Genomic DNA, 144,179 nt, shown 5'->3' with positions numbered 1-144,179 from the left:
TTGAGTTTATACAAAAACTGAGGACCCTTTCCAAATGCATGAAAGGGCCTATAAATACTAATTAAGCTAACTAATTACAAAATAAAAGTGCTATTTAATTGGTACAACTATGCTATGAATATCTCCTCAAAATCGGCTTGTCCTCAGTCGGCAGCATGATTCATTGTTTTGGATGATCTCCCTTCGGTTTGAGCTGGCAGATATCTAGCATCGGTTGCAACTCTGGAGGGTGACTTAGGCGAGAATTCAGTTGAGCTGAATATGTGGCATCTTGGATCTCAGGGATCATGCAACTGATGGCATCAGTTAAACATTTGAGTGCGGCCCTCTGACTGTATGGCTTGATTAAGAAAAACCAAAAGGTATCCCAGGTTAAACTTTGGATGCCAGTGATTAGTCTTCCTTTATTTTCCAATTCCTGATTGCATGTTTGTTCCAAGGCTTTGGCTGACGTCAATTTTCCTAGATTACATTGTGAAATCATATTTCACAGATAAAGAGTGTCGTTGACAAATTCAATTAAATTGCTAGTAGATAACCGACATCTTGAGGTTTCTCTTCTGCCTTCATTAGTTGCGTCTGCCATTCTAGGAACAAGATGTCTTTGTGTGACTCTAGAATTTTAGGTAGATCCGAAGCCTGTCCTTCAAGGGAGTCTTGCCAAGCAAGAAAACTGGTTAAGGTCTCATCGGCCTGTTCTAAATCCTATCTAGCTTCAATTGATTTGTCAACTATCGATGTAGTAATCTCACAAAGAGGTTCAGCCCGAGAAATGTTATGACATAGCAGTTTCAGCTGTGTAATCAATGCCTTATTGATTTGTAGAGCTTTTGTTCTGAACTCTGCTACTTGAGGAAGGCTCCTAAACTTTTCTACTTCTTGTGACAGTTGAGCGATTTTTTCATCCTTAGTCTTGCTCATTTGTTCATTCATCGCCTTTAATCTGGCCACTGCTTCGGACAGTTCCTTCTGTTTCTGCACTACACTCGAATCTATCCTCTGTTTCTCTTTGAGCAATTGCTCATTTAATTGGTTGTTTGTCTGCCACTGTGTTAATAGTTATTGTTCCAATTGTTCTATTTTCCGCTGTGCTTCAGACACCTGCGACTGTAATGAATCAATCATTTGATCTTTTTCCTTAAGGAGACTACTCACTTTTGAGGCTTTACCCATGGTGGCTGCTGAATATGCTCCGACATACAGGGAGAGTTTCATAAGGTCATCGAAAGGGTTCAATTCCTCCTTCCACACCACATTAGCCATCTCTGTTTGATCTGGCAAAAGGGAATATTGATCAAGTCTCCTCCTTTTCCTCTGTCTTTTCACTACAACCCTGTGTTTAGGATTGTAAAAGACATCTAATGGTGGTATGTCTTCTATCTGTAAAACAATCTGATCGGATGGGTCTGTGGGAATTATTTCCGCATCTCTGCTACTGGGTAGGCCGCTGGTTCCTTCACTTGGAACCGTAGTTGTGGTTGTTTCTTGACTGACTGTCACTTGGGGTGTGCCGAATCCTTGAGAAGTCTCGGGATTGTTTATAATAGAGTCAAATTGTTGCCACTCTTGGAGGAGTTTGGGATCAATTTGAGTCTCTAAATCAATGAATTCACTGTCCTTCTTCTTTTCTTTCTCCTGCTCTATTTCCTTCTCTTTACCTTTTTATGACTCTTTTCCCTTTTCGGGAATTTTCTCTGTAGCAGGAGGCTCGTCAATACTCTTCTGCCTAGGCTCGCTTGACTTAGTTGTTGGTGTAGTAGCCAATAAATCCAGAGGAAGAGTTTGCAACCTCTGTTCTCTGAGCCTATTGAATTCTACCAGTCCTTCATCATTATATTTCATCCTAACCAATGTTTTAACCTGAGACAATGATTCTGCTGAAGAAAATAAATCATCAAATTCATCTTTTTCATGGTCAAACTTAGTAAGTTTGGCTTGTTCAAGCACATTATAGGCAACCTTCCGGGGATCGAATTGCCTGTTAGGGATGGTTGCAAGATTGAGCATATTTATTTTTCCTGCCTCCTTCTCAGCATGTTTCCAATCAAGTATGGTATAAACACCACATCTCAAAGGGAATATGGGCCATAACTACTTTTTGGAAGTCCTAAGAGTTTTGGATGTTCCAGCGGTTGTGATTTGGTAAGCTAATTCTCGTGCCAACAATTTATCCAGTACATACAATGGAAGGACATGGGGTCTTGTGGCACTACAAAACACCCTTATATATGTGAATTATCTTCCCCGAAACAATTTCCCACAGCCGTCAAGTCAATTTCTGCCTCCTCGGAAATCCTTGGGGTAGGCTTATCAAAAATAACATAATAGATAGGCAACATGAAACCATTACAGATTTGATACAAGTGGTCTTTATAATGTGCCTTCCATAACATCTGATGGTAGATGTGGATTGGCTTAGGGTCCTGTGGCGTCCACCTCCACCCAAGTATCGGGTATTCGGAATTAAAACAAAGCATATCCATAACATAAGCACTGTAATAGAAGGGAGGAATAGTCCTGGTGGTTTTGCATGAATTGAATCTAAAATCAAGAATTGCAGAGGCTAACTTATCAGACAATATATTCGCCCAATCCATGACATAACTACTAGTTGCCGCTTCCATTAAAGGAACCATTTCGATATCAAATTTTGCTGAATCATGCATTCCCCATATCCTACACATCATTGCCCCAGCGTAACAGTAAGGAGATGCTAAGGAATCCACGGAGTACTTACCCGATGATTCATGTTTGTGCTTTGCGGGATTCTGTCTCCACTGTCTAATTGGGGCTGATTCCATCTCATTCTCCTCTACGAATTTCTCCAGAAAAGCTTTGTTGTATTTCTTTTCAGGTTCGGGAAAATGGTACATTTTCCTCAAGTCGTCAGGCTGAAATGAACCGAAAACTCTTCCATCAACTGTGCAAAAGGTCCTATTAGAAACAGGAATTTGTTCAACCACCCATCTGACCACATCCGTGTAAGGGAGAATTTTCTCCCGAGCTGCTATCCTGTGTAAAAATGAGTCGGCCAAATCTTTCAGCGAGGCTTCTGATTTATTAGTTGAGCCTGCAGTAGCTTCTTCCGACACCTCCTCTGGTTCTTCTGCCTCAATCAAATTATAGATGCTTTGCCAGCTTGTATTTCCAAGGCCGAGACATGTAGTGTCCAAAATTAGGCCCTTTTTGCTTGGTCCTGGGTCACTGGTGGGCTGGACTGTTACTGCAGGGGCCGCTGCTGCAGCAGATCTCTTAGATTTCTTTCCCATTTGCTTTAAACTTGATACTTCGACGAAATTCTGCACAAGGAAGGAAACCAGCGTGATACAGAGAAATAGATAACAAGAGCCAATATGAAAGAGTTATATCTTTTAACAAATAATCAAAGATCATAGTGAAATTGCCACAGATAGAATCTAAGTGGAAAATCTCGGCATAACTGCTTCATTAATTGGCCGCTTCACCTGTCAATCATGATAAGGGAGCTTTTAAATATCCATCATAACGTCTATATGGTGAATAATTGATTCAAGCGTGGCTTAGATATTTGGCGGCTAATCGCATTTGATGATTGGCGACGTGAAAGGGAGGGTTTTCATAATAGTCCAAAATATCGTTCAATCACCAAAGGTGATATAATGCATGCCAATCTTTAATATACTTAGAAACACGCGCCCTGATTTAATGCATCGCAATCAGGACAGGGCTCGGGTCACTTTACTTACGCCATTGCGAAATCACCGATCGCCGATAGTGATACGCCTTATCGCATCAGAGGATTTGAAGGTGTCATAGTTAATGCGTTGATTACCACAGCCGATTGCTGATAGTGATACCTTTTATCGCATCGGAGGAATGGGGAATGCCTTATAAATGATGCGCTTTGCCTTTCCCCGATATCTAATAGCGATTTCCCTTTTCTGATCGGAGTAATTCAATGGGCCTTTATGTATGTTTCTCTTATTATTGCGATATGCGATCTTGCGATCGCTTTATCGTAATAATAAAAAGCTTTGTGATTTGTTTAAAAGACCTATTTTATCATTGTTTAAAAGGGATATCATATTTCAGTCGGACCTTTTGATGAGGGTTTTTTCTAATAATAAGTTAATACTAATTTATTCACACATCTATGTTTAAAAGGGACCCATTTCATATTATGATTTTTAAAGAAAAATTTTATGAAATGGGGGGTTGTTGTACAACACAACACACAGACAAAGGTAAAGCACCTGAATCCGCTCATTATGTTGTGGCACAATGTAATATTGGAGTAAATGAAGACTTATTTAATGCTTCACTTGCTTCTTGGAAAAATGATTGGTTGCTTGATTCAGGAGCAACTTGCCACATGACTCATAGAAAAGATTTTTTTGAAGAATTTATTGACAATGTTGATGGAGCAATATACTTTGCAGACCAATAAAAAATCAAGCCATCAGGGCTTGGTACAATCAGGCTTAAATTGCCTAATCTTCTAGACTTTCTTTTGCATCATGTTATATATCTCCCATAGCTGAAGAGAAACTTGTTGTCCATGGTCCACATCCACCAGCAAGGTCACTCCATTCATATGTTTGATGGCAAACTTGAGGTGAGAAAAGCATCTGATCACTCACTTGTCATGAGGGGGATAGAAGAAGAAAGGCTTCTCAAGCTGTAGGGTACCTCTTCTTGTACACAACATTTATCATACAATTCTCATTACAAAGAAGGTACACTTCCATCAAGTTTATTATGGCATGCTAGATTTGGATATTTGAACTATGACAGCCTCCGTTTGTTGAAGAAAAATGGTCTTACTAGTTTTCCTACAATTCCTAGGAAACTTAAGCAATGTGATGCTTGCATTCTAGGAAAGCATAGCAAACAGTCTTTTCATGATTCACATTCAAGAGCACATAGAAAAATTGAACTCATTCATTCAGATTTCTGTGGTCCAATGCTCGTTCCTTCTGCAAATGGAAATAAATATATGATGACGTTTATTGATGACTACACCAGAATGTGTTGGGTTTATTTATTGAAGAACAAATCTGATGCTTTTCAAACATTCAAGAACTTTCATACATGGATTGAAAATGATGCACAATCTCATATTGGCTCTATTTGCACTGATAATGGAAAATAATACACTTCAAATGAATTTGAAAACTATCTTCTCCAACATGGGATCAAACATCAAACAACTGTGCCTTATAATCCCCAATAGAATGGTGTAGCTGAAAGAATGAATAGGACAATCTTAAATATGGTACGCTCCATGCTGTTCTTCAAAAATGTAAAAATAATGTTTTGGGCTGATGCAGTTCTATGTGCTATATATACAAAGAATATATGTCCATCTAATGCTATCAGAAACAAGACTCTCTATGAAATGTGGTATGGGAACATTCCTTTGGTAAAGCATCTCAGGGTCTTTGGTTCCACCTGTTATGCCTTGATACCAAAGGTACATAGAAACAAACTTGGTGCAAGAAGTCGTAAGTGTATCTTCTTGGGGTATTCAAACACCTCCAAAGCATACTGTCTCTATGATGAAGTCAATAAAAAGTTTGTTGTATATAGAGATGTAATCTTTCTTGAATCATCCAAAACTGACAATGTTGTTGAGCGGTAGCTTGATCACTTGGATAGATTCACAAATGCAAAATCATTTCAAGAATTTGATAATCAGATTTGACATCTTGAAGGGGGGATTCTTATACTAGATCATCTCGTGGAATCTTCTTCTAAAGCACTCTCTCCCCCGCGTGAAACTCCAACAACGGATGACACTTTAAGTGATGTGATTGATAGAATTGGGAGACTCAATCTTGATTCAGACCCAACTCAATCAACAAAGCAGCCTGGACCATCTAAGAAAGGTCCCCCAAAGTGGCTGACAAAGACACTTGAAAGTGTTCATCCTGATGAAGTTGGAAAGATAGGAACTAGAAATTTAAACTGGCAAAAATGGAGGTGATGTAGATGACTATGATTCACCCGTTGATATGGATGTTTCTTATGATTGTGAATTGAATTTGTCTACATATTTTGAACCAACTTCCTTCAAAGAAGCTACTTCTCATGATGAATGGAAAGAAGTGATGCAAAAGGAGTATGATGCCTTGATAAAGAATGGCACTTGGAAACTGGTTGATCCTCTATTAGGAACCAAACCAATTGGCTGCAAGTGGGTCTATAAGAACAAGTATAAAGCTAATGGCTCACTTGACAAGCACAAAGCCAGGATTGTGGCAAAAGGTTTTGCACAAAAGGAAGGGGTCGATTATGAGGAGACTTTTGCTCGCACAACAAAATGGGTTACCAGGACACTCTTTGCCCTAGTAGCTCAGAACGGTTGGAAAGTCCATCAAATGGATGTAAAAACTGCATTCTTGAATGGAGATCTAAAAGAGAATGTTTTTATGTCCCAACCTGAAGGATTTGTTGTGAAAGGACATTAACATAAGTATGCAAACTTGTGAAATCCTTGTATGGCCTCAAACAAGCACCGTGAGCCTGGTATGAAAAACTAACTGAGAATCTTCTGAAACTCAATTTCAAACATTATGATATTGATGATGCAACTTTGTTTTTCAAGAAGGTTGGAAAAACAGTTGTATATCTTGTGGTATATGTAGATGATCTTTTGATAACAAGGAACAATGAAAGCTACATTGCACCATAAAGAAGGAATTGAGGAAAGGTTTTGAAATGACTAATTTGGGCTATGTTCATTACTATCTTGGTATTGAAGTAACTCAACATCTGAAGTCCATATTCCTTTCTCAAATGAAGTACATTGGAGATCTGTTGAACAGGTTCGGCATGACAAAATGCAATCCTCTTACTACTCCAATGGAACAAAACTTAAAGCTCACATCCATTGAAGGAAAAGAATTTGAGGATGCAACAAAGTATAGACAGCTTGTAGGAAGTCTCAACTACCTAACTACTACCAGATCAAACATTTCGTTTGCTATTGGAATCCTCTCCAGGTTTATGCAAAAGCCTTGTGAGTGACATTGGTCTGCTGCAAAAAGAGTTCTAAGGTACTTGAAGGGAACTCAAGACTTTGGAATCAAGTATACACAGGTGGGCAAATTCAGCTTGATTGGATACTCTGATTCAGACTTCGATGGAGACAAAAAAACTGGGGTATCTGCTTCAGGTTATGCCATGAGTCTTAGATCAGGAGCTGTCTCCTGGAGATCACACAAACAATCAGTTCCAACAGATTCCATAATAGAGGCAGAATATGTGGCTGCAGCTGAGGCAACAAAAGAAATTGTGTGGCTCAGGAAAATTCTTGAAGATTTGCAGGTAAAACAAGTACAATCAACTCCACTCGTGATTGACAAGACCTCGGCAATAAAGTTGGCCAAGAACCCAAAGTTCCATGATCGAACGAAGCACATCAATACTAAATATCATCTGATTCGACATCATGTTGAGGCCAAAACAATCCATCTCCGCCATTGTTCCACTAATGAGCAAATTGCAGACATCATCACCAAAGTGCTTGGAAGAGAAAATCTTGAAAGATTCAAAACGATGCTTGGACTCACCAACATCCCTTCAAATTAAGGGGGAAGAATGTTGACACCTAATCATCAGGATTGGGTGAACAACTGTAATTGATGTAAATAAATAATAGAAAAGATGAAGAGTCACCGAGAGATGAAATGAACAGTCTCTCCCTCATGTATATAATAAAGACCAACCTGAATGAATATCATGATTTGTTTGAGGAGTTACCTCCTAGTCTAACATAAACAATCTTGTGGAGTTTTCCTTTTAGATTTGGTTTGAGTTATTTTACCAACATACTTGTGAATAGTCGTATCTTGAGAAAATTTTGTTATTATATCACCTTTTCATTTTTATTTTAGATAATAATGTTAATAGCATATCTTTGTATTTTCACAAACATCCCTTGAAACCATTTTATGATTTTTTCAAATTGAAAGTAGAAATTTTTAAGAAAAGGTTACGAAAATGGAAAACTAGATAAAAATTATATAACTCTGAAATTTTTCCATTAAGTTGTGAAATCTTTAAAGAACCTAAAAATTGTATTATTTACTCTAGTTTCAGTCAAAAAGGTTATCTTTAAAAAAAAAAGTAAAGATTGTCTTATGACTAAGCACTTTCAACTCGGATTTGTCATCCAAAACTCTTAAGGAGTCAATGATTCTCCCCATCCATTAAAAAGAGAATTTTTAGAGTGTAATTCTAAAATATAATAAATCTAAAAGATAAGAGGTCTCATCACGAGCCTGCTTACCATGATCATAGGGAACCAATTAAACTGACATTACCAATACTGAACACCAAATCAGGGTAATGGCTTATGATTGTTTCAATTATAAGACAAGGGTCTCATCACGAGCCAACTTGTTCAGTTTGATTATTACCAGTGAATGGCATTGTCGTTATCTGGACACCAAACCAAGACAATGGCTTTTAGCATTTAAAAAAAAAAAATTACCTCTAATTATTGCACTATTAAATGGATGGGATACTGGATTATTGTTGGTTAAAAGGTAACCCTATCGAATCTATGAACGCTTATTGGCAGCAATGGCTCTACCTATGACGAATGATTACATCAGAAGCTAAGTCGTAAAAGGCCCCCTACTTTATCTCTGTAACTGATTAATGACTGATACAAGTAAATAGGTGTTTTTCATTCACGAAAGGTTTTAAAGAAATTAAAATTTAATGATTTTTATAGTCAAAGTAATTTTATTTATCTAAATGTTTTGAGAAAGTAGTTTCCACTTCCTAAATTATTTTCACTGAATTTTTGAAATGCATTTATCATTCATTAGAGATAACTAGTTCTTCCAGTGAATCACCATTTGTTGTACTATTCAACAACCCTCATTTTAATATATTATAAATTTCCTATGAAATTTATTATATTAAAATAGGAACCCTTTAGTTTTAAAAATCCTTTGATTTTATTTCTTTAAAAACAAAAAATTAAAAAATCGAAAATCAACATAAAAAATGTTAATAAAATCCCATAACCAAAGTTTAATACTTAGGCTTTTTAATTAAAACCAAAGTATTAAATCCTGATTATCAAAAACCAAATTTTAAATAGCCCCTGAGACCAAGGTCACACTTAGGCTTTAAAAGTATTAAGTATTAAAACATGGGTTATTTAAATTAAAAAACAAAATAATCAAAGTTTTTTAAATTCCCAAAGGTTAAAATATTTATAACTCTGCGATACTCCCACTTCGTAAATCAACGTAATAAATAACACAACTGATAAAACACACGACCTTAGAGAAATGCGATTGTGATTTGATAAGGCCAAACCCGACAGGGTCATGAACTTCACTTGAATAAAAATATTGCATCCGCGGAGATTGAAAATGACCATAGCCCAAGTCCCATGACATATACCTAATGAGATTGCAATATAGCTCGGACCGGATAGAGTCATACACTCCATTTAATAATCTCCCCGCGTCTGGGAAATCGCAAAAAACCATAGGTTGACACTTCTTCGCCTCTCTACGATTGCGATATTTAAACCAAACCCGATCATAGATTTAAATCCTTTGAATCAAAATATCACATCCGAGAAATTGCAAGATCCAAAGGCTTAAGTCCATACCCCACTGTGCACCACCAATTGTGATATGCAATATAAGCTGGACATGATGGGATTATACATGTCAGTTCATAAATCCCCTGCATCTGCGGCTATCACAAATTCCAAATGCCAATCACTCTGCCCCTTCCCAATGCGATTGCGATCATTCTGGACCCGACTGGATTATACATTCTAGTTAATACATCCCCTACATCTACGCAATCATAAAAGTTCCAAGAGTCATGCCTCCTGCCTCAGGTCGATTGCGATTGGGATATGATGCCTCATGCCGATTGAGATTGCGATATGACATCACCAGTGATGTAAGATCCATGTCAGATGCCATGTCACCCATGACGTCATTCTTGACGTCAGCCACGTCATAGTGACATCACCATGACATCATCCCTTACGTCATCCGCAAATCGCAAATCTTTCGGGGTTGTTACTGTTGTGCTGCTCTGTTGATGTGATTGCAATCAACCTATCCCCGGTATTCCACGATTGTGATATCGCAATCGCAAAATCCATAGGCCTCACATTATTTCTGCGTTCGTTTAAAGTGCGATTGCAATAAGGATAGGTTCTACTCCTTGATTAATTGCGATTGTGATTCGATCTTTTCCATTGTGATTATGATTTGATCTCGATAAGGAATGCTCCATATTTTAATGCAATTGTTTTAATATAATCCATGTTTGAGATCCGATTGCGATATGGTTCATACTCACTACAATGTATTGTGATTATACTGGAATCTGTCCCTGATTCAAATGCAATTGCGATTTAAATAAACAACCCATATATTTTCATTCGATCTTATCTTTTTCTGAAAAGCACAGTTTCGATTTATGATTGCCTATCCATGGTTTATCATTTTCTAAGTATAAACGAAGAGAAGAAAGTTGCGCAAAGAAAGAAGAAGACCAGTTCCACAGAATCTGCAAATGCGAGGATCTTTTGATCGAAATACGAGGACAATAAGCCATAATGGCATTTTAGAAGATTATCTTTGAAAATTGTTTTTATTTTTTCAAGATTTGAGGGATTCCATTAATTTCCTCAGCACTGTGCGTAAACCTATTATTTAAAAAAAATGATTTTCTATTTAAACCCATTTTAATGGATTGAATAGTGGGTCGAGAATCTGAGAAAGAAAGTCTTTGGGGCTTGCACTTTTGTATCTTCAAGTCTGTCTTAATAGACTGGGCCAGGTCCTCAATTTTACGAGGAAAGTTGAGTGGAGATTACATTTCTGTATTTTTAGAATCTCATCTTAATAAGATGATTGGATTGAATTTCTTTTTTTTTTGTTTAAAGAGGCTTCAAAGAGTCGCATTTCTGCACTTTTGGGAAGCTTTGGAATAAAGGAAAAGGACTGAGATTGTGTATTTTACAAAAGGAGCATGATACATCGGGTATTTTTATCAATGTTTTAATGTTCTATTTTGTATAATTTGCAGTCATTCCATATTTCAATTTGTTTGTTATATGTATATTATTAACATAGTTTAGCATCATCTCATTTCTGAATATATGAGTGCTGTAATTTTTTAATACATCTAGCAGAAAATTGTTATTTTATTTGGATGGCGATATATGCTTTAACAATTATTTTAATTAATTATTTAATTAAAAGAATTAACTTAAAAGTTTTCATTTCTTTTAGTATATGATTAATTTTTATTACCATGTACTAAAGAAAACCATTTTAGATCGCATTCAAATAACAAGAAAACCGAGTAATGAATAGTTTTTATATGCATATACCTTAGGGATTGAATATACTTTTATCAAACACTTATGTAACTATTTACTAAGGGCTTGATTGTTAGTATTTAGATTAACAAGGAGTCAGATCTTGAGAGCTATCTCCTTGATCTAATTCCTTCATTTTTACTTCAATTCCTTAATGTCTTCTTTTAGTAAATCAACTCTTGATTGGGAGAAGGATTTTTCTTTCCTTCAATCAAGATAGGATAGATTAATTGCATACTAGTTAAATCATGCATGTGTTATTTTAGAAGTCCTCTCTTTGAGGCAAAACTTTAGATTGGTTTGGTTGTTCCACAAAAACAACTTAAGGGTCATTCTTCTTGCTTGATCAACTAGAAGAATTGATCCGATGTCCCTAGCTATTGGTAATTCAAGACATATTGTAAAACTGATAGCGATTGGGAAAAGGTAACTTGACCTAGTTAAACCAGTCAGAGCCACTATTCCAAATGGAAAGGAACTGCTTTAAGGTCCGGAACGGGTGGTTTTCCCCCATGTTGGTGCAACAAATTTCGAGGCATCAACATGATCTTTTTATTTTATTTTATTTTTCTTTGCTTCTGGGATGCTTCAAAGAGGTTTTCAACCCTAGAGTTGGCCTTAGATGCCTCATGGAGGTTTTCATCTAGGCCCTTTATTCCTTTTTCTTTTCTTTTTCTTTAAAAAATTCATGGACAGAGGGCTGTGAGCATCCCATGACATTTAACTCATTTTTTATTGAGCTAATAAAGTATTCCTTGGACAAAGGTAATTTATACAACTTCAACCTATAACCATTGACAAGTAAGGGAAACCCTTCCTCATCAATTGTTCCGCTCTGGAAAAACCCCCTCTCATGACATCTCTCTACTAGATAGGCACCCAACCATTTTTTCAATAACTTTCCCTTGAAATCCTTGAGTCTAGAATCATACAATAGGGCCAAATCACCTTCTTGAAAATTCTTCTCCCTAATATGTTTGTCATGCCAAATCTTCCTTTATAGATGGATTACCTCAGTGTGTAGGAGGGCTTGCACCCTAAATTAATCTAAACCATTGAGTTGGAGCAACCTATCCTATTGTGCTATAGTGTTAGGTCCCTATACTACTAGTGTAACCCCTTATTGTTATTACTGCAACCCCCCTATTATATTGTTGTACCCATGTAGTCCCCATATTGTTATTATTTTTCCCCATATAAGCCCACTATTGTTATTTTTGTGCCTTTACATTATTATTGTTATGTCGGCTGTGATTATATTATGACCCCATAGACTCCTATATATAGAAAGGAGGTCTTGTCATTTGTATCATCTAAGAATTGTTCATTTGTGTAATGTAAAGAAGGTTTCCCCCTCGAAGAGGCTTATTTCTAAGGAATTGATCTATCTTTTCTATCTTTTTGTGAGCTGGTTTCATAGCATTTGGTGTCAGAGCTTTGGATTCTAGGGTTTTGCTACTCCAAACAGGTCATCATGGCATTTTCGCTATAACATTTTTTCTGCGATGTTTCAGAAGCTAAAAAAAAATCCATTTGAGACGAAATCTCTTTGAACCTCGGGTCTGAATTTCAGATCTTGTATCACTATATTTTCGGAGATATGATCTGAGGAAGTTAGGGTTTTTGCAAGCTCCATAATTTCATCTAAAAACTGTAATCGTGGAATGTTTTCTATAACGTTTTCTCTACTAAGTTTCAGAAGATAAAAAAAAAAAAACCATTTGAAAAGAAATCGGTCTAAACCCTTGGTTTGAATTTGAGATCTTGTCTCACTATATTTTCGGATATATGATCTGAGGAAGTTAGGGTTTTTGCAGACACCCGAATTACATCCTAAACACATGAACTTGGGAAAATCGTCATAACTTTCTCTCTGAGCATCAGATTGAAATTTCGTAAGAAGTTACTAAAAGAGGATAGACTGTATTTTGTTTTGGTATAATTTTCAGAACCTAAGGTTGAAATAGTCACACGTGGCACGTCGTAAAAGTTCACCCTGTTGAACTAGTCTATAATTAGGTCATCGTGGGAGATTGGGAATAAATCTTTCTTCGAGAATCCAATTGCGATCAGACTTGCGGAGTTAGAAAGAGAACTCAAAGGGATATTACAGGCTGAAATTTTAGAACTTAAAAATCTGAAATTACAGAGTTACAGTCATTTCAAGATCGAGCTCCTAAAATGAAGAAAAAGCGAGATGAGGAAGTTTGATGGCAAGGATCCGGTAAATTGGATACTACAGATGGAGAAATATTTTGATCTATATGGTGTACCATTGTTACAGAAGGTACGTATTACATCTAACTATTTAGAAATGAATCAATTTTATGGTATAAAGGGATTTTTTCTCGAAAACTACTTGTCACGTGGTCAATTTTCACGGAGGAAATGAAAGCACATTATGAGGATACAAAGAGAAACACCTTCTCTAGCCAATTGATAAATCTCAAACAAAAGGGTTCAATGGCAGAGCACATTGAGGACTTTCAAAAATTGAATATATGGGTAAATGATATTCTAGAGAAGCAAAAGATAAATAGTTTTATCTATGCCATGGAAGCTGATATCAATGGTATGAAAGCATATTGGAAGAAAGGCATGGAAGATTTGAAGAAAGACATGGAAGGTTTGAAGGAAGGTGGAACAAAGCTGCTACAAGAAAGGCCTCCTAATGATGAAAATGATCAAGAAACATCAAAATAAGAGGATATACATCAGGAACCAACCCTAGAGAAAGAACAAATTAATCCGACCATATCTTGCACTGCATTGGCAGGAATTACCACTACTCAAACTCTCAAGATACAAGGACATATCAAGAAGAAGAAGGTTGAAGCAGTGAAATATCAAGAAGAAAAGGATCAAGAAATGTCAAAAGAAAAGGATACTCACCAGGAACCAACCCTAGAGAGAAGAAATGAATCCTACCATATCTTGTAACGCATTGGCCGGAATTACCACTCCTCAAACTCTCAATTTAGAAGGTCATATCAAGAAGAAAAAGGTAATAGTGTTGATTGATTCGAGTAGTACCCATAATTTTATTAATTGTAAGATAGCCAAGGAATTAAATTGCTCTAGAAAGTGCCATAATATCAAGTTATCCATGGGAGAATATGTATTGAATAGCCCAATGTTTTCCATTCCAATGGGTGGTGTTGATGTTGTACTAGGAGTCCAATGGCTACAAACCTTGGGTTCAATTGCTTTTAATTTTCAAGAACTTTTCATGAAATTGTATTCGGAAGGAATGGAAGTTGAATTAAGGGGTATCACAGGGAAACTGAGAAACATAATAAGCTCTAACGGAATGACAAGTCTTCTAAAGAAAGAACAAAGAGGCATAATTACTCAATTATGTTCACTAGAGGTTCCCACATTGAAATCATATATTTCCATATCCCCAAAAAGTCTTGGACAATCATTCCAAGGTATTTGAGACTCACAAAGGCCTCCCACCTATTTGTGATCATGATCATGCTATTCATTTGATTCCAGGAAGTGTTCCTCCAAACATCATGCCTTATAGATATCCATATGCCCAAAGGAGTGAAATTGAATGTATGGTTGCAGAAATGCTAGAGGTTGGTATAATTATCCAACCAAATTTTATAAATGAAACAAGGGATGAATGGAAGAATGACGAAGCAGGATGCGAACTCATTCAAAAGTTGGAGAAGACCCTAGTTCAAACAATACTACCAGAACTTGACAAGGAAGGAAAAACAATATTGGAACCTGAAGCAGTCACAGAACTGAGAAATCGACAACTACGAAATCAACCAATTTCAGAGTATCTCATCAAGTGGAAGAACTTACATGCTGAAGATTCCACATGGAAGGATGATAAGTTTATACAGAAGCATCCAGAACTACTTAAGCATTGAGAACAACACTTTTTGAAGGAGAGGGGCATGTTAGGTCCCTATACTACTACTGTAACCCCTTATTATTATTACTGCAACCCCCTTATTATATTGTTGTACCCATGTAGTCCCCATATTGTTATTATTATGCCCCATAGAAGCCCACTATTTTTATTGTTGTGTCTTTACATTATTATTGTTATGTCGGCTCTAATTATATTATGACCCCATAGACTCCTATATATAGAAAGGAGGTCTTGTCATTTGTATCATCTAAGAATTGTTCATTTGTGTAATGTAAAGGAGGTTTCCCCCTCAAAGAGGCTTATTTATAAGGTATTGATCTATCTTTTCTATCTTTTTGTGAGCTGGTTTCATAACATATAGTGAAGTCCAAGTCTAACTGGGTTGCCATCATTAAGGTGTTGTATTCAAATTTAATGGACAACAGGTCCTTCTTCCCATATACTAGTTTGAATGGAGTAAATCAAGTGGTGGTATTATAAGTTGTGTTGTAGGCCCAAGTGGGTTCTACAAGTTTGTTTGTCCAATCTTTTTTGCTACTTCTAATAACCTTGGTTAGAATTTTCTCCAATGCTCTATTTGTGACCTCCACTTGCCCATTTGACCGAGAGTGATATGCAGTGGATGTCTTGTGCTTGATATGGTGCTGCCTCATGAGATATTCGATCATATTTGATGTGAATTGTGCTCCTTGATAAATGATTAATTCTCTTGGAAAAATGAACCTTTAGAAGATGTTCTCCCTTAGAAGCTTAGCCATCTTTTTTCCAGTTGTTGCCTTAACTGACTTTTTCTCAACCCATTTAGTCAAGTAATCAATGCACATAATGATATACTTCTTCTGTCCTGGTGGAGAATCAATAGGTCCAATGAAATCCATGCCCCACTTATCAAATGGCTCCAGAGTCACTTGAGGTTGCAAGGGCATTTAATCCTTAGGTGTGGGCTTACCCATCACACCTAGTGGTGTACCTCCTTGCATCTTGATGTAAAGTGATCTAGTAGTAACATGCTTGTAGAAATTTGAAGGTTGTCCTCTTAGCAACAAAGTGTCCCTCAAAAGGTCCATCATGGCATGCTGAGAGGATTTCAAAGACCTTCTCTTCCCTCACACATTTCCTCTGGATCTGATCTAGCCCCAATCGGAAAAGATTACCCTCAATCCAAGTGAATGGGGAACTTTTCCTAACAATATTTCTTTTCTCCTTGGAGGATGCATTAGGAGGGAACCTCCCAACAACCAAGTACTTGGAAATATCAACAACCCAATGATAAAGCACTGAGGTGGAAAAGAGGTGTTCATCTTAGAATTGATCATCTACAATCTTTTCCTTTTTTGGAGGCAAGGTCAGCCTTGACAAGAAATATGCAATCACATTCTCTTTCCATGGTTTTTAAATAATAGTCAAGTCAAATTGCTGCAATAATAACATCAATCTAATTATCCTAGCATTGACATCATGTTTATTCTTTAAATACTTAATAGTTGCATGATCAGTGTGAACAAAAGTTTGATAATCAATGATATAATGCCTAAACTTTTTCAAAGAATGTACCATGGCCAAGAGTTACTTTTCAGTGATAGTATAATTTAAAGCAACCTTAGAAATGTTCTTATTGATGAAATAGATAGCATAAGGAAATTTGTCTTCTACGTGTCCTAAGGTTGTCCCTACAAATTTATTTGAGGCATATGTGTGTATGTGGAAAGGTAATGCCCAGTTGGGACCTCTGAGGATAGGTGCAGTGGTAAGCTTGTCTTTTAGTACTTTGAAGGCTTCTTGACAATCATTTTTCCAACAAAAATTTGAACCTTTATGCAATAGTCTAAACAAGGGTGAAGCTAGTTTACTAAAGTCTTTAATGAACCTTATATAATACCCAACTAATCCAAGGAAACTCTTGCAATTTCTTTGTTTTGGAGGGATAGGGACCCTTTTGATGATGGCAATTTTGTTTGGGTCAACTTGTATCCCTTCCTTGGATATAGAATGGCCAAGGATAGACCCCACATTCATAAAAAAATCACATTTCTTGGGACTCAATGAAAGATTTGTTTCAATGCATTTCTTTAAGACTTTGCACATATTAGAAAGAGCTTGCTGGAAGTCACATCCATAAGGAGTGAAATCATCCATGTATATCTTGACAGTGTCATGAACAAGTTCAACAAAAACACTTAGAACTGACCTCTAGAAAGTAGCAAGGGCATTGCACAGACCGAATGGAAGGACCGTATAGGAAAAAGTACCCCAAGGACATGTGAATATGGTCTTATCTTGGTCCTCAAGGCTAATATTTATTTGTTTGTATCCACTAAATCCATCCAGGAAAGAGAATAATTTCTTTCCTGCAATGCCATCTAGGAATTGGTCAATGAACGGAAAAAGGAAATGGTCATTCTTTGTAGCCTTGTTAAGTTCTATAGATCTTCCACTTCCCATTTTTATTTGGGACTAAAATGAGAGGGGACACCCACTCACTATCCGAAATGGGGTATATGAACCCTGCATCCAGTAGATTTTGTAATTCCTCTTTCACAATGTCCTTAAGAGCTGGGTTCGTCCTTCTCTAGGGTTGGTGCACAGGTTTTCATCCTTATTTGATGTAAATATGATGAGTACAGACTGAGGGATGCACATCTTTCATTTCCTTATAGTCCCAAACAAAAGAATCCAGGTGTTACCTCAACACATTGACTAACTATTCTTCCTGCTCAACTGAGAGAGAGGGGTTGATCTTTAGAGTTATGGATGGGCCAATCTCCACAACTTTGGAATTTTCTAGGCTAGAGTCAATAGAGCACAAATTAGTCTAAGGATTACTCTCATATTATTTCATTAGTTCATCAATTGGTATGGTAGTGGGGGGCTGATTCTATAGGATATGGTCAATAAGGTAATCTTCATCAATTTCCCCCCTCCTATAATAGTATATAAAGTGCAGAATGGGTAGAGGGATGTCTGATAAAATTATTCCTCTCCCTCATCCTATAACTTTAAGGGTAAATCATGCTGAAAAGAGGGTTGAGAAGGAGGATACAACACAAGTTGTTTCGATAAATGTTCATTCTTAATAGTCATGTTCCCAACCCTACAACTAATGTAGGCATCAGAAGTGGCCAAGGTCTTCCGAGTATGAGAGGATAGCCATTAAACTTGGTTTTGGGCTGGAGGACCAGAAAATAAGTGGCGTAGTCCCAGGAGTCAATGGACACCATGACATCCTCAATAACTCCTTCAAGAGCTACTGTGGATATATCTTCAAGTTGTAGCATTGTAATGATATTCCTCAAATCCCCTTAGAGATTGAGATTCAACATGGTTTCCATGGTCATCACATTGATTTCAGCCCCAATATCAATCAAGGTATTAGAGACCATAATTCCATTAATGTGCACATCCACTACTAGGCTACCATGATCCAAGTACTTTGGGGAGATTACTCTACCAAGCATCAAATTAGATAGTTGTCCAACAACATTGATGATGGGGGTATCTCTTCTCCTTCTCCCAGGAATTTTGAAACATTTATCCTTAATAGGCTTGTTGTAAATGGGAACAATTTTTATGGCCTGGAGAAGGGGTATCTTAACACACAAGTTCTTCAATTATCCTAGAAGTTCAACCTCTTCTGGTGTGTGTTGGTTAGGGTGGACCAACCTTTCAGGATAAGGAGGTGCATTGGCTTGAGGAGTAGTCTCTTCCTTCTTCTCTTCAATCTCTCTAGGTGTTGTTGCCCTTCATTGTTTTTTTTTGTAGGGGTGCTAAAGGGTTGCATTCAAGACTTTTGGCTTAAAAAATAATCAAATTGGTGATGAGGGAAACTTTAGGTCTTGGTGCCATAATAAGGAGATCTAATACGAGAGCCCTCATCCATGGAATACTCCACCAAGTGAGCGTAACGGGGTAAACAATGAAATTAGCACAGGTGCACCTTTTTGGTTAAAGGTCGAGCATATATGAGGGTGGATCACCATCCATCTCCGCCTCACTGACCCACGAAAACATTTCGTGGGGGCGGTGGGGGGGGGGGGGGTAATTTGCGCAGATGATAGACCGACGTTATCCCCTGGAGTTGAATAGTGAAATGAGAAGGCCCACCATTCTAATGGCCCAAATTAATTTCGGGGGTTAACTGTAGGATCCTACATCCCATTCTTCCACTCGCCAGAGGAAGGTGGGGACCACCCACCACGTCACAATTTCACTAACACCATTTTTCAAGCTAGAAATGAAAGTAAAGGTAAAATGGTAACTTCCTCACCACTGGTCCCATCCACTTGTCACCTTCATCATCCAACCGTACGCTACCACATCTCCCCCCCACGATGTCATCTGACGTTAGATGACCGTTGCCCCTCTCCGTGATCCAAATTGGATCCTAGAACACTTTCTAAGTTTTCATGAACTCTTTAAAAATCATGCCAAGTATTAAAAGTCTTATAAAGATCAAGCTTATTGGAGATATCCTCGTAACAATTGCAATTTGTGATCAGTACGGAGCAACGAGGACTATTGGTCAAGCGTTCAGACTGTCAGCCCATGGTAATGCGCGCTATCGCAAATTAGAAAATCCAGGGGCCATTTCGAGAAACGGGGGTAGTTTCTAATCGCATATTGCAGGGCAAACCCCTCAAAGAAGGAAAGGCCGCAAGCACCCAGACCCGAAAAATTATAAAATGCAACAGATATCATTCTGATTCCATGGAAATGGGATTCCACAAAACCGGTAGAATATCGGAGGGGCTTCGAGCGGTAAGCAGTTTCAACTGAGTTCCGCCCGATGCCATACAACGAGTGCCACGTGTCCAGTGGAAGAGAGAGAAAACTGTTCACATCAGACGGGTAAACATCATGCTACTTAGCCACCCGATATGAACGATGACCGTAGGATCTGGGGCCCCCAGATCAATGGTGGAGACGCATTCCGATGGATGACCAGATTTGACGGGGTCAACAGGCAGAGTTGTATAGGATTTAAAGTCTGATATGGACGATGCATTGGCGGAAGGTCGTGTTTCGCGGGTATTCTTGGAGTTAACAGAAAAGCGATCGTTTCAAACATGTCCAAGAGAATTGACACTCATCCATTATGAAATAGGTGGCCACCTCCCTATGAGGCATTATATAGTGACTGATTACGCAGGAGAGAGGGATTCAAATGGATAGAGGCCGGGGAACCGAAAAGCTAGGAAGCAGAAATGAACAGCCAGGAAGTAGATTGGCTTAAAAGCCACCAACTGACAAAGTAAGTGGTAGGCAGAGAAAACTAAGAGCAGAGAGCAGTAGGCAGTAAGCCGAAAGCAGAGAGAAGAAGACAAGTTGACCTACAAAAGCAAAGGAAGCATCGAGCCAGGATTAAGACAGAGACAGAGAGAGTCAGAGAGTCTGTGCACTCCAGAGAAGGCTTGATAGGTTCAAGCGCACTCCTTTGTAATGCCTGTCATGTATGACTCTCAGATTGGGCTCATACTACTGTGACCAATAGAGGTTGAGAGTCAGTAAGGAGGGTCTGTGTACCCCAAAGACTTGGGGGATCCAAGTATAGTCTTGCTGATTTATATCTGTTGAGTGAGACTCAAATTAAGCTCACTGTTGTAAAAACTCTGCTTGAAAACATAATAGAGAGGCCACCATTGAAGGCTATACCAGGAGACGTAGCCCAAGAGTATTGGGTGAATTCCTTATTAAACTTCTTGTGTTTATATGTGTTGCCTGTTATGTTTTCTTTAACTGCTTCATTTCCTGTGTATTTCGCAATCTTATCAATCCGTTGCATAAAATAACATAGGCACATCCATGCACATGAGTTTGTAATACCTTATTGTTTGTCTTAGATCAATTTTGGATCAAGTGGTATCAGAGCTCTAGGTTGCTAAGGTTAGACAAGCTTGTGCTGGATTCATTTTTTGTTGAATGATAACTAGATCAAAGCTTAAATTAGGAGAAGGAGAGTTGGTTGAAGCTAACCCAGAAATTGGAAGAGTCTATCCTAAGAGGAAAATGTCAGAAGAAAGTCCCTTGGAATCAGACTCCCAGTTCATGGATAGTTTCATGACCATGAGAGCCATGGTAGAAGAAATGTATAGAGAATTTAAGAGAGGTAGAGGTGAAGAGTCATCAACCTCCAAACAAGATAAAGGAGTAGAAGAACCTCTTCTAGTTGCCCACCCAGAAGGCAAAGGAAAAGAAGAGAAGCCCTCTCCACCATCTCCCCCATCATCACCTTCATCATCATCTTCTTCACATAAAGAAAGCCCTGAAAAGAAAAAGAAGAAACCTTCTTTGATTAAATTAGATGTGAAGTTTGATTTGCCAATTTATGACGGAGAATTGAATGTAGAAAAGCTAGATAACTGGATTAGACAGATTGATGTATATTGCAGAGTGCAGAACATCGATTCAGAAAGGAGAAAGATTCAGCTGGCTAGCCTACGCCTTGGAGGCACCGCCCTGGTATGGTGGGAAGGCAGGACACAAGCTGATTTGAAGAAGCATGGTAAAATTATTTCTACCTGGAATGAATTTGTTTATGCAATTAAAAAAAATTCTATCTACTAGCTTATATGCAGCAAGCTATGATGAGTTGGCAAACTCTTCGCCAATTAAAAGGGAAAAGTGTACAAAGTTACACCCAAGAATTTAGAAAAAGAGCTTTGATTCTAGGCATTTCTTTAGACTCACCTAAAACTTTGCTGAAGTATATAGGTGGTCTACATAGTTATTTGAGACATACCATTCTGATATTTAATCCCACTAGCATAGATGAGGTGTCTGTTCAAGCTACAAATCTAGAGGCTAGAGGCAAGAATGTGAACCTAGAAGTTTGGGGATCATCAGAACCCACCGCAAACAAGAGCAAGGAAAAGAGAAAGCAAAAATGGAAAGAGGAAGACAAATGTTGTACAAAAGACCAAACCTTCGTGCACTCACTGCAAGAAGGATGGGCATGATGATGAACACTGCTGGATTCTGCATCCGGAGCTGAAACCCAAGAAGTACGATGGAAAAAAGAAGAAGACTGTTGCAGCTATTCAGAAGGATTTGGGGTCAAACTCAGGGGATGAAACAACAATCACAACCACAAGTATAAAAGGTAAAAATTCTGAAGCATCTACTAGTATTTCTGCACAATCTGCTGATAATGAAGAAAATGAGAAGAAAAGACATGAGATTTTTCATAATAGAGTTATTTCCAAGCATCAAAAGATTGATACTTTGTTTGATAGCGGCTCACAAGTAAACTTAATTTCTGAGGAAATTGTAAAGAAACTGGAATTATTAGCCACACCTCACAAGAAGCCATATCCTTTGGGTTGGTTATGTGATAAAGCAAAGATACAAGTGACTAGATAATGTAAACTTAGGTTTTCTTTTGGGTCAGCATTTGTAGATGAGGTTGAGTTAGATATTGTTCCCTTGGATATATGTGGAATTGTTTTAGGAATTCCTTACTTGTATGATAGAAATGCCATTTTCTATAGAGCTAAAAACAAGTATCAACTCGTTAAAGATGGAATTGAATATATTGTAAGAGCTCATAAACTCAAGGATAATTATACTCTCATAAACTTAGGGCAGATGAAAAGAATTGTAAATTCATGCAAACAATTTTGACTGATGGTTGTAAAGGAAAAGAAACTTGATAAAACCAATGTATTTGAAGGCTTGTTTCTGGGAAAACTAGCATTCCTAAAGAATGCTAGCCCTCTAGGTTTGGCAGCTACCCTAGAAACAACAGTTTAAATCAATTCAATAGTTTCTTCTATGTGTAACAGATAAGAGAAAGATAATGGAACCAACCTGGAACTTCCGCTTAATCCCTTGCTTGATCTCTCTCCCCTTTGACAGATCCTGCAACTCCTCCCTATACTTAACATGCTTGGAGAGTACCTGCACAAGTACAACAACAAAGAACCGTCAAAGCATCACTCTATCACAACATAAACATTACATAATCAGATATATAATGAACAAATGATAGCATTCAAAAATGATAACATTCACAATTGCACAATCATATGGAAGAAAACTTGAAGAGCTTTATTAATAGAAGGGAGAATTACAACCCAGTTGTCTGATCCAGCATGATCCTCCCAGCTTAAATCCTTCTTCCCCTCATGAAATAGCAAGATCACTCCAACAATACAATGTTCTTTCCTCAATCACAAATTATCAGCACTTCCTTGCAATTCACTACATTCCAGCCTTTGGATCTCTTGGATGAGGGATCCATTTATGGATGTTTTCAAGGGTGTGAGTCATCCATGGGGTTTGATTAGTGTCATTATACTTGTTACAACGGGTTCCATAAGAGAAGGGATTGGATTTTCTTAGATCCCTTATTCATCCTTGGGCGAATTCAGAGAGGTAATTGGCACAGGGGAAGTTTGTAGAAGATTCCATGAGCAATCAACTGACAACTGTCCTGAAAATTTGTCCATCCTCGCCCATCGCACCCTATAGAAGGCCTAAACAGTATGCATCGAATCCTGGTAGTGTACCACTCAGTATGCGTCGCACTTTGACAGTGGAGCAGTCAGTATGGTTCAGTGTAGGCAGTTTCTGGATGGTTTCTCAGATGGAACTTTTGGGGAATGATGTATTTAGATGACTATGTTCCTTTAGGGTATGAAACAACTCTTTTAGGGGTTGATGAGCCCTAATACATCGACATATAAGTTTTGGGTTGATGTGCCCAAATATGTCTATAACAGTTGCTCCCTAAAGCATGAGGTCGTAAATATTCATGTCGGGTGAAATGCTTTATCATGAGGATCCGAAGTTTCAAACTGGAAGGTGACTTACATAAGTTACAATACAATACATCATCATAATATAATTTTCATGATCTAGCTAAGGGAGGCATTCCCATGCTCAGCTTTATAAATTTCATTTCATGTACATAGATCAGAAAGTCGTTTGCAGATACAGACTAGTGATTCTTCAAATATAGAGTCATCATCCATGATTAGGATGACCATATGTGTAGAGCCTTTGTACATTTGATGTTTTTATATCCCTAAATATATTGCAGCCCAAATGGATGAAACTAGATCTGAGGTCTTCAAACTCATTCAATCTTCGCCTGATGTACAAGTCAAACCATGTGAAGAGATGTTCTGAAGTCGAACATGGAAAGACATCGCCTGATTACCAGCCAATGATGTGAGCTGTTAACAGACGCGAGAGGAATCACCGATAATGATAATGATCCTCAAGGTACTATAGTACAATTCACGTGGTGTGAATACATGATCCGATGTCAAACACCACGCAAAATCTTTCAGTCGAAGGCCATTGATTTCAACCTGTCACCGGAAGTGAGAAACTTGCCATTGATGTATGCAAGCTTCAAAGCACTGAAAGGGCTGTTTTTAAGTCAACTTCTTGGATAATGAGCTGATGTCGACAAGAAGTGACTCGTCATAGGAGGGCCTTGATGTATCCGACATCTACAACACGAAATGAAGCAAATGATTTCTGGAGGTGAAAAATGAACTGACGACACAATGATCCAGGTGGATATTGGTGGCCACCTGCCAAGTCCACCTGGACCCCACCATTGTTTCTCTCAGCATTTTCAGTTTCCTTAATTGTAGCACAACTTACTATTTTTAGCAGTTTTTCGAGTCCTGAACTTCCGGAGCCATTTTGAGGCCCTAAATGACGTTTTTTGGGAAATCTGGGGCAACATGGGTCCATGGACCGATGACCGATGTTGCCTCCCAAAGTGGTAGTTCTCGGATAGATCTTTCTAACGAGCTATTGTATGCGTCAGACAGAGATCGTATGCCAAAGTTACGACCGCGGGAAGTTGGTGTACCAATTTAACCAAACGGGGCCCACAGTTTGGCGTTTCATCTTCTAGGGTTAGGTTTTGGAATGTTAAGGGTTTTCCATTGTTTCTCAACAATAAATAGGCCTTCGAGCCTCATTGTAACACAGTTCAGAGGCATGTAGCCACCACATCTCTTCTCAGAGATAGCTACCATCGCCCTAGCTAGTTTATTTCCATTACTGTTGTAAGCATATTTCAGTATTTTACATTAATGAAATGAAGTATTATTTCCGCTGCATATCTGTGTTTATGGTTATCTCTGTAATTTGTTGCATTCCTGTTTAAGTCCGGATCAGTGGTATCAGAGCGGTCTGCTTTTTCTTTGTTTTTCTTTTCATGTCCCTAACAAGGTCGGGATATAAGGAGTTAGGGCTTGAACTGGTCGAACCTTTGCAAGACCAGCCTCGCAAATCCCGACGGCCTCCCATGGCGGATGAGAAGAAAGACCAGGGGGCAAAAGATCCTATCAAAATCTTGCTCGAAGAAGCCCTCGAGCGACAACGGAACGCGATGATGGACAACTTTGCCCAAATCCTTCAGCGGCTACCCAGAAGCGACGCATCGGTTTCCAGCAGCTACTCTGGAAATGCCACGCCCTTTAAGGTACAAGTTAATTTTGAAATCCCCATATTCGAGGGTCAGATAGACGCAGATTTCGTAGATAAATGGTTAAATCTACTAGAGGGTTATTTTTCTGTTCATGAATTTTCAAGTCGGGAAAAGATTGTTTTCGTTCTTCTCAAAGCAGCCCCCCACGTCAAGGACTGGTGGGAAACCTACTGCGAGCAGAAGGATGAAAGTACTGGCTCACTATTTTCAGCCGCACCCACCTGGAATTCATTCCGGGATGCCATCAAGGAGCAGTACTACCCTGTCGGGAGCTATGAGGATGAATACATAAAGTGGACCACGCTGCGGCAGGGAAGGGACCAAGACGTGCTGGAATTCACCAATCTTTTCCATACCCTTCGCACAAAGTTGGGCATCAAGGATTCGAAGCAGCATTTGATACTCAAATACCGCGGTTGCCTGCACAAGTACATCCAGGAAGAAATACAGTTCCTGAACATCTCCTCGCTCGGCACAGCATACCGATATGCCGTCAAGGTCGAGCAGAAGTTTAAACAAAAGAAGCGAGACTTTGGATCTGCGAATCCAAAGCAGGGGAAAGGTGCCCCTAGACCACAGAACAAAGGAAAAATCCAAGGCGGGGCAGCCCAAGACAACCCACCGAACAAGCAAAGGACAACACCGCAGTCACTGGTGGCTGAGCTAAAGGTTTTAGAATCAGATGCATGTTCCGACTCTGAGTCAGAACCCGACAAGGGGAATGACAAAGGGAAGCAGATCATTGATGCAGATCCCAACGCCACTGTTGCTACTGCCAAGATCCAGAAAAATGAACCTGAAGATCCAGAGGAGGAGGAGCGTCTCTTCCACTCCCAGATGTGGGTAAAGGGCTCCCTGATACAGTTCATTGTTGATAGTGGGAGCCAAAAGAACCTCATTTTGGCAAAGGTCGTGAAGCGGTTGGGCTTACCGACCACAACACATCCACAACCGTACACCATCAGGTGGCTTCACCAAGGACGAGATCTTCGCGTGAGCCAGCAGTGTCGCCTTCCATACAACATCAAGCCCTTCACGGATGAGGTATTGTGTGACATTGCTCCCCTGGAAGTTTGTGATGTATTATTAGGACAACCATACTTGTGGAAGCGACATGCTGTGTATGAATCAAGGCCCCGTGCTGTTATTATTACATTGGGAAATAAGTTGTACAGGATACCAGAGGTAGCACCACCTACCGCCATATCTTTGATTACTGCAAAACAATGCAGTAAGCTCATTTCCAAAACCAGGAAATTTGTTTTCCTGATGATATGCCCTCAAGGAAAGAAGAAGACTGTGGCCGTGGCCTCCAGACAGGGCCCCTCCACACGACAACTACAGATGGACAAGGTCGTCGAGGAGTACGAGGACATCTTCACCTCCCCCGCAGGGGTTCCTCTGCACTGTTAGGTCAAGCACTCCATCGATCTGACCTCAGGTGCGCCGCTACCCAATGGACCAATTTATTGGCGCTTCGTTTTGGAGAACGATGAAATCAAGTGGCAGATTCAGGAGCTCCTGCAGAAAGGTCACATCCGTCCGAGTTCATCGCCTTGTGGGAGCCCGATCGTGTTGGTACAGAAGAAGGATGGGATGTGGAGACTCTGTATTGACTATCGGGCGCTGAACAAGATCACTATCCATAATAGGTACCCAGTCCCTCGGATTGATGACCTCCTTGACCAACTAAATGGGGCAAAATATTTCAGCAAGATCGATCTGAAGTCGGGATATCACCAGGTACCAATCGAACCCTCTAATGTGTGGAAGACTGCCTTCAAATCCAAGGAGGGCCTTTTTGAATGGTTGGTTATGCCTTTCGGATTGACGAATGCTCCTACAACCTTCATGAGGCTAATGGATGACATCTTGCGGCCATTCACCAACTCATTTGTAGTAATATACTTGGATGACATTCTGATCTTCAGCCAGAGTTGGGAAGAGCACCTCCACCACATCCAACATGTTCTCCAAACACTGCGGAAACACAAGCTATGTGCCAATTTGGAGAAATGCACTTTTGGCATGACCCAGGTTCAGTATCTGTGATACATCATTGATGAACAGGGGGTGCATGTGGATCCAGCCAAGATCCAAGTCATTCGGGATTGGCCATCTCCAACCACTCTAACAAAGCTCCGCAGCTTTCTAGGTCTTGCCAACTTCTACCGCAGGTTTGTGTTGGGGTTTTCTCATATTACTTGGCCCTTGAGTCAAGTCACCAAGGGAGGGGCGAAAGAAAAATTCTTTTGGTCTGAATCTCAACAGAAGGCATTCATAGAGTTGAAGGATCGCCTCTGCACGGCACCAGTGCTCGTGTTACCAGATTTACAACAACCATTTGAGGTCGAGACAGATGCCTCTGACTATGCTATTGGGGCAGTCCTTACTCAACATGGACATCCCGTGGCATATCACAGTGAAACACTTTCAGACATAGTCTGGAAGTACCCCACTTATGATAAAGAAATGTATTCCATTTTGCAGGCCTGCCGACAATGGAAGCATTACATTTTTGGGAAGGAAACAATCATCCACACAGACCACCGACCCCTGCAGTTCATACAGACCCAAGGGAAATTGCAGAATGATCGCCATCAGAAGTTGTCTACATACCTGCAACAGTTCCACTTGAATATCAAGTATAAGAAGGGAAGCACCAATAATGTTGCAGATTGCCTCAGTCGACCACCGATCATGGCGTTAACCACCGTGCTCAACTCTTGTGGGCACAAGACTTCTGATTGGCCACTTCTCTACAAAAGCGACCCAGAATTCGGCCACACATATCAGACACTCTTGGAGGGTCGGCATGTTCCAGATTTTCACCTCCAGGATGCCCTGTTATGCCACCTGGGTCACCTTTGTGTTCCTTCAAGCGAGCGTGCCAAGATGATTTGGGAAGCACACTACAGTCGGGCTGTTGGGCATTTCGGGGTCGAGAAAACAGTGGCAGTACTGCAAAATTATTTCTATTGGCCGAATCTTTGACAGGATGTTGGGAAGTACATCAGATCATGTACTGCCTGTGCCATTGCCAAACCGACCATCAAGAAGCACGGCCTCTATACCCTGTTGCCTACCCCTAGTCGACCTTGGGAATCCATCTCCATGGATTACATGTCAGGCCTTCCTTCCACTAAGCATGGAAATGACTGTGTTTTTGTGGTCGTCGACAGGTTCTCGAAGATGGCCATTATGGCGGCCTACAAGAAGAATATCACAGCAGAAGCCACTGCTAAACTCTTCTTTGAACGAGTGTGGGTGCACTTTGGGATCCCACAGTCTATCATCTCAGATCGGGACAGTCGGTTCCTCAGCACATTTTGGTCGAGTCTCTGGTCAATGCTGGACACCAAACTCACGAAGTCCACAGCCTTCCATCCTCAAACTGATGGCCAGAAATAGGTTGTCAATAGGATGATTGTGCACATTCTGCGCATGTATAACTCAAAACATCCACGCACATGGGACGAGAGCCTCCCCTATGTTCATCACAGCTACAACCGAGCTCTTCACAGCTCCATTGGCCATAGTCCTTTTCAGGTGGGTTTGGGATTCTAGCCACTATGCCCCATTGATGTGGCCATGCCACTTGCCGCTACTCACATGCATTCGGCTTATGTCTAGTCTGAAACAGATAAGGCCACCAGCTTCATTGAGCGCATCCAACATATTCGCCAGTAGGTCCATGACATTCTGGAGAAATCAAATGCCAAGTACAAGCAGCGACATGATCAACATCGGGTTCCACACAAGTTTCAGGTGGGTGACAAAGTCTGGTTGCATTTGCAAAAGGAACGCCTTACTGGAGCCTATCAGAAACTGAGACCACTCTGATATGGTCCTTACACCATTACTAAGGCTATGGGAGACAATGCATTTGAGCTCAACATTCCCCCATTCCTTGGCCTGCACCCAGTGTTCAATGTGGATCGCCTTTGGCCATACTTTCCACCATTGCTAGACACATCCGACATTGCAGAACAGCTCACACCCACAGAATTAAATCCAGATCTCATGGAACAAGCTGCAACTGATCGGATGATGGACACACAGATCAAGAACACTCACCAACAGAATATCCAACTGTATCGAGTTGTCAAAGCAGGCCAACTCCTTCACCAGGGCAAGTGGCTCACCAGGGAACAAGTTCAGCAAAAGTTTCCTCATCTCATGGAGGAACTAAACGCAATGGGGACCATTGCTTCCTAAGGGGGGAGGAATGATCCAGGTGGATATTGGTGGCCACCTGCCAAGTCCACCTGGACCCCCACCATTGTTTCTCTCAGCATTTTCAGTTTCCTTAATTGTAGCACAACTTACTATTTTTAGCAGTTTTTTGAGTCCTGAACTTCCGGAGCCGTTTTGAGGCCCTAAACGACGTTTTTTGGGAAATCTGGGGCAACATGGGTCCATGGACCGATGTTGCCTCCCAAAGTGGTAGTTCTCGGATAGATCTTTCTAACGAGCTATTGTACGCGTCAAACAGAGATCGTATGCCAAAGTTACGACCACGGGAAGTTGGTGTACCAATTTAGCCAAACGGGGCCCACAGTTTGGCGTTTCATCTTCTAGGGTTAGGTTTTGGAATGTTAAGGGTTTTCCATTGTTTCTCAACAATAAATAGGCCTTCGAGCCTCATTGTAACACAGTTCAGAGGCATGTAGCCACCACGTCTCTTCTCAGAGATAGCTACCATCGCCCTAGCTAGTTTATTTCCATTACTGTTGTAAGCATATTTCAATATTTTACATTAATGAAATGAAGTATTATTTCCGTTGCATATCTGTGTTTATGGTTATCTCTGTAATTTTGTTGCGTTCCTGTTTAAGTCCGGATCACACAAGGTTCAGGAATGGTGGTCATGAAAAAATGAAGGTAGGAGGTATTGCAGTGTATGAGACATTAACTAGATGGTGGTTTCTCAACTGAATGACTTCTCTTGAACATGTTGGCGACATTGAAAGGTAAATATTCTGAAGCATCTACTAGTAATTTTTCTCAATCTACTGATAATGAAAAAAATGAGAGGAAAAGACATGAGCTTTTTCATATTAGAGTTATTTCCAAGCATCAAAAGATTGATACTTTGTTTGATAGCGACTCACAAGTAAACTTAATTTCTGAGGAAATTGTAAAGAAATTGGGATTACTAGCCACACCTCACAAGAAGCCATATCCTTTGGGTTGGTTATATGATAAAGCAAAGATACACGTGACTAGACAATGTAAACTTAGGTTTTCTTTTGGGTCAACATTTGTAGATGAGGTTGAGTTAGATATTGTTCCCTTGGATATATGTGGAATTGTTTTAAGAAGTCCTTACTTGTATGATAGAAAGGCCATTTTGTATAGAGCTGAAAACAAGTATCAACTCGTTAAAGATGGAATTGAATATATTGTAAGAGCTCATAAACTCTAGAATAATTATACTCTCATAAACTCAGGGCAGAGGAAAAGAATTGTAAATTCATGCAAACAATTTTTACTGATGGTTGTAAAGGAAAAGAACCCGATAAAACCAATGTATTTGAAGGCTTGTTTCTGGGAAAAATAGTATTCCTAAAGAATGCTAGCCCTCTAGGTTTGGCAGCTACCCTAGAAACAACAGTTTAAAGCAATTCAATGGTTTCTTCTATGTGTAACAGATAAGAGAAAGATAATGGAACCAACCTGGAACTTCCGCTTAATCCCTTGCTTGATCTCTCTCCCCTTTGACAGATCCTACAACTCCTCCCCGTACTTAACACACTTGGAGAGTACTTGCACAAGTACAACAACAAAGAACCGTCAAAGCATCATGATCTATTACAACATAAACATTGCAGAATCAGATATATAATGAACAAATGATAACATTCACAAATGACAACATTCACAATTGCACAATCATATGGAAGAAAACTTGAAGAGCTTTATTAATAGAAGGGAGAATTACAACCCAGTTGTCTGATCCAGCACCATCCTCCCAGCTTCAATCCTTCTTCACCTCATGAAATAGCAGGATCACCCCAACAATACAATGCTCTTTCCTCAATTACAAACTATCAACACTTCCTTGCAATTCACTACATTCCAGCCTTTGGATCTCTTGGATGAGGGATCCATTTATAGATGTTTGCAAGGGTGTGAGTCATCCATGGGGCTTGATTAGTGTCATTCCACTTGTTAAAATGGGTTCCATAAGAGAAGGGATTGGATTTTCTTAGATCCCTTATTCATCCTTGGGTGAATTCAGAGAGGCAAGTGGCATAGGGGAAGTTTGTAGAAGATTCCATGAGCAATCAACTGACAAATGTCACGGACATTTGTCCATCCTCACCCATCACATCCTATAGAAGGCCTAAATAGTATGTGTCGCACCTTGGCAGTGTACCACTCAGTATGCATCGCACTTTGACAGTGGAGCAGTCAGTATGGCTCAGTTTAGGCAATTTCTGGATGGTTTCTCAGATGGAACTTTTGGGGAATGATGTATTCAGATGACTATGTTCCTTTAGGGGTATGAAACAACTCTTTTAGGGGTTGATGAGCCCTAATACATTGACATATAAGTTTGGGGTTGATGTGCCCAAATATGTCTATAACAAGGCTGTAATGCTAAACAACAAGCTGATTTAGAAAAAGTTGTTTCAGAATATGATATGCTATTTCAAGAACCTAAAGTTCTGCCACCCAAAAAGGAAATAGTACATGATATTAATTTGCAGCAAGATGTTCCATTGCCTAACATTGGAATGTATAGGTTGTCCACTTTAAAGAATGCAGAAATCAAGAAGCAGGTACAGGAGCTGCTCGAGAAAGGGTTCATAAGACCTAGCACATCGCCATGCGGGTCTCCAATTGTCTTGGTGAGAAAGAAAGATGGCTCATGGAAAATGTGCATTGATTACCGAGAATTGAATAAGATAACGATAGAAAATCGTTATCCACTTCCTCGCATAGATGATCTATTAGATCAGTTGAAAGAAGCTATTTATTTTTCGAAGTTGGACTTGCATAGTGGCTACCATCAAGTCAGAGTTGCAGAGCAAGATGCATGGAAGATTGCTTTCAAAACAAAGTAGGGATTGTATGAGTGGTTGGTTATGCCTTTTAGCTTAACTAATGCTCCTTCCACTTTCATGAGAGTAATGAATGATGTAATCAAGCCTTTTATTGATGATTTTGTTATTGTATATCTAGATGACATTCTTGTATTTAGTAAAACATGGGAAGAACATTTGAAGCATGTAAAGCAGACTTTAGATGTTTTGAAAAGAGAAAATATTTATGTTAAGCTATCAAAGTGCGAATTTGGAAAAACATCTTTGAATTATTTGGGTCATATTGTAGGGGTGGTGAATTGAAGATAGATCCCTCTAAGGTTGCAGTCATTGTAAACTGGCCTAAACCCAAATCTGCTACAGAAGTTAGAAGCTTCCTAGGAGCAACACAGTATTGGAGAAAGTTTATTGCTAACTTTTCCTTGATTGCAGCTCCCTTGCATTCTTTAACAGGATTGAACAAGGTGTTTCAGTGGGGAGGAAAACAACATAAAGCCTTCGACACCTTAAAAGAAAAGATTAGTACAACACCAGTACTAGCACTTCCCGATCTTCAAAGACCCTTTGAGATTGAAATGAATGCCAGTGATTATGCCATGGGAGTAGTGTTGATGCAGCAAGATAAACCCATATGTTATCATTCTGAGACATTTAATTCTGTTGTTTTTAATTATCCCACATATGATAAAGAATTGTATGCATTAGTACAGAGTGTGAAAAAGTGGAAACATTATTTAATGGGAAAAGAGACTATTATACATACTGATCATCAACCACTTCAATATTTACACTCACAAATTAAGTTGCAGCAATCAAGACACTATAGGTGGATGGGTTTTCTACAACAGTTTCATCTTGTCATCAGATATAAAAAGGGCATACACAATAAAGTTGCAGATATGTTGTCCAGACCAATCATAAATGCATCTACTATACTTAAGCATAATTCAGTATTGCATGAAAGCTACATTGAACAATATGCTCAAGATATAGATTTCAAAGATGTATATGAAACTTTAAGTCATGGCAAACAAGTAGAAGAATTGGATTATCATGTTAAGGACCAACTCTTGTATCATTTGGGAAAGTTATACATTCCTCAAACCGAAAGATTAAAGATAATTCGAGAATCACACACTTCTCTAATATCAAGTCACTTTGGTGTAAGTAAAACAGTTGCACAATTGCAAAAGATTTTGTTATTGGCCCAAAATGAATGAGACAGTTTCTAGATATATAAGAGGTTGTACCATGTGTGCTAAAAGCAAGCCCAACGATAGAAAACTAGGCTTGTACACTCCACTACCAGTTCCTTCTCATCCTTGGGAAAGTATTTCCATGGACTTTGTTGGGGGATTGTCTAAATCTAGAAAAGGTCATGACTATTTATATGTTGTTATGGATAGGTTCAACAAAATGAGTATTTTAATACCTTGTAACAAACAGATTACAGCTGAACAAACAACAAAGTTGTTCTTTCAGCATGTATGGGTTCATTTTGGATTACCCACTTCCATTGTATCTGATCAAGATTCCCGATTTGTTGGGAAGTTTTGGTCAAGTTTGTGGGAATTTATGGACACCAAACTAATTAAGAGCACAACCTTTCATCCACAAACAGATTTCCAAATAGAGGTGGTTAATAGGACAGTGATCCAGTTGCTTAGAGGTTATCGCAGCAAGCATTCCAAGCTTTGGGATGAACATTTGTGTTATGTGCAACATGCTTACAACCGGGCTAAACATTATTCTACACAGAGATCTCCTTTTGAGACCTATTTTGGTTTCATACCAAGGTCTCCCTTGGATTTTGTCTTTGGGAAAGACATAGCGGTTGATGGATGCAGTCATGTGGACAATGCAACCAAGTTCATTGAACAAATCCAAGAGATTCACCGGGCAGTACAGGAATAGTTGGAAAAGAGCCAAGCCAAGTACAAGGCAAGGCATGATAAGCATTGGATTGAGCATAGTTTCCAAGTTGGTGATCAAGTCTGGCTGTATATCAGCAAAGACAAAATGCAAGGTGAAGGTAAGAAGCTAAAGCCGATAAGGTATGGACCTTTCAATATACTTGAGAAAATCGGTGAGAATGCTTTTCGCCTTGATTTTCCAGCTTACATGCACATCTATTCAGTAGTTAATGTAGAAAGCTTGAGACTGTTTGAACCTTCATTGATTGAAGATCCCGAAGAGCAGAGTCAATTGCCTTCTATTGATGATCTGTTGCCTAAATATCTCAATGAATTGCAGGAAGATACAGTTCTAGACAAGAAGGTGAGAACTACGCACAAAGGGGATGTTGAGTACCTTAGGATTAGGCTCAAAGGTTCAAAACCAAGTGTGCAAGATGGATAGAATTTGGGCAAGTGAGGAATCTATATCCTCCCTTGATCGATGCTTAAAAACCAACTTTTGGCGGTCTAAAAGCTTTTTCAGTGGGAAGGCCGTGATCCAAATTGGATCCTAGAACACTCTCTAAGTTTTCATGAACTCTTTAAAAATCATGCCAAGGATTAAAATTCTTATAAAGATCAAGCCTTTCGGAGATATCCTTGTAACAGTTGCAATTTGTGATCAGCGCGAAGCAACAAGGACCGTCGGTGAAGCGCGCAGATCGTCAGCCCATGGTAACACGTGATATCTTAAATTAGCAAATCTAGGAGCCATTTCGAGAAACAGGGGTAGTTTCTGATATGCGATTAGTGAAAAGTCACTAATCATATATTGCAGGGCAAACCCCTCAAAGAAGGAAAGGCCGCAAGCACCCGGACCCGAAAAATTATAAAATGCAATAGATATCGTTCCGATTTTGTGGAAACGGGATTCCAAAAAATCGGCAAAATATCGGAGGGGCTTCGAGGAGTAAGCGGTTTCAACCGAGTTTTGTCCAATGCCATACAGTGAGTGCCATGCATCCGGCATAAGAGAGAGAAAACTGTTCACATCAGATGGGTAAACATCATGCTACTTAGCCACCCGATATGAACGATCACCGTAGGATCTGGGCCCCCAGATCAACGGCGGAGACGCATTCCGATGGATAACTAGATTTGACGGGGTCAACAGGTAGATTTGTATAGGATTTCAAGTCCGATATGGATGATGCGTTGGTGGAAGGTCGTGTTTCGCAGGTATTCTTGGAGTTAACGAAAAAACGATCGTTTCAAACATGTCCAAGAGAAATGACACTCATCCATTATGAAATAGGTGGCCACCTCCCCATGAGGCATTATACAGTGACTGATTACGCAGGACAGAGGGATTCAAGCAGACAGAGGCCGAGGAACCGGAAAACTGGGAAGCGGAAATGAACAGCCAGGAAGCAGATTGGCTTAAAATCCACCAACTGATAGAGTAAGCTGTAAGCAGAGAAAACTAAGAGTAGAGAGTAGTAGATAGTAAGCCGAAAGCAGAGAGAAGAAGCCGAGCTGACCTACAAAAGCAAAGGCATCATCGAGCTAGGATTAAGACAGAGACAGAGAGAGTCAGAGAGTCTGTGCACTCCAGAGAAGTCTTAAGAGGTTCAAGCACACTCCTCTGTAATGCTTGTCATGTATGAGTCTTAGATTGGGCTCATACTACTGTGACCAATAGAGGTCGAGAGTCAGTAAGGAGAGTCTGTGTACTCCAGAGACTTGGGGGATCCAAGTACAGTCTTGCTGATTTATATCTATTGAGTGAGACTCTTGTTGGACCAAGAGATGTAGCCCAGGAGTATTGGGTGAACTCCTTATTAAACTTTTTGTGTTTATATGTGTTGCTTATTATGTTTTCTTTAACTACTTCATTGCTTATGTATTTTACAATCTTATTGATTCGTTGCATAAAATAACATAGGCACGTCCATGCACATAAGTCTGTAATACCTTATTGCTTGTCTTGGATCAATTTCAGATCACTCCGCCTACAAAAACTCTTCCCACTCCAAATTTTTGAATTTTTTTTGCTTTCTTGGTGCAAACTCCTCCCATTGTTCATCTGTTCCACAACATCATTCGATCACCAAGCTAGTCTAGAAATCCCCTGCAATGTTGTGGCAAAGATGTGAACAATTCATCAATCCTCTAGTGCTCCAGATCATCGACCCAATGACATTGCCTCCTGAACCATTCCACATGAGTAAAGATAGTATTGATTGTGTCAATCATGACACTTTGATATTTTATGCCTTATGTAAATATTCTATTTTCAGAGACTCAATGCCAGTTAGTTAGCTCCGACTAGAACAATTGTGCCACTAAAGCACTATGATATTTTTGTTATGATGATTCACTACCAAATAAAGAAAGAATATTTTATAAAGGGTTCTCTCCCTGAAGCCCTATAAAAATAGTTTATGATACAAAACCAATGGTTCCAAATTTTGTTTTCAAGAGGGAATCTTTGCAAATTGTAAATGAAATGTATGCCTTGTTGAAGATTAATGACCTTGTTGAAGATTAATGAAATATTTTGGTGATTCTCACTCATATGAATGTGTAGTATGTATTCTCTCTTGTGTGTGTTCCATATACCCTCACTCTTCTTCTCAGATTACATGTAATAGCTGCCGCTAGATATTTTTTTTATGAATTCATGGATTCATCTATGTCTAATGCTGATCTAAGATGCCTATGACTGATATGAATTATTATCCTTAAAGATGTACTCCATGTATCTTAGCACATCATTTGAATGTTTTTCTCATCCACTTCATGTTGAACTTTGATGCACTGGATTCTTAATTTAAGCCCTGTGCATTGGTTTTCTTTCCTTCTTGATTCTTCTCTCCAATATACTACAAATGACTGATAAAATTGCATGCTCATGTAATGTTGGCCACTGGAGTTAGACATTAATGCTTCTATGAGTATTACTTTACATCCATATTTGTATTTATCTTCGTAAAGAAGATTCTGAACCAATTCTGACTTAAAATCTAGTTAAATATTGAGTGTAAGTGAACAATTCCAACATATCTTATAAGAACTCATCAAGATGTACTAGGCACTGGTCTCTCTTCAACCCAAGGGTTGTCTTTATGAGCAACAACATCTTTTGGCACTATTTCTGAGGAGGAATCAAAACATTTTCCCTAGGTACAACACTTGTACACCCTTTGGTTAGGTGAGTAGAAACGGGTATGGGCCGAAGATTTCTCACCTTGGTGACTCCACTAGTTTGAATCTAATTTTGAGCATCATGTCTTTCAAAAGGCCTCACACTCACTCTGACACTTCACAATAGAGAAATCCTCTTGTATATGACCCATAAAATATAATATCTAGGAGAATCTAGAAAGAAAGAACTCTTGTCACTCTAGGCTTGGTGATCTCTTTCCCAGAAGTATCAACCTCCAGCTCTCAGAAGGTTGTGATAAATTTCTGTGAACCTTCCTCCAAATCCTTGGAATATTTTAAGGAAAGTTGTACTATGTTCAACCCTTTTTCCTTAAGAGTCAAAATCGAAGAAGATTCTGTCAGTACACCTCCCTTCACGTTAAACACCTTCCTAGAACCTGAAGAAGTTAAAGATATTCCCATAAATAGTCCAACACAGAGCATCAATAGTTTTCTAGCTTAGCTCTAGTTATCTGCAACTCATACGACTCCTCAACAAGGCCCTATGATAAACATCCTACCACCTCCCTTGCAAAGCATGGTTGTACCTGAATTTCTCCTAAACAAATATGCTTGACTGGACTTCCTACAACCCCTAAATGGTATGCCACAAGATTATCTTAAACTCTTGCCAAGATTCATTGGAGAAGATGATATCTTAGCTCAAAGACATATAGGAACCTTTTGTGCATTTGCATAAAATATGAATGTAGAACATGTGGATGTGGTGTTGAGACTATTTTTCCAGTCCCTAGATGGGGAGGCTAGGAAATGGTTCAATTCCCTCCTAAATGTTTCAATCACCACTTGGGAGGAGACAGAGAATTATTTTATGCAGAAGTGGGGAGAGAAAAAGGACCATCAATACATCCTCACTGAATTCAATGTGATGAAGAAAAAACATAATGAAGATGTTTTAATTCATAAAAAGGTTTAATGAATTATACAATAGTCTTCCAGCTGAAATTAAACCTCTACAGGATGTTACCAAAGTGGTTTTGTTGGAGATTTTGAACCTGAATTTGGGTTCACTCTTAGAGAAAGAAAGTATTGTACCCTAGACTAGATTCAAATAGATGCATTAGAAATTGAAGAAAATTTAACCTCCACTGGGAAATAGAAAGGTAAAACTAAGTATGGCGATAGGAGGAGGGGAAAAGAGGAAGCCAACTCTTCCAACCATGGGAAGGAAACCCAAGAATAGAATCTTGAGGAGATGAATAAGATGATAAAAAATTTGTCTAAAAATCTTGTAAAATTGGAGTTGGAAAAAAAAACCCTCCTCGACAAAGTCAACCATCTCCAAACTGAAATTTCAACCCTCAATATAGAAGACCACCCTTGCAGCTCTTGCAAAGGGAGAGAAAGGAACAACAAGATCATATTCAACCACCTTTGTATTTGGAAGATGATCCAGAGGAACATGTTGAAGAAACCATAGAGGTTCAAGAAAACCAATTCTCTTCTCTTTCTGATGAGGAACATGAAATAGAAGCACATGAGGAAGAAGGGGATGACTTGGATGCCCCACTGGATGATGATGAGATTGAAAAATATTGTAGATAGTTTGCTGACTTCATGCAGGCCTAGTTACATAGAAAATATGACCTCAGGTCTTCTAGGAAAAGGTCTAGAATGCAAGATCAAAATGAATAACCTCCCCACTCAAATCCCCCTAAGTCAATAGAGAAAGGAAAGAAGCTTCTTGACCAAGTCCCACCAAAAAAGAAGGAGTCCTCAGATCCTGTTTCTCATAAGCATGAAGTCCCAAAAATAGAGCAATTTCCTCCCCAAACCAATCCAGTCTGTAGTAAGGAGAAGGAACCTATTGAAGTTGCAACAACTGATAGGAACCCCTCTGCCTTTAATCTTCAAAAAGAGTTGGAGAAGGTAAAATGTCTATTCCCTTGACTGAATTTTTAAAAAACCTGATTATAAATCTCAAGGATCTAAGTTCATGTGTCCGCCTACCATATATCCTCTGCAAGATAACCTGAACCTCCAAGAAGAAAGACCCATGGTTGTATTTGGACCTCATGTTGAGGAGAAAGACTCTTCCACTACCCCTTTCTATGTTACCTTGGTAATTCATGAGCTCCTACTACATAAATGTATGCTTGAATTAGAAGCTTCTCATAATCTAATGCCCTTATCGGTAATGTAGTAGTTGGGGTTGTAAATAACAATACCATATAAATATTTGTACTCCTTTGATTCCAAGAGAGTAAAATTCTTGGGGATGATTAAATACCTGGTGGTCAATTTGGCTTAGATCCCTGTAAAAAGTGTAGCAATGGATATTGTAGTTGTTGATATCCCTGCAAGGTTTGGTATTCTTTTGTCTAGGTCATAGGGATATAAAATTATGGGATCCATGAAACTTGATTTAACATATGCTACCATTGCTATGTTTGGTGGATAATAACATCGACTGTATAGAGAATTGAGATTCATAAAGACAATTACAAAGGCTAACTGTTCAAACGAATTCCCCTATGTATGGTAAAGAGAAGGATTTATCTTGTTTGTTGTTAGAGGAATATGATCAAATCATGGAAAAAACACAGGTGGAATGTTCTGTCGAGCTAAATAAACAATCACTAGAGTGTAATAAAGCATGGAAGTTATACTTTGATGGTGCTTATTCTAGGGAAGGAAATGGGGCAAGTGTGTTTTTGGTATCTCTAGAAGGTAGCCTTATTCCTCTCTTCTTCAAGCTAGAGTTTGAAGCCACTAGTAATGTTGTTGAATATGAAGTTTTGTTGTTAGGGCTGCAAGCTTCCATAAATCTCAACATTTGGTGCATGGTAGTGTTTGGAGATTCAAAGCTGGTGGTGAAGCAAATTAGAAATCAATGTCAAACTAAACATCCAAGATTGAAGGCTTACCGAAATGAGGTATATTATCTGATTGAGAACTTTTTCTTAGCCTTTAATATCCAATTTTTTCCCAGAGATATAAATCAGATGGTTGAATCCTTAGCTGTAGCTGCTAGTAACTTTAAGCCTCCTCAAAACTCCTTTGCTCAGATACAAAGTTGAGGTTAGGTACATGCCTTTAGTACCAGACAATTTCAAGTATTAGAAGGTGTTTGAATATGAGGAACAAATCAAATGCTTCATGGACTCGTTATTGAAGACTTTCAAACTCAATGATTCACCAGGAGGATGAGAAAGTGATAGATGAATAACAAGTCAGTTGGCGAGAAACTATTGCTGGACACAAGATTTTACAACTGAAGGGTAACACCATCCCCTAGGGTTTGGTCCCATTGGAAAGGCTATTTAACTCAAATTATGTGAATGCCAAGCCAACTGAACAAGAGATTGAATAACAGGTAGAAGGCTGTAACATTGGGACAAAACAAGACCCCAAGGTAATCAAGTTGGCTAAAGTAGTTCCTAAAGAATACAAGCAAAGATATCTGCATCATTTTAAGTAGTGTATGGATAGGTTTGCTTGGTCATATGATGACTTGGAAACATTTGAAACTACTATCATTCAACACAAACTTCCTTTAAAGAGTGGGGTGAAATTTAAATAAGGCCTCATTAAAAGATAATTACCCTCTGCCTAAGATGGACTACATTTTGTAGAAGGTGGTTGGGTTTGCTCAGATGTCCATGATGGGTGGTTTCTATAGATACAATTAGGTTGTTATACATCCCGAAGATCAGGAGAAGACTGCTTTCACTACACCCTGGGGAACTTTTATGTATGCCAGAATTCCCTTTGCCCTCATAAATGTAGGAGCCACTTTTCAGAGAGCTATGTATATAACATTTGTTGGAGAATAGGACAAATTTGTAGTAATTACCTGGATGACATCACTATCTTCTAAAAATTAGATGAAGAGCACATTAAACATTTACAGCTCACTTTTGTGAAATGCAGAAGGTATGGTTTGTCTTTAAACCCCAAGAAATCTCAGTTTTCTCTAAGTGAAGGAAAATTGTTGGGCCACATTGTGGCAAAGGAAGGAGTAAATATTGATCCCAAAAGGGTAGAAGTCATCAATAATATTCCATTACCAAGAAATAAGAAATAAATCCAAGAATTCTTGGGAGGAATCAAATTTTTAAGAAGGTTTATACCCAATTATGCTAAAATAGTCCAAGAAATCACAGAGATGCTAAGGAAGGATAAGGAGGTAAAGTGGATTGTAGAAGCTCGAGAGTCATTCTTCAACTTTTTAAGAAGGTTTATACCCAATTATGTTGAAATAGTCCAAGAAATCACAGAGATGCTGAGGAAGGATAGGGAGGTAAAGTGCAGTGTAGAAGCTCAAGAGTCATTCTCCAAAATCAGAAAGGCTTTTTAAAGGCCCTAGTACTACTCAGCCCAAATTATCAAAAACATTTTTTCATTTTTTCTTTTGCTTTTCCCCACATGATGGCTACTATCTTGTTGCAAAAAAATGATGAAGGACATGAGCAACCCATTGCATTCTTCAGCCAGGTGTTATGATATGTTGATCTAAAATAAAACTTTTGGAGAAACAAGACTAAGACTTAGTTAAATCCATAAAAGATTTAGAATCTGTGTCCTACAATCAAATATAACAACGTATGTTCCTACAACTGTTGTGAAAGATATCCTTGTGGAAGGTGATAGTGAGGGAAAAAGAGGCAAGTGGATTTCTAAAATACAGGAATATGACATGGATATCAAACCCACCAAGTTGATCAAAGGGAAGGGGCTAGCTAAAATTTTGTCTGATGCAAATTACAAAACTTTGGGCATAAAATTACAAGCAGGAAAGGATGGAGAAAGTGGAAAAGTAGAGGAATAACAAAAAATTGAGACCTGAACTCAGAAAATCCAGATGAAATACATTGTGTCCCACTGGTATAAACATATTGTCCATTATTTACTTTTCCTAAGGTTCCCATTTAATTTTGATATAGCAAAATAGAGGGCTTTGAGGCTACAAGCCCAAAAATTTGTTATCTCAAATAGCTAATTGTATTGGAAAGACCTGGTGAGAATTTTTCTTTTATGTCTAGTTGAAGAAGAAATTCATAAAGTGATTGATGAGTTTCATAATTGTGTTTTTGGGGGACATTACAACTGGAGAGCTACAACCCATAAAATCCTAAAAGTAGGTTTTTACTAGCCTAAGCTATTTGGTGAGGTACATACCTACGTTTGGGCCTATGAGAAATGCCAAATGTTTGTAGAAATATAGAGGCTAGCACCCCTTCCTTTAATCCTCGTGTTTGTATAAGAACCCTTCAGGTAATGGGGGTTGAACTTGATTGGAGAAATACACCCACCTTCTAGTGTTCAACACAAATGGACACTCACAACCACTGATTATTTCATTATGTTGGTGGAAGCTACCCCAACTAGAAATGCAATTGATGCAATAATCATTAACTTTAGAGAAGAAAACTTCCTTGCCAGGTTCGACTGCCCAAAGAAAATTGTCACTGACAATGCTCTGGTGTTCAAGTCAGCCAAATTTATTGATTTTTTCCAAAGGCACAATATTATATTAGGCCATTCCACTACCTATTAGCCACAAGGAAATGGATTGTATGAATCCTCTAATAAAACCTTAGTAAGGATTAAGAAGAATAAAATAGTTGAAAATCAAAAGAATTGGGATTCACAACTGAAGTTTTCCCTATGGGCTAACAGGGTTACCACCAAGAGGTCCACTAGGAAGTATCCTTTTGAAATAGTGTTTGAGAAAGCTGCAATTTTCCCTATACAACTAACAATGCCAATAACTAAGATCCTACAAGATGTTGAGGAGGAGTCAAATGTATTGACCAGAAGGATAAATCAGCTGGTATAGATTTAAGAAAACAAGGAATAGGTAAACCAAAATTTGATTAATTATCATGAGAGGATGAAGTCACTTTTTGACAGAAGAGCAAGGGACAAATCCTTGCAACTAGAAGATTTAGTACTTAGGCCTTATTTCAAAAGAGAAGATAAAGGAAAACATGGGAAGTTTGATCCTTTGTGGTTTGGACCTTTCATGACTGTTGAAGAAAAAGGGAACAATACTTTCTTGCTAGAAATATTAGATGGTGAAGTGCTTGGACTGCCTGTGAATGGGAAGTTTCTCAAGCTTTATTTCCAGCATTAAATAGGCCCATTCTCACCCACTATAAATACTAGTGAACCATTGTAAATACTAGCAATGTTTATGTTCTTATTACTATTTTTTTGTTTCATGAAGGTTTGAATAAAATGAATCCATGCCCAAGGAGTAAGATACTAATCTACATGTTCTCAGTGCATTGCATACAATACACTGTCCCTAGTTAGAGCCAATGTTTTTTCCCTTCATTATTTTCTTTTTGTAGGGGTGCTAAATGATCCAAGTGGATCTTCAAAAAAAGTACCTATGGAATGATATGAAAGGTCCTATGTAATCCTGCCACATGGCGCTCCCTTATTCACTGAAACTATGCCATGTCATCTTCTCCCTGCCACCTGGACAAGTCAAACTGAAACTTTGACTTGCTCATCTGGACTTAGATTTGAGTGTCGTTCGCATCGTTGGAATCAGGATGATGAGCACTTAAATTTGATGCTAAGCTTTCCAAATTCTTCCACTTTGAGTTTTGAACCTTTTTTCATGTCATTGGTACTTTTTCTCAAGATCCACTTGGATCAATCCTCCCTACTAAGAGCTTTTGGACCACCAAAAGAATTTTTAGTCAATTAGTAAGTGAGGAAATTTCTCCCTCACTTTGTCCTTCTCCATCCATCGAGCTTTGGGTGCATTTCTTTGAAGCCAACATAGATGTACTCCACATCTCCCCATTGTGAAGTTTTGGTCCTCCGGTCAAGTATGATATCTTCGAGAAACTTATCTAGATAATCAGGTGAAAATCATCACTGTAGGAATCTGTGCAACCTCCTCGGTATCCATAATCAATGGAAGTTCATAAATCTTCAGGTTTTCCACATTTACCATGGAGTACATTTGCATATAAGCAGGCAAGTCAAGCCGAAAAGCATTGTCTCCAATCTTTGCCAATATGGTGAAGGGATCATATCTAATGGGTCTCAGTTTCTTCCCTTCTCCCTTCATCCTATATTTGTTGATATGGAGCCATACCTTTTCCCCAAATTGAAACTGATGGTCAACTCGGTGCTTATCATGTCGAGATTTATAATGAGCTTGACTCTTCTCCAACTACTCCTGCATTGCCTGATGAATTACCTGTATCTGCTAAATGAACTTTCATGATTTTTCCCTATCATCTCGTCCTTTTCCATCCTCCTCTTTCCCAAAGACCATGTCCAAGGGATCTCTGGGTAGATAGCCAAAACATGTCTCAAATGGTGAGCTCTGTGTAGATGAATGTGCTTGTCGATTACATGCATGTTGCACATAAGGAAGTTGTTCATCCCACAACTTAGGATGTTTCCCACAATAGCATAGCAACAAGTGTACCACGGTGTGGTTGACGACCTCTGTCTGTCCATCGGTCTATGGATGAAATGTAGTACTTCTTTTCAGCTTGGTGTCCATCATTCTCCACAAGCTGGTCCAAAACTCCCCAAGAAAGTTGGAGTCTCGATCTGACACAATAGATGTGGGCAACCCAAACATGCTGAAAGAAAAGAAAAGCAGTATGATCTACAGTGACCTGCTTTTTACAAGGCATTAAATACACATTTTACTAAACCTATCCACAACAACATACAAATGACCTTTCCTAGACATTGGTAAACCTCCTACAAAGTCCATGGACACACTTTCCCATGGTTGACTCAAAATAGGGAGTGGTGTGTAGTGCCCAAGTTTTCTATCATAGGGCTTTGAAATAGAACACAATGCACAACCCTTTACAAAGCGAGTCACAATGTTTTTCATATGAGGCCAAAAAAAAAACATTTGCAAATGACAAAGTTTTCTCTATGCCAAAATGACCAGACACTAGAGAGGTATGAACCTCTCAGATTACATGAACCCTTTCATTACTGGGTATACACAGTTTGCCAAGGTGGTACAATAGCTTTCCCTACAAGTAATAATTGTCCACTTGTGATCCACGATTTAGTTTTGCATAGATTTCTTTAAAATCATTATCATTAGCATACTATTCAGCATAACTTTCTAACAACAAAGAAATATTTTGCAAAACTATAGATGCAGAAATAGGAAGGCGAGAAAGGATAATGCTACTTTGTTGCTGGCACCATTCTTATATTTTATTAAAAAATGAAACTGTTGAATGAATCCCATCCATCTGAAGTGACAGGCATGCTAAAGCTTCGTCTGTGACTAAAGATACTGCAAGGGCTGATGATCCATGTGGATGATGGTCTCCTTGTCGATCAGACAATGTTTCTGCTTCTTTACACTCTATACCAAGGCATACAACTCTTGGTCATATGTAGGATAATTCACAACAGCCTGGGAGAAAGTCTCTAAACGGTAACAAACATGCTTTCTTTGCTACATAAATACAAGACCCATGGCATATCCGCTGGCATTTGTTTCAATTTTGAAAGGCTGTTGAAGGTCTGGTAAGGCAAGAACCGAGGTTGTGCTGATCTTCTCTTTTAGCGTGTCGAAGGGTTTATGTAGTTTCCTCGACACTGAAAGGCCTGCTTCACACTAGTCAAGGTGTGCAAGGGGGCTGCGATAATGGAAAAGTTTGCTATGAACCTTCTCCAATACTGCATTGCACCCAAAAAACTTTGGACTTCTGTGACATTCGTGGGCTCAGGCCACTTCATTATCGCCTCCACTTTAGAGGGATCTATCCTTAATTGCCCATTACCGACAATATGGCCTAAATAAATCAGAGAAGTCTTTTCAAACTCACACTTTGAAAGTTTCAAATATAATTTCTCTTTCTTCAGAACATCAAGTACTTTCTTTATGTGACACATATGTCCCTCCCATGTCCGAATCTACACAAGAATATCGTCTAAATACACAAGAACACAATGATCAATAAATGGCTGAAATAAGTCATTCATTACCCTCATAAACATGGCTGGAGCATTGCACAGTCCAAATGGCATCACCATCCATTTGAACAACCCCTGCTTGGTTTTGAACGCAATTTTCTAGACATCCTTCTTTGCAATTCTAACCTGGTGATAACCACTACGCAAATCCATCTTAGAAAAATAAACAACATTTTTTAATTGATCTAACAATTCATCAATGCAAGGGAGAGGGTATTGATTCTTCACTGTGACCTTGTTAAGTGCCCTGTAATCCACACACATTCTCCATTATCATCTTTCTTAGGCACCAACATGATTGGTGAGCCGCAAGGAGAAGAACTTGGTTTGATGACTCCTTGATTTAACAGTTCCTGCACTTGTTTCTTGATCTCCTCTATCTCGATAGAAGCCATCCTATACTTTCCAACATTTGGTAAAGCGGCATCCTACTGCAATCGGATCTCATGTTGGATTTCCCTTTTACGGGGCAATCTTCTGGATTCCTAAAACAATTCATCATACTTAGAAACAATTTCAAATAATTCGTTCTTATGATTAGGATCACAACCTTTGAATGTTGGAAATAATACTGAGAGGGGGGGTGAATCAGTATTATCAGATTAATCAAACTTTTCAAATGCCCAAAACATATACGCTACTTCAGTTAAGTGAACCAGCGTGTACACGCTACTGTGACGAAGTAAAACAGCGTATAAGCAGAAAACTCACAATTTAGTTGGCTTATTCTTCAATTAAGTGCATCAGGACATTATTCATCATATTAACAGTAAACATGTGCAGTATAACAGAACAGATAAAAAGCCACACACATGAACACCAAGATATAAGGTGGAAACCCAATGTGGGTGAAAACCACCTGCTGCAAGTTGTCTCTATCTTTCTTAATATGAAACTTCAGTTTACAATCTTTTGTACTGGTGCAGCCTTATACCAGTACGCAGGCTACAACCTGCAGAAGGCTTCAACCTTCTCTCGTTCTCCAAACTTCCTTGGAAGGGAGCTCCAACCCCCTTTTGCTTTTGTACTAGCCAAGATACTAGTACGTAGGTGCTGACCTACAATCTTCCTTCTTCCAGGTATCACTTTTCATACATTTTCAGACTTGGATATTCCTGAAGCACAATATTACAATCTGAAGACCACAATTCATTCAATTTTCACAACAGATCATTGAAGCATAAAACAACCAACTTTGAATCACTGAACCACTGAACCCTGTCAATCACCAGTTACCAGAACACAGAGCAGACTACAGAACTCTGTAATAACAGTCAGATCCCACTGTAAACCCAAATCAAGCTTCAAAAGATATACGCTACTTTAATGAGCAGAAACCGCGTATACACGCGCTTTTACCGAAGCCAACCTGCGTACAGATCTAAAAATAAACTTTCTCAACTTGCAGCTGTACCAGATATTAGTTAGACTCAGAACGTAACATTGCGACAATATGCAGATCTAGAAATACGCATAATCAACCATAACATGATAGTGCATTTCAAACCATTTGATCCCGATCTCTCCTTAGATCTAGTTCTCCATCAACCGATGAGATCTCTTCTTAGCTCAGATCAACCAACTCAGAACCTGCATATCAGATCTCTTTCTCTCTTAGATATTCATGCCTTGTCGAAAGATGATCTTTGCCTAATGATCTTCTTCTCCTTATATAGCCTTAGGCCTTTCTCAATACCAAGAGCCAAAACCATAGTAACACAATACCATCAACTTTAAAACTAGGGATCGACATGCCCGTCGAGACATAATGGTCCGAAATCATAGGCACAACTTCCAAGGTCTAACCACCATGAACCAAAGGAACCTTTCCACATACACGCGCTTTTTCTGAATCGAACTTGCGTGTACACGCGACTTGGGCTTAACGAAACAGCGTGTATGAGCTTTCTTGCCATGCTGTACTGAGATCTGTCTTCTGATTAAGTTGCCATCACCTGTACTAACCTTTGAGCACCTGTACCATCCACTGAGTGAGTTGCCATCAAGGACAACACTTGAACCATAATGCCAACAATCTCCCCCTTTGGACTTGATGGCAACCTCCACACCAAGTCACTCTCCCCCTTTGACATCAAGGGCAAAGGGAGGACCAAGATATTCTCTTCCTTGGTAATCCTTCTGCTGTCCATACTGCTGTTCATACTCCCCCTGAGTACATGCTGAAATCTCCAAGTGTGCTCCCCCTTTGTGAATGCCAAAGAGTACCAATCTATCCATCCTGCTCACCAAGTGCTGTTCATGCTCCCCTTGACTGTAGGCAAGATCTGCAAAAGATGTTCTTCAAGAAGAACATGACTCTATACATCATAAAAGACCTTCCTATAACCAAAGACTCATACATACATCCATTTCTCAACTAAGTGAGGATATACAAAAAAATGACTCATCCACCCAACCAAGTGGGGATACATCAATATTGACTCATCCACCTAACCATGATAATACATGAACATTTCATCATTCATCCCAGGCATAGTGGGGAAACCAACAAAGGCCGTTACATGACCTTGACACCATAAAAAAGACAAGAGAGATACATGACATAGAGACAACAGATCTAGACCAAGACTTAGGAAAGACACCAGCAGCATCTGATAAACATCTTGTTAGATTAGCAACGAGAATTTCTTTCTGAGCTCCTTCTTAAACCAATCAACCAAAACATCTGAATGCCAACAATGCTTTATGAGACTTTTGAGCTGCTCCCCCTGAACCTGTGCCTGTTGCACTCCCTGAAACTGTGCCTGAATACTTCTGACATTCCTATTGCTGTTCAGAACTTCAGAGTTTTCCTTTGCTGTTCAGAACTTCATATACGCGTTTTATCCTGTATAAAGCAGCGTATGTACGCGGATATTCTTTCTGCAACAAGCGTCCAGCATACACGCGACTTACTCACCATAAATCCGCGTGTATACGCTCATATCCCTTCCGTAACCTGCGTATACCAACTTTTCTGTAGAACAAACAAATTTCAACAACAGGATGAAGCATCAACTACTCCCAGCTTTTGTCTGAGATATTCAAAAGTTTCCCTGGGCAGTGGTTTTGTGAGAATATCAGCAACTTGCTCCTTAGAAGGAACATACTCCAATTTGACCTTCTGCTCAAGCACTTGTTCCCGAAGAAAATGGTACTTGATTGGTATGTGCTTGGTCTTTGAGTGCATGACTGGATTCTTTGAAATGCTGATTGCACTTGTATTATCACATAAGATAGAGACAGGTGGAGTGCAAGTGATTTGAAAGTCCTGCAAGGTCTGCATCATCCAAAGAAGTTGTGTGCAACAAGATGCTGCAGCCACATATTCTGCTTCAGCTGTAGATAAGGCAATCGAACTTTGCTTCTTGCTGAACCAAGACACTAATCTGGAACCCATGAAGAAAGCACCTCCACTTGTGCTTTTCCTATCATCCACACTTCCAGCCCAATCTGCATCTGTGTAAGCATGAAGAGTGAGATCTGTATTTCTAGGATACCATAAGCCATAGTTTTGGGTCCCTTGAAGATATTTGAAGATTCTTTTGACTGCCTGAAGATGGGTTTCCTTTGGGTTGGCTTGAAATCTTCCAACCATCCCTACTGCATGAGTAATATCTGGTCGAGTACCTGCCAAATAAAGCAAACTCCCAATCATGGATCTATAAGTGGGTTGGTGAACTGCTGCTGATTCATCATTTGCACTGAGGCTGCATCCTGTAACCATGGGTGTACATACTGGTTTTGACTCTTCCATGCCATACTTCTTCAAGATCTGCTTGAGGTATTTGGTTTGAGACAAGAAGATACCTCCTTCATTTTGTTGGATTTGCAATCCAAGAAAATATGTCAATTCTCCAAGAAGTGACATTTCGAACTCTTTCTGCATAACCAAGGCAAAGTTTTGACTCATAGTTTCTTCATTGCTGCCAAAAATAATATCATCTACATAAACAACAAGAATTAGCAATTTGTTATTTTCAACTTTTATATAGAGATTGCTATCTGCTGATCCTTTTGAAAAGCCTTGTTGGTGAAGATATTTGTCCAACCGATAGTACCAAGCCCTTGGGGCTTGTTTGAGCCCATAGAGAGCCTTTTTCAATCTGCATACAAGGTTTGGATCATTCCCAAGAATGAACCCATCTGGCTGCTCAATATATACTTCTTCTTCTAAGTCTCCATTCAGGAAGGCTGATTTCACGTCCATTTGAAATACCTTGAAGTTTTGAAAGCTTGAGAGAGCAAGGAACATTCGGATGGCCTCTAGTCTTGCCACAGGAGCAAAGGTCTCTTCAAAATCTATTCCTTCTTGCTGTGCATACCCTTTACAAACAAGTCTGGCCTTGTTTCTAATTACTTCTCCATTTTCATTTAACTTATTCTTGAAGACCCATTTTGTTCCTATTACATTCTTATCTTTTGGTCTAGGAACCAATTCCCAAGTGTTGTTCCTTTCGATTTGCTCAAGTTCTTCATCCATTGCTTTGACCCAACATTCATCTTTGCATGCTTCTTTCACATTTTGTGGTTCAATGGAGGAGAGTAGAGCCAAGTAGCTTGAAGCTTCTGCAAGTGTCCTTCTTGTTTGTACTCCTGCTTCTTTCTGCCCCACAATCTGAGTTTCTGGATGATTCTTTTGGACATATCTGGATGGAGTCTTTTCTTCTATTCTTGTCTGCTCCTCTGGTTCTTCTTGAGATTCTTCTTCTTCTTGAGGTTCTTCTTCTTCATCATTTCGCCTTTGAGAGTAACCTTCATCTTCTTCATGATGAACTTGCCTAGGAATATATCCCTTCTCATCAACCACTATATCAATACTGTCAACAATTCTGCCAAGTCTTTTATTGTAGCACTTGTATGCTTTGCTATGTGGAGAATAACCAAGAAGAATGCCCTCATCTGCTCTAGGTTCAAGTTTGCCAAGTTGCTCATCAGTGTTCTTAATATAACATTTGCTCCCAAAGATTTTGAAATGCTTCACGGAAGGAGTTTTACCACTCCAAAGCTCATGAGGTGTTTGAGTGCTGTTTACTCGGACATTTGTTTTGTTAAGAATGATAACAGCAGCATGTGCGGCTTCTCCCCAGAAGGTTGCAGGAGTACCTGATTCATCGAGCATAGCACGAGCCATTTGTTGGATAGTTCTGTTCATTCTTTCCACAACCCCATTTTGCTGAGGAGTTCTAGCTGTAGAGAATTCTCTTCTTATCCCATGTTCATCGCAGAAATCAAAAAATTCATTTGATGTGAACTCCCCACCTCTGTCAGATCTGAGGCACTTGATTTTGTGTCCTGATTCATTTTCGGCCAATGCTTTGAAGGATTTGAATTTTTCGAATGCTTCATCTTTGTGCTTCATAAGCCCTAACCAAACAAACCTTGAGAAATCATCAATGAATAATATCAGATATTCTTCTCCTCGAGGTGACCTTTTCCTAAATGGACCACATACATCTGTATGGACTAGCTCAAGAGGCAAGCTAGCTGACCCTTCCTTCTCTGGAAAGTTAGTTCTGGTCTGCTTTCCAAACTGACAAGATTTGCATATGGTGTTGTCTGGAATTTTGATATCTGGAAGATCGCGAACTGCCTGATATTTGCATGCTTTCCTTATTTGTGAGAAGCTTAGATGTCCCAACCTTCGATGCCATAACCAGTGCTCTTCATCCTTGCTAAGATAGCATTGTTGTTGTTCTTCTTCAAATATGTACAGATTATTTGGAGTTCTTTTGCCTTTGAGAACTGTTTTACCTGTATCAAGATCACGAACAAGACATCCATTCGATCTGAAAATAACCTCTGTTTTTTGATCACACATCTGGCTGACACTTAGAAGATTATGTTTCAATCCATCAACATACAAAACATTTCCAGCCTTGACCTTTTCTTTTAAAGGAGCAATACCTTTTCCTTTTATAGTAGCAGGAGTATCATTTCCAAAAGAGACTTTCTTTCCCTTTTCTAAAGTAGAATAAGATTCAAGTTTTTCTTTATCACCTGTCATATGTTTCGAACATCCACTGTCAATGTACCATAGATTTTCCTGTCCTTCTGCATAAAATGCTATCCCACATCTTTCTGTTTGAGGTTCCTTTATTCTCCATGTTTTGGTGCTTGTGGCTTGTTCCTTTTTCTCCTGAAACCTGCTCCTGCATTCAGAGTCTTTATGACCAAAATTATTGCAAATAGAACATTCAACTTCATTTTCAAGCACCGAAAAGTTGTTATAGGTCCTTTTTGTAATCCCTGTCATACTTCTTTGTTTTTGAGCTTCCCTAGTCATGATTGTTTTATATGCAACACATTGAGCTGCTCTGTGACCAAAGTTGTGGCAAGAAAAGCATTGTCCATTGAAGAAGCTTCTGCGGTTATTGAATCTACCAGCCAACTGATTGTAATTTCTATTTTCATCTATTCTTGAGCCAAACTGAGAAGATTTTACCTGTGGTTGGTTGTAGCTTTTGTTCATCCTTAAGGAGGATTGTCCCTGATAGTTTCTGTTTGTAACTCGTCCCTGCTTTACCTGATTATCTTCATTGTTCTTCCGCTCATTTCCTCTTGCTGCATCAAGATAACTTTTTGAGGTGGATGCTTGAGAGGTTTCTCCATTATAGCCCAAACCTGTTTTGTTTAGAGGAGACCGCTGCACACTAATAATCTCATCCAAGGTTTCAGATCCTTTGACAAATTTAAGATTAATAGTTTTTGTTTTCTCAATTTCTTTTCTGAGACCAACAATTTCACCTTCTAGTTTTTCAAGATGTTTTTCCTTTTCATCAATTTGAAATTGCAAAGTATCAATAATCACATTCCTTTCTTCTATGCTTCTCTTGAGTCTAGTGATTTCATTATAGAGATTATCCACATCTATAGCATCCTCATAATCATCATCTTCAAATGCCATTAACAGCTTATATTTATTACCTTGTTCATCTTCATCACTGTTTGATAAGCCATCACTATCTTCATGGGTGTAGTAGCTTTTCCTATTTGCACTTTGTTTCTTGTTCCATCTAGCAGGTTCTTTTCCTTTATCCTTATAAGGACATTTTGCAGCATAATGACCTACTTTCCCACAAGCAAAACATTTGAAAGGTAGCTTACCTCTGAACCTTCCAGAACCCCTTTGAAGATTTCTGACAAAATTTGATTCTTCTTCCTCTTCTTCTGGAACATGGCTTGCTTCATAGTAATCTTCTTTTCCTGATGCCTTAAAAGCAGCTTCCCTTCTGTCAGATGGACCTCCCTTTCTCATTTCATAAGCGGTTAGAATTCCATGTAGCTGAGACATAGTGAGAACACGGAGATTTTCTTTTTCTTCTATTGCAGATACTTTAGATTCAAACTTGGGGGATAAAGATCTTAGAACCTTTTGAACTACTATAGTTTCTCTTATTTCTTCACCCAATTTTTTCATACAATTAACAATCTCATCTACCCGGAGAAAATAATTAGCCACACTTTCATCATTATACATCCTGAGAGTCTCATATTGAATCCTGAGTGTTTGAAGTTTAGCTTCCTTTACCTGTTCATCTCCTTCATAGCTAGTGATCATTTTGTCCCATATTTCTTTTGCTGATTTGAAGTGCATGACCTTCATGAATTCTGTTTGAGATATACTTCCTAATAGGGTAGCGACTGCTTTTGCATTTGTTTCATATGCCTTTTTTTCATCTGGATCTGTAGGAGTAGCTGAAGGAAAAGCATAGCCTTTTTCTACAATGTCCCAAACTTCTGTACCAAGAGATTGAAGATATGCAGTAACTCTTACCTTCCAATAATTGAAATTTGTTCCATCAAAAACTGGTGGCCTGATTGATGCTTCTTTCTCGTAGTTGCTCATGATGAATGATCTTCCTTCAAGCGATCAAGCTTCTCTGAAGGACCTGCTCTGATACCAATTGTTGGAAATAATACTGAGAGGGGGGGTGAATCAGTATTATCAGATTAATCAAACTTTTCAAATGCCCAAAACATATACGCTACTTCAGTTAAGTGAACCAGCGTGTACACGCTACTGTGACGAAGTAAAACAGCGTATAAGCAGAAAACTCACAATTTAGTTGGCTTATTCTTCAATTAAGTGCATCAGGACATTATTCATCATATTAACAGTAAACATGTGCAGTATAACAGAACAGATAAAAAGCCACACACATGAACACCAAGATATAAGGTGGAAACCCAATGTGGGTGAAAACCACCTGCTGCAAGTTGTCTCTATCTTTCTTAATATGAAACTTCAGTTTACAATCTTTTGTACTGGTGCAGCCTTATACCAGTACGCAGGCTACAACCTGCAGAAGGCTTCAACCTTCTCTCGTTCTCCAAACTTCCTTGGAAGGGAGCTCCAACCCCCTTTTGCTTTTGTACTAGCCAAGATACTAGTACGTAGGTGCTGACCTACAATCTTCCTTCTTCCAGGTATCACTTTTCATACATTTTCAGACTTGGATATTCCTGAAGCACAATATTACAATCTGAAGACCACAATTCATTCAATTTTCACAACAGATCATTGAAGCATAAAACAACCAACTTTGAATCACTGAACCACTGAACCCTGTCAATCACCAGTTACCAGAACACAGAGCAGACTACAGAACTCTGTAATAACAGTCAGATCCCACTGTAAACCCAAATCAAGCTTCAAAAGATATACGCTACTTTAATGAGCAGAAACCGCGTATACACGCGCTTTTACCGAAGCCAACCTGCGTACAGATCTAAAAATAAACTTTCTCAACTTGCAGCTGTACCAGATATTAGTTAGACTCAGAACGTAACATTGCGACAATATGCAGATCTAGAAATACGCATAATCAACCATAACATGATAGTGCATTTCAAACCATTTGATCCCGATCTCTCCTTAGATCTAGTTCTCCATCAACCGATGAGATCTCTTCTTAGCTCAGATCAACCAACTCAGAACCTGCATATCAGATCTCTTTCTCTCTTAGATATTCATGCCTTGTCGAAAGATGATCTTTGCCTAATGATCTTCTTCTCCTTATATAGCCTTAGGCCTTTCTCAATACCAAGAGCCAAAACCATAGTAACACAATACCATCAACTTTAAAACTAGGGATCGACACGCCCGTCGAGACATAATGGTCTGAAATCATAGGCACAACTTCCAAGGTCTAACCACCATGAACCAAAGGAACCTTTCCACATACACGCGCTTTTTCTGAATCGAACTTGCGTGTACACGCGACTTGGGCTTAACGAAACAGCGTGTATGAGCTTTCTTGCCATGCTGTACTGAGATCTGTCTTCTGATTAAGTTGCCATCACCTGTACTAACCTTTGAGCACCTGTACCATCCACTGAGTGAGTTGCCATCAAGGACAACACTTGAACCATAATGCCAACATTGAAAGCATCAACTGTCTCGGCTTCTATCGCCCTCACTACCATGAGCATGCACCCTTTACTGGAATTAACCAGTCTTTCAATCTGTCCTGCACGGACAAGGCTAGCACTAAATTTTGTGTGATGAGCTCTGACTATATACTCTACCCCATCCTTTGTGAGGTGGTATTTATTTTCATGCTGAAAGAAAACGACCTTTCTGTCATATAAATATGGGCTTCCCAAGATGATTCCACAAATGTCCAAAGGTACTACATCTAACTCTACCTCATCAATTAATTTAGAAGCAATTAAAAATCTGTCCCTACAGTGCTTGGTGACCTGCAATTTGGCTTTATCGCTTACCCAAACAAGCGGGTATGGACTTGGATGAGGTTTAGTTTCAAGGCCTAACCTTTTCACTAAGGACTCTGAGATTAAGTTTGCTTGGGAACCTGAATCAAACAGAGTTTCCACCTTTGTATGCTTTATGACAACTCTAATGTGGAACAACTCAATTCTCTTTTGCTCATGACTCACAAGCTCATTCAAATAACTAGTGCTTGCAACCAAATCAGAACTATCATTAATAGAAAGAGTACCTCTTGCACCCATGGTTGTGATCAACGTCTCATCGCCAGAATCTGATCCAAGGTCTTGTGATGTTGCCACTATCTTCTACTTCCCCTTTCCACTGAATCTCTTCAGCCTCAGTTCTGGATGCAGCTTCCAGCAATGGTCCTTGTCATGCCCATCCTTCTTGTAGTGAGTGCACGAAACTGTTGCTCCATCCACTTTCTTGGCTGCGACGGTCTTCTTGTCCTTCCCTTTTCCTTTCTTCTAGAATTTCCATGCTGAGGTTTGAATGGCATCTTCTTGGTTTGGTCATCTCAATCGTTCTTGCATTGAATTTCAAGATGTATAGCTTTAATGTTGGCTTATCAATTGAGGTAGGCTCGAATAGTAATAATGAGTGTCTGATGTAACTATGTAGCACACCTATGTACTTAGTTATAGTTTTGGGTGCATCTAATGAGATGCCTAGATTCAGTGCTTGTTTATAAAATTCTTCCATGAAGCTTTGTACATTATGGTCCTTACCTTGCCTTAAATATTGTCAGTCCATAAGTTCCTTTTACTTATAACCCAGAGGGTAGAACTGGTCTTTTAATACAGAAATAAAACTAGACCAAGAGGACAGAAGGTTACCTGACTTCGTGCTGCCCTTCTATAACTTGCTCTCCCACCAAACAAGAGTAGTGCCGCTAAGCCGAAGAGATGCTAATTGGAATTTCACCTCATCTTCTTCAATTTGGTGGATTCGACAGTAAACCTCTATCTGTCTGATCTAGTTATTGAGTTTTTCTATACTACATTCTCCACTGTACATGGGCAGATCGAACTTCAAGTCTAGCTTAAAGAACGATTTCTTAGAGGTCTGTTTGGAATTTCTATGAGAGTGATGAGAACTATCACTGGAAGAAGGAGAGGGAGGAGGATATTATCCACCACCTTCCTGATTTCCTGATCCATGATCATCGACATCCTTCTTCTCATGCCCAAGTGCCTTCTCATACTTTGTGAACAACTAGTCCACTTTTCATGCCATATTGTAGAATACCTTTTGGAAATTATGTTCCTCTTCCCAACAAGATTTTTCATTGGCCATGTTTCTTCTTCACTCATCCTGCTTCACGATCAAAGGAATTAATTGTTCCTTCTCCTCTTCACAAATTGTTCCAAGTTAGCATAAACTCATGCAATTCGCATCTACAAAGACCTACTCTAATACCAAACTTGATCCAGGATCTTTTACTTACAGATGCATCAAAATTACATATAACAATGTTAATTAACCATGGAACTTAAAAGCACATAAACAATGTGGAAATAATAAGTAGAACACAAAAACCATGACACAATGATTTGATTACGAAGTTTGTCCAGTTAGGACTACATCTCTGGGGTCTTATTTTTATTAGTGGTATAAAAGAGATAAAAGTACAACAACAAGCAATTACAACCCTTATACCTCCGAGCTGATAGATGGGAAGAGAATGGAGATCCCAGCTTTGAATACAGGTAGAACCGTTGAATTCCTGGTGAAAAATAGTGCAAAAACGCCTATCCAAACTCCCAATTTGGACAATCGGGCCTTCTGCAACCTTTTCGGAACCTCCTTGTTGCTCAAGGCAAGGTTCCGGCTTGCTGCGAGGGTTAGGGTTTGCTGTATGCAATAAATCTATGTATTCAGCCAGTGCTCCCCTACCTTTCTCCAACACAACAATTATATATATAATATCATGGCGACATCCCTCAAAATTGGGGCAGTTTCAACATAATGCTCAAGGTTAGTAGGTGGGAGAGGGCTTGAAGGATTCACAGCAACCACCCTTCTGCAATAGTAAGCCACTGTCCAACAACCCATTTCAATGATGCATGGCTCTCAGCAGTGGGTTTATCGATGGTTCTAGCTTATCGGCGAATAGTCCAATGCCCAGACACAACATCCTGTGATAACTATTGACCCGAAAGGAAGATTCACCATATAACATAATGTCTTCACTTCCGGTACTCCCGTCACATTATCACAATCGACGTCAAACCCTTGGCACCATGGTTAGCACTCTGCAACACCTGTAGAACCGTCGGGTTTATTAATCACACTATATAACATTTTGTGTTTGGGCCCTTTATCACAGTATCACAATCGACGCTTTTTCCCCGAACCACATCGCAAGCACTAGCCTTTCTCGGTGATTGCGATATCATAGATCGCAGGTCGGAGGAGTCATGAATTGGCCCCGGTAGGACTTAGTTATGATGTGATATACATCGCATATAGAAATCGCATGAAAAAGGTTGGTGCTTGCGACGTGGTTCGGGGAAAAAGCGCCGATTGTGACACTGCAATAAGGGGCCCGGACCCGAAATGTTATACAATGTGATTAATAAACCTGACGGGTCCACAGGTGTTGCAGAGTGCTAACCATTGCACCAAGGGTTTCACGCTGATTGCGATAATGTGACGGGAGTGCCGGACGTGAAGACATTATGTTATATGGTGAATCTTCTTGTCAGGTCCATAGTTATCGCAGGATGTTGTGTCTAGGCATTGGACTGTCCACCGATAAGCTGGAACCGCCGATGAACCCACCGTCGAGAGTCATGCGTTGTTGAAATGGGTTGCTGGACAATGGCTTACTATTGTGGAAGGGTGGTTGCCGTGAATCCTTTAGGCCCGCTCCTGCCTACTAACCTTGGGTATTATGTTGAAACTACCCCGATTTTGAGGGATGTTGCCATGATCTTATATATATGACTGTTGTGTGGGAGAAAGGCAGGGGAGGACTGGCCAAATACACAGATTTACTGCATACAATAGACCCTGACGCTAGTAGCAGGGAGGCTTCGAGAAGGTTGCAGAAGGCTCGATTATCCAAATTGGGAGTTTGGATAGGGGTTTTTGCACTATTTTTTGCGAGGCATTTAGTGGTTCTATCTGTTTTCAAAGTTTGGCTCTCCATTCTCTGCCCATCTATTAGCTTGGAGGTATAAGGGTTTTAATTGCTTATTGTTGTACTTTTATATCTTTTATGCCACTAATAAAAATAAGGCCTTACCACTATTGAGTAGGGCTCGAAGACGTAGTCCAAACTGGACAAACTCAATAATCAAATCATTGTGTCATGGTTTTTGTGTTCTTCTGATTATTTTTACATTTTTTATGTGCTTTTAAGTTCCATGGTTAATTAACTTTGTTATATGTAATTCTGATGCATCTGTAAGTAAAAGATATTGGATCACTAAAGGGTTGCATTCAAGACTTTTGGCTTAAAAAATAATCAAATTGGTGATGAGGGAAACTTTAGGCCTTGGTGCCATAATAAGGAGCTTTAATACCAGAGCCCTCATCCATGGAATACTCTACTAAGTGAGTGCAATGGGGTAAACAGTTAAATTACCACAGGCACGCCTATTTGGTTAAAGGTTAAGTAGATATCAGGGGGGATCAACACCCATCTCCGCTCGACTGAACCCCAAAAACATTTCCGGGTGCGGGGTAACTTGAGAAAATGATAGACTGATGCTACCCCCCAGAGTTGAATATTCAAATGAGAAAGCCCACCAATCTAATGGCCTAGATTAATTCTAGGGGGTAACCACAGGATCTCGCCTCCCAAACTTCCACCCGCCAAAGGAAGGTGGGGACCACCTTCCATGTCACAATTTCGCCAGCACCATTTTTCAAACGAGCGATGAAACTAAAGGTAAAATGGTAACTTCCTCGCCCCTGCTCCCATCCACTTGTCACCTTGATCACCCAATCGTCCTCTGCCACGTGTCCCCCCTGTGACATGATTTAATGTCAGATGATTGTTTCACCTCTTTTCTTTAAAAAACCCTTCCCAGTCCAAATTTTTGAATTTGTTTTTCTTTCTCGGTGCAAAATCCTCTTGTTGTTCACCCGTTCTGTAATTTCGTTCGATCACCAAGCTGGTCCAGAACTCCCCTTCAATGTTGTGGAAAAGATGTGAACAATTCATCAATCCTCTAGTGCTCTAGATCATCGACCCAACGATGCTGCCTCCTAAACCATTCCACCATGATTAAAGATACTGTTGATTGTGTTAATCACGACACTTTGATATTTTATGCTTTATGTAAATATTCTATTTTCAGAGACTCAATGCCAGTTAGTTAGGATCTAGCTAGTACAAATGTTCCACTAAAGCACTATGATATTTTTGTTATGATGATTCACTACCAAATCAAGAAAGAATATTTTGTAAAGGGTTCTCTCCCTAAGGCCCTATAAAAATAGTTTATGATACAGAACCAAGGATTCAAAATTTTGTTTTCAAGAGGGAATCTCTACAAATTTTAAATGAAATGTATGCCTTGTTGAAGATTAATGAAAGCTTTTGGTGAATCTCACTCATATGAATGTGTAGTATGTATTGTCTCTTGTGTGTGTTCCATATACCCTCACTCTTCTTCTCAGATTACATGTAATAGCCACTTGTTGAAATGTGGCAACAAGAATATTCCAATTTAATTTGTCCTTGAATTAAATTGTGAATTAAAATCGAATTTAGTCTTAACAACTACTTGGAAATAATTAATTAATTCATTTTGAATTAATTAGTTGGAGAAATTCAAGTTAGAAGTCTTTATGAAGTCATGCAAGAGTTATCCCTTAAATTAAGGAGATAAGATTGAGTTATATTTGAATTATAATTAGTTAACTCAGTTTACTGAGTTAAGTCTAGTTAAATTAGTTCCAAACTGTTTGAGGAACTAATGGTGAGTTAACAATCAGTTGATGCATGCATGCATCTAACTAGTGCTACTCCAGTTAACTGAAGATTCCCTCATCAGAAACTCATTCATGTCTATTCTGAGAAAGACCCAGTTGAGATTAAAGTCAAGGACAATGTACTGTTAGTTGCATTTGTTTTCTTATAAAGAAAACTCATGCATGCAGTCAAGGGATCATTCCTTGACGATTGCGCAGTTTTGACAGTGTGTGAGATCAGGAGATCATCCACTTGGTAAATGAGTTTTCCACTTGGTTGAAGGTTGATCATCCCAGAGGAACAACGCAAGGAAATAGGAGCTTGGAGGGAAGAGAGGAAGGCTGGAGAGAAGCCAAGATTTCCTGTGAGCATCTGTGAGGATTGTACTGAGAGCTGGGTAGTTGCGAGAGCTAAGGCTTTGTATAATTCCTATGTATTTCCACCTTGTATGATAATATAGATAATGGGGTTTCTAGCTGAGGCTTTCCCCAAAGTATTTTCATGTGTATTGTGCATTGATTCTTCTTCTTCTGATTATATTGTTCAACTCGATCTTTAAGCTTTCGCAAATTGATAGTAGAAGTAGGTTATAGTATTCTGCTTTGATTTATATTGCATTATTGGGTTAACCTACATCAGATTTTATACATGGTATCAGAGCTAGATTTGTAGAAATTTTCTACACCGTTGTTGGTTTTGTTTTGTTTTGTTTGTTTGTTTTTTTTTTTTTTTTTATGAATTCATGGATTCATCTATGTCTAATGTTGATCTAAGATGCCTATGAATGATAAGAATTATTATCCTTAAAAATGTGCTCCATGTATCTTAGCACATCATTTGAATTTTTCTCTCATCCACTTCAGGCTGAACTTCGATGCATTAAATTCTTAATTTAAGCCCTGTGCATTGGTTTTCTTTTCTTATTGATTCTTCTCTCAAATATATTACAAATGACTGATAAAATTGCATGCTCATGTAATGTTTGTTGATGGAGTTAGAATTTGATGCTTCTATGAGTATTACTTTGCATCCATATTTGTATTTCTCTTTGTATAGAAGATTCTGAACCAATTTTGACTTAAAATCTAGTTAAATTTTGAGTGTAAGTGAACAATTCCAATATATCTTATAAGCACTCATCAATATGTCCTAGCCATTGGTCTCTCTTCAACCTAGAGGCTGTATCTAGGAGAAAAAGCATCAGGTGGAGAAGGTGGGTGATTATCTGGGAGCACCTTCCCAGACTGAAGGTTGATCCCTTGGATTTCCATAGCATAAGCAGGATAGGATGTCTCTCCACTGTAAACCTATTGTGGCTACTTATTTTTTGTGTTTGGATTGGGTTGAGCAGGCATTTGAGGTTTCTTAGGTGGAGTATGGTGAGGAAGTTGTAGTTGAGATTGAGGTGCAGGCAATAAAGAAAGAGGTTGGGTTGTTTTAGGCCTCCAACCTGGTGAGGGGTTGCCCCATTGGGAAGATTGGGGTGGATATGGTTGACAAGGAGGATTGATAGGCCGAGGAGGATATTGAGGAGCATAAGGAAAAGGATGAGGTTTGGACCATGATGGATGAGTGGAAGGGTACCAAGGCTGGAATTGTGCATTCTGATTTGGATTGTAATGAGGATAATGTGTATCTTGAATGCCTTATTGATATGGCTGAGGACCTGGAGGCCTCCTTTGGTTAATGAAGCACAACTTCTCTAACCCACTTTCTACCCATCCTTGGTATATACAACCTTTAGGCCTAGCATAGAGGGGAATTTGACTGTTTCGTGATTCTCTTCACAGATTGAGCATAATTCTATGACATTCAATCGACACTCATTCCTAGGATGTCTCTTAGTACATCTAGGTTAAAATATAGCTAGTTCCCTTTTTTCTTCCTCTTGCTTCCTTTTTATTTTCTTAGTATCCATTTATAGGGCTAAGATATGGAACATTTCACTCTTAAAATCTTCCAACATGCTTCCTATCCCATGCTCGAAGGTTGTTGTAGAGGGAGAGGAACTGACCAAGCTTTAGATAGACCTACCCTTTTTCGTAGTAGCCCTAGAGTGATTCTTGGATACAGTTTTGTTGTCATCACAAGGGAATTGGTAGATATATCTTTCAAACAACATGTTGAGGTGTTAGTGTGAAAATTCTCGGAAGGTGAAGCAAAAATAATTCACTTAAGTCACTAGGTGACAAGTAACCCTAACAACAAGTTGATGGTTGTTGTTGTCTTAGATCTGAAACACAAATATAAAACCTACAGTAAAAGAAGATATAACCCAAAACAAAAAGCAACAATATAAAGTATCTAGTATAATAACCCAATTGGAAAGAAAAATTTAAATGAATTAATCTTTTATTGATGACACCAGGTGAAGGAGATCTATATATTGGTCTGTGAGTCCCCCTTCGTGGGATGGGTCCTTTGATATCCTTGACGCTTCAAAAAATTGATCTTCTCTCTCAATGTGAAAAACCCAAACAAAAGTGAAGAACTCAAAATGGGAGCTCAAGAAAAATGATGATAATGTTGACGATGATAATGATCATGGTGAAGAATGAACGAAAAACCATCCTTTATATAGTAAAGTATGGAGTTAATCTCGAAAATGGAGAATAATAAAATATTATTAACCAAATTCAGATCTAACTACTTGGAATACTTTATTATATTTATTAGAGAGGGAAAAGGAATTTAAAATGGTTAAATACTTTTATTTAGAAATAATTAACAAATAAAATGATTTATTAATTATTTCACGAGAAACAAGAAATGTGTGAAATCAAAATAATTATTAAATAGTGATTTAATAATTATTCTAATAACATAAATAAGGAAATTTAAATAAATAATGATTTATTTATTATTCCCAAGGGATTTAGTCAAATATGACAAGGAATAATTATTAAATAATGATTTAATAATTATTCGTAGAGAAAATTAAATAAATAATGATTTATCTAATTATTCTCATGGTTTTTTTTTTTTTTTTTTTTTTTTTTTTTTTTTTTAATTTAAATCGAAAAAAATTTAATAAAGTGATTTACTAAATTATTCTCCATAGTAAAAGTGATTTTTCTATGGTAAAATTAAATATACATGGTGTATTTCAATCCACCTAGTTACAAAGGGCTAGGCGATCATTTTTTGGTGATAACATGAGGGTTTCCATTACATCCTCCCTGATCCCTCAGAGAAGAACTAGCTTGAGTGACTCAGGATCAAGGGTACAGTTGGCCCTCCTATAATTGAGTTGAAATCTTTCCTCATAGTCCTTTAAGGATTCATCAGGTCCAAGGGTCATCCTAAAGATTTCCTCCTTTGTTTCTTTGGACCTACAGTAATCCCTATATTTGTCATTGAAGGCTTGTTTCATTTGGCCCCAAGTAGTGATGTTGCCTTCAGGTAAAATCATAAACCAACACAAATTCGCATCTTTAAGGGTATAAAGAAATAACTTTAGCTTCTACCCATCATAGGCATAATCATAGGTCCTACAGACAATAACAAACTAAAAAATGAAGTTGTCAGGATCCTTAGAGGTTAGGCCATGGAAATGTGGATCCACATAAGGGCTTATATTCTTCATTCTGGTCTCCCCATTGGTTTCTCTGATAGGGAAAATCTCATTGTTCATGTTTTCAGCCATGGTTTGGGTAGGTGAGATAGGTTATTCTTCCCCTATGGGTTCCTCAAAATTTTTAGGTTTCTCACCTAGAGGGTCTTCTAGCTCCCCTGTAGTCAGAGAGGGAAGTTCATAGTCACCAATGAATAATGAAGGTGTACTACTTGAGGGGGTGGGGGTTTTTGGTAAGAATTTCCCTTGGTTATCCATACTCCTATGAGGCGTAAAAGAACTAGTTTTTTGAATTTTTCACTTTTTTTCAAAACAACTAGATTGATGCAAAACAAAACAAAAAACTAGCAACTCTTAAGTAGAAACAAAACCTACTTAGACACCAACCCGACAACGGCTCCAAAAAGTGATGAGCCCTAGTATTGCACCAAGGATGTTGCAACTCCCAAGGGATTCTTAAATTAAATTATCAACCCGGGGTTCATACAAACTTAGAGGTGACAATGTTATATGCACATCAGGTGAGGTTCTACTCACGTCACTCTCAGTCATGATATCAAGTCAAGGTGTTCAGAGACCACTCCTTCAACTAACTACAAAGATAAAAACATGTCACAATTGCAAGGAGATGAACATGATTCTAATTTCAAAAGTGTAAGTGCCATTCATTTAATGTAAATGCTGAATTGAAATTGCATGAAAGGAAAAAGGCTAGTTTAATTGCAGAAGTAAACCATGTTATTCTATTTGCGGACCTAATCAATGTAACAAAGTACTTGCATGAATCATCTATATATTTTCACTTGCTTGAAAATAAGAAATTCAACCTTCAACATAAATATGAAAAAAATGGTGATTCTAATTCTATTTTTTGTCTTATGTTTGCAGTGAGGATAAAATGGGGTTGGAGTAGTCTTAGAATCTTCCTGGTGTTAAGAAATCTAGGGCATTCAAGATTAAGTGATTTCTCTTCTATTGATAACTGCTCGTGAATGCTTTTTACTTATTAGATTAGGATCTTCTTTTACTTATGTTATTATAGTGTTATTCTTCATGAAACAACTACCAATGCACAAACCATAAAGAGACAAGAGGCATAGAATATAAGCTATTAGCCAGGGCCAAAACCTCTCACACTTGAGAGGAAAACCCGAAAAAATTCTTCATCTTATAGAGACTTCAATTGATGAATACCAAGACCAAGACCCTTGACCTATTTTACACTCCAAGACCAGGAATCAAGTTTCCTTTCACCGGTTCTCTTTGGTGCCCTAGATAACACTTGGTCCAACTGCTTACTTACCTGTGTACCTCAGCTATACTTTAGATCTCGACCTTCTTCTTCTCTGATTTAGACCTGCAACTTCCTGGCTTCCTTCAGAGACCCTAGCACGTGTAAACTATCAACTTTGGAGCCTCGATTCCCTTCACTATAGGTGGACGCAACTTCCTTGACAACTTAGCTTGATATACACCTTTGCTTCCTCCTTGTATTGACCTTCCAATGGGACTGCAATACTTTGACATTTTCTACAATAGAGACATACCCTTTCTCCACATGTGTGAGATCAAAATAAACCAAAAATATATCCAAAATGAGGCCAAAGACTTCACTCTCCTTATTTCTCTCTTTGATGATGATTGGGATCCTTCCTAAGTGATCTTCACACTTATTATTTCAGACTTGATCTTGAAAAAAATTCTTGCTCTAAAATGAGGCTGAGCTGCCCTATTTATAGTTGTTAGAACCTCCATAATAATCCGATTTTAGCAATGGGTGAGTCGACATGACTATTGGAGAAAATTCACTATTTCATTTAAGGCCAACTTGAATTAGATGCTTGAGCTTGATCTTGGAGGGCTATTTGACATTTTCATTGACTCATATACAAACATAACATGCCCAAGAAGGGTCCTTCATACATGACATTGAATCTCTTTATATTTTATGACTAGATGACAAAACCTAAAGGTTCACAATGGGAACCTTAACTAAAGTAAAATTCCTTGATCATGAAACCGATTATTCAAGTACTACATAAATAATTTTATTTTCTTCTTTTCATCAGTTATATAAAATCACAATTTACACATGTCATTATGAAGACCTAACCTAGTTACACTTTTCAACACTCCCTCTTAACTAGGGAGGTATTCATAATGGTACTTGGTCATTCTCAATCTGAAGAATTCTCATAAAAAGAGTCAGATTGGTAACCCATCTGTATATCATCATATCAAACAACATTTTCACATAGCAAGGTCTTGACTAAAAACTCTATCTGTCCATAAGATCTGAACTCAATGTTGGCGTTACCAATGATGTATAAACACCCTCATCATTATCTCTCTTAGAACATACCCCACTTGGGTTCTCAGGGTGTGTTCCACCAGGAATATTCTTATCTTAGATTCCCGGTCCTCAAAGAATATCGGTCCTCTACGACTACTCTTATCTTGGATGCCCTAACTCCTCCTCGAAGAGTATCATATGCCAAATGTTTACCCAATCCTCCACTCTATCTTCCCAAGTGAAGACAAGAATGATGTATCTATCTCTTCCTTTTAATTAGGGAGGGCACACATATTCCAATAAAGGAATGTATTTATTCCTATGGAAGGAATGTACCTAAGATCCTTATTGGCTTAGGAATTTTGTTTCCAAGTTTCTACCAAGTAATAACGTTGTTTCCAGGATCCCTCTTAATTAGGGACCTACAACAACTCCTTAGGTGGAGATGATGGGACAACCAACTGCTTGAAGAAATCCTCCTCACAATGTCATTGAACTTCTTTTCATTATTCATGAGTCTTCATGTTTTGGGACTTCATTGTAGGGTATAGAACATCCATTACTTTCAGTCATGTCATCATCAAAAAGTGATCCATTAGTTCATATCTGGTCTTCCTTTATGCCATGCTGCTTTCTTCATGCCGTGTTTCCTTAAAGATCTTTCATCCTATTACATGGGCATCAGTGGTGGAATATATCCATAGATCTTCCCTCGATAGCCTTGCATAAGTCCATCACGACATTTGTTCAAACACAAGAAATGAACACTTAAATAAAAAAATTACCTTTTTGATAGTCTTTCATCATGACATCTTCTAGATTGCATCAAGATCCTGCATACATATCGACACATCTCCCAAAAGATATACATTGTCAAGGGTATCTTTCTTTTTCAGACTTCATCAGAGTCTACATATGCTTCATGGAGATATCCTAGTCTCTTGGTCTTTGGATGTTGATTTACCTTTTTCATGGTTTCATATCTCATGATCTCTTCCTTCCTTTCTTCACACATTTCATTCCCAGGAATTTCCAATCACAATTCCTTTAATTGTTGTCAACCACCTCATATTGCATATGAAGACATCTTAGGTTGATTTCATCTAGTGAATGTGTGACCCATGCATTCTTGCATCCCTTTGAAGGAGAAAATCCTTCCTTTATATTATGCTCTTAAGATAGAGAATTGATCCATGTTACCTACAACCATACGACATGACTTTACAATATCAAATACAAGCATACATAGATGATTTTTCTTTATGTCATCCAGACTTCCTTTAACGACTTCCTTGATTGAAAATAGATTTAATCCCTTGATTCGCTTCACCTCTTATGTCATCATACCATCATCCCATGAATTACGTAAGTTTGGAATTCTTAATGAAACACTTGCTTCCCTTCTTGATCAGTGAACCTTTCGATGAAGATTCCATCAGAAAATCTTGAGGATCTAGAGTATCCCCATCCAAAAAATGTTTCCTTTTGACATATGTATCATGAGTCTTGTACTAGATTACCTTTTCTTTATTTTCCATAAGTACCCCTTATGTTACCAGTGAGGTTTCCAAGAGATATATCCTTCCATGGGTGACTGTCATGGACTTCAATTTCAACCATGTTTCATGCTTCTCTATGATGATGTTATGAGATATTTATTTCAATGATTTATGATGCCATGATGCATCCCATATTTTTTCTTAGTGAATCATAATAGCCATATCTTACAAAAAAATGCTCAGGAACTATGAAAAGAACTTAGGTGAGGAAGGCTATCTCAGTCATAGTAGAGATCTCTTACTTCCTCTTTCTTGGACTTCTACTTTTCAGCTTCCTACACTTCTTCGGTGATATGGGCTTATTCTCTTCCTCTTTTATTATTCTCCTTCTTGATCTTAGGACAATATGTTTTGTAGTTCCCCTATTCTTGACACCCATAGCATTGAATCTTAGCCATGTCCCTTTTCTTTTTCTAAGAACCAGACTTTCCAAATTTTCCTTTTCTTCTTGTCATTGTAGCATAAGCTTGATTTTTATGACCTTCTCCTACATCATATTTGGCATCTAGTCTAGATTCTTCAACCTTGCACAGTGACCACAGATCCTGGAATGGAGTAGCTTCTTTATTCCCATAAATACTTGAATTAAAGTTACCTCACTCCTCCAATAGTGCATTTAGTACAACTACAATCATTTCTTTATCAGAAATGACTTCTCACAGATATGAAAGTTGATACATGATTTAAGATATCCTCATAAAGTATGAGGCTATTCCATATTACCTTTACATCTTTATCTTGTAGAGCTCTTTCCTTAATGAGATGACTTCTCTAACAGTGCTTACGGAATACAACTCTACCAACTTGTGATATTCTTCTTTTGAAGTTTTGAATTTAGATACATATGGGATAAGGGGGTCCTTGATGGATTCTTTTGAGCCTTAACTTACCCTTTCATATACTTTTCAAGAATTTGAGCATATTCCTTTCCTGTTTTGGTGTTAGATCCTTTGACATGTTTCATAGCCTCATTTTCAATGAGATTCAGATTTGTCATTTTCTTCCATGCAAGATAGTTTGAAGCCCCAACCAATTTTTTGATTTCCTTGCAAAAATACATTCATATGTGGACATAAATATACTTGATAGGATGCTCCTTCTCCTTGTTGCTTCCTTGATTTTGATGATGATATAAAGAATACAAAATTTCTCCTTTATGAAGACAGTTTTCTTAATTAATGATCTTTGATCAAACAGAGAGGGAGATCCCTTTGGATCCTTTGATGGTGGAGTATTTGTTGATGAAGATAAATTATGACTTATTGATGATGTCTTCAATGGTAAGGAACTTGCTTCAATGAGAGGGATATCACATCAAAATCTTGATGACAACGTTCTTGGTCTTGCTTGATGTATAAGACCTTGAACTTGAATTAGGTTCTTTGAGGTCTCTTGAGATGGCTTGAGGGTTCTAAGACTTCTTTGTAGAATTCTTATTTGATATAGGGTTCTTGATACTTATTTCGTAGATATTTACTTCAATATGATCTTCTAAATTCGCTTTGATGCCTTCCTTAAGATTTGATCCTTGAGTGTTCCTTGATAAGTTTCCCTTCCTTGACTTTGTCACCTTAACTCTAATACCATGTTGAGAAATCTAGGGCATTCAAGATTAAGTTATTTCTCTTCTATTGATAACTACTTGTGAATGATTTTTATTTCTTATACTAGGATCTTCATTTACTTATGTTATTATAGTGTCATTCTTCATCAGTTAGGGCCAAAACCTCTCCCACTTGAGAGGAAAACCCAAAAAAATTATTCTTCTTATAGATACTTCAATTGATGAATTTGAATACCAATACCCTTGATGTATTTTCCACTCCAAGACCAAGAATCAAGTTTCCTTTCACTGCCTTTTTTACGTGCCCAAGACAACACTTGGTACAACTGCTTACTTACCTTTGTACCTCAACTATAATTTAGATCTCAGACTTCTTCTTCTCTTCTTCAGACTTACAACTTCTCATTTTCCTTCAGATACCCTAGCATGTGTAAAATATCAACTTTGGAGCCTTGATTCCCTTCCCTATAGGTGGAGGCAGCTTCCTTGACAACTCAACTTGATATACACCTTTTATTCCTCCTTGTCTTGACCTTCCAATGAGACTACAATACTTCGGCCTTTTATACAACAGAGACAACCCCTTTCTTTACACGTGTGAGATAAACATAACACAAAAATAGATCAAAATGATGCCAAAGACTTCCCTCTCCTTCTTTCTCTCTTTGTTGATGATTAGGTTCCTTCCCAAGTGATCTTCGCACTTCTTATTTCAAACTTGATATTGATTGAAATTCTTGCTCTGAAATGAGGGCGGTCTGCCCTATTTATAGTTGTTGGTGCCTCCATAATAATATGACTTTTTTAATGGGTGAGACGGTAAGACTGTTGGAGAAAATTCACTATTTCGTTTAAGGCTGACTTGAAGTAGATGCTTGAGCTTGATCTTGGAGGGCTATTTGACATTTCATTGACTCATATACAAACATAACATGCCCAAGAAGGGTCCTTCATACATGGCATTGAAACTCTTTAAATTTAATGACTAGGTGAAAAAACATGAAGGCTCACAATGGGAACCATAACTAAAATAAAATTCCTTGATCATGAAACCCATGATTCAAGTACTACAACAATATTTTTGTTTTCTTCTTTTCATCAATTACATAAAATCAAAATTTACACATGTCATTATGAAGATTGAACCTAGTTACACTTTTCAACACTCAGATCATGAAATCAAGTCTTGTGGGACATTATTCAACTTAAATACCCAAGGGTCAAAATCTGGAGCAAATCTGGTTGAAGAGAGCGATGCTACAGGTCTGTTACAGGAAGTGTTACAAGAGGCCATGTTTTGGTACAAGAGAGGGTCCGAGAGATTTTTGAGGATAAGAATGGTGTCTTGAAGGTAGAAGAAGGTGTATGTAGGTAGAATAAGGTGATTTAAGGGTGTGGGAGCCCCTTATCCAAGCCTAGTACCCCTTAGAGGTCTAGCTTCCACCAAAGTTTGTTCCCACAAAGTCCTCCATTTACCCTACCAAAGTGTTCTCGGTGGCAAATTTTGGAGGCAATGTGTGGTGTTTAGGAGGGAGATGGAGTGGACTAGGTGGATGTAGAAAGGTGTGCCCACCCCTGCATGTCAACACAATCCCTACAAACTAGTCAAACACATGCATCAAATAATCACTATTACAACAAAGTAAATTAACATGGAAAGGATGAGTTGAGTTTTATTAAAATATACTCTACCCTACAACAAAACTCAAATTTCCAAACCAATGTTGCTAACTTATAAGTTGCATAAACTAAAAATGTAGAATGATTGAAATCCAATACTTAACAATTTCCAATAAATCATAAACACATATTCTTGGGTTGTTATTGTAGATATTCCAATCACTCTTCCCACAAGAGAGGTGACTTAAGCAAATCTACAACTACAAGTTTTTATGATATAATACCTACTGAAAAAAGAAGAAGAAAGAAATGAAATGAATTGAACAAGAATAAGGAAGAAATACAAGAGAGGGACTAAAGCCTCTAGGTTAGGCTCAAACCCAAGGGTTTCAACCCTCCAAAACTAACTCATATGCATACCAATAGTGCATTTAACATTAATAGAAAATAAGATTCACAAACATCATATGAAGGATGAGAATAAAATTGTCAAGCATTAGGCTCTTAGTAGCTACTCCTAGATGCAACACAAATTTGAATATTAATGAGCCTTTTGGCTGGTTTATTTGTACAAAAATTAGCTGAGGGAAACTCCCAGAGAAGTGTTTCCCTCCAAAATATCAATATTTGTGGATCCGGTTCGCTTTGATTTTCTCATGTACTTGGAGTTCCTCAACTGTTAGTGAACTCAAGTTGTTGGTGAGGATTATTTGATCTCAAGTTGGAGAGCTAATGAGGTGGAAAAGCCTCCTATATTCTCTTTGGTTGTCTCCATCAAGCCCCTACATGGTAAATATCTCCAAAAATGCTTCTTTTTCCTCCATATTAATCACATTAGGCCATGCAATATCAAAAACACCCTTTAGTCTTCTTACTAAGCATATTATGGCTAAAAATGTGAATTAATGTGAGAAAATGAGAGTTTTAAGAGCTGGAGGATAGCACAATGAACCTCAAAATATACATATTGATGGGACCCATCAACCCTCTCAAGCGAGATGCAACAAAACTTGTTAACCCATGCATTCATATAACCATACAATAACTTATTGAATCATGAACAAGATCCATAACAAGATCACATCATTTAACCATGCCTATAACCAACATTTAACAAAAATGAAGCCATGGAAAAACAATCACCAAATCAACACAATAACCAATACATGTGCTCGTTATTCTCAATAGGAATCAATACATAAGTACATATGAAAATGCCAACCAAGTTAGGGACTTCCACTTACCTCTCAACCATAGATTGGGTTGAACCAAATATTTCTTTCAACCAATCACCCTCGTGACATATTCCAAGCATGAATGTGGGATCTCATGGGATAAACCAAAGTAAAACCAACTAGGGCTTCCAGAGGCTAAACCACCTCAACCCTTAACCACAACGATTTCACCTAAACCAGTCTAGAAATCACCAAACCAATACAAGCTTGGATGCCTAAAAGTTTATTCACCATACCCAAAGGAATTTTCCTGTCTCCACCCACCTATCAAGGGCTTCCCAAAGAAAACCATCTCCAACCCCAACCCTTGGGATTTTTCTGAGAGCACCTCACCCGGATCCAAAATCTTATGGAAATCCAAATCTTGACCAAGAATGAATCCCATCACACCATGGCTATCCAGGAAATGACAAGGCAAGGTTGAAACCAATATCAATATAGGAAAATCCCATGCCAATGACAACAAATAATCATGTAAACTAAAGGCATGCACCATGCATTCAAATCCCAACAAGGAAATCAAACATGCAACCTATTACCTACTGTTGAAGCCCTGAAAATCGGGTCGACAACAAGGGGGATACCCGCCCGGTCCAGACCTTGGTTGGCAGCTCCTTATCCGTTTGGTATAGCGGGTCCGACTAAGGATAATGGGACCAGTTTCCCAATCTATGAGTGCGTGTGTGTATAATTTGATGTTGCTGATCTAACAGTTCCTATTTAAGATATTCTAATTCTAACTTTAATCTAATTCTATGCTATTGTATTCTAATAAACAACACATCTAAGTCTATACTAACCCGGGATGTAATTCTTCTATTATGCGATCTAAAGAGATTTCAAATAAAAACTGGTAATAAAGATCATTCAACGATTATAAGAAAGGAAATCAATAAAGATGAACCACTTCGCATAAAAAGTTAGACGAAACAGTTGTGAAAAACATATCGCATAATGAGCTATTCATACATTAAGCATAAATAAATAGCTATCACTGTACAAAAGTGCCAAATGATAACTCAGGTATTCATGTGATAATACATAAACAACTAAAAACTGTATATCACTTTAACATATAAGCAGAAATGGTCAAGAGATAAAAGTACCATTTATGACTAGTCCTACTCATAAGCTTCAAGTGATAATGATTTATCTCCAAGGATAATTTTAGGGGCGAATGTTCGCCCTTTGGCGAAATTAAGGGGTTTTAAATTTTTAGTGGGCGAATATTTTGTATCATAGTACATTTTTACAAATCACCTCAAATAGCCCACCTTATTTTAAGGGAGAGGGTAAAAAAGATAAATTTAGCCCTTGAAATTAGGACTTACAACCCATTTTCAAGAATAGGTTTATTTAAGTGAATCTTATGGGGCAAATACCATATTTATAAAAGAGGTATGGTAAATTAATAAAAATATAAGTAAATGAGAGGTATGGAAAATAAATAAAACATTTTTTATATTTACTCCATAAGTCACCTTATATACATGTAAGGGTGTAAACAAATAAAAATATAAGTAAAGTGGAGGTATGGTAAATAAATAAAATGTCTTTTTATACTTACTCAAAAGGTATGGTAAATAAATAAAAATATAAATAAACTAGACGTATCGTAAATAAATAAAACCTCTTTTTATATTTAGTCCATAACCCTCGTTCTATTTATGAAGGCTCAAGAAAGAGGTGTTATTTAAGTGAATCCTATGGGCCAAATACCATATTTGTAAAAGAGGTATGGTAAATTAATAAAAATATAAATAAACGAGAGGTATGGTAAACAAATAAAACATTTTTTTATATTTACTCCATAAGTCACCTTATATTTACGAACACTCAAAAAATGGGTTATATTTAGGTGAAACCTATGGCCAAAATACTATCGGGACAAATACCATGGACTAGATTGTTATTAATACCATGCAAAAAACCATTATTAACCCTAATATTAGAATTGATAAAAATAAAAATGGCACATGGTATTGACCCATGGTATTCACCAAAATGGCACATGGTATTGACCCATGGTATTCACCTGGAATGTAGCCTATTTAAATGGGGGAATTAAACCAGCATGTAGCCTATGCTAAGATTCACTAGGACTTTACAAAGTTTTATTATTTAGTGAAAGACTCGCCAAGATCTTACAAGATTTTATAATTGAGTAAAATATTCGCCATGCCTGGTGAGAGATTCGCCAAAAAATTATATATACATATTATATTATTGATAAAATCACCTTCCATTTTTCCTATATACCATGGAGATTCGCCCATTTATTATATTTATAAATTTAGGGGGGTTCTTAAAATTTTCCCTGTAAATTATCTCTCCTTGCTCTAACATCCACTAAGAGTACAGAAGTGCAACATCAGTAGCAGATATCAAATGCAAACATCAACAAATCTTGATCCATTCATTCACCAAAACCTCCTCTGAGGGTGCAAAAGTGCATGTTCTGAGGAAAAATTTTTGATAAATTTATGGACCCTTCTCTAAATACATGAGAAGGGTTTAAATACTACTAACTAAATCTAATAATAACTTATTTACAAAAATTTAGGATACGGTTTAAATGAACGCCCTTTTTCTAAGAAAAATTAAAGCGAAAATTGAATCTAGAATTAAACTATTTCTGTATTTGGTCTTTAAAATTGCATGTATGCAACATCTATTTCAGGAGAGTCGGCTGGCTGACTTCTGCTTTTAGCTGAGCTGAGAAAACAAAATCGATGAGAGCTGGTGCCATTTTCTTGGCCGCATTTATGATACACTTAACAGTCATCCACTGGCTATGTGCTTCACCAAGTATGCCCAGTAATATTCCCAATTTAACCTGTTCAGCCCTTGAATTGCTTTTGCCTTTTCTTGCACTCTCTGTTTCCATTCTGCCTCTAGTTGTAGTTTGTTCGGTAAATATCCTGGGGTGGTTTCTGCGATCAAATTTTCCCTGTGCAAATTCTCATTTACACAATCAATAAGACTGCTTGCTGCCGTGGCTGCTGTTTCTGCCGCTTGTTCTGCCTCCCTGATTTGATCATCCCATTTGTTAAAGAGCAGTTCTTTATGGTTCTCATTTATCCTTGGTGCGCCTGCTCTTTTTCCCTCGTCTTCATCCTGCCAAGCCAAGTACTCAGTCACCTGTTTATCAATCAAATCATAGTCACTTCGTAAATCTACCACTTGATTAGTGATCTTATCACTAATTTCACAATAATAACTCCACTGTGATATCTTTTGGCCCAACACTTCTTGCTGCTGTAGTAATTGTTCATTCAAGGAAATAGATTCTGAAATAAACTTTGTAAGCTTAGGGTCATCTTTGTGCATCTCTTGTAAATCTTGTAACTGCTTTCCTTTCTCATCCAAACTTTTTTGATATCCTATTTGCATTTGCTGGAAGTCCTGCTGTAACCTGTCAAGCTATTTCTCTGCTTCATTATTGGTGTTAGCTTGTTGCAATTGTTGTTGCAGTACTTGTATATGATCTTCCCATTATTTTAACAACTACTGTACTTCAGATTCTTTATCAATAGTCACAGAGGCGTATGCTCCTGCGATCTGGGATAGTTTGGTGAGATTTTCAGTAGGATTGCTAGTGGGATCTTTCCATAAGACGTCTAATTGTTCTGCGTCTTGAGAGAGTGTATTTTCCAATTTCCTTTTCTTTCTCTGTTTTCTTACCACTGCTTTATGCTGTGGGCTATAAAATATATCCAGAGGGGGAATTTATTCTATGTTAAGTATAAGCTCAGAAGATGGGGCAACAGGAATATGCTCCGTATCTGAGACATCGCTGACTATTGTCGTGACTACTTCTTGTGCTACCTGTGTATTGCTCACAGGTGTTTTTAGGGCTTGTCCTTCAAGATTGATCAGTTCGTTGAAGGTTTCCCATTCTTTATCTAATTTGGTTGTGACTGGTGGTGCTTGAATGATGAGAGGAGGAGGATCTCTTTGCGGGGAGGCAATAACCTGCTGTTGTAGGAGTTCCATTGACTGAGCAGTATCCTTAGCTGACTCTTCGCTCCTATCCTGGTCATTTCTGGATCTTTTAGAGTGTTCGGGCATTTCTTGTTCAGACTTGGATTTAGATCCGTTAGTGCTTGAACTCCCATTGAGACTAACGCTTGGAGTTGGTTCTCTTGAGGGTAGTCGTAGTTTCTCTAGAGGAATACTGGCTAATCTTCTTTCTCTGTATATCATGAACTTTTGAAAATCTTCTGGAGACAATTGCAATTGGGCTTCGCGCAAAATATCTTGAAGTGTGCTTTTCTGTTGGAATATATCATCAAATAAATCCTTTTTCCCAACGAACACCTTTATCTTGACTGTAGTTGTGAAATTCTGGGGAAACCTCATTTGGGTCAAATGGTCTTCCCGGGAATTTGAATAGTTGTAAACACGTAATATTTTGTACTTCAGTGAGCGGGTGACCTACATCAAATAGCGAAAAGGCCCCACAGGCTACAGGAAACTGTGGCCATATAGCCTTCTTTTTGTCCTTTAAGTCTTTAGTTAGGCCACCTTCTCCACAGGTTTGATATGCAATTTCTCAAGCTAGGAGTTTATCAGGGATATACAAAGGTAGAACATGAGGGGCTGCAGTACTTCCAAATACCCTAACGTAAGTGAACAATTCCTCTACGAACCATCTTGCGACGGAGAGGATGTCTACCTTTGCTTCAGGCGAGCACCTCGGGGGGTCTTTATCATACAACATTCTATACAAGGGCAGCATAATTCCATGACAAATTTGGTAGAAGTATGGAGTGAACTGAGTGTCCCACAATTCCTTATGATAGACATGGATGGGTAAGGAGTCTTGAGTTGTCCACTTCCAACCCATAATAGGAAACTTAGAAACATAACATATTGAATCCATAATATATGCAGATAGGTAAAAAGTAGGATAAATTCTCTGAGATGTAGCTCTTTTGGACTGGTAACTGACAATAGCCGTGATTAGGTTATTAGATAAAATTTTGGCCCAATCTACAATAGTGGCATTTGTGGTAGCATCTAGTAACGGTAACCATTTGGATGAAATTTTTTTGATATCTTGCATTCCAAATATTCTACAGAGCAGGGCAGCAACAAAGAAATATGGGGAGGTAAGGGAACTAGTACTGTACATACCGTGTTTATCTTTCTTGAGCGGTTCGTCTTTCCTGGACCAGTCTTTGGTGGTTTCTGCCAGGTTCTGGTTCTCCTTTACGAATTTCTCTATGAATTGCTTGTTATAAGTTGCCTGTGGCTCGGGCAGATGATACATGAGCTTTAAATCCTGTGCAGCGAATGAACCGATGAGTCCTTGACCATGAACCTTGAACTGTCTATTTTTGATTTCTGCGCTATCAAGTATCCACTTGACCATGTCTGTGTATGGGAGGATTTTTGGCCTCGCTGCTATCCGATGTAGGAATGAGCAAGCTAGCTCTGTTAGGGTTGCTTCAGAAGAACTCTGTGAGCCCGCAACAGCAATAACTTCCATTACTCTGGGGTTCTCCTCTTCGAGTAGCCTATACATGCCTTCCCACGTAGCTATTCCCGCATCTCTGTTACAAGCCGTGTCTGTATACAAAGGTGCCATTTCCTTTTCTTCGGAGCTCGGGGCTTTGTTTTTCTTTCCCATTTCAACCTACGTATTGCTTTGTATCGTCCTCCGTTCTCCGTTCCTACAATTCACAAGTGAAGTAGAAATGAATGACCAGGAAGGGTGATGGGAGAGTTTTAAATGCCGCAGACATACCAAATACACCACCTTACGTGAAGTGATTCTTCGAAAAGCACACATTCATATTCTATTAATAACTTACAACTAACTCCTTTATTAGCATTTAAAGCGCATAACCATGTGTCAGCTTATGGAAAATACTTTTCTTGAATATCGTGCCTGAAAGATCTGCGATGGAGCGATTTTGCGATTTGCTTCGCAACATCGCAGATCGCACCATCGCATATCGCAACATCGCAGAATCGCACAAACACAACATCGCTATTTTGATCTGGCCTGACATCGCAATCATTGCTTTATCGCGAGATCGTGATATCGCAATATCGCAGATCGCAGGAGTTTTATGTATAACAAATTTCGTTAACCTGTTTCTTGCGAGATGCGATCTTGCGATCGGCGTCATCGCAAATCGGTAAATTCTGAAGTGTTTCATGTAAGTTTTGCTGAATGCGACGCGATATTTGTTCATTGCCATGATCTTGCAAATGCCGGGATTGTACTTGAACGGTGGCATCCCGCTATCTTTTTTTCGATGCGATTTTAAAGATTTTTCCCTTATCATAAACTTAGATTTTAAGTATTCAAAGGAGTTTCCTAAGCTTATGATGGTAACTTTATTTGCGGAAAAGGAATTTAAGCACTACTTTGCTTTTCCTAGATTTTAACTAAGGGTCCCCACACATTTAGCATTTCAAATGATACTTAAATGAGAGGGGGGGGGGGGGTGTTGCTGGTCACAACACCTACAAAATCTTCTTGTTGTAGTTTCTCTTCCAATCTTCTTCTTAAACTCACTTGCTTTCCTTTGCTTCCTTCTTTCTTGTCCTTTGCTTCCTTTGATTGTCCCTTGCTTGGTGTCTCTTTTCTCTTAGATCTCTCTTTTTTAAATTGATCCAAATTTAAAACTGACAGAAACCATGAAGTGTTTCTCTAATGCCTTTTTATCATTGATGTCTAGTCTCATCTTTTACTTTTTCCTTTTTCTTTCATTTTCCTCTAATTTCTCTCTAATTTCCCTTGCATACATATTTGTGTCTCTTCATCTCTCTTTTCTTCTATTTTCGTTTATTTTTTTAATTAATTGACATTTATTGCCTTTTGCCTTTGTTAATGCCATTGCAATTTCCATATTCATTAATTAACCACAAGTGATGCCCACTATAATGTTTTCCCCCTCCATTCATCTTGGAATACGTGTTTGATGACCTTGGACTTAATTTTTTCCTTTAATGTCCTTTATTACATAAAACTTTAACCTAGGGCTGTTAAAAACCCCTCCCCCTTGGGGGAACATCGTCCTGAGTGTTCTATGGCACCTATGACCAACAAACTGTTGAAAACAAAACATAATGCTTATTGGATTTTTATAAAATAGCTCGATGCAGTGTTTACAATGACATCTTGCTGAAAAACAACACAAACATATCACTTATTGGAGCTTTATAACACAACTCATTACGATATTTACAATAACAACCATAAACAATATACATATACCAAAAACTCATTTTCTTAACCAACAAATAAAAAAGGATATAATGCTCGCATCTGATCAACCATCTCCCATGTAGCTTCATTAGACCCAAAGTGCTTCCACTGCACTTTAACTTGCTGTATTGCCTAGTTCTGGAGCATGAGTTGTTTCCACTGCAATATGCATTGTGACTTTGGTTGGAACTCTTCCTCTGGTTCCACCTACAATACAGACCAATTAATCACATTATTAGCATCATGCACATATATCTTAAGCAATGAAACCTAGAAAACGTAATGGATTTTGACCAATGGTGGTAAAGCAAACTTGTAGGCCACAGGTCCAATCCTCTCAGGGATCTCAAAAGGCCCACAATACTGAGGTGCCAACTTGGTACATCACCCAATCCTTAAGGAGCTCCTCTTGGTCTTGATGTGCAAGTACACATGCTTCCCAACTTGAAACTCTTTCAATTCTCTATGTTGATTCACATAACTCTTCTACATGTCCAGTGCAACTTTTAAATTCCTTTTGATAACTTGCATTTCTTGCTCCATCTCTGTTGATCTAAAGATGACCTGAGGTTGTCATTGATGTCAAACCAAGCAGCACTAGGGGCTACCTTGATATTGCAAGGGAATTTTGACTTGACAACTTACTCTATTTGTTGGGTCCCTATAATACTAGTGATTACCCCATTACTATTGTAGTTATACCCCTTATTTATATTGTTGTGCCCCTATTGCCCCCATATTGTTATTAATGTGCCCATAGAATCCCTCTATTGTTATTTTTGTGGCTTTATATTATTATTGTTAGGTCGGCTGGATTATATTGTGACTCCTTAGACTCCTATATATAGAAAGGAGGTTTTGTCATTTGAATCATCCAAGAATTGTTCATTTATGTAATGTAAAGGAGGTTTCCCCCTCGAAGAGGCTGAATTCTAAGGCGTTGATCTATCTTTTCTATCTTTTCTTGAGCTGGTTTCATAACATTTGGTATCAGAGCTTTGGATTCTAGGGTTTCGCTGCTCCAAACAGGTCATCGTGGCATTTTCGCTATAACTTTTTTTCTGTGACGTTTCAGAAGTCGCAAAAAAAACCCATTTGAGAAGAAATCGCGCTGAACCTTGGGTCCGAATTTCAGAGCTTTTCGCACAATATTTTCGGAGATATGATCTGAGGAAGTTGGTCTTTTTGCAGACTCCTGAATTACATTCAAAACAGGTGACCTGGGGAAAATCGTCATAACTTTCTTTCTGAGCATCGGATTGAAATTTCGTAAGAAGGTACAGAAAGAGGACGGACTGTAGTTTCTTTTATATATTTTTCAGAGTCAAAGGTTGAAACAGTGACACGTGGCACTTCATACAAGTTCGCTCTACTGAACTAGTCTATAATCAGGTCACTGTGGGAGATTGTGCATAACTCTTTCTTGGAGAATCCAATTTGGATCAGACTAGTGGCATTGGAAAGAGGACATAGAAGGCTACTACAGGTCACAATTTCAGAACTGGATGATTCGAAATTACAGAGATACATCAGATTCAATATCAGGCTTCTACAAAGTGAAAAAAGGTGTGTAGTTTTTTTTTTTTATTTTTGCATAAGCTTGGTTTGAAGGAATTCAAAGGGCATAGTAAAGCATTATTATCGGTAACTGATGCCCCGAGGAAAGAAAATGCAAACACCTAGTAAGGAACCTGAAAGCTCTAGCATGACTCATGAAGAAGAGGAAGAAATGCTACATGATATATCAAAATTACAAGAACAAGTGCAACAAATGTCACGCTCACAAAAGCTAACAAATGCTAAGATAAATGGCGTGGAATCTAAGATAAAGGGCATGGAAGCTAAGATGGATGATCTGAAGACAGATTTGAAGACAGACATGGCAGATTTGAAGACAGATTTGACAAATTTTCTACAAGAAATACTTACTAATGGTGAAAAGGTTGTAAAGGAAACTCATGATGAGAACAAAAGAAATGTTAATCATGATTCCATAGACTCTAATGTTGGATCGAAGACCCACCATATTCCAAAAATCGATATGAGGAAGTTTGATGGCAAGGATCCCGCCACATGGATATTACAGATGGAGCAGTTCTTCGATCTCAATAATGTGCAAAACACACAAAAGGTACGTATGGCAACTTTATATTTGGAACCAAATCAGTTTGTATGGTATCAATGGCTTTGCTCTCGTAAACAATTTATCACTTGGGCAATTTTTACGGAAGAATTGATAGCACATTATGAGGATACAAAAAGCAACACTTTTTTTAGCCAATTGATAAGTCTCAAACAAAAGGGTTCAATAATGGAGCACATTGAGGAGTTCCAAAAATTGAACATAAGGGTAAAAGATATTCCAGAGGAGCATAGGATTGATGTGTTCATAGGGTCTTTAAAGGATAATATCCAACATGATGTTCGCCTTTGGGAACCTGATTCATTAGAGAAGGCATTCAGGTTAGCAAGAAAAATGGAAAGCAAAATTATGGCAACCAGGAAGCATACCACTCACAACTATAAAGACGGAAGTGTTGTTGCCCCTAGTCTTCCACAACCTATAAGGTTGACACCACAACAATTGGAAGAAAAAAGAGCAAAAGGGCTTTGTTACAGTTGTGATAGCAAATACACTAAAGGTCATAAGTGTGCTGAGAAGAAATTATTCTACATAGATTGTGAAGAGGAAGAAGAAAAGGTCAAAAGGACAAGATATGTTCCAGGAACAAAGCCTAGATGAAGAAAAAATAAATCCGACCATATCTTGTAATGCATTGGCGGGAATTACCACTCCTCAAACCATCAAGATAGAAGGACAAATCAAGAAGAAAAAGGTAATAGTGTTGATTGATTCAGGAAGCACCCACAATTTTATTCATTGTAGGGTAGCAAAAGAATTTAATTGCTTCCTATATCCAGCACCAGAGTGTCAAGTGATGATTGCAAATGGAGGAACAATAAATTGCTCTGGAAAGTGCCATAATATCAAGCTATCCATGGGAGAATATGTATTGACTAGCCCAATGCTTTCCATTCCAATGGGAGGTGCTGATGTTGTACTAGGAGTCCAATGGCTACAATCCTTGGGTACAATAGCTTTTAATTTTCAAGAACTTTTCATCAAATTTTCTGTGGAAGGAAAGGAAGTTGAATTAAGGGGTATTGCAGGGAAACCAGGAAAGATAATCAGCTCTAATGGTATGACAAAGCTTCTAAAAAAGGAGCAAAGAGGTGTAATTGCACAATTATGTTCGCTAGATGTTTCCACATTGGAATCATCTATTTCTCCAGATCTCCAAAAAGTCCTGGACAATCATTCCAAGGTATTTGAGACTCCCAAAGGTCTCCCACCTATGCGTGATCATGATCATGCTATTCATCTGATTCCAGGAAGTGTTCCTCCAAACATCAGGCCGTACAGATATCCCTATGTCCAAAAAAGTGAAATTGAACGTATGGTTGCAGAAATGCTAGAGGCTGGTATAATTCAACCGAGTCAAAGTTCTTTCTCTGCTCCAGTAGTATTGGTGCACAAGAAGGATGGATCATGGCGCATGTGTCCGGATTATAGGGAGCTCAACAAGCTCACTATTAAAGATAAGTTCCCCATTCCTGTCATTGATGAATTACTGGATGAATTGCATGGATCAATTTACTTCACCAAGTTGGATCTTCGTTCAGGATATCATCAAATCAGAATGAAGATTGAAGACATTCCGAAAACGGCATTTAGAACTCATGAGGGTCATTATGAATTTTTGGTCATGCCTTTTGGCCTTACCAATGCACCTTCAACATTTCAAGGTTTGATGAATTCAATTTTCAAACCATTCCTTAGAAAATTTGTGTTAGTATTTTTTGATGATATACTAATCTACAGCAAGTCTTGGAAGGATCATGTTGAACATGTTGACAGGGTGCTACAACTATTGGAGGAGAAACAATTATATGCAAAAAGATCCAAATGTTTCTTTGGAGTCCAGGAGGTGGAATATTTGGGTCATATTGTATCTCATGAAGGAGTTAAGGTAGACCCTAGCAAAATTAAAGCCATTAAGGAATGGAAAATCCCCACATCCATAAAGCATCTGCGAGGATTTCTTGGGTTGACAGGGTATTATCGCAAGTTTGTTAAGAATTATGGGAGAATAGCAGCACCTCTAACAACATTATTGAAGAAAGATGCATTTTCATGGACTCCGGAAGCAACAAAGGCCTTTGAACATCTTAAAGAGGCAATGTGCCAAGCACCGGTCTTAGCTACACCGGACTTCACAAAAACCTTTATTGTGGAATGTGATGCTTCAGGAAATGGAATTGGTGCTGTTCTAATGCAAGATGAAAGACCCATTGCTTTTGAAAGTCGTCCAATCAAGGGAAAGTTTTTAAGCAAAGCTATTTATGAGAAGGAAATGTTGGCAATACTCCATGCACTTAAGAAATGGCGACCCTACCTAATGGGAAGACACTTCAAGGTAAAAACGGATCATGATAGCCTTAAATACTTTTTAGAACAAAGATTATCCTCTGAAGAGCAACAAAAGTGGGTCACAAAGATGTTGGGTTATGACTTTGAAATCATCTACAAAAAAGGGAAGCAAAATGTGGTGGCAGATGCACTCTCAAGAAAGGATGAGGATGTGGAAGCATTGTTGTGCGCCATTTCTATTATCCAACCAGATTGGATAAACGAAGCAAGGGAGGAATGGAAGAATGACGAAGAAGTGTGGGCACTTATTCGAAAGCTACAACAAGATTCCAGTACGTCTGATACATTTAGCTGCAAAAATGATTCGTTATGGTACAAAGATCGCTTATACCTCTGTAAGAATTCCCAGCTAAAACAAAAGATTCTTATGGAATTGCACACTTCTCCCTTAGGAGGGCACTCAGGATTTTTAAAAACTTACCACAGGGTTAAGAAGGAATTTTTTTGGGATGGCCTTAAATCAGATATTCAAAAGTTTGTGGCGGAATGTTTGGTTTGCCAACAAAATAAAGTTGAAACAATTAAGACACCGGGTCTATTACAACCTTTATCCATTCCAAGCCAACGTTGGGAGGAGGTTTCAATGGATTTTATCACAGGTTTACCCAAGTCTGAGGGAAAGAGTGTCATCATGGTGGTAGTTGACAGACTTACCAAGTATGCACACTTTTGTGCATTATCACATCCATTTAAAGCCAGTACAGTTTCTACTGCATTTATGGAAACAATTCAAAAGCTACATGGAAACCCAAAGATTATTGTAAGTGACAGAGATCCCATTTTCACTGGAAATTTTTGGACAGAATTATTTTCTTGTCTTGGTACTCAGTTAGCTCATAGCTCATCTTATCATCCTCAATCTGATGGGCAAACTGAGATAGTAAACAAATGTTTGGAAGGATATCTTCGTTGCTTTGTATCTGATAAACAGACACAATGGGTCAAATGGTTGCCTCTGGCTGAATGGTGGTATAACACTTCCTTCCATACAGCAACAAAAATGACCCCATTTATGGCACTTTATGGGTATCAACCACCATCCATCACATCATATTTAAGAGAAAATTCTAAGGTTCAGGCAGTGGAACATCACATCGAACATCAACAACAAGTCCTCCAACTCTTAAAGGATAACCTCGTGTTGGCACAAAATAGAATGAAACAACAGGCAGATCAACATCGCAGTGAAAGAAGTTTTGATGTAGGTGATTGGGTATTCCTACGGCTACAACCATATAAGCAAATGTCCCTCAAGCAAGCTAAGAAGGATAATAAATTATCACCAAAGTATTATGGTCCGTACAAGGTGTTGCAAAAGATTGGTACTATGGCATACAAATTGGAGCTTCCTGCAGCTTCTCGATTGCACCCAGTTTTCCATGTTTCATGTTTAAAGAAGGTTATAGGCGACAAGCTCCCAGTTCAAACAATATTGCCAGAACTTGACGAGGAAGGAAAAATTATATTGGAACCGGAAGCAGTCACAGAAACAAGAACTCGACAGCTACGAAATCGATCAATTTCAGAGTATCTTATCAAGTGGAAGAACTTATCCGCTGAAGATTCCACATGGGAGGATGAGAATTTTATGCAGAAGTATCCAGAACTACTCAAGCGTTGAGGACAACACTTTTTTGAAGGAGAGGGGCATGTTGGGTCCCTATAATACTAGTGATTACCCCATTACTATTGTAGTTATACCCCTTATTTATATTGTTGTGCCCCTATTACCCCCATATTGTTATTAATGTGCCCATAGAATCCCTCTATTGTTATTTTTGTGGCTTTATATTATTATTGTTAGGTCGGCTGGATTATATTGTGACTCCATAGACTCCTATATATAGAAAGGAGGTTTTGTCATTTGAATCATCCAAGAATTGTTCATTTATGTAATGTAAAGGAGGTTGCCCCCTCGAAGAGGCTGAATTCTAAGGCATTGATCTATCTTTTCTATCTTTTCTTGAGCTGGTTTCATAACACTATTTTGAGTTGAGGATCTTCTAGATAGATTCTACTCGTCGAGATGTTTCCGTTGATATATGACACGCCAAGTAATTCTTCACGGTTTGAGAGATATTCATGTTTGAAGTTAGTAACCCTAGTTAATGGGCTAAAACCCTATGGGGTTGTGGCATGGCACTCATAATTTGTTTTGGTCATTGAATAGTCAATAATTAATAATTTTTTAAGCTCCTAAAATCCCTCCAACATTCTCTATAGAAGCCCCTCTCAACTCTATAAAAATAAATCTCATATATCCTCCAAATGTAGTGATCGTGGCATTTTCGCTATAACTTCATTTCTGCGAAGTCTTAGATTCTGAAATGAAAACCCATTTGATTCACAATCCTGATGAACGTCGTGACCGAATTTCAGATCTTGGTTCGCTATATTTTCGTAGATATGATATGTGGAAGTTAGGGTTTTTGCAGACTTCTGAATTTCATCTCAAAGAAGTGACCTTGGGAAAATAGTCATAACTCTCTCTCAGAGAAGATGATTGGAATTCTGTAAAATGTGACAGAAAGCGCATAGACTGTAGTTTTCTATATATCAATTTTAGAGCTGAAGGAGGAAACAATGACACGTGGTACATCGTACAATTTTGCTCTACTGAACTAGTCCATAATTAGGTCATTGTGAGAGTTTGGGCATAACTTTGCCTTGAAGAGTCCAAATTGGGTTAGACCTATGGCATTGGAAAGAAGACTCAAAGGGCTTCTACCGGACCAAATATCAAATGTTGTGGATCTGAAATCACAGAGATACATCAGATTAAATATCATGCTCCTAGAAGGAAAGAAAAACTAGATCAAGTGTTGTAAAGGGGTGCAAAGGACCAGACTTTCTAGGGCAGCAAAGAGTAAGGTGCAGAAAAATGATGCAGTAGAGGTAAGCTATATCTAAGTATCTTCTATATATGCATGTTCATCTCTTAATTGCATTAGTTTCTTTGTATTCTAATTTGTCGTTTTTGTTTATCACTGACATATGTTCTGCAGGATGAGGTAATTTTTGCTATTATCATGTCATGGGTATTTCTTTGAAGACTTTTTACAGGTATTATATATTCATCAAGAAAAGACTCAATGCATAATCTAATATTCTGAAGAGTGAGAAAGGGTAGCATGACAAGAGCAGCAATCAAGGTGCAGAACAGCAAAAAGAAGTTCACCACATGAAGTCTTCAAGTGGGAAGCACTGCATACAATCATTGTAAAAGTATCATTGTACAGAGTCATTGTAAAAGCATCAATGTAAAATTTGTACAAGTGTCTATCTACCAAGATTTGAAGAGGCAGTGTCGGGAGGTCTAGTATCATCATTAGGTGGTTATGTCATAGTTGGGGTTATGGTCTAGCGTGTCTTCTTCTTTATATCAGTCTATATCATTGTAAAGTGGACCATTTTCCCCGGTACAGGAGTCCATTCTTTTTTTATTCTTCTATAGGGTGGTAGGCTGGTGCTAGGTTGGTGCATGAAGTCACCAACAGGTTCAAGCCTGTGAAAACTTCAGGTTGGTAGGGTGGTGCTAGGGTGAGTTGTAGCTCATTGGGTGTCGGGGCATCCGTTCAGTTGACTACTGAAGAATCTCAGGTGTTGGAGCATCCATCCAGTGGGAGCTGGAGAAGAATGCTTTTCTAGATTCTAGGAAGTTGGAGCTTTCTTTTCAATTGGAGTTGAAGATTAAAGAATTATTGGAAAAGAGTTCAGTGGTTTTTGACCCGGAGGGGGTTTTCCACCTAAAATTTTTGTGCCTCCTGTGTTCTTTTATTCACTGTTGTCACAGCATAAACATTAATGATAATTGAAGATTAAATAATGCTCTGAAAAGATTTGAAAGTGATAATTGCTAAGGAATACTGATTCACCCCCCCGCCCCTCAGTATTTTCCAACAATTGGTATTAGAGCTTGGTTCCTTCAATAGCAGTTTAACAACTGGAAGGAGATCATGGAGCATACTGGTGGGCTCCAGTATTGTAGCAATAATGCTACAACTCCTGGAACTCCCTTCTTTAATTTTATCAACCCGGTAGTTCGTAACAAACTTGGAAGCGACGGTGCTGTATGCACAAGTACTAGCTCTTGCCGCAGCTGTCACTTGGTCAGCTGGCACAAGTCCGCTAGGAGCTTAAGCCAACTTCTATGAGCTCTTAGAAGAAGCTTTTTAATTGATGGATGAAAGCTAACTCGAAAGAAGCTAATCTAATTGCGAAAAGAAACTGAAAGCCAAAAAGAAACGCAAACCCTAGCAAACCCTAATTCTACCAGCTAGTCCTACCGATGCAACGGAGAGCATGAAAACTACCGAAAGAGATGCCATGACTTCTAAGAAGGTAAAATGCATGTGTCTAAGTTATCACTATCTGAAGAAAACATCTTTTTGTATTTTTGTTTAAGTTATTAGAATTATCATGCATGTGCTTTTAACTAGTTTTCCACTGTGCAGGGATGGATCAAGGGATGAAATGCTTTGGGAAAGGTTGGGATGGTACAGAGAGGGTCTAAGGGATCCCTAACATTCTTTCTGAGAGTTTCACAAAGTCTGGATGCCATTCAACCGTGTTTATGAACTTCTACAGGAAGTCTGCAGGGGTTTCTACAGGATGTTCTGTAATTCTTCTACAGGATGTTTCGAAATGGGATTTTTGAGGATGGGTGATTGATGGAAGATGCATGGATGGTTATGGAGGTAGGATGGGGGTCTGAAGTGACCCAGGAACTGATGGATGGAGTGGTGAGATGATATGTGGAAGGCTGATTTGGCTTTAAGGTAGTTGAGACAACAATGGAGAAGAAGGTAGGGTTACGTGGGCAAGAGGATGGGTGTGAAGCGAGAAGCCTAGATATGGGATGAATCAGATGGCTCTGATGAAGCTTGACCATGTGAGTGAGTGATAGAGATGCCCTGCACAATGCACATTCAACCGAATCAATGAATTCTTGCAAACAAACTAAGTCCTAGCTAACTTAATCTAATTGTCAATGAAATGAATAAACAACAGCCTCGTTTGGAAAGAGAACCATGTACATCACGTAAGCAAGAACATTCCGAAAGATCTAAATGCATGACAAACTCCTACCATTCGATTCCCAAACATAAAAAGCTACTTTAACCAACAAAAACAACCAAAATAACAAAGCGAGATCTAAAGAGCAGATTTTATTTTAAGAACGCAGCAAACACACATAAAGATAAACAAGGGAGGTACTGGGCGCTTGAGATGGGCCCAACCCCAAGAGCTACAGCCCCCCAAGAGAGATTTAGAGCTGGTGCAAAGCTGGATTCATCTTTATTAATCAAGAATGAAGAGTTACATCAACACTGTCCACAAGGAGAGCTTGAGAATGAGCTGAAAGCAAAGCTAATCTATTGCCTACAAATCGAATTACAAAATGACTACAACAAGGCTATGAAATGACTAACTACTAGCTACTATCTACTGGCTAACTAGCTAACATCCACTGGCTACACTGGCTAACCCAAATGAGGCCCTAAGCCTTCTTATTTATACAATTTGAGGACCCAAGAGTCCTCCTAAAATTTAGGGACTCGGCTGCCCAAAACTTGGAGTTAACAGCAGTCCTACTTGACTTGCTTGGCTGCCCTTGTGTTGATTGATTCGGTGGCCCTTGAACTCCGAGCTAATGGTGGAGAATTCGAGGCAAGGGCCCATAAATGAAGGGGACACCTTCCTACAAATCCTCTAGCTTGTCTTCCCACGAATTTGGCTGCCAAGTGCTCATTAAGACCTTCAATTTTGTCTCCAAATTGACCAAAAAGGCTACACAAAGCACCCATTAGACTTGTTGGCATAATGACTAACCAAATTCCCTCTATTAACATAAATATAATAAAAAACATGCAATAAACTAATGAGAATGGTGGATTAAGTCAAATTAGGAGGTTGAATGAGCCCAAATAATTGCCCATTGTTGGGGCTCATCACATACCAAGAATGGTGTACCTCTATTCAATGAAAATAATTATGCACTCTGGAAAGGAACAATGGAGGTCTATCTCTTGGCACAAGGTTACGAAGTATGGGACACTATTCAAAATGGCTTTATACCAACCGCGGATGAACAAGGTAAGAAGAATTTTGTAAATGATGCAAAAGCAAAGAATATTATTATCAGTGGACTTATTGAATGTGCTTATCATAAGGTGTTGGGTTGTAAAACTGCCAAAAATGTATGTGACAAGCTTGAGAATATATATGCAGGTGACTCAAATTTCAAAGAAGCAAAGCTTCAAATCTACAGAGCAAAACTTGAGCAACTCAGAGTGAAAGAAGATGACAACATTACTGCATACTTCCAACACGTTGATAAAATAACCAACACTCAGGAAGGATTGGGAGAGCCTGTTGACGAGAAGAATATTATACAAAATATTCTTAGAATGTTACCAGGAAGATTCAACCCAAAGGTATCGGTCTTAGAATACAGTGCAAATCTGGACAAACTCAGCAAAGAGGAATTACATGGAGTTCTTATAGCATATGAAATGAGACTTGATGAAGAAGAGGGTACTTCACATCTAGAAACTGCATTTGCTTCATCTAAGAAAACCAATAAGGACAAACAACCTTCAAAGGCAAATACCTGCACCTGCACTTGCAAGTGTGAAGAAAAGGAAGATGATGAAGAAGGTTTTGCAGATGGAGAATATGCTTACTTTACGAGAAAACTAAAAATTGGTAAGGAAAAATTCAAAGATAAACTTCCATTTATATTTTTTGGTTGTGTTGAGGTTGGGCATTTCACAGCAAAATGTCCAAACATAAGTGATGGAAACTCAAAAGGAAAGAAAGGCTTTAAGAAATTCAACAAGCAAGGCAAGAAGAAAGGATTCAAAAGGAACTCTCTCTCTCTCAAGAAGATAGCTCATCATCCGATGAAGACAGTGACAGTGAAGAAGAAGCCAATGAGGGAGTATTGTTTATGGCCAAGCACAATAAACAAGAGGTATCAAACAATGAAGAAGAAGGGTTGACCATAAAAGAATTTTCTAAGGAGGCAATCAAGTTTATAAAAGAGCTCAAGGCTGAGAAGATCCATTCCAACACTCTTGAAGAACAAGTTCAAGGTCTCAAAATTGAAGTTGAAGAACACAAATGTATTGAAGAGTCACTTCAAAAGAAGTTGGAAGAAAACAACCGAGAAAGGGAAGCATTAGAATCTGAAGTAGTCTCGTTGCGTAAGGAAGTGAAGAAGGGAAAAGTTGTCCAAAACTATGCCAAAAACTCAAGGACGTTGGAATAAATCATCAACAATCAACGATATTACAACAACAGAACTGGACACGGTTACAAAGAAGCCGAAGTAGGACCTTCTACAACAAAATACAATGAACCTATGACATCTGACAAGCAAATCTGGACAAACTCGGCAAAGAGGAATTACATGGAGTTCTCATACCATATGAAATGAGACTTGATGAAGAAGAGGGTACTTCGCATCTAGAAACTGTGTTCGCTTCATCTAAGAAAACCAATAAGGACAAACAACCTTCAAAGGAAAAGACCTACACCTGTACTTGCAAGTTCGAAGAAAAGGAAGATGAAGAAGGTCTTTCAGATGGAGAATATGCTTACATTACGAGAAAACTAAAAATTAGTAAGGGAAAATTCAAAGGTAAACTTCCATTTATATGTTTCGATTGTGGTGATGTTGGGAATTTCGTAGCAAAATGTCCAAACATAAGTGATGGAAACTCAAAAGGAAAGAAAGGCTTTAAGAAATTCAACAAGCAAGGTAAGAAGAAAGGATTCAAAAGGAACTTTCTCTCTCAAGAAGATAGCTCATCATCCGATGAAGACAGTGACAGTGAAGAAGAAGCCAATGAGAGAGTATTGTTTATGGCCAAGCACAATAAACAAGAGGTATCAAACAACGAAGAAGAAGGGTTGACATTGGACAAGATTCGCAAGAACAACCTTGGAAGACAATTCCCTGACGAAGATTTCCATCCAGGTACCAACATATTTTTCATGGCTATTATTATTCATGCGGAAAATTTGGTTATAAATTTGTAGAATGTCGCACATACCCTAGGAACCAATACAATTCCAGGAGATATATAAAATATGAACCTCCTAGGGCTCAATGAAACATCAATAGATTTGAACATTTAAGAAGTAATATTTAATGTTACAAATGTCGAAACTTTGGACACATAGCCAAAGGCTGTAGACTTGAAAATCCTCTAGAAGAATATTCAAAGCCACAGAATGAACAAACATGGAAGAAGAAGAACACTGATAATTGTGCTCTAGCTCTCAAGGCTCAAAACAACAAAGATGTGTGGTATGTTGATAGCGGTTTCTCAATGCATATGACTGGAGATAGAAATAAATTTTTATCTCTGAAAGAGAAGAAGGATGGAACTGTGTCCTTTGGAAATGATGGATCTTAAAATTTTATAGGATCAGGTACCATTAGTCTCGGAAGCAAAGATGCTCTAGCCAAGAATGTTCTATTGGTTGAAAACATGAATCACAATCTGCTCAGTGTTGGACAAATGTGTGATCAAGGACACACAATGATATTCAACTCCACAAAATGTGAAATTAGGAAAGGCAGGTATGGTAAAATTGTGGCTACAGCAAGTCGAGCTCCAAACGACATATATGTTCTGGATGAAGCAACTAAAGCATGTCTACTAGCTAAAGAAGATGAAAGTTGGTTATGGCACAAATGAATGGGTCACATAAACTTTGACAATCTTGTCAGGATAAGCAAAAAGGAAGCAATACGAGAAATGCCAAAAATCTCAAAACCTTCCAACACACTATGTGAGGCCTGTCAGCATGGCAAGCATCCAATGCAGATTTAAAACAAAAGAACAATTTGAAGCAAATCCATTGGAATTGATACATACTGATCTATGTGGTCCTATGGGAACAAAAGGCTTAGATGGAGAATTATATTTCATGTTAATGATAGATGACTATACTAGGATGACAGCCGTCAGTTTCCTAAAGAAAAAATCTGAAGCATTTGAGTGCTTTAAGATCTACAAGGAGTTGGTCGAAAATGAAACTAATTTAAAAATAAAGTGTCTAAGATCAGATAATGGCGGAGAATTCACTTCCAAATTATTTCAGCAATACTGTGATGAAAATGGAATAAAAAGACAATTTTCAACAACACGAACACCTCAACAAAATGGAGTTGTTGAAAGAAAGAACATAACCGTACAGGAAATGGGTAGAACAATGCTGAAGGACTCAAAATTGGATGAAAAATTCTGGGTTCAAGCAATTGATACGACAGTCTTCATTATCAACAAAAGTCTTCTAAGAAATAATTGCAATAAGACCCCATATGAATTATGGAAAGGAAAACCAGCTAATGTAAAATATTTCAGAATCTTCAGAAGAAAATTTTATATCAAAAGACAAGATCAAAAGTCGGGTAAATTTGAATCGCGTGTTGATGAAGGTATCTTTGTTGGCTACTCACGCAAAAGAAAGGCCTATAAATGCTATAATCTAAGATGAAAACAGATAGTGGAGAGCATAAATGTTACATTTGACGAAGATAGTGTTGTAACGAATAATGATGAGGATCTAGAATATTTGAAGCTTGAGACAGAGGCTGAAAAATGTACAGAGAAAATTCTAGAACAAGAAGCAACTGTCAACTAGAAAGAAGTAAATAATGATCAACAATATATACAGGAACAACAACAAGAAGCTCCTCCAAAGAGAAAAAAAATGGGTTCAAAATAACCATCCATAAAATCAAATCATTGGTGACATAAATGAAGGATTTGGAACAAGAAAAGGTCAACAACTTTGTTCATTACAACAAACTCACAATTCTTTTCTAGTAACCTTTGAGCCTAGTAGTTTTGAGGAAGCCAGCCAGAATGAACATTGAGTAGTAGCTATGAATGAATAATTGGATCAAATCGAGAAGAATAACACCTGGGAATTAGTTCCACGACCAAAAGATAAAAATGTCATTGGGACTAAATGGGTGTTCAGGAACAAATTGAATGAAGATGGACAGGTTACCAGAAACAAAGCAAGATCGTTTTGCAAAGGCTATGCACAAGTGGAAGGAATTGATTTTGACGAAACATTTGCACTAGTTGCCAGAATGGAAGCCATCCAGATTTTTCTTGCCTATGCATGCTCAAGAAAAATAAAAGTCTACCAAATGGATGTTAAGATAGCATTTTTGAATGTAGAATTAGAAGAAGTTTACATCGAACAACCTGAAGGTTTTCTACTATAAAAAAAATAAGACTATGTTTGCAGGTTAAAGAAGGCTTTGTATGGTCTCAAGCAGGCTCCCAGAGCATGGTATGCTCATCTTGATGGATATCTACGTCAACAAGGGTTTAAGAAAGGTACTATTGATAACAATCTTTATGTACAAATAGATAAGGATAATTTAACAATCATTGAGGTATATGTGGATGATATAATATTTGGTAGCAATGATGATCGACTAAGTAAGAACTTTGCTACAAATATGTAAAGTGAGTTCGAGATGTCTTTACTTGGTGAGTTGACATACTTCTTAGGGCTTCAAATATCTCAATAAGAGAAAGGAATATTTATATTTCAAGCCAAGTACATCAAGGAAATGCTCAAGAAATTCAAAATGGAAGATTACAAATCCAACCTTACCGATGGTAACAGGTTGCAAATTGAGCATAGATGACTTATCTAAGGATGTGGATCAGAGGTTGTACAAATCTATGATTATTAGTCTTCTATATGTAATAGCCTCCTGACCAGATGTTATGCAAGCAGTTAGACAAGTAGCAAGATTCCAAGCAGAACCAAAATAATCACATATTATTGTCGTCAAAATAATTCTTCCATATCTAAAGGGCACAAAAGAATATGGCTTGTGGTATACCAAGGGAAAAAATCTCATTATTCAAGCCTTTAAAGATGCAGATTGGGAAGGAAACATTGATGATCGTAAGAGTACTAGTGGAGCAACATTCTATCTAGGTGGTTGTCTTGTATCATGGTTGAGCAAAAAGCAAACCTCAATATTGTTATCTACAACGGAAGAAGAATACATTGCAGGGACAACTTGTTGTACTCAAGTCCTTTGGATGAAACAAACTTTGCAAGATCTTCAAGTACAATTCAGTGAGCCTATTCCCATCTTCTGTGATAACACCAGTGCCATCAACATCTCCAATAATCCTGTCATGCATTCAAAAGAAAAACACATTCTGACAAAATATCATTTTGTTACAAAACAAGTCGCTGAAAAGAATATCAAACTTGAATATGTTGGTACAAAAGAACAAATCGTTTATATCTTCACTAAACCTTTACCTCGTGAAGCATTTGAATATCTTCACCATAAGCTTGGGATTCTCCTAAGTTCTCATTAGATTTTCCTTATTCAGAAAAAAAGGGGGAGTGGAAGTGTGTATAGGTCTACAGGATGGTTGTGTGTAAGGGGGAGTTACCCTTTGCCATTGATGTCAAAGGGGAAGAGAAGGTAGTAGGAATAGGTGCCTTGATTGCAAGGGGAGTACTTGTGTTAGCATTAATGCCAAAGGGGGACATTTCTGATCTAAAGATCATCTAAGGTTGTCATTGATGTCAACCCAAATAGCACCAGGGGCTACCCTGATCTTGCAAGGGAATTTTAACTTGAAAGCTTACGCTATTTTGAGTGAAGGATTTTCTAGATAGGTTCTAATCGTCGAGATGTTTCCATTGATATATGGCACGCCAAGTAATTCTTCACGGTTTGAGAGATATTCATGTTTGAAGTTAGTAACCCTAGTTAGTGGGCTAAAACCCTATGGGATGGTGGCATGGCACTCATAATTGGTTTTTGTCATTGAATAGTCATTAATTAATAATTTTTTAAGCTCCTAAAATCCCTCCAACATTCTCTATAGAAGCCCCTCTCAACTCTATAAAAATAAATCTCATATATCCTCCAAATGTAGTGATCGTGGCATTTTTGCTATAACTTCATTTATGCGAAGTCTTAGATTCTGAAATGAAAATCCATTTGATTCACAATCCTGATGAACGTCGTGACCGAATTTCAGATCTTGGTTCACTATATTTTCAAATATATAATCTGTGGAAGTTAGGGTTTTTGCAGGCTTTCGAATTTCATCTCAAAGAAGTGACCTTGGGAAAATCGTCATAACTCTCCCTCAGAGAAGAGGTTTGGAATTCTGTAAAAAGTGGCAGACAACACACAGACTGTGGTTTTCTGCGTATCAATTTCATAGCTAAAGGAGGAAACAATGTCATGTGGTACGTCGTACAAGTTCGCTCTACTGAACTAGTCCATAATTAGGTCATTGTGAGAGATTGGGAATAACTTTGTCTTGAAGAGTCCAAATCTAGTCAGACCTGTGGCATTGGAAAGAAGACTCAGAAGTCTTATACAAGATCAAATATCACATGCTGGGGATTTGAAATCATGCCCTTAGAAGGCAAGAAAAACTAGATCAAGTGTTGTCAAGGGTTGCAAAGGACCAGACTTTCTAGGGCAGCAAAGAGCAAGGTGCTGCAAAATGATGCAACAGAGGTAAGCTATAGGTAAGTATCTTCTATATATGCATGTTCATCTCTTAATTGCATTAGTTTCTTTGTATTCTAAGTCACTGTTATCGTGTCATGGGTATTTCTTTGAAGACTTTTTACAGGTATTATATATTCATCAAGAAAAGACTCAATGCATAATCTAATGTTCTGAAGAGTGAGAAAGGGTAGCATGACAAGAGCAACAATCAAGGTGCAGAACAACAACAAGACATTCACCACTTGAAGTCTTCAAGTGGGAAGCACTGCATACAATCATTGTAAAAGTATCATTGTATCGAGTCATTGTAAAAGCATCATTGTAAAAGTTGTACAAGTGCCTATCTTCCAAGAGTTGAAGAGGTAGTGTTGGGAGGTCTATGATCATCATTAGGTGGTTGTGTCATAGTTGGGGTTATGGTCTAGTGTGTCTTCTTCTTCTACATCATTCTATATCATTGTAAAGTGGAACATTTTCCCTGGTATAGGAGTCCATTCTTCTTTTATTCTTCTATAGGGTGGTAGGGTGGTGCTAGGTTGGTGCATGAAGTCACCAATAGGTTTAAGCCTGTGAAAACTTCAGGGTGGTAGGGTGGTGCTAGGGTGAGTTTTAGCTCATTGGGTGTTGGGGCATCTGTTCAGTTGACTACTGAAGAATCTCGAGCATTGGAGCATCCATCCAGTGGGAGTTGGAGAAGAATGCTTTTCTAGATTCTAGGAAGTTGGAGCTTTCTTTTCAACTAGATTTGAATATTAAAGAATTATTAGAAAAACATTCAGTGGTTTTTGACTCGGAGGTGGTTTTCCACCTAAAATTTTTGTGCCTCCCGTGTTCTTTTATTCACTATTGTTACTGCATAAACATTAATGATAATTTAAGACTAACTAATGCTCTAAAAATATTTAAAGTGCTAATTGCTAAGGAATACTGATTCACCCCCCCCCCCCCCTCAGTATTTTCCAACAATCTCTGCTAACATATCTGGTCCAATTAACACCCTGTTCACTAGATCACTCCATCTAATAGGAGTATTAAAACTTCACCCATAAAGAGCCTAAAATGGAATTATCTTCAAGGATTCCCGATACCCATTATTATAAGAAACATTTACTAGTGGAAGATACTCCTCAGCCTCTTCGAGGAGGCAACCTCCTTTACATTACACAAATGAACAATTCTTGGATGATACAAATGACTAAACCTCCCTTCTATATATAAGAGTCTAAGGGGTCATAATATAATTAAGTCGGCATAATAGTAATAACATAAGGGCACAACAATAACAATAGTGGGTTTCTATAGGGAACACTAATAACAATATGGGGACAATAGGGGCACAATAATAACAATACGGGCTACAATGACAATAGTAATGGGGGAATCACTAGTATTATAGGGACCTAACATGCTCCTCTCCTATCGAAAAGCATTGTCCTCAATACTTAAGTAGTTTTGGATGCTTCTATATACAATTCTCATCCTCTCATGTGGAATATTTAGTGGATAAGTTCTTCCACTTGATGAGATACTTCGAAATTGATCAATTTCGTAGCTGTCGATTTCTTGTTTCTGTGACTGCTTTTGGTTCCAATATGATTTTTGCTTCCTCGTCAAGTTCTAGTAATATTGTTTGAATTGGGATTTTTTCACCTATAACCTTCTTTAAACATGAAACATGGAAAACTGGGTGCACTCAAGAAGCTACAAGAAGCTCCAATTTGTATGCCATAGTACCAATCTTTTGCAACACCTTTTACGGACCATAATACATTGGTGATAATTTATTATCCTTCTTAGCTTGCTTGAGGGACATTTGTTTATATGGTTATAGCCGTAGGAATACCCAGTCACCTACATCAAAACTTCTTTCGCCGTGATGTTGATCTGCCTGTTGTTTCATTATATTTTGCGCCAACATGAGGTTATCCTTTAAGAGTTGGAGAACTTGTTGTTGTTGCTCGATCTGATGTTCCACTGCTTGAACCTTAAAATTTTCTCTTAAATATGATGTGATGGATGGTGGATGATATCCATAAAGTGTGATAAATGGGGTCATTTTTGCTACAATATGGAAGGAAGCGTTATACCACCATTCAGTCAGAGGCAACCATTTGACCCATTGTGTATGTTTATTAGATACAAAGCAACAAAGATATCCTTCCAAAAATTTGTTTACTATCTTAGTTTGCACATCATATTGAGGATGATAAGATGAGCTATGAGCTAGCTGAGTACCGAGACAAGAAAGTAATTTTGTCGAAAAATTTCCAGTGAAAATGGGATCACTATCGCTTACAATAATCTTTGGGTTTCCATGTAGCTTTTGAATTGTTTCCATAAATGCTATAGAAACTGTACTGGCTTTAAATGAATGCGATAATGCACAAAAGTGTGCATAGTTGGTAAGTCTATCAACTACCACCATGATGACACTCTTTCCTTCAGACTTGGGTAAACTTGTGATAAAATCCTTTGAAACCTCCTCCCAATGTTGTCTTGGAATGGATAAAGGTTGTAATGGACCTAGGGTCTTAATTGTTTTAACTTTATTTTGTTGGCAAACCAAACATTCCGCCACAAACTTTTGAATATTTGATTTAAGGGCATCCCAAATAAATTCTTTCTTAACCCTGTGGTATGTTTTTAAAAATACTGAGTACCCTCCTAAGGGAGAAGTGTGCTATCCCATAAGAATTTTTTGTTTGAGTTTGGAATTCTTACATAGGAATAAGCGATCTTTGTACCATAACGAATCATTTTTCCAGCTAAATGTATCAGATGTAATGAGATCTTGTTGTAGCTTTTGAACGAGTGCCCACATTTATTTGTCATTCTTCCATTCATCCCTTGCTTCGTTTATCCAATCTGGTTGGATAATAGAAATGGCGCACAACAATGCTTCCAAATCCTCATCCTTTCTTGAGAGTGCATTTTCCACAACATTTTGCTTCCCTTTTTGTAGATGATTTCAAAGTCATAACCCAACATCTATGTGACCCATTTTTATTGCTCTTCAGAGGATAATCTTTGTTCTAAAAAGTATTTAAGACTATCCTGATCCATTTTTACCTTGAAGTGTCTTCCCATTAGGTAGGGTCTCCATTTCTTAAGTGCATGCAGTATTGCCAACATTTCCTTCTCATAAATAGCTTTGTGTAAATACTTTCCTTTGATTGGACAACTTTCAAAAGGAATGGGTCTTTCATCTTGCATTAAAACAACACCAATTCCATTTCCTGAAGCATCACATTCCAAAATAAAGGTTTTTGTGAAGTACGGCGTAGCTAAGACTGGTGCTTGGCACATTGCCCTTTAAGATGTTTGAAGTGCTGCTATTCTCCCATAATTCTTAACAAACTTGTGATAATACCCTGTCAAATCGAGAAATCCTCGCATATGCTTTATGGATGTGGGGATTTTCCAATCCTTAATGGCTTTAATTTTTCTAGGGTCTACCTTAACACCTTCATGAGATACAATATGACCCAGATATTCCACCTCTTGTACTCCAAAGAAACATTTGGAGCTTTTTTCATATAATTGTTTCTCCTCCAATAGTTTGAGCACTCTGTCAACATGTTGAACATGATCCTTCCAAGACTTGCTGTAGATTAGTATATCATCAAAAAATACTAACACAAATTTTCTAAGGAGGGGTTTGAAAATGGAATTCATCAAACCTTGAAATGTAGAAGGTGCATTGGTAAGGCCAAAAGGCATGACCAAAAATTCATAATGACCTTCATGAGTTCTAAATGCTGTTTTCAGAATATCTTCAGTCTTCATTCTAATTTGAGGATATCCTAAATGAAGATCCAACTTGGTGAAGTAAATTGATCCATGCAATTCATCCAATAAATAATCAATGACAGGAATGGGAAATTTATCTTTAATAGTGAGCCTGTTGAGCTCCCTATAATCCAGACATATGTGCCATGATCCATCCTTCTTGTGCACCAATACTACTGGAGCAGAGAAAGAACTTTGAATAGGTTGAATTATACCAACCTCTAGCATTTCTGCAACCATACGTTCAATTTCACTCTTTTGGGCATAGGGATATCAGTACGACTTGATGTTTGGAGGAACACTTCCTGGAATCAAATGAATAGCATGATCATGATCACTAATAGGTGGGAGGCCTTTGGGAGTCTCAAATACCTTGGAATGATTGTCCGAGACTTTTTTGAGATCTAGAGAAATAGATGATTTCAATGTGGGAACCTCTAGCGAACATAATTGTGCAATTATGCCTCGTTGTTCCTTCTTTAGAATCTTTTTCATACCGTTAGAGTTGATTATCTTTCCTGGTTTCCCTGCAATACCCCTTAATTCAACTTCCTTTCGTTCCACACAAAATTTCATGAAAATTTCTTGAAACTTAAAAGCTATTGTACCCAAGGATTCTAGCCATTTGACACCTAGTACAACATCAGCACCAACCATTGGAATGGAAAGCATTGGGCTATTCAATACATATTCTCCCATGGATAGCTTGATATTATGGCACTTTCCAAAGGAATTTATGGTTCCTCCACTTGCAACCATCACTTGACACTCTGGTGCTGGATATACAAAGCAATTCAATTCCTTGGTTATCTTACAATGAATAAAATTACGGTACTTCCCGAATCAATCAACACTATTACCTTTTTCTTCTTGATATGTCCTTCTATCTTGATAGTTTAAGGAGTGGTAGTTCTAGCCAATGCATTACAAGATATGGTCAGAGTCATTTCTTATTTATCTAGGGTTTTTTCATGGAGTATATCCTCTTCTTTTGACATTTCTTGTTCCTTTTCTTCCTCCTCTTCACAATATATGTAGAATAATTTCTTCTCGGCACAGTTATGACCTTTAGTGTATTTGCTATCACAACTGTAACAAAGCCCTTTTGCTCTTTTTTCTTCCAAATATTGTGGTGTCAATATTATAGGTTGTGGAAGGCTAGGGGAAACAACACTTCCGTCTTTATAGTTGTGAGTGGTAAGCTTCCTGGTTGCCATAATTTTGCTTTCCATTTTTCTTGCTAACCTGAATGCCTTCTCCAATGAATCAAGCTCCCAAAGGAGAACCTCATGTTGGATATTATCCTTTAAAGTCCCTATGAACATATCAATCCTATGCTCCTCTGGACTGGCTTTTACCCTTATGTTCAATTTTTGGAAGTCCTTAATGTGCTCCATCATTGAACCCTTTTGTTTGAGATTTATCAATTGGCTAAAAAAGGTGTTGCGTTTTGTATCCTCATAATGTGCTATCATTTCTTTTGTAAAAATTGCCCAAGTGACAATTTGTTTATGAGAGCAAAGCCATCGATACAATACAAACTGATTTGGTTCCAAATATAAAGTTGCAATACATACCTTTTGTGTGTTTTGCACATTATGGAGATTGAAAAATTGCTCTATCTGTAGTATCCATGTTCCAGGATCCTTGCCATCAAACTTCCTCATATCGGTTTTTGAAACATGGTGGGTCTTTAATACAACATTAGAGTCTATGAAATCATGATTAAAATTTCTTTTGTTTTCATCATGAGTTTCCTTTACTACCCTTTCACCATTAGTAACCATTTCTTGTAGCAACTTATTCAAATTTATCTTCAATTCTTCCATCTTAGCATCCATGCCATTCATCTTGGCTTCCATGCCATCCATCTTAGCTTCCACGCCATACATATTAACTTGCATTCCATTCATATTAACTTCCACGCCATTCATCTTGGCTTCAATTACCTTTTGTGAGAGTGAAATTTGTTGTACTTGGTCTTGTAATTTTGATATACCACGTTGCATTTCTTCCTCTTCTTCATGAGTCATGCTAGAGCTTTCAGGTTGCTTACTAGGTGTTTCCATTTTATTTCTTCAGGGCATCAACTAATGCTAATAATTCTTCACTATTCCCTTTGAATTCCTTCAAACTAATTTTTCAAACCAATCTTATACAAAATTTAAAAAAACTACACACCTTTTTTTCACTTTGTAAGATATCGATATTGAATCTGTTGTATCTCTGTAATTGAGGATCTCAAATATCTGACATCACATCCTGCAGTATCTCTTTGAGTCCTATTTCTAACCCCGCGAGTCTGATAAAGATTGGATTCTCCAAGGAAGAGTTATGCCAAATCTCCCTTGGTGACCTGATTATAGACTAGTTTAGTAGAGCGAACTTGTACGAAGTTCCACATGTCACGGTTTTGACCTTAGTACCTGAAATTGATATACAAAAAACTAAAGGCCATCCTCTTTTTGAAAATTCTTATAAAATTTTAATTTGATGCTCAGAACAAAAGTTATGATGATTTTCCCCAGGTCACCTATTTGGAATATAATTCGGGAGTTTGGAAAAACCCTAACTTCCTCAGATCATATCTCTGAAAATATAGCGAGACAAGCTCTGAAATTTGGACCCAAAATTTAGAATGATTTCAGCTCAAATGGGTTTTTTTAGCTTCTGAAACTTCACAGAAAAAAGTTATAGCGCAAATGCCACGATGACCTGTTTGGAGCAGCGAAACCCTAGAATCCAAAGCTCTGATACCAAATGTTATGAAATCAGCTCACAAAAAGATAGAAAAGGTAGATCAACGCCTTAGAATTCAGCCTCTTCGAGGGGGAAACCTCCTTTACATTATAAAAATGAACAATTCTTGGATGATACAAATGACTAAACCTCCCTTCTATATATAGGAGTTTAAGGGGTCACAATATAATCAAGTCGACATAACAGTAATAACATAAGGGCACAACAATAACAATAGTGGGTTTGTATGGGGCACACTAATAATAATATGGGGACAATAGGGGCACAATAATAACAATAAGGGATACAATGACAATAGTAATGGGGGAATCACTAGAATTATAGGGACCTAATGCTCAACATGTCCTCAAGAATCCTGTTAACCCTCTTTGCCTGTCCATTTGTATGTAGATGATAAGTTGTACTAAAGGCTAACTTTGTCCCCAAGCTTGCAAACAAATCCTAAAACTTGGAAGTTAAATTGTCATCTCTATATGATATAATCTTCTTGGCAACACCATGCAACCTCACTATCTTCCCAATGAAGATCTGAGCTACCACACTAGTTGAATTACTACACTTCACTGTGACGAAGTGAGCTACCTTGGTAAGCCTATCAACCACAACCATGATGGATTCATGCTGCCTTGATGTCCTAGGAAATCATGTAATGAAGTCGATGGAAATGACCTCCCATTTCCATTCTTTAATTGAAATAGGCTGCAACAAACCAACTAGATGCTTCCATTCAACTTTCACCTATTGACAATCCAAACACTTCGCAACAAACTCAATCACCTCTTTCTTCAAGTTCAGCCAATAGTAGAACTTCTTAACAACTGTCAAAGTCTTTTGGTATCTTGGGTGGCCTAAATATGGATTGACATGAAACTCTCTCACGATAAACTTCTTCAACTCGCTTTTATCTGACACATAGATCCTACTCTTCAATTTGACCAAGCCATATGTTGTTAGGCAATCCTCCTCATCCTAATCACCCTCACCCTATTGCTACAATCTCTGCTTCAAATGCTAGTACTTCTCATCATGTTGTCCTACATGTAAGATATTCTCCTGTAAATTTGTCCCACAAGAGCTCACAATTGAAATGTGATTCACCTACACTCTTTTATTGAGAGAATCCACAACCTGGTTCTCCTTACCCTTGATGTACCTGATCTCAAAATCAAACTCACTGAGAGTATCCAACCATCTTGCTTATTTGGCATTCAGATTGGACTGGTAAAAAAAGTACCTAAGTTCATTGTGATCACTCATCAAGATGAACCTCCTGCCAAGGAGATAATGTCTCTACATCTTGAATTCATGAATGAACGCTGCCAAATTAAGATCACGAGTCACATAATTCTACTCATGTTCATTCAAATTTATTGACTCATAGCAAAGTACCTATCCTTTATGCATCAAGACTCCACAAAGTAATTTCCTTGCATGCATCTGTACAAACCACAAACTCCTTATCAGGATCCACATTCTTCAAAATAGAAGCATTTGTAAGCAAATGCTTCAACTTCTCAAAACTGGTTGCACACTCCTCAATCCATTCAAACTTATTTTCCTTCCTCTGCAAATATGTAATAGGATAACCAATCTTAGGGAAAGTCTCGATGAACTACATGTAACAACATGCTAGTCCCATGAATGATCTGACCTCATCCACATTCCGTGGAGCTTGCCCTTCCTTGGAAACAACACGTCTCAAGTAATGAATTTGAAACTAAAAGAAACTACACTTGCTGAGCTTAGCATACAATTGAAGCTTTCTAAACAATCTCAACACTATTGCAAGGTGCTCCACATGATCCTCCTCATTCTTGGAATATACCAATATATCATCAACAAAAACTATTACAAACTTGCCCAGGTAAGGACACAACTGATCAGAATCTGGATTAGGGGAAAAAATTTGCTCAAAAATCAAAGTGCTCTGAATTGATCAAAACCTTAATGATAGCATTCGTCTTGGCGATACGATCCCAACGCAACTCGTTTCACTCAAAACAGAGTTCATATGAGAAGGTTAGAGCCTACTGACTGCTTTGCCAAACATAAGAATTTAAAAAAAAGTACAGTCACTGCCTAGTCAGCAGTATGTATTGATGACATAGTAAGTGATTGTGCAGGTCAAAGGATGGTCAATGACCAACTAGGTCTTGCCAAGTGGCGCATTGCGATTGGTCTAAGGTTTGATGAGTTGGTGTTTTCTGATTGGTTGGAGGAGGACCAATGAGAAGGTGACACGTGACAAGCCCAGAGGCTACCATATGTCTCACCCCAAAGGCCTATGAGCATCGGGCATAATAGAAAAATTTTGTATGGTAGGCTAGGGAGTCAAACTCATGACCTCACCCCCACAAGCACTATGCATAACCACTACACCACCAGCGTATTTCTTAACAAACTATCGGCACACTATGTATTTAATGTTTAACATGTTAGAGTTTGGAGTTAACCGCTAGCGGTAACCACCACCATGTGACCAAAACCCTTAATCGCCAGCAATTAACCTCCAAGTAACCACTAACATTAACCGCTAGACTTAACCGCGCATGCGATGAAAACCCTTAACCTCTAGCAGTTAACCGCCAGGTAACCACTAGCATTAACTGCTAGACTTAACCGCGCATGCGACCAAAACCCTTAACCGCTAGCAGTTAACCGCTGGGTTACCACTAGCATTAACCAGTAAACTCAACCATTCATGTGACCAAAACCCTTAACCGCTAATAGTTAACTATCAAGTAAACACTAGCATTAATCGCTAGACTTAATCGCGCATTTGACCAAAACCATTAACCGCTAGCATTAAATGCTAACTGCGCGAATTAAACGGGTTTCACTGTGGGTTTAGCATTAATTAATACGAGCTTATCATGAATTAAGCAGGATTAGTTTGGTAGGAGTTTTTTGCGGAGCCGAAAAATCTGGAGCTAACTCCAAATTTGGCAGAGTTAACTAGAGTTTTTCCAAATTTAGAGAAGATTTCCTAGGAAAAACTGAAGAAGCCATAAATTTGACAGTTTTCAACCAATTTTGGCTAAAAAAGAGTCACTCCTAGATGACTTGGATGCTCTGAACCTAATGGAATAGCCTGCAGAGGTAGATAGACACTTTTTTGTGTGATTTTTCTACGTTGAAGTTTAAGGAAGCTCAGGGCCACCAGGAGAGGAGGTCAAGCCTAGATCAGTTGAAGTCCAATTGTAGAGCTTGGAGAGTCATTTTTGGGATTTTTGGGTCTTTTGAATCCAATGGAGTAGGCTGCAAAGCCATTGGATCACTACAGGTTCATGTAGTCAGAGAATTGACCATTAATCCAAAGAGAGCCTAGCCATTGAAGCAGGTCCAAGGAGATGTAGCCTAGGAGGGGTGAACTGCTTTATCAGCTGTGTTATGAGTTTGTTGTGTTTTATTTATCTATAATTTACTTGCATCATATGTGTTTTAAACAACAAATTTAATCTCATAAACTTCTCATAAAAGACATAACACTTGACACATAATTCCTCACAATTTGGTTAATTTGAGATGATCCTAAACACATTTTAAATTACCGATGAGGGAGCTTGCATATCATTAACAAGTTTTCCCAACATCTCAGATCAAGTTGGTATCAGAGTACTTGTTAGCTCATTTTAACCCTGAGATGGTTTGCCAAGGTTAGCTAGAAATTTAGACATTGGTTTTGAATTTATGCAAGGAGAATTTAACTGTGTGCAAGTTTATGTGTGTAAGTTGAAGAAGTGAAGCTTTTTGATGCATTACAAGTTTATGTGATGGGAGCTTCAACAAGTGTTGTTTCTAATCCATCTTCCTTAGCAAGTCTCTTTGATGAAGAGATGTTGCAAGATTTTATCATCATGAGAGATATTGTGCAAGAGTTGTATGAAGATAGGAAGGAGAACACTATACTTCAAGAGCAGTTGATGGCCATGAAGGAGGATAAGAAAGAGCTTCTTGAAAAGATGCATGAGATGGAGATTCAACTCCATGATGCCAAGGAAAGCCTAGCCAAGTATGTGCATGAAAATAAGGTATGCAATTCAAGTCTATCTTCAATTTCCTCTCAAAATGAATGTTTTGGTGCTTTTGAAATACACACTAGAGGAATAGAGTCAAAATTATTGATGGGGATCGGCTATGAAGGTAAAGGGTTAGGCAAACATGCACAAGGCATAGTTGAGCCAATCATTGTTGAGGAAAGGCCTAGGTATTTGGGTCTTGGTTATGGAAAACATGATGGAGAATGCTCCAAAGCCAAGGAGGCACATGAAGGTGTTCCAAGAAGGACTTTCATTACATGTTCATTACCCCAAGCTTGTGAAGTTTGTGTTCATGAGGAATGTAGAAGTTTTATACCCACTTTGCAAGAAGATGCTCATAAGAATGCAACTAGTGGAAATGGCAAACAAGAGGATGTTAAAAGCTATAAGGTCATTGAAACCATTGTTGTTATTCTAAAGAGAGCCACTACCTCATCAAATTCACCTCCTCAAGTAGGCGACAAAGGTGAATGTGCAAGGCATAAATCTGCCTTTAATCAAGTTTCTTTTGATTATGATAAACATGGTAAATATTCACATAAGATTTGAAGAAAACTTACATGCTCCTTTTGTGGTTTGAATAACCATACTGTTTTGAGGTGTTGGAAGAGGATAGCCATACAAAGGAAACTTTAAAAACAAAAGAGACAGAAAGCCAAAGGTCCATTGGATAATGGAAACCATGTTGAAAAGAAGATGCAATTATTTTGCACTCATTTCCATAAGAAGGGTCACCTTGTAGACAAGTGTTGGAATTTGCATCCAACAAGTCATTCACGGCATTTGAAGAAGGTGGAGAAAGATTTTGGCAAAAATGGAAAAGAGGATTCTATAATTGATGTGGGTCAGGATGACACACATGATGAAGTGCAACTGAAAGAATCACCATTGAAATGGTTTGGAAAGATATGGTTAGATTTCTTAACCAATTAAGGTCTTTCATTTCTTTTGATAATTGATGCAAACTTTTCGTTATGGATGCATTTCTTTTCTTCTGAAAGTATGTTGCATATTGCATGAAGCAAGATGTTGGAAAAGTAGAGTTATGTTGACTCACTTAGATGCAACAAAGATTGAAATTTGTAACTACAATTTGCATGCATGTTGCATTCTTGAACTTGCATGTTTACACCAAGAAGGTGTTCGAAAGTGGAGTATGTTGACTCACTTTATTGCAACAAATTTGGTCATTTCAACTCTTTAAGTACTCGTAAATACCAATGGGATTCTTGTACTTGTGATTTTACTTGTGAGAAAGTTGAGAATTATTATACATGCATGAGAGTTTGTGTGTGTGGACAGTGGAATTTTTAATAGTTTCATTGTGCTTGAACATGCATGAGGGATTGACTTGTGTTGGTTGATTGCTTTGTTAACATATATGTTGTCAACTTGAGAGTGTTGATCATTTGCACATGCATGAGTGCCACCTTGTGTTTTCGATTGATTGTTACATTATGTTATATCAACTTGGAAGAGTTGATTTTGTCTCCAAAGATGAAAGGTAGATGTGACGAATTGTTTCATGAGAATGTGGAATTCTTGTTGTAAATCATCAAGTTGTTGTACATGCTTTTGCTTGACTTGAAAGTTAGTTCTTTGAAGAAGTATGTTTTGTTGACTTCCTTTTAGTCGATAGTTTATACACCAAGATGTAAGAGTACATGGCGATGTTCACATGATGTGACATTTGTTTCTTTGAAGAAGCAAAAGGAAGAGGTCTTCAAGTTATATTCTTGCATGAGTGTTTTTCAAGGTTAATGGTGTTTCGTGTGATAAGATGTCGCAGGATTTTGGAAGGTCCAAGCTTGAGCAAGAGGCTCATGATTAGCCTTCATTCTCAAATCATGACATGAGCAACATGTTAATACTAGAGGATGATGGAATCAAGAAGAAAAAGTGGACAAAAATGCCAAAAAAATTTGCAACCCTTGTAAAACATCAAATGGTCTACAATGTGATTTGATGTGTTGACGCTAAGAAGTGAAAGAGATGGAGAATGCATTCTTCTAGATGTGGAATTTGGAACCATGGTGGTAAAAGAATGGTCATTTATTTTCTTTTTATTACTGATATTGGTACTCGTTGTTGTAGTTCATTCAGATGGGATTAACTTGGAAAAGTGGTTTCCAAGGAGAAGCTTGCATCGAATGCATATGATGCAAAGGAGGAACATGATTCTCAGTGGAAAGGCCATCAATTAGTTTTCCAAGCACCGAGGGATTGCTTTGGTACAACAGGGTGTTTAATCAGTAAGAAGCCAACAAGTGTTGGATTGGGTCAGCAACAAAAGGAGAACATTGGTTGAAGCGCCAAGCCATTTGCAAGGCAAGGCATGTCAGTGAACCCAAGTGGTTGTCATGGAGATTTTTCCAAGTAGAATCAATTGATAGAACTTGGGAAGGAGAAGAGTATTCATCTCTCATTAGATGACCAACTTTTGTGGGTCCAAAAGCCTGTCAATGGGAAGGAGTGATCAGAATCTGAATTAGGGGCAAACATTTGCTCAAAAACCAAAGTGCTTAGAATCGATCAAAACCTGATTGAAAGCGTCCGTCTCGGCGATACGATCCCAACGCAACATGTTTCACTCAAAATGGAGTTTGTATGAGAATGTTAGAGCCCGCTAACCACTTTGCCAAACATAAGAATTTTGAAAAAAAAGTACAGTCACTGCCTAGTCAACAGTCCGTATTGCTGACGTGGCAGGTGACTTTGCAGGTTAAAGGATTTTCAATGGCCAACTAAGTCTCACCAAGTGGTGCATTGTGATTGGTCTAAGGTTTGATGAGTTGGTGTTTTTTGATTGGTTGGAGGAGGACCAATGAGAAGGTGGCACATGGAAAGCCCGAAGGCTACCACGTGTCTGTCCCTAAAGGCCTATGAGCATCGGGTGTAATAGCAAAATTTTGTATGCAGGCCGAGGAGCCAAACCTGCGACCTCGCCCCCATAAGCACTATGCATAACCACTACACCACCACCATATTGCTTAACAAAATATGGGCACACTATGTATTTAATGTTTAACATGTTGGAGTTTGGAGTTAACCGCTAGCGGTAAGCACCACCATGTGACCAAAATCCTTACCCGCTAGCTGTTAACCACCGGGTAACCACTAGTATTAACTACTAGACTTAACCACGCATGTGACCAAAACACTTAACCAGTAGCACTAACTGCTAGACTTAACCACGCATTTGACCAAAACCCTTAACCACTACCATTTAATCATTAGGTAACCAATAACATTAACCACGCATGTGACCAAAACCCTTAACCGCTAGCATTAAATGCTAACCACACGGATTAAACAGGTTTAACTATGGGTTTAGCATTAATGAATTCGAGCTTATCACTAATTAAGCGGGATTAGTTTGGCGGATCTGACAAATCCGGAGCTAACTCCAAATTTGGCTCAGAAAGAGTCATTCCTAGATGATTTGGATGCTCTGAACACAATGGAATAGGTTGCAGAGGAAGAAAGGCACTTATGTACGTGATTTTTCTATGTTGAAGTTTAAGGAAGCTTAGGGCCACCAGGAGAGGAGGTCAAGCCTAGATCAACTGAAGTCCAATTGCAGAGCTTGGAGAGTCATTTTTGGGGTTTTTGGGTCTTCTGAATCCAATGGAGTAGGTTGTAAAGCCATTAGAGCAATACAGGTGCATGTAATCAGATAATTAACCATTAATCGAAAGAGGGCCTAGCCATTGAAGCAGGTCCAAGGAGATGTATCCCGGGAGGGGTGAACTCCTTTATCAACATTGTGTTATGAGTTGGATGTGTTTTATTTATCTGTAATTTACTTTCAGCATATGTGTTTTAAACAAATAATTTAATCTCATAAAATGCATAACACTTGACACATAATTCCTCACAATTTGATTAATTTGAGACGATCCTAAACACATTTTGAATCATTGATGAGGGAGCTTACACAAAATTAACAAGTTTTACCAACATTTCATATCAATGACACACTATTCATCAAACACATGTAGGTGACTGGAGCATTGGTAATATCAAAAGGAACCACCACAAACTCATAATGCCCATACCTTGTACAAAATTTAGTCTTGTAGATGTCCTCTTCTTTGATGTGCACCTGATGATATATTGATCTCATATCAATATTTGAAAACATTGTTGCTCCCTTCATTTGATCAAAAAAATCATCAATTTAAGGAAATGGATACTTGTTCTTATTAGTCACATTGTTCAACTTCCTGTTATCAATGCATAATCTAAGAGTACCATCCTTCTAATTTACAAACAACGCTGGTGCACCCCAAGCCAACACAATTGGCCTTATGTATCCCTTATCAAGAATCTCTTTAAGTTTAAACTTCAATTCCACCAACTCTGGATTACTCATCTTGTACAATGCATTAGATGCTGGTGTTTCCCCTGGTATCAAATCAATAGAGAAATCCACCTTTCTATGAGGAGGCAACTCTGGAATCTCTACAAGAAACATATCATGGATCTGCTACAAGAAAGGATACCTCCTCGAGACTTCATCATCCTCAACATCCTTTCCTTTATCACTAGAACATGAACTACAAACAGTGCACACCCTTTCCTAAAACTGCACTTAGCTTGCATAGTTGTAACCATTCTTATTGATGTAGGTTTCTTCTTTCCCTATAAGATTCTCTTTTCTCCATCATCATCCAAGCACTCAATGGCCTTCTCATGGCAATATACCTTGGTCCCGTGAGTAAAAAACCAATCCATGCCAAAAAGCATGCTATATGCACCCAAAGGAAGCACATTTAGATGTGCTGATGTAGACATACCATTCAAATCAAATGCACAAGATCTCACTCAATGGTGAAATTCTCTCTTGGTCCTTGTAGCCAATTGCACCAACCAATATTCTACATGCACTTATTTATTCAAACGAAACTAATCCACTAGGTTAGGACTAACATAGCTATAATTAGATCCAAAATCAATCAAAATGGAAACAACTCGATCACAAATCTTACCTTCCATCTCAATAATAGATACCTGATGGTCTACCTTCTGGTTATCAGGTGTTGCATAGATCATTGGTATGCTTTGACCAACATCCCCAATTGTTTGCACCTCCTGAGCGCTATAGATCTATGGCTTACCACCCTGGTACAATGGATAATCCTTCTTGCAATGGTCTTTACCACAAATCCAACACTTCAATGGTTCCCTGCCATTTCCTTTATCTTGTTGCTCTCCAGGTTGAGACCCATATCCCTTCTCAGTTGCATTAAAGTTCTTATGAGGGGCTACATTTTCTTTCTCACTTGCATCCTGAGATCTTCCTTGCTTCTTGAGCCATATTCCTTTAGTCTTCTTATTACCTTTCTATTCACACATGAATTGAGGCTTGTGCTTTAACTGCTCATAACAATGCTTTAATTTCCTAATAGCTTCCTCTAATGAATGAGGCTCATCAAAATCAATCCGATATTTAAATGACAATGGTAATCCAATGATGAACCTTTGGATATTTTATTTCTCATCATTGAAGTAGGGCACATACCTCAACAATGTTAGAAATTTGGTTGTATATTCTTCATCTATCATGGAACACATCCTAAGCTCATATAAATCCTTAGCCTTGCCATCATAATATCTCTCGGATAAGTACTTCTTCTTGAAGAGTTTCTCAAACTCTCCCCAAGTCAACTTGTCTTCTCTAATACACTCTGACATTCTTAAGATCTTCCCACCATATATCTACTTTTCCTTTGAGACTAAAGGTGACTATCTTGGATTTCATTTTCTCTGAGTTGTCATGTAATCTAAAAAGTTTCCTCATCCCAAGAAACCATGCTTCTACATCCTCTAATTTCTTCAACTTACCATCAAAAGTAGGAGGCTTAGATTTCTTAAAATCCTCTAGAAAATACTCATTCCTCCTATGATGTTGGCGGTAAGGGTGATGATGTCTCCTAGAAGAAGAGCTAAAGTAAAACCTATGCGTATTAGTTCTCCTGTTAGGTGTATCCAAGAATCTACCACCCTTCACTGTATCCTCCCTATTCAACATGTGCCCTTTCCTAGACCTACTACCATCTACCTGATTAGTCTTCTCATCCTACCTATCTCCATGACTGATCCCCATCTGTCCCTGCTTTTGCAACTATGAAAGGCTCTGAAGAATAACTGCATTGACTTCAACTTGCTTTTATTATGCCCTTGCAAGTCTTTCCTATGCCTCAATCAACCTATTATTATCTGCTTTACAAATTCTAATATCTGCCCTCAGACTCCTTGTTATTCGAAAAACTTCTCCCATTCCATTAAATTCACATCAAGCCTATAAGGGGATTCATGTGAACTGCAATCCACCGTTGTGATCATCATCTCTGATATATATATATATATATATATATTTTTTTTTTTTTTTTTTCTGAAAATAGACCATCTTAGATAAACAAAATAGAAGACATAATAAAATCATCCATCAATATATCTTAGGGGAGGCTTTCTTATCTGCACATGTCAGTCCAGATTAGCATAATATATAATAATAACAACATCATATTAACATTATACATGATAACACAAAACTGTAATAATAAACACATGTATGATAACCATAACCATCTACATGTACCCTGAGGTCCAATGCTGTAAACCTCGCTTTAATACCATTCTATAACATCGGTACCAGAGAAAGGTTTATAGAGAACAAAATTGCTTTGATACCACCCTATAGCACCCCACCCCACATTTACCTACTTTTACAAGCTCTCCGAGGTAAACATAAGTTGAGAGTTACTATGACATGACCCAGCCTCCAAATTCCAGTTATGGAAGTGGGGCCTACAAACTAGAAACTTGCTATTACCTCTCAAGAACACTAGATCACCCAGATGTCAACCAAAAACATATGGTCATCAGACTCTGAGCTGGAAATTCCTTTTAACTAAGCTCACATCCCAAACACATGCATTCCAAGCTGTGCATGCTGCTAGAAAGATCTTGTTGAAAATAGCAACAATAAATGCTAAAAATAGAACTGCTATAAATAGTAGTTTGGGTACCAGTGTTGGACATAGCAACAAGGAATGAAAAATGGAAGTGCTAAAAATAACATTTCTATAAATAGCATTTCAGGATGGATTCCAATTTTAGTTAGTCCCTGAACTAAAATTCGAATTTGATCTTAGCTGTTGTTTGTAAAATAATTAATTAATTCATCTTGAGTTAATTAGTTGTAGAAAATCAAACATGAAGTCTATGTGGGGACATGCAACAATTTCTCCATTGATTGAGGAATTTATCCCTTAGTTAAAGAGATAAGGATGAGTTGTAATATTGAGTTGTAATTAGTTGGCTTAGTTAACTAAGTCAAGTCCAGTTAGATTAATTCAAACAATTTGTTGAATTAATTGTGAGTTCAGTTAGTTAATGCTTGCATGCATGTAACTGCTGCTCTCTAGGTAACTGAATATTCTCTCATAAATAACTCATGCATGTCAGTTCAGTCAGAGACCCTGTTGATATCGGAGGAAGGGACAATGTACTATCAGTTGGAGGATTTTTCCTATATAGGAAACTCATCCATTAAGAAGGAATTATCTCCTTCAGGTTTGTGCAGTTATTTTTGAGCCAAGTGAGCAGTGTGAGGTGGGAATTCACACAAGTGGAAGCACTGGACCCCAGGAAAAACTGCGCAAGGAAATAGGAGGCTTGGAGGGTAGAGGAGAAGGTTTGGAGAAGCCTTTGACTGTCTATGAGCAACATTGTTTGATTGCAGAGAGAGCAGGATAGCTTGAGAGCTGATTCTTTTTGTAACTTGAACATATTTCCACTTGTATGATAATACAGAGATTGGGGTTTTAGGCTGAGGCTTTCCCCAGGTTATTTCTTCTGTGTTATGTGTGATTGATTTCTCATTCTCAGTTATATGTGTTCTCATTGATCTTGCTCATTTCGATTAAGGTTCCAAAAAGTTTGCTGTAGAAGTAGATCTGGTATTTTGCTTTAGTATATTGCATAATCTATTGATCTACAGTGGGAATTTCTACACGGTATTGGAGCAAAGGTGATCAAGGCGAAGAACATTATACAAGAAGGGAGAACTTCAAAGCTTGAGGTTCCTGAATACAGAAATCAAGTTCTTATCACATCTCAATTTCACCAATGGCGTTCAGCGGTTTAATACTCGAGTATGCCCTTGATGGTAGCTTGAATTATATAGCCTGAAAGGATCGCATGGAAGCATTATTAGAGGACAAAGATCTAAAGTACTTCATTGATCAAGAAGTCCCCAAGCCGACTGATGCTACTCAATTGGTGGAATGGAAGAAATGTGTGGCTAGAGCAAGGAGAATCCTTCTAGAGGGAGTTCGAGACCACATAGTCTCGAGCCTCCATGGGAAGGAGACACCATTTTCGATGTGGAAAACATTGAAAGATCTATATCATAATAGCAACGATCAGAGGAAGCTGGCGCTGAAAGTCAAGCTTCAAAAAATCAAGTGTGAAAAGGGCGACACGATCTCTACATATCTAAACAAGCTCACCACCTGCAGAGATGAGCTTGGAAGTGTAGGGATCATGACAGCTGATGATGACATGGTGAGTCTTGCACTCCTCGGTCTTCCTAAGAGCTGGTATAGCTACCAAGACTCAGTTAATGGAAGAGAACAACTACCAGATTGGGAACGACTTTGGTCGGATCTGATGCAGGAGGAGATAAGGAGAAGCACCAGAGATGGTTCTTCATCCAAGGAGGATGAAGAAAACTGTGGCTTAGCGAGTAAGGTAAATAAAGGAAAGGAGAAGGATTCTCATCCCAAATCAAGTTCTTCCCATGGTGGGAAGAAGTTTGACAAATCAAAAGTGCGATTCTTTCATTGTCATGAGGTGGGCCATTTTGCTACAAATTGTCCACTGAAGAAATCCAAGATGGGATCCAAGGAAGGATTTGAAGGTGAGGCATTGGCCTCACAGTTCGAGTTGGATTTCACACTCTTCACATGCATGGTTTCATCCATGGTGGGATGTGGTTGGTTTCTTGATAATGGAGCTTCTTTCCTCATGACCTATGACAAGATTTTGTTCAGTATCTTGGAGGAGAAAGATCTCTAGATACTCATAGCGATGGGTAATGATGAAAAGTATAGTGTCTCAGGTGTAGGCACGGTTGTTTTTCAGAGGGAGTATGGAGTTTGCATTACCTTGACCAATGTCAAGTATGTACCAGGACTAAGGAAAAATTTGGTGTCGATCATAATGCTGGAAGACAAAGGCTATGATGTAGTCTTCAGTAAGGGAAAGGTTTTCCATAGACACGTCACCACGAGACAGGTGAATCAGATCAGTTTATGAGTCAAAAACCTATATGCTCTTGAGGTTCAAGATCCATGCAAAGCTTTGAGGATCAAGGCAACTGATGGAGACTTGGTGGTTAAGAGGAAGAGTAAATTACCTCTCAGCATGCAGCGCAAGAAAAAGTCTCAGACAATTGTCGAGGAGCCACGATTGGTGAAGAAACTTCAAGAGGTTATGGATTAGCCACAACTAGAGAATCAAAGAGGAGATCGAGTAGAGACATCCAGTAGGGAGAAATTTCGAGCCAAGTGGGCAGAGGGATCACATGCATCCATACCTCCAGGTAGGAGGTGGGGCGATGTGGAGTGATAGTCCCAAGAAGGCTAGAATAGGGGCAAGATCATTGAGGTACTCAACCTCTTTTATTAGAACTTGCTACGGGAGCCCCAATGAGGAGTAGCAGGACTGGTTGAGTGGGTAGAGGAAGATGCAGATGGAGCGGCAGAGAGAGCTACAGTGCAGGAATCCCAAGACAGTGTATAGCTAGCAGGCTACAACAATGCAAGAGGCACAAGAGTGTTGCACTAGTGCAGGATGGCACAGAGAGGTGTGCAATGGTGTGAGTTGCATGAAGTGTTGCAGTAGCTCAGAGGTCAGAGAGTGAGCGCTTGTCAGCGGCAAATGGAACTTCAGCATCAGAGGATGTTTCTAGCCCAACAGAGAGGTCAGTTGGGAGTTTTTTTTGTTTCTAGAGTTGTTGGAGCAATAAAGATTGGGAGAAGTGTAGCATGCAGAACATTCCAAAGGTTTAGGATTGGGTTTGAGTTTAATGCCTTTCTTGTTGAGAGGGAGTGTTGAAAATAGCAACAAGAAATGCTAAAAATAGAAGTGCTAAAAATAGCACTACTATAAATAATAGTTCGGGTACCAGTGTTGGACATAGCAACAAGGAATGAAAAATGGAAGTGCTAAAAATAGAATTGATATAAATAGCATTTCGGAATGGATTCCAATTTTAGTTAGTCCCTAAACTAAAATTCGAATTTGATCTTAGAAACTGTTTGTAAAATAATTAATTAATTCATCTTAAGTTAATTAGTTGTAGAAAATCAAACATGAATTCTATGTGGGGACATGCAATAGTTTCTCCGTTGATTGAGGAATTTATCCCTTAGTTAAAGAGATAAGGATGAATTGTAATATTGAGTTGTAATTAGTTGGCTCAGTTAACTGAGTCAAGTCCAGTTAGATTAATTCAAACAATTTGTTGAATTAATTGTGAGTTCAGTTAGTTAATCCTTGCATGCATGTAACTGCTGCTCTCCAGATAACTGAATATTCTCTCATAAATAAATCATGCATGTCAGTTCAGTCAGAGGCCTAGTTGAGATCAGAGGAAGGGACAATGTACTATCAGTTGGAGGATTTTTCCTATATAGGAAACTCATCCATGCAAAAGGAATTATCTCCTTCAGATTTGTGCAGTTATTTCTGAGCCAACTGAGTAGTGTGAGGTGGGAATTCACACAAGTGGAAGCATTGGACCCCAGGAAAAACTATGCAAGGAAATAGGAGGCTTGGAGGGCAGAGGAGAAGGTTTGGAGAAGCCTTTGACTATCTATAAGCAGCATTGTTTGATTGCAGAGAGAGTAGGATAGCTTGAGAGCTGATTCTTTTTGTAACTTGAACATATTTCAACTTGTTTGATAATACACAGTTTGGGGTATTAGGCTGAGGCTTTCCCCGGGTTATTTTTTTGTGTTATGTGTGATTGACTTCTCATTCTCAGTTATATGTGTTCTCATTGATCTTGCTCATTTTGATTAAGCTTCTACAAAGTTTGTTGTAGAAGTAGATCTTGCATTTTGCTTTAGTATATTGCATAATCTGTTGATCTACAGTGGGAATTTCTACAGATCCAACTGCACACACAGGCCTTCCTTCGTGTGGTTGCAATTGAAAAATTCCCAGAACTATGCATGTGCCCACAAAATTAGTTCCACATTTTCAGGGCTAGCCTATAGGACATTGCTCGGAATTGCCCAAAATTTTTTAGAATCAAGTATAAGGCAATCACAAGTCTACACAAGCTATACTAGGCTCATAACTTTTCAAAACATACCAAACATGTGATAAAAATTTCGTCAAACATATGGTAAACATAGTAAATAGAGGTCATGCACACATATCTGATCATTGTCTCATTCTCTTCACCTGAGAACCATCAAGAAGTCTCATTTCCCTCTCAAGCTAGCTACAAAAACACTTGTTAACTCATGCATTCATACAACCATACAATAACTTATCAAATCATGAACAAGATCCATAAGAAGATCACATCATTTAACCATGCCTATAACCAACATTTAACCATAATGAAGTCACGACAAACCAATCATAAAATCAACGTAATAACCAATACATCTGCTAATTATTCTCAACAGGAATCAATACAAAAATACATATGCAAATGCCAACCAAGTCGAGGAATTCCATGTACCGGCCAACCATACATTGGGCTGAACCAAATATTTCTTTCAACGAATCACTCCAGTGCCATATTCCAAGCATGAATGTGGGACCTCATGGGATAAAACAAAACAAAACCAACCAGGGCTTCCAGAGGCTAAACCACATCAACCCTCAACTACATCGCTTTCACCTAAACCAGTCTAGAAATCACCAAACCAACACAAGCTTGGATGCCTCAAAATTTCTTCACCATATCCAGAGGAATTTTCCTATATCCACCCACATGTGAAGGGTTTCTCGGAGAGAACTATCTCCACCCCCAACCCTTTGGATTTTCTTGAGACCACCTCACCCAGATCCAAAATCTTCTAGTAATCTAAAGCTCAACCAAGAATGAATCCCATCACACCATGGCTATCCAGGAAATGTAAATGCAAGGATGAAACCACTATCAATGTAGGTAAATCCCATTCCAATGACAACAAATAATCATGTAAACCAAATGCATGCACCATGCATACAAATCCCAACAAGTAAATCACACATGCAACCTATTACCTCCAAAATTTTCCTATTGTAGTTGCTCTTCCAATCTTCTCCTTAAGCTCACTTGCTTTCCTTTTCTTTCTTATTTCTTGTCCTTTTCTTTCTTTGATTGTCCCATACCTTCTCTCTCTTTCCTCTTGGAGCTCTTTTTGAAATTGATCCAAAGCTAAAATTGGAAAAAAACGTGAATTGTTTCTTTGATGCTTTTTTATTATTGATGTCTAGTCTCTTCCTTTCCTTTTTCTTTCATTTTCCTCTAATTTCTCTCTAATTTCCCTTGCAGGCATATTTGTGTCTCTTCATCTCCCTTTTATCCTATTTCCCTTTATTCTTTAATTAATTTCCATTTATTATCTTTTGTTTTTTCCAATACCATTTCCAATTTACATGGCCATTAATTAACCACAAGTGATGCCCACTATAATGTTTTCACACTCCATTTAGCTTGGAATATGTGTCCCATGACCTTGGTCTTATTTTTCCCCTTTATTTCTTTTATTACATGAAAATTTAACCGAGGATAGTACATAAAACAACTCATAAGAAAATTAAAACAGAAAACACTATAAACACTTGGTACATATATATTTCATGATGAATGAAGTGCTATCACTCCTCTAAATCTCCAAGGCTGAGGAAGAGTCGAGCTAAGGTAACCACAGACCAATCTTTTGACTTGGTAGCTAGCCCTACCAAGCTGGAGAGAGCTCTCTCCAAAGGATCACAGCCAAGAGGGCTGGATAGATTAGCGTTTTAGGCTAGATGTAAAGTGCAAAGGGTTGTTTGATTTGATTTGGTTGGGTAGTCACAAGGATGAGTGAATTAGGTCAGAGAATGAACTAGGTCAGGGCAAAGTGAATTAGAATTGCAGACATCTGACGGGGAAAGGTAGGAAAAGTACTTTAAACTTAATAGTATATTGATGAGATTGTCTTGACTAGTGAGTTACTAAAAGTAGAATGAGGATCATGATCTCTTTTTAAACTAAAGAAATGAAACAATCTATGATGATTTTCCCAAAAAAGAGCATACAAAGATGAATTTTGCTTATTACACCTTGAAAATCAAACATAATTAGAGTTAAATGGATCATGAAAGGAAAAAAACATTCACACATATGAAATTGAAGAAGAAACACGATCAAAATACCATGCCACAGGAATCCTACTAAAATAGCTGCAACTTCATCCAATATTTCCATGCCAAAGTCTGAAAGCTATTAGAACCTCCAAGAGAGTACAACCTATAAAATGACTAAGAAAATACATAATATAGGCCTCAAACCAACTCATCCTAGCCTCAGGGGTCGAATCCATGAGAGGAGGAGCAGTTTTAAGAAAGGATGAATTGATAGCTAGAGTATAGGGTGGTCAAAATGACTCATCCCTAACTTAAGAAAACTGATTCTTTACAAGTCATGTAGGCCATTTAACTAATGTATTTACCCTAGATAATAGTTAAAAACTTAAAAATTACATCATCCTTATCAATTGCGTCAGTAAGACATCAATTTACCATATGTGAAAATCAATTTGGGGAGAAACAGTGAAAATTGGAGAAGATTGTCAAACGCGCCACTTCAGTGTCAAACACGCCCTCCAAGTTTAGGAATACTTTTGGGTGCCTTCCCGGTGTCCACGTTTGCTTTGAAATAGCTCGTTGGAAACCCCTTCAAGTCTACTTTCCAGATATGTCTTTAGTTTTCAATTTGGAGCTCATTTTCCTTGTCAAAAACTCAATCTCCCAAGACTGGTAAACGTGCAGCGCCAAAGCCAAAAATGAGGCAGAAAGGTGGTTTTTGACCTTTTTGACTGACCTGTTTGTCTCCAAATGTTTAGCAAATGCATAGGGTGCATGTCCTTATCACTATGAATCTAAATATGCTAACCTTTTTCTCATCAGGTGCCCCAAAAAAAAGTGCAGCACCCTAGGTGTTGCGCGTTTAATCTTTTGACTATGCTGAAAATGCCTCAAAAAACACAGGAATTCGCAAGTTACAAAATTTACTTCAAAACTTGTCAAAATTGGTGGGATGATATCTAATCATGTTTTTGAGGCATGGAGTGATGCCTCAGCAAGAATTTCTAGCCTCCTTTTATCCTCTTGCTTTGTCAAGGCTTCAATCTTCTCTTTTGTAGCTTTAAGTTTTTGGAGTCAAACCCTAGGGAGGTGATGAAATGGAATGTAGGTGTAGAAAGTATGGAATGGTGTGAGGAAATTGAAGAGATGGAAATGGGGATGTGTGATATGAGGGAGGTGGCAAGGGGTAGTTTTGAAATGTAGGAATGGTAGTGGAAGCTAGCAAATGGAATGTAGGGATGGGATTATGTTACTAGGGTTTTGGATTTATTAAGACACCAAAACATAATGAAACACCATATCAATCAACTATGGAGGAGAGGAGTGATGTGATTTCAACTTACTTGTGGTGTTGGAGCATGTTGGTAACACATTTTGAAGTTTGGAGAGGATGTTGTGCTTTGTGGGATACCTCTAGAAGTTTCTGGGCAAACGCGTAGAAATATGGTCAAACGTTCCCTCTCTTTACAGTTGTGCAGTGCCCTTAGGAAATGCACAGAAATTTCAGGCAAACTCGCAACACTCTGGTCAAATGTGCCCTCAAAGTTCAAGACACGCCCTCCAAATTACAGGTCGATTTTGACTACCTTTCAGGTGTCCAAATTGAACCCAAGATAGCTCATTGGAGAGCTTGTCCTATCTAGTTTCCAAATATACCTTCCATTTCCAAAATGGACTTGATTTGACCCTCCAAAAGTTGATTCTCCCAAGATGGGTCAAAAAGTGGAAAAATGAGGATGTAAAAATGAAGTATGCTCTTTGTAGGCAAATTTTGGAGGTCTTACTCAACTCCCAATTGAGTTCATGATAGCTCATTAGAAATATATTTCTGTTTAGTTATCATTTGATTCATCAAGAAACTCATTTGGACACCCCAGCTACAAGAAAACTTTATTTTCCCAAGGTCACTCCAGAAGTGAAGGAATTATCTTGTAGCAACTGTATTTTTGACATTTATCCAAAACCATGACACCTGTGTAAAACGTGAAGAATATTTTTCATCCTTGGACTATGATGGACAAAAACCTCTCTCAAATTTTCCAAATTCATCCCTGTTTAGTCTGAAACATAGTTTGAAGAAAAACTGGCCCTATGCGTGTCAAATGATTTGTCTCTTGGAATGACTTCTTGAAAAATGATGGAGACATGATGTTTATGAGTTGAAATGGCCTCATACTTGCTGAAATGACCTACCTTAGGCCTCCTCTACTCAGATGTCTCTGATTCCATAGACAACCCTAGCTCACTGGGAGAGGAAATTAGGGTTTAGTTCTTGTGGAAAATGATGATTTAGGCATTGATGGTAGTATGAAAATACTGACTCTAACATCGGCCTTATTTGGGGATGGCAAATACTTGGAGGTTTCTAGAACATCGTAGACCAAGTTCCTAACCATATGGGCCAATACGGTCAAAAAATAACAAAAAAAATGAACACTGAAAGCTTCAATCCAAACTATCAGATCATCAGAGCCTTAGGGCCTTCTCCTCGGCCTTCAAACCTTGATGAATTCTGTCATCATTTTTTGAAAACTGAACTTGAGAGAAATTTGCTGCTAAAACAAAATCCACACCCTATCCTATTCTAACTCCCAAAAATCATTGCTAAATCAGGTAAAGGAAAAATGCCAATGAAGCCAATCAAGCAACTGGATACCTGATTGTCCTTTATTCACAATATCTACAAAAAACTTGAAGATTGGAAACTCAACATACAATTGAAGTTGAAAACTATGATTCAAAACAAGATAACCATCATGATCTGATGACTATAGCAAATTGGTAAAAGGATCTTGAAAAGCATGTGAAAAGGATAGATTTTGATGATCAGAAGAAAGATGACAACAACTCTCAATTTGGATTGTTTCCTCTTCATCAGCCAGAGGCAACACATTGGCATGTTCCTCCACTTTTTTCCCTTCTCGTAGCATTGCTGATTAGGTGAAATGATCCTTCCAGTGTAACCAATGCAATAGATGGTTACTTATTGAAATTATGCTCTCACTTACCTCGAGCAAGCAGAATGATGTATATGTAGGCAACTCACAATGAAAACTGAAACCAAGATTTATGCTGATAAACAAAACAACATTCATCTTCTCCAATGTTTGCAAAAGATTGTCAAATGGATCTTGAAAATTATGAATCATTACCTTTTGTGAATCAATAAAAGGAGAAGAATAAGCATTATTTCCATATGGCTGTAACAAATTAGCAAAAGGATCCTCCATAATATTTTCAACAACATAAGTGTCCATATCTATGGGATCTGGGGCAAACTCCTTTTCATCAACAAACCTTTCATTTTCTGAACCTTGAGGAAGATTTGTATCTGCAAGGGGCTCTAAAACAACTTCTTCTTTATCACTATTCTCTTCTTCATAATCACTTTGAAACTGGAAATACTGTACAATAACATCATCAGTCTCAATGGATGGAATATGGATTTGCAAATTAAGAATATGATTTATTTCTTCTACATTCAAAGGAGGAAGTACTCTTTGTTTTATTTGGACAAAACAACAATTGTCTTCTTTCCCTCCTAAAGTTTGACAAGGATGTTGAATATCTTCATTAATTTCAAGCCAAGGAGTATATAAATTTTCATGAGACTGCTGATTCATTACATGTGATTCCTTTTGACTATCAAGATGCAAAATTCCTTCATCTTCAAGCAAAGATGAAGCTATTGTATGCTGACTATGATCTTGTGTATCGAACTGACTGGCTTCTTCAGTCTGTTGTTGAAGGGAAAAATCAGAGAAGGCTTCAATGATTTCTTTATCATCCATACATTCAATATCATAAATACTTTCAAGATATGCAATGAAACCTTGACTATGATCACAACAGCTTTGTAGAGAAAGATAAGACTTCACATAATTTCTGGAGAACACATTTTGGAAACCTTTTAGAGAACATAATCTTCCTTCTGGTAGCCCTTCATACCATACCCTAGCTTTATCTTCAAGGGTAGCCATAAACAACTTCATGAGACAGTCCTCAGGAAACTCAACTCTTAGTCTACATACATGTACATGAAACCTTACTAAATGCAAAGTAGCATCATCTTCTTGTTCATTTTTAAATATAGGAAGATTTGTAAACCAGTCAACATGAGGCATAGGATTTGGAAATCCAGGGATTTGAGATCGATCCATAGGAGCATACCTGGGATTTATTCTTACAGTAGAACTCATCTTGATAACAATGAAGTCACCAAGAAGGTTTTCAAACTACTGGTTCTTGAAAATTGGAGTCACCATGAAAATTCTGAACCTTTGGATTCGTCGACATTAGAGTTTCCAAGTGAATGATTTCAGCCTTCTTGTGCCTGATCACTGTTCATCATCAGAAATAAGATCTAAACTTTGTCATACACCCAAGGAAAATGAACATTTCGATCCCCGACAACAGTGCCATTATGTTATCACTCCTCTGGATCTCCAAGGTTGAGGAAGAGTCTAGAAGAGGTAACCAAAGACCAATATTTTGACTTGGTAGCTAGCCCTACCAAGCCAGAGAGGGATGTCTCCAAAGGATCATAGCCAAGAGGGTTGGATAGATTAGGGCTTTAGTAGTGCAAAGGGTTATTTGATTTGATTTGCTTGGGTAGTCACAAGGATGAGTGAATTAGGTCAGAGAATGAACTAGGTCAAGGCAAAGTGAATCAAAATTGTAGACATATGATGGGGAAAGGTAGGAAAGGTACTTTAAACTTTGTAGTATAGTGATGATATGGTTTAGACTAGTGAGATGCTAAAAAGAGCACGAGGGTCATGATCTCTTTTTAAACTGAAGAAATGAAACAATCTATGATGATTTTCCCAAAACAGAGCATACAAAGATGAATTCTTCTTATCACACCTTGAAAATCAAACATAATTAGAGTGAAATGGATGATTAAAAGAATGAAACATTCATGCATATGAAACTCAAGAAGAAACAAGATCAAAATACCATGCCATAGGAATCCCACCAAAATAGCTGCAACTTCGTCCAATATATTCCATGCCAAAGTCTGAAAGCTATTAGAACATCCAAGAGAGTCCAACTTATAAAATGACCAAGAAAATATATAATATAGGCCTCAAACCAACTCATCCTAGTCTCAGGGGTCGAATCCATGAGAGGAGGAGCAGTTGCAAGAAATGTTGAACTCATAGCTAGAGTATAGGGTGGTCAAAGTGACTCATCCCTAACTTAAGAAAATTGATTCATTACAAGTCATGTAGGTCATTTAACTAATGTATTTAACCTAGATAACAGTAAAAAACATAATAATTACATCATACTTATCAATTACATCAGTAAAAAATCAATTTCCCATAGGTGAAAATCAATTTGGAGAGAAACAGTGAAAATTGGAGAAGACTGTCAAACGCGTCCCCCAAGTTCAGGACTGCTTTTGGTTGCCTTCCCGGTGTGCCAATTTTCTCCAGAATAGCTCATTGGAAAGCCCTTCAAGTCTACTTTCCAGATATGTCTTCAGTTTTCAATTGGATCTCATTTCCCCTATCAAAAACACAATCTACCAAGACTGGTAAACGTGCAGCGCCCAAGCCAGAATTGAGGCAGAAATGTGCTTTTTTGGTGGTTTTTGACCTTTTTGATTGACCTGTTTGTCTCCAAATGTTTAGAAAATGATTGGGGTGAATGTCCTCATCACTCTCAATCCAAATATGCTGACATTTTTCTCATCAAATGCCCCAAAAAAGAGTGCAACACCCTAGGTGTTGTGCATTTGACCTTTTGACTATGCTGAAAATGCCTAAAAAAACACAGTAATTCACAAGTTACAAAATTTGCTTCAAAACTTGTCAAAATTGGTGGGATGATAGCTAATCATGTTTTTGAGGCATGGAGTGATGCCTCAACAAGAATTTATAGCCTCCTTTTCTCCTCTTGCTTTGTCAAGGCTTCAATCTTCTCTTTTGCAGCTTTGAGTTTTTGGAGTCAAACCCTAAGGAGATGATGAAATGGAATGTAGGTGTAGAGAGTATGGAATGGTGTGAGGAAATTGAGGAGATGGAAATGGGGATGTGTGATATGAGGGAGGTGGAAAGGGGTAGTTTTGAAGTGTAGGAATGGTATTGGAAGCCAGCAAATGGAATTTAGGGATGGGATTATGTTACTAGGGTTTTGAATTTAGTAAGACACCAAAACACAATGAGACACCATATAAATCAATTGTGGGGGAGAGAAGTGATGTGATTTCAACCTACTTGTTGTGTTGGAGCATTTTGGTGACACATTTTGAAGTTTGGAGAGGATGTTGTGCTCTGTGGGCTACCTCTAGAAGTTTATGGGAAAACGTGTAGCAATATGGTCAAACGAGCTTTTTCTTTACAAGCACGCAGTGCCCTTAGGAAATACACAGAAATTTCAGGTAAACACACAACACTCTGGTTAAATGCGCCCTCCAAGTTCAGAACACACCATCCAACTTGCAGGTTGATTTTGACTACCTTTCTAGTGTCCAAATTGAGCCTAGGATAGCTCACTGGAAAGCTTGTCCTGTCTAGTTTCCAAATATACCTTCAGTTTCAAAAATGGACTTGATATGTCGCTCCAAAAGATTCTCCGAAGACTGGTCAAAATGTGCAAAAATGAGGGTGAAAAAATGAGGTGTGCTCTTGCAGGCAACATTTCGATGTTTTAAGCAACTCCAAATTGAGCTCATGATAGCTCATTAGAAATATATTTCTGTCTAGTTAGCATTTGATGAAGCAAGAAATTCATTTGGAGAACCAAGCTAAAAGAAAAATTGACTGTCCCAAGGTCACACCAGAAGTGCAACAACTCTCTTGTAGCAACTGTATTTTTGTCATTTCTCCAAAAACATGACACTTGTGTACAACTTGAAGGGGTTTTTTCATACTTGGACTATGATGGACAAAAACCTCTCTCAATTTTTCCAAATTCATCCCTGTTTGGTCTGAAACATAGTTTGAAAAAAAGCTGGCCCTATGTGTGGAAAATGATTTGTCTCTTGGAATGAATTCTTGAAAAATGATGGAGACATGATGTTTATGAGTTGGTATGGAATCATACTTGCTGAAATGACCTCCCTTAGGCCTCCTCTACTTAGATGTCTTTGATTCCATAACCAACCTTAGCTCAGTGGGAGAGGAAATTAGGGTTTAGTGCTTGTGGAAAATGATGAGTTAGGCACCCTTGGGAAAAGACAACTCCCTTTGGCATTCACTTAACCTTTTGAAAATTTACCCTTTCACTTGACTATTTCCTTTGACAAATTTATCTTTTGATGGTCTAGCATCTTTGGAACACTGAGTTAACAGCTTGGGAACCTTGTACTTATTACATTTAATGACATAAAATTACAAAATGAAAATTAAAAATATTACTTTTGAACTCAAAATTACATGATGAAATAAGAATTTCTCTTTACAAATCATATTCACATGGTGAAGAGAGGTTACTGATCGTTTTGACACTTGTTAGCTTTATGCAATGGAGTGGGATTTTATTAAACAATGAAAACCCTAATGAGCTAATGGGACCTTGAATGACCAGACTCCATGTTGACTTGACTGACATAAATACATGACGAAATGATATTTTATGATTGATGCATGCCCAGCAAGACACATGAAGGTGGGCCAACAAATATTGTATTTTTGAGAGGGGCTTGGAGTTTGAACTTGGGCTACCATCAGTGAGTAAATTTTTACATGATGACCTAGGTGGAATGATAAAAATTTCAACATGGGACACTAAGATGATGTAAAAGAGGAATTTTGATCACTGATGGCAGTATGAAAATACTGACTCTAATAGAAAGAACACAAGATATTTATAAGAGTTTTTTAGAATAAAACTTAAAAACCCAGAATGGCATACTCATAACAATACTTAACATCAATGAATAATTTGATGTTTTGCAGTGATACTGGCATTAAATGCAATTTAATAATGACAAAAAAATATGCATCTAAACAATTAGGGAAACTGTTTAGATTTTAGAATTGTAAGTGCCTCAAAAATCCATGTAGTATACGTGTTGAATTTATTTGTTTAAGGAACCTTCTTTAACAACATATGAACAAAATATTATTATTTTTTATAGGCGTAGTCTAATTTATAGGCGAAATGGCCTTTCAAGCAAGATTGTGATTTTGTTGTTGTTTAAAATACCTTTTTGAATGCATAAATGGTTCAACACCCTAAAAAAGCCTCGAGGCACTCAAATTGTACAAATTAAACAACTTAAACTCAAGTTTTTAAAAAAATTTGTTGGATTTTGATTAAAATTAACTCGAGAAATGCTATGAGAAAAGGTCATTTCATCTATAAGTTATACTATGCCTTCTACATAGCCTTAAAAACATTATATACGTTATACTATGCCTTTTATCATAACATCATATAAAATAAACAAAATCATGGGTAGTACCAAAGTTTGCACATTTACACTTTTACTCCTACATGTTAAAGCATTGAAGAAAACATAAATAATGGTATGCAGTAACTTCCACTAGGTATATTTATTTTTGTTTTGTTACTATTCATGATCTTAATGCAACTACTTGCTTAAATTATGGTGGGTAGTAAATAGGTTATTCATGTGAGTATGAACTATTTTTGAAGATTTTAATTTTAGGTGGTTTTGCACAAGTATTTAAAAATCATGACATAAATAATTTTTTATGTTTGAAAACAATGTTATTTATTTATGTTAAAAATTAGTGAAATTATATAAATCAAATGGTTGGTAAAAGACATCAATCCATAAAAAACATTAAAACACTCACATCATAATATATGTTTCCAAAATTAAAAGAATAATAAAAGTTAACTAAACTATAACCTTATTTTAAATTATTATTATTAATTAGAAGAAGAATTAATTTATAAGTTAAACATGTATACTTTTAAGAAAAATGTAACAAAATTATGAACCTGTTGACATGTCAAATGTGCACTATGCCAACAAGGGGGACTAACCCGTTTGCAAGCCCCAATTAGACCTGCTTTCGTTTGGATTGGCTAGCTTTGACGGGTTTTAAGGGACCCCGTAAACTGCTTGAACATGTCGAAAGATTGCTTCCGAAAGGAAGACTTCAATGAAATCAACAAAATAAAACAGCTAACCTCTATGTAATAAATCCTATCTATACTACTTCTAACTACTCTAATCTAGTCCTAGCTACACTAATCTATCCTACAAGAGCATGATACAAAGGTTTAAACATCATATATATGTTCAGTAGGAGAGTGATAAAGAAGGTTAAACATCATGCATAGATTCAAGTCCAAATGAATCAATCACTAAATTCACAGCTGGACAAGACTATATTAAAGCTAAATTGCAATCCAATCACTCATATAGGAACCCACATTCTTCTATGGTATTAAAAATGCAACTAATGTTGAATTTAGTTTCAAATCAGAGACCATTCACAAGTTAACCATGAAACTGAATCACATTCAGTTTAACAAGACTAATAATGAGTTGTAAGTCATCAATATGCATAAATATAAATCACATTTACATTCACATCAGTAACAACACTCTGATCCAAAACAATACAATGAGTCTGAAACTAATGGCTCCTTCTTCCCTAAAAAACAATCCTCCTCATTCACAATAAAGCGACACTGTTCTTCTCTAAAATAAAAAGCCATTTCTCCTCTTCGGAGGTAATACTTATGCACAAATACCTGACTCTATATCTACCCTGCCTCTTCATCTTCCCACTGTTTTAGATTTGCAAATCAAATACATAGAGAAGGACCATCAGCACGACCGCTGGCACGTAGAAAGCATAACGATTGGATCGATTCCTTCCCTAAGGAAGAGAACAAATGTTGGAAAAAGGGGGACTATATGTTGCCTTCTCATGATGAAGACTGGGATAGCTCTACCTACAAAATGTGCAGGCAATGCATGGGATTCCAACCCGGAATGCTTGTGGCTAGACCCTTAAACGCAACGCTTCTGCATACAATGGCCCTTCGAATCCCCTCCTGCATCCTTTGCTTCTCACCTGCGGAGATAGCCATCATTAGCTTCATGATTATGAACAATATAACAGAAATATTCATATAAAGCACAAGTGCTTCCTTCTACACTAAAAAACCAATCCATTTGTTATTTCGAAAAATTTGAAAAACAAAGAAAAACACAGGAAAATATGCGCCTCAAATATCATATGCTGTAACCTGTAAATATCGTCGGGTCTGGCCTATCGCATATCGCAATATGCGCAAGCCTGAGGCTCTGCCGATATGCGATATGCAATTGGGAGGCGGACCCAAAAACACATATACGTTAACGTTCATAAATCCCTTCGGGTCTGTAAAGTTACCAATCCCTTTGGAAAACCCTAACATTAATGTTTCATCGCAAACACATGGTATATAAGCAAAAACCTGTGTATCGCTGTTGGGACGGATTTGAAAATAAATATGCTTGGTTTTATAATAATCGACAGGTCCGGCTTCCACCTCCCCGCTAAATGTATGCCCCCGTGCTCCACCAATATGTGATGGGAAATTGGGGTCAGACCCAATATATTATATGATATGCTTAATAGGATTGATGGGTCCACCACATCTCTACGCACCTTATGCTCAAACCTTGGGACCTCAACGATTGCGATACGCGAAATGTTCCGAACCCGAAAATATATGCACTTCGGTTGATAAGGCCGTCGGATCCGGGGGTATCCGCACACCATGTATGCATATGCCTTGGACTTAGTGTTGGGTGTGGAGCCTGATTATCTTCTATATTCAAAGGTATCGCCACATAGGACCCCAGTTCGAAATGGGGGCGGCAACGCCGCCCGTAAAACATTCGCTGCAGGGGGGGTCCAGGGGGGGCGGCTGCGACCTTTGGGAGCCCCCCCCCCTGGCAGGGGGTTTCTTGGGCAGCGCCCCCGAAGCTAAAAACAACTGTAAAATTGCCTTGTAAAAGTATAGTAGTTTCTAGTCAATCTGGGCCGTTCATTAGGTGGATGATCTGACAGTAGAACTTATTTTTAGTTTAGGGTTTTTTGCCCTAGAAGGCAACCCCTCTCTTTGTATGAGGGTATTGTATTTGAGGCTGTGTGATAGATGTATATTCTGTGAGCGAGAAACAGAGAGGTGAGACTGTGAGAGAAAACAAAGGATATTACAGCGGATGTGTTGTAGGTTGTGTCTCTTCATTTTGCTGGATAATAGAAAGGAAGGACTGGTTGTTCGGGGTGGACGTAACCCAAACTGGGTGAACCACGTATATCTGTGTCTCTCTTGTTTTGTGCATTTTCTCTGTTTATATTTCTGCAATATTTTATGTGTTCCATTGCTCCGTAATATATAATGTTCTAACAACTGGTATCAAAGCTGAAGGTCTATTTGGCTGATAAACTCGCAGGAAAGAAGGGTTCCTGGTTCGAGTGGGAGAAATGGCGGAAGATGGTAAGTTTAGGGTCGAGAAATTTAACGGCAAAAAATTCTCGCTGTGGAAGATGCAGATGGAAGATTATCTGTATCAGAAAGATCTATACCTACCATTGGGCAGAAAATCAAAGATGTCGACGGGTATGACAGACAAAGAATGGAACCTTCTCAATAGAAAGGCACTCGGAACAATACGGATGTGCCTTGCTGCGTCAGTCACCTTCAACATTTCGAAGGAAACCACGACAAAGGGTTTGATTCAGATGCTGTCGAAACTATATGAAAAACCCTCGGCCTCAAACAAGGTATTTCTTATGAAACGATTATTTAATATGAAGATGTGGGAAGGTAGATCTGTTGCAGACCATTTAAATGATTTTAATACAGTTACAAGTCAGTTAAGTTCTGTAGGGGTAAACTTTGATGATGAAGTTAGAGCTTTGTTATTCTTGTGCTCATTACTAGAAAGTTGGAATGGTTTGGTAATGGCCATTAGTAACTCCGTTTCTGGATCTAGTACTTTAAAGTTTGATGATGTTGTCGGTGCTATCCTTAGCGAGGAAATGCGACGGAAAAGCTCCGGTGAGACATCGGGAAATGCTTTGAGTGCAGAGTCTAGAGGAAGAAAAATGGAAAGAGGAAAGAGCTCAGGATATCGCAGTAAATCAAGGAAAGGCAGATCCAAGTCCAGATCGGGGATAGTGTGCTGGAAATGTGGAAAGAAAGGACACCTAAAGAAAGACTGTAGATATCGGAAGGGAAAAGAAGGAGATGCACAGCAAGAAAAAAATCATGAAGCAAATGTGATAGGTGAGGTGTTACAAGATGCTTTGATTCTTTCTTTCGAAAATATTACTGATTCCTGGGTGGTAGATTCAGGGGCTTCATTCCATGACACACTTGATAAGAAATACTTTCATGACTATGTTCAAGGAGATTTTGGACAAGTTCGTCTGGGTGATGATAAACCCTGTAAAATCGTTGGAATGGGTAAGGTTCTTGTAAAACAGCAGAATGGAAACCAATGGCTATTAAAGGGGGTAAGGCATGTTCCAGATCTAAAGAAAAATCTGATTTCAACAGGGCAGTTAGGTGGTGAAGGTTGTGTGACAACTTTCACAGATAAAGCTTGGAAGGTCACCAAAGGAGCCCTGGTAATAGCAAAGGGCGAAAAGGTTGGTACATTGTATTTATGCAATGGTATTTCTAACTCTGTTAATGCTTTAACTTCCAAAGGAGCAGATGCAGCATTATGGCATCATAGGCTCGGACACATGAGTGAAAAGGGGATGAAGATTCTTCACTCAAGGAATTTGTTGCCAGGTTTGAAGAATGTTGATTTGGACTTCTGTGAGAATTGCATTTATGGAAAACAGAAGAGAGTCAGATTTCTCAGAGTTGGAAAAGAAAAGAAGAATGAAAAATTAGAGCTTGTGCATACAGATGTATGGGGACCTGCTCAGGTATCATCTCTCGGTGGCTCTCGTTATTATGTTACTTTTATTGATGATGCAACTAGAAAAACTTGGATTTATTGTATTAAGAATAAATCTGATGTATTTGATACTTTCAAGAAATGGAAAGCTTTGGTTGAGATTGAGACAGGAAAGAAATTGAAGTGTCTTAGATCAGACAATGGAGGTGAATATTGCAGCAAAGAGTTTGATAGGTACTATTCAAAGCATGGAATTCGCAGAGAGAAGACAGTTCCAAGAACACCACAAGAAAATGGTGTGTCAGAAAGGATGAACAGAACAATCATGGAGCATGCAAGGTGCATGAGATTGCATGCAGGATTGCCTTTACAATTTTGGACAGATGCTGTAGATACTGTTGTTTATCTAATAAACAAAGGGCCTTCAAGTTCCTTGGATGGTGGTGTTCCAGAGGAAGCATGGACAGGTAAAAAGGTAAACTACTCTATTTTAAAGCCTTTTGGTTGTGAGGCCTTTGTCCATATTGATAAAGAAAATAGAACAAAGCTTGAGGAAAAGTCAAAGAAATGTACCTTTATTGGATATGGTGTTAATGATTTTGGTTATCGCTTATATGATTACGAAAATCACAAAATCATTAGGAGCAGAGATGTAATATTCAATGAAAAGGTCTTGTATAAGAATCAGTTGCAGGAAAAGGAAAACAAGGAATACGCAGTTCTTGATGAAATCACTAAAAAAGTAAAGGTGCCTGAAAATAATAATAATCAACAACACAACAATAGAAACCACCACAACAACAACAGGCACCCCAAACACCTGAAAGTGGTGTTAGAAGATCTACCAGGATAAGTAGACCCCCTGAACGATACTATCCTTCATTATATTATTTGTTGTTGACTGATTCCGGTGAACCCGAATGTTATGAAGAAGCAATGCAGGTTGAAAGCAGGAAGAAGTGAGAGGTAGCCATGGAAGAAGAGATGGACTCCTTAATGCATAAACAGACTTGGGATTTAGTCAGGTTGCCTGTAGGAAAAACTACATTGAAGAATAAATGGGTTTACAGGCTAAAAGAAGAAGATAGAGGAAAACAGAGGTATAAAGCTAGACTTGTGGTGAAGGGGTTTGCACAGAAGAAAGGTATTGATTTTGATGAAATATTTTCTCCTGTTGTTCAAATGACTTCAATCAGAACTATTTTAAGTCTTGTAGCAGCTGAAGATTTGCATCTTGAGCAGTTAGATGTAAAGACAGCCTTTCTCCATGGGGATTTGGAGGAAGAGATATATATGCAGCAGCTACAAGGATATGAGGGGAAAGGGAAGGAGAAACTAGTGTGCAGGTTGAAGAAGAGCTTGTATGGCTTAAAACAGGCTCCAAGGCAGTGGTATCTAAAATTTGACAAGTTTATGTCTGAACAAGGTTATACTAGATGTCACTCTGATCATTGTGTTTATTTGAAAAAGCAAAATGATGGCAGCTATATTATATTGTTATTGTATGTAGATGACATGCTTGTTGCAGGATCTAACATGCAGGAAATAAATGTGCTCAAAAGAAAATTGGAAAATTCATTTGCAATGAAGGATTTGGGAGCTGCAAAACAAATCCTTGGTATGAGAATAACTAGAGACAGAAAAAATCGTAAATTAACATTGTCTCAGAATGAGTACATACAAAAGGTGTTGAAAAGATTTAACATGCACAATGCAAAACCAGTTAGTACACCTTTTGCTAGCCATTTCAAACTTAGCAAGGAAATGTGCCCAAAGACCCAAGAAGACATGGATTATATGTCTAAAGTTCCATATGCATCAGCAGTTGGAAGCTTAATGTATGCAATGGTCTGCACAAGGCCTGATATTGCACATGCAGTGGGAGTTGTAAGCAGGTACATGAAAAATCCAGGAAATGAACATTGGATGGCAGTGAAATGGATTCTTAGATTTTTGAAAGGTACCACAAATCAAGCATTATGCTTTGGTGGTTCAAACATCTCCCTACAAGGATATGTTGATGCAGATATGGCAGGTGACAAAGATAACAGGAGGAGCACTACAGGATATGTATTTACTGTTGGAGGAACAGCTGTCAATTGGGTTTCAAAAATCCAAAGTGTTGTTGCACTTTCAACAATAGAAGCAGAGTATGTTGCTGCTACAGAGGCTAGTAAAGAAATGATTTGGTTACAAAGGTTTATGGGTGAATTGGGTAAGGAGCATGATATGGGCACGTTATACAGTGATAGCCAAAGTGCCATTCATCTTGCAAAGAACTCAACATTTCATTCCAGGACTAAACACATACAGCTCAAGTACCATTTCATACGATCATTGTTGGAAGATGGAGAGTTGAAGCTGGAAAAGATACACACTAGCCAAAATCCTGCAGATATGCTAACAAAAGTTGTAACCAGGGAGGAACTGAGAATATGCTCAGTTTCAGTTGGTCTTCAAGGATGATGATGAAGATGAGAAACAGCCAGGTCTAAAGAGGAGTCATTGTCCAACAAATGGAGCAGCGGTGGAGTTGCTACAATCAGTCTCCAAGTGGGAGATTGTTGGGTGTGGAGCCTGATTATCTTCTATATTCAAAGGTATCGCCAGATAGGACCCCAGTTTGAAATGGGGGCAGCAACGCCGCCTGTAAAATATTCGCTGCAGGGGGGGTCCAGGGGGGGGGGGGGCTACGACCTTTGGGAGCCCCCCCCTGGCGGGGGGTTTCGGGGGCAACACCCCTGAAGCTAAAAACAGCTGTAAAATTGCCTTGTAAAAGTATAGTAGTTTCTAGTCAATCTGGGCCGTTCATTAGGCGGATGATCTGACGGTAGAACTTATGTTTAGTTTAGGGTTTTTTGCCCTAGAAGGCAACCCCTCTCTTTGTATGAGGGTATTGTATTTGAGGTTGTGTGATAGATGTGTATTCTGTGAGCGAGAAATAGAGAGGTGAGACTGTGAGAGAAAACAGAGGATATTACAACGGATTTGCTGTAGGTTGTGTCTCTTCATTTTGCTGGATAATAGAAGGAAGGACTGGCTGTTCGGGGTGGACTTAGCCTAAACTGGGTGAACCACATATATCTGTGTCTCTATTGTTTTGTGCGTTTTCTGTGTTTATATTTCTGCAATATTTTATGTGTTCCATTGCTCCGTAATATATAATTTTCTAACACTTAGGCCAATTGCAATATGTGACAGGGCTTTTGGACCCGACAATATATATATTATGGTTCATAACATCGTCGGGTCCGGGGCCTTATGGCATGCATTACGTGCCTAGGATGAATGCGATAAGTGAAAGAGGGAGGATTTATGTATTTGTGAAGGGTTTCCTTTGTAAAGGGATTATAATGGGACAATGATGTGATGAAGGGTCTTCGTTGTAAGGCATTGTAATGGGAATAATAATGCGGTGAGGGTTTTGAGGGGTTAAACAAATCCTGATAAACATAGGAATGAAGGGCTTAAGCGAGGGGTTTGTTAAGGGGATTTACCCATTTGTGAATGGAAGATTAGGCTCTCCATAGAGTTAAATTTAATGGGATGAAAAGGATCATTCAGAGAGATGATAGATCAAACTCATAAGGGTCCCATAAAAAAGCTGCTATCAGAGCATGTTTTAATAGGGTGGTAGTTGTGGCCACAACAAATGGCGAACTGCTGAGCGAACCAATTATCTCTGTTTCCAAATAACCTTCAGATCAAAAGAGCATCGGGATGTTAAAATAAGCTTGAAATGCAAACTATATAGATGGAAAAGCATGGGTTCCACTTAAACATTATTGCTTCAGAAGGGATAGAGACAAATAACGTCTACTAACGGATATGATTTTGATAAGCATTCTCCAATGGCAGTATTATGGGGTTTATTGACCTTCCTTTACCTGTTTCCCACTTTCAAAAATCCGTTTGGGGCCATCACTAGTTTGTCCATACATGTTTAGGTGTGTACCTCAGCTCTTTATTGCTCATCAAGCTTGATGTAGACATGTTTATCTTGCACTTTATATGAGAATTTCAGTGCTATATTTTCATTGATTGAATGGGGCGCAGTCATGGATCATGCCATATTTTTAAACCGCTTAAGAAAGGTTGGGCTTGTTGTGTCAACCGGTACTATGAGCCCAACAACAGTCCTTACTCTAACCGGCTTCCCAAACAACATGTCCTTCCAGATTTGCACAAGGACTTGACATTTCATTTCTTTTTAGACAAGTCCTTCCAATTTCAGGCACAAGGACTAGAGCACAATTAGATTCACCACAGGGTATGAGATAGTGAACTTAGCCCATGAAAGGAGGTTTACTTGTGAGTAACAGGTATTGGACCATTTAGTGTGGTGGATGGGACCAATGGAGAATGACTATAAATCTTACAAGCAAGTATAGGCTAGGTCTGAGTGGGATTTATTTAAATGCAGCGTTCCTCCATGCCAGTCCAACTATAGTTAAACATTTTTTGTTTTATAAAGATGCCCCCACATGCTCCAGATATCCAAGTTATCAATAGATCTCACATAGTTCCTAACAGATGCCAATGAAGGGTTTCGATTTTCATTCCACTGTTGATTCTCAAGTGCTTATGGGTTGATAGAAAGTTTGTTTGATTTGCAGGGAACTGATGGATTCAATAATAATTGAATCACTAGCAAGTTAATGAGGAAGGGAAAGGCCGAGAGTGATGAATGAGGGAAAATCTGAAAGGTAGAATGAGATTGGAGGATCCCATCAGTGGGTTGAAAAGGAATGTAATTCAAAACAACAGGAAAATAGACTTTGCAAAAAACGAAAGGAAAGGATAGGAATACAACTACGCTAACAGCAAAATGAAATAAACTCTAACCTACTCAGGGGGTAACCACCATGTGGTGGCTACTGGAAGTATCTATTGAGATGATGGCCATTAATAGGGAGTTTTTCAGTTTCTCCCTGTATGGTTTTCAATCTGTAAATTCCATGACCAATTTTTTCCACAACTTGGAATGAGCTCAACCATGAGTGTTGTAATTTTGTGTGCTTACCTGTTGGCTCACTCATGAGAGATGAAAAGTAAATAAATTTCTCAATGAAAGATATCACCTCATCTTCACTTCCATTTATAAGTTTTTCATGCTCCCTTTTATTAATGGCTGCATTTCTGGGTGTTCTTTCGCAACGCAGGAACTCCAGGATTTGATTATCACCTTCAAACAACTGCCAATTCAGGATGTTATCAGTTACGGATAAACTGAAGATCAATTCAACATAAAATTTATTCTTGTTTAATCGAAGATTAGGCAAAAGTTTCGTAGATAGCAGCCATCATATCAACATCGTGGTTATACTTTCGAGGAATGTATGTGACACTGAAAGAATAGAAATTATCAATTAAACTCCATACCTCATGTTGGTACCTCACCAGGTATAGCAGACTGCAGTGTATCTTTTTCTTTACCTGGTCCACCATTATCTGTGGGTCTGTTGATGCCCCTAAAATTGTTGTATCAACATTGGGGGATAACCACCCGGTCCGGACCTTAGTACAGCTCCTTTTCCATTTGGAATGGTGGCTCCGACTGGGGATAATGGGACCAGTTTCCCAGAAATGGATAAACAGAATGAATGATTGGTTGACTAATCTAATGATAGGCGAATAGCTAAATCTATCAGCAAAATAAAAGAGCTATTACTTATCCCGGGAACTATTGTACTTTGAAGTGTAGCGCTTGATTATCTGTGTCTATGGACAGGCATATAGATGACTCCATCTAACAGACATGGACATTAATTCATTCAAGGATTACTTTGCTTAAATAGTTAAGCAAAGCGATTAAAGCAATATTACTACACTTGTCATTTATATCATCGACACATATATGATTAAAAGAAAAGCACACCATAAACATCCAATAGTGGAAGGAATACAGAACTGTTGTTAAAGCACATACATATATTCGATAATAGCAAAGATAATCAAATAAAAATTTATATGAAAAGAATGAATTCAGACATAGATAAAAGTACCATATGAGCTGCTAGACACTCCCAATATCAATCGCTACTTGAGATTCTTCCTTCAACGCAGAAACACTTTCAAACAAAGACAATAGTGCACAATTGCATAAAAGCTTCCTTGTCAAATTTAGAATAATTGGTCCAGTTTCATAAAAGAATATGGCTGAAGCACAATAGTGCAACTTCAGTCTTTAAGTCAAGTACAAAAATTTACGACCCTTTCCAAAACAATGAAAGGGTCTATAAATACTTAATTAATCTAACTATCTACGAAACTGAAATCCTACTTAATTGGTATGAATTGATTTTGATCCTATTTTCTTCAGCAATCTGGCAGTCGGCGGCATGAATCATCAAGTAGGCTGTTTGCCTTTAAATTTGAGCTGACTTATTGCAAGCATCGGCTCCACTTCGGGTGGTCTGCTGAGGTGAGAGCTGAGCTGGGCGGCATAGGTGGCATCCTGAATATCAGGGATAATATACCCGATTGCATCCGTAAGGCACTCGAGGAGGTGCATAACCATTTTTCAAATAAAAGATTAAATCTGCATATTGAGACTCAGAATCAGTAACACTTATCTGGTTAACTTCTTCAGTTTGATCTGTATCACTTGATTCTGGAATGTTGGATGCTCCTGCCAATAACCTGCAAAAACCTTGGCCCCTAACAATCTTTGCTGGCTTAATTTCTAAGTCATATTCTTGAAGCGCTGTGACCCAGTTTGCCCTTTTTTCACCCAGTTCTCTTTGGATTAATAGTTGCCTAACTGCAGGGAAAGGAACTATAAATTTTGTGTGGGTTTCCAAAAGGAAGGGTCTATAATGTTTGACCGCTTTAAATACAGCAAAGGCTTGTTTTTCTACTTCGGAGTAATTCAATTCAACACCCTGAAGATTGGAACTAAAAAATGAAATGGGTGCTTCCAAATTGTGATCGTTGAGCTGCGTGAGTACTGCTGCATAAGACGAGGTGGATGCGATAGTGTATAATGTAAAATGATTAGAAAAATTGGGAGTATTTAAGGCTGGGGCATTGATTATTGATTGCTTGATTAAATCAAACGCTTCTTTTTCTGCTGATCCCCACTTAAAGACTGAATTTTTCTTGATCATAGTTTGAAGTGGCAAAATAATTTGAGAAAAATCTGGAACAAATCTTTTAACAAAATTGATTTGGCCTAAAAATGACTGCATGGATTTCTTATTATGTGGGAAAGGGATTTCAGAGATTTCTTTGATCCGATCAGGATCAATATAAATGCCATCTTTAGACACAATAAAGCCTAAGAGCTTTCCTTGGTCAAGAGCAAAGAAAGATTTTTTAGGGTTAAGAGAAATACCATATCTTTTGCAGCGTTGAAAGATTTGATTTAGATCATGCAAATGATTGGACCTCTCTTTAGAGAATACAGTAATATCATCTAGATAGACAACTATTGTTCTATTAATCAACCCTTTAAAAGCTATATCCATCGCTCTTTGGAATGTCGCTCCTGCATTAATAAGTCCGAAAGGCATTTTCTGATATGCATATGTTCCCCATTTTGTTTTGAATGTGGTTTTAAGCTGGTCATCAGGATGGACCAAAACTTGGTTATATCCTGAGAAACCGTCTAGAAAGGACATTAATTCAGAGCTTGCTACTAATTGGAGTATTTGCTCCATGGTAGGTAATGGGAAATTGTCTTTTAAGCTTGCTTTGTTTAAATTTCTGAAATCAATATAAATCCGAATGTTGCCATTTTTCTTTCTGACTGGCACCATATTAGAGACCCAGTTTGAGTGTCGGACTGGAAAAATAATCTTGGCTTTCAAGAGTTTGTTAAGTTCAGTTTTTATTTGACTCTCTAAGCTTGGATGTATTTTTCTTAACTTCTGCTAAATTGGTTTCTGATCGGGAAGCACTGGAATGGTATGCTGGATAATGGATGTATCATATGTCTTCAAATCATCATATTTCCAAGCAAAAACCTGTTTATTTTTCCTTAACAGTTTAATGAATGCCTCTTTCTCTTCCAAGGAAAGTCCTAATCCTAAATTAATGTTTTGAGGAGTTTGCTCAGTGCCAAGATTTATCAACTCAAACCTTAGGGTAGAACTTTGGAGCTTTGTATTAGTCACAGGTTTAAACCTGTCTTTAATATCATAAAGATCCTCCAGCTTTACCACAGGCTTAGGGATTGAATTTTCCTGAGGTGTTTCTCTCATTTGAAAGTCATGCTCATTTTCCTCAATAATTTGATTATCATAGGGCTTTTCAGAAGTTAAGAATTGTAAAATATCCTCATCATGGTTGAATACTCTCCAATTAGTGACATTGTCAGGAATTGATGGCCTAAAAAGCAATTCTACTGAAAGTCTATCTGGGCTATAGTCTTCAGAAGGTAGGAGCTTGGAAGCTACATTGACTAGCAGGTCGGCTGCCGAGTTTTGAGACCTAGGGATGGAGGAAATATTGAATGCCGAAAAGTGTGAGGTGAGTTCTTTTACTAGCGACTGATAATGTTTAAGATGATTTGAAAGACAATGAATTGTATTTCTCAACTGTTAGATAATAATTTCATAATCGCCGAATACTTTTAAATATTGCACTTTAAGGCCGATTGCTTTATACAGTCCTTGGACTAAGGCTTCATACTCGGCTGTATTGTTAGTGCATTCAAATTCTAGCCTACAGGACAACATTATTTTTTCTCCTTGTGGATTAACCAAAATACATCCTGCTCCTGAGCCCTCACTAGATTTGGACCCATCGAAATATAACGACCAAAATAAAGAAGTATTAACTATTTTATTTACAGTTTTCTCAGTATCATTGAAACATCTAGACCTATCTGTTTGTGAAAAATTCTCAATCTGAGATGTAAAATGGTTCACTGAGAAAGGGGATGGTTGGGAAGTAAAGTTGCCAAAGAATGACTTAGATGAATAATTCCCCAAAATGTTGTTATTAAATGCTACAGGTTGGTTTTCTTGCTCAAATTCAGTAACTGTATGGGTCATATGTTTTTCTCGATCAATCCTTATTTGATTTGGCTTACCCTTATAGGGAAGCCACATATGTGACCAGTCAGTAGAAATATACCCATGTAGTTTTTCAGACCAATCCCTACTCAAGATTAAACCGTAAAATTCAGGTATATCGGCTATTAGGATATCAGTCCTTTGTACTACTCTGGGATCAGCAGATAACCTGATAGTTACAGAATTAATCTCTCCCACAACCTGTACTTTGGTCCTGTCCAACTGTACAATATGAATAGCAGACTTCTGGGGTTCAATGTTCAATTTAGAACAAACTAAAGCTGGCATTATGTTAGAAGATGCCCCTGAGTCAATCAAACAGTTGTGCAGGTTTCTGTTGTAGATCTCATAGGTTAGAAGGAAAGGTGGAGTATGAGAGTTTGATCTATCTCCAATCAGAACCGCATCGGTAGCTTCAACCATACCGGGAGGAGGTTGCCCTGAATCATTAGCAGCTTTAGCACTGGGAAGAGGTGAAGAAGGAACAACATTCAATTCTTTGAGAAGCAATTTCTGCTGATGTTTTAATTTACTAAGTTCAAAAAAATAATGTTTGCTTTAGTTTTCTTCATGTCATCAACAATATTGTAATCGATTGAATCGGATACCACTAACGTTTTAGATGTTGAAGGAGTATTAGAAGTTGAAGGTTGGTCTTGGGGAACTGCTGCAGGTGATTTCTTTGCAGGTATTTTTTCCTTTGTTGTAGCAACACCTGCACTCCTTTTCTTTGACATTGCCTGAACAGGTTCGGAAGTACTTTTACTCCTAGTAGTGACCGGGAACGCTTC

This window comes from Pinus tabuliformis, chromosome 7 (assembly GCF_031772625.1).
Source record: "Pinus tabuliformis cultivar Carrire ecotype Pingquan chromosome 7, CPIR1, whole genome shotgun sequence".
Taxonomy (NCBI): domain Eukaryota; kingdom Viridiplantae; phylum Streptophyta; class Pinopsida; order Pinales; family Pinaceae; genus Pinus; species Pinus tabuliformis.
Note: the sequence above shows the minus strand (reverse complement) of the source record.